At 36.9% G+C, this 141788-nt stretch overlaps 7 protein-coding genes across 10 annotated transcripts; 3 read left to right on the forward strand and 4 right to left on the reverse strand.

Annotated features, from left to right (window-relative positions):
- Nucleotides 1–14630: 14630 nt before the first annotated feature.
- Nucleotides 14631–18134, forward strand: LOC143915957 (uncharacterized). The gene is made up of 4 exons (XM_077436778.1): nt 14631–14709; nt 15792–16034; nt 17648–17874; nt 17979–18134. The coding sequence occupies exons 1-4, from the start codon at nt 14631–14633 to the stop codon at nt 18132–18134; spliced, it is 705 nt and encodes a 234-aa protein (XP_077292904.1).
- LOC143916059 (uncharacterized) lies at nt 17152–23521 on the reverse strand. Its single transcript, XM_077436946.1, has 16 exons — nt 23255–23521; nt 22983–23080; nt 22441–22619; nt 22209–22364; nt 21759–21889; nt 21496–21668; nt 21229–21413; nt 21039–21147; nt 20759–20962; nt 20622–20681; nt 20342–20551; nt 20178–20253; nt 19433–19511; nt 19224–19329; nt 18984–19127; nt 17152–18909 (listed from the first exon to the last, which is right to left on the reverse strand). The coding sequence occupies exons 1-16, from the start codon at nt 23351–23353 to the stop codon at nt 18429–18431; spliced, it is 2490 nt and encodes an 829-aa protein (XP_077293072.1). The 5' UTR covers nt 23354–23521; the 3' UTR covers nt 17152–18428.
- Nucleotides 23299–37187, forward strand: LOC143916060 (uncharacterized). Of its 2 annotated transcripts, none has more exons than XM_077436947.1 (9): nt 23299–24101; nt 24175–24350; nt 34587–34723; nt 34801–35022; nt 35091–35285; nt 35361–35483; nt 35576–35848; nt 35934–35976; nt 36058–37187. In XM_077436947.1, the coding sequence occupies exons 1-9, from the start codon at nt 23986–23988 to the stop codon at nt 36123–36125; spliced, it is 1353 nt and encodes a 450-aa protein (XP_077293073.1). In that variant the 5' UTR covers nt 23299–23985; the 3' UTR covers nt 36126–37187. The 2 variants fall into 2 exon arrangements, with proteins under 2 accessions (XP_077293073.1, XP_077293074.1); XM_077436948.1 differs by having other exon boundaries at nt 23769–24101; nt 24184–24350.
- Nucleotides 36871–40117, reverse strand: Gcat (Glycine C-acetyltransferase). Of its 2 annotated transcripts, XM_077436950.1 has the most exons (10): nt 40072–40117; nt 39858–40009; nt 39509–39675; nt 39065–39261; nt 38897–38998; nt 38609–38816; nt 38354–38534; nt 37809–38001; nt 37532–37709; nt 36871–37445 (listed from the first exon to the last, which is right to left on the reverse strand). In XM_077436950.1, exons 3-10 carry the CDS (start codon nt 39639–39641, stop codon nt 37288–37290), a joined length of 1350 nt encoding a protein of 449 aa, XP_077293076.1. In that variant the 5' UTR covers nt 39642–39675; nt 39858–40009; nt 40072–40117; the 3' UTR covers nt 36871–37287. The 2 variants fall into 2 exon arrangements, with proteins under 2 accessions (XP_077293076.1, XP_077293075.1); XM_077436949.1 differs by lacking the exon at nt 39858–40009.
- A 566-nt stretch (nt 40118–40683) lies between these two features.
- On the reverse strand, nt 40684–44678 carry LOC143916063 (ATPase ASNA1 homolog). The gene is made up of 7 exons (XM_077436951.1): nt 44346–44678; nt 43761–43866; nt 42244–42437; nt 42023–42152; nt 41814–41942; nt 41541–41717; nt 40684–41468 (listed from the first exon to the last, which is right to left on the reverse strand). The coding sequence occupies exons 1-7, from the start codon at nt 44492–44494 to the stop codon at nt 41322–41324; spliced, it is 1032 nt and encodes a 343-aa protein (XP_077293077.1). The 5' UTR covers nt 44495–44678; the 3' UTR covers nt 40684–41321.
- A 6560-nt stretch (nt 44679–51238) lies between these two features.
- On the reverse strand, nt 51239–54708 carry LOC143915591 (ribitol 5-phosphate transferase FKRP). Its single transcript, XM_077436297.1, has 4 exons — nt 53788–54708; nt 53466–53651; nt 53210–53382; nt 51239–53131 (listed from the first exon to the last, which is right to left on the reverse strand). Exons 1-4 carry the CDS (start codon nt 54532–54534, stop codon nt 52714–52716), a joined length of 1524 nt encoding a protein of 507 aa, XP_077292423.1. The 5' UTR covers nt 54535–54708; the 3' UTR covers nt 51239–52713.
- Nucleotides 54709–61959: 7251 nt separating this feature from the next.
- LOC143915592 (uncharacterized) lies at nt 61960–69668 on the forward strand. 2 transcript variants are annotated; one of them, XM_077436298.1, is made up of 3 exons: nt 61982–62449; nt 67399–67873; nt 68077–69662. In XM_077436298.1, the coding sequence occupies exons 2-3, from the start codon at nt 67427–67429 to the stop codon at nt 68437–68439; spliced, it is 810 nt and encodes a 269-aa protein (XP_077292424.1). In that variant the 5' UTR covers nt 61982–62449; nt 67399–67426; the 3' UTR covers nt 68440–69662. The 2 variants fall into 2 exon arrangements, with proteins under 2 accessions (XP_077292425.1, XP_077292424.1); XM_077436299.1 differs by lacking the exon at nt 67399–67873 and having other exon boundaries at nt 61960–62449; nt 68077–69668.
- The last annotated feature ends 72120 nt before the right edge of the window (nt 69669–141788 follow it).

The following is a 141788-nucleotide window of genomic DNA, read 5'->3' on the forward strand; positions in this document are numbered from 1 at the left end:
TATCAAGGCTAGAACAAGTAAATATATGTACATACTCGTAAACTCGCCCCTTCCTATGGCTATTCAACTCCTCAACATAACTGGCTCATTCTTTATATACATATCTTTAATGTAAGTTATGATGAGCTGGTCGAGCAAATATCAAGACGTTCATAATATAATACATATGTAACATATATATATATATATATATATATATATATATATATATATATATATATATATATATAATATAATATATTAATTTTTATTTGTTTTCTTTTTATGTACCTATCTATACATTTTGACTTCGTTGTTTTTTACACGTAAATATGTACGTATGTATTTAACTACAGTGACGCATTGGGTAATGGTAATATCAGCGTATTATTATTTTTTGTAAATAAATAATAATACATGTCGAGTGGATAAATAATACATGTCGAGTGGAAATTTGTGGAAAACAGTCATTAAAAGCTATGAAAAATTGATGGGAATGTAAGATTGCTGATTGCAGTGGTTTTTATTCAGTATAGAAGATGATGAAAAGTTATAATGATGTGTGTCTTAATATTGATATTACTACGTTAGTACTATTTATAGGTGTATAAATATTTCAATGCAATGAAATAAATTACAAAATGAATTAATCGAATTTAAAATGTGATAGATTGATATTTGCTAACGCTTAAAAAACGTGGGAAGAAGACATACTTTGTACATATGTATGTTGGTACCCAAAATCTTCAATGATGTCATTTTTTTTAATGTAACAATAGAGAAAGCAAATCTACAACAGGAAAACATCAAGATTTACTGAAGGTGTAATTTATATAAATGTTGACATATTGTTATAATACATATGTATATTTTATAAATAATTAGCGGCAATAAATGTTTTTAAATTCAAAATAAAGATTTACACAAGCAAAGGTTCAGTAATGATACACTGAAATCATATTTATTATGAATTATGTTATTTTTAATTTCAAAGTTTGCCAATTTATCTAATTTCATTGTTGAAACGATTCCTCCATCAGTTGGCAAAAATTATCGGATCCTGCTGTCACAAATATCTGAATTTAATTTATGTACAGTCTAAATCCATAGATATCTCTATGGATTAATTAATTACTTAATTAAATGTTGATTTCGTGTTCTTCAGCCTTTCGAAATACAGCGATTGATTGTCTAGGAAGGCGCATTGGGTTCAACTGTAAAGGCCTTCCTGGTGTATATCTATGTAAAATAAAATAAAATATGTATCCATAGGGCTTCCTAAAGAAAATGCAACCGACAATTTTGAACTCCCAACCTCGTCACCCCTTTTTAAAAATTTGAAAGAACAATTTTTTAAAAAATATATGTAGTTCAAAAATAAAAGTAAAAAGGGTCGAGTTTTGGCTCTACTTCATCTGTCAGAATGCGTAAAACTGATCGTTTAATTTAATAATTGATAATTTATTTAAAAATCTTATCATTTCGTTTTATATACTGATAATTTTGGTTTAATTACTACTCATATTATTTAAATAGTTATCATTCTATTAAATAATTGATCGCATAGCAACCTTAGATAGCAATAGAATTATTATATTCACTGATCAATCCATTATTTTAACTTATCAAATGCTTTTTTTTACTGAAAAAAAGTGAATTTTTTACTGATCGGTTAAATAGAGGCCGTTTAAAATTAACTTCATATATATTCATACACATTGTATGTACGTGTGTACATATGTATGAATGAAGGTACATACATACATTTTTTTTCACAGTGGTCTTTAATAACAATAACAATAACTAAAGACCACTGTGACGTGACAGGTTACCCCAATGCGTCACAGCGGTTATATAATAAATTATACAAAAATAAAATTGTAGAAAATAAAATTAAAAATAAAATTATACAAAAATAAAATGATGTAAAATACATTCATACATCTCATTCAAACAAACCAGTGTTGAATCTCATGAAGCTGACCAATTCATCAACACGACAATTAAACAAGTCAAGATGTTCTCCTATCACGTTGAGGAACCGGACAGCCTCCACAAGTGACGAGTTTTTGAAAGCAGACGTTCTTGTTACAATAGGTTGAAAGCGTCGTCGATTACGCAGCGCTCTACCGGTCTCAGGAGCCCAAAACTTAAGCTCAGATAAAATCGAAGGATTGTCAACAACTCCATTTAAAACTCCAAAGAAGTATTTGGAAATGGCAACAATCCTTCTAGAAGCCAGATAATCAAAGCCCAAGGTACCCTGCAGAAACGCTGTGGGAAATAAATATGGATAATACTCATACTTTCTCAAGTATAGGTAACGTAGAAATTTCTTCTGAACTCTTTCAATCAAGAGAGAGAATTTCGCCTCCTTCTAATTCCATATGACAGCGCTAAACTCCAAAATGCGTGTATATGCGTGTATATGCGAGTATATGTCGATGCGGTGCAAACGATCGAAAAGTGCCAGACAGACTGAACCACAGATTAACGACACGTGTACCTTATGCGTGCGCACTGCTCGCACTTACACTAAGCGAAATCTACCCGAAGTCCCGACATACACCTACCCTGTATACGTTCTGTGCTTCTGATACTTTAGTTCCGAATTTTTCCTTATTAAATTATTAAAAACTCGCCAGAAAGATCCAACTCAATTTTAATAATTGCATCTGTGCACATCGAAAGGTTACTCGTCATCTGATGTGCAATTTTTCATTCGTGAAGTCGAGAATTGCGTTTAAAGCAGCCATCCAGTTAATTTGTGGTTCAATCTGTCTGGCGCTTTTCGATCGTTTGCACCAAACCCAGTATTTTTTATTTTTATTTATTCATATTTACAGGATATAATGTTTATTTCAAAGTTGGACATGTATTCCTTATCAGATAAGAGTAGCTCTTGTGCCTGATAAGGGAGCTACGATTCTATTATAAATTCTTAAAATCTATTATAATATTTTTTATATAAAAATTACATTAAAATTTTTCAGTGCAAGTTTTTTTTGAAAAAGTGTTTAATTTTTTTTACTTGTTCTGTTTGGTTAACAATACAGCGCAATTCAGAAGGGAGATTATTAAAGTTATTTATGGCTTGGAAAATATAATGGTTTTGCATTTGTGTTGTTTTAAAATTTGGTGTGATAAATTGGTTTCCATTTCTCATTAGTTTATAAAATTCTTGATATTATTAGTTATTTTTTTCTTTACACATTTTTATAATGGAAGCTTGCTTAAATATTTCATCGATATTTGGTACTGGAAATAGTTTAAAAAGCGATTTTGTCGAGAAAGTAGAGTTTTTTTTAAGTATTACTTTTATACTAATTTTTTGCGAAACTTTTACTGAATTTAGATTGCTTTTGTAGGATCCTCCCCAACCTATAATTCCATAGATAAGCAGAGAGTGGACAAGGGCATAATACAAATTTTTTATTATTTTCACATTTAAAATATTTCTTAACCTAACAAATATATATATATATACATTTCCTTATTCTCTTTACTAGCTCTGTAATATGGCTTGTCCATTTCATGTTTTGATCAATGATAACACCGAGATATTTAATTTCAGAAGAAGAGTTGATTACAGTACAAACAGGATCATGCAGTTTACAGTTTACATAGTCACATTTTTCATCATGGATTATAATATTAAGGTATTTTTTGTAATAAGAATAATATATATGTTGTTTTTTTGCATTAAGTGTGAGTAGGTTATTATCAAACCATGATTTTAAAGTATTAATATATTCATTTGCAAGTTTGTTAACTATTTCCCAAGTTTGGCCTTTTACTAATAATACAGTCTAAGCCCGCTTTAAAGGTCACGGAATTTGACCCTTAAAGCCCTCAACATGAGGCCACCACCCCCCCGACGAATACAGTCCAAGAGACCCTTTCGTCGGAGAACGAGACGGTTGTTCATGAATATCGCACAAGAACAACCGCACATCACTGTTCTAATAAAAAAACCTGTTCTAATACATAACCAAGTACAAAATTAACAACAACGCATGAACACATAAAGCGCGCATGCGGTAGGAAACAAAACCTGAGATGTGCCGTGCGAATGCACGCACACCTCAAGTAAACATACATGTGCGCATGATTATGCGCGCATAAGCACGCACGCACACACACACACACACATACACACACACACACACACACACACACACATACACACACACAAACACACACACACACATACACACACACATCAACCACAAATACATACACTCACCTTATCAGCAAACGCACATTCACACACAATCAACACATAAATGCATTTGCAATTAAGTGGAGTAGTAGCATCCAGGGGAACACAGCTTCCCAAAGCATTCCGCGAACTTTTCGAAAGCTCTAAACGATGCTTTACTCATTATTAGATCCCCATGATGTAGGGGGCCAATGAGAGAACCCCTGACGCTGTCCAGCAGAACCCTCCTCTCAGCCTCCATCCCAGGACAGGACCACAGAATATGATCTGCATCCTGCTCCGGAAAAGAACACGGACAAAAGGACTCAGATACCAAGCCCATAGATGCGAGCTTGCCGTTAAAGTGGCCATGATACAGTATCATCTGCATAAGAGATTAAATCACCCTTTATTTTCTGTTGGAAAATGTCATTTACATATATTAGAAAAAGTAATGGTCCGAGGAGCGTGCCTTGAGGAATGCCAAATATACTTGTAAGTGGTGTACTATATGTTTGATTTCATTTTACAATTTGAGGTCTGTCTGTTAAATAGCTTTCTATCCATTTAAGGGCTATGAGGTCAATGCCATTTTCTTTTAATATCAATACAAGTTTTTTATGGGAAATGCTGTCAAATGCTTTTTTTAAGTCAATGAATGTATATCCTTTCTTTAATTAAGATCTAAACTCCATAGAATCTATGTTGAAAGTTTCACGAATTGAACCGCGAGCGAATAGATTTGTAAAAACAAAATGGAGGTCACTATTATTGTTTGTAGACAGTGAATATTTTTCTCTAATTGTGGTTACATACCCACTGATTTGATTTTGTGAATATATGCATGTGTGTGTGTTGTATGCAGTATTGTTATTTATTAGTGATAGGTAGAAACGGCCTATTGGCTTTTTGATTTGATTTTCCGAAATGATATTTTCCGACGGCGCGGCGATTGGCTTATCGGTCGGCGGAAAATGCGTGAGGCGATCCATCGACCAATCAGCGACGGGGATCCGCCCACACGCAGATTGATAGGCGGAGCTGGATTTCACGCGCCACCGCACTCGCTCTCCAGCCTCTTCTGGAGCTCGTTTTCTCGCTCGCTTCGCGCCGCATCCTCCACTTAAATCCTGAAACCCCTTTCACCCAACGCAATCATAACTAGACATGTGCTAAATCTCTATCGTGCCGTGATAAACATGAGTTACGACAGCGTAGTGTCCGTGAGCAAAGACGTGAGCAAACCTTCCAGCGAACCGACGAAGCTCAAGTTTGGAGTCGACAGGATCCTGTCGGAGGACGACGACATCATCAGAGGCCGCCAGCGAGCGTCGGTACTCCAGCATGCGAAATCCACTAATTTCTCCATCCTCTCGTTGATGAAAGATTCGAAGCACGAAGAGTGTCCGCAGCAGCCGGTGAAGCCGAAACCGAGCGTTGCGCACTCTGCCCCTTGTTCGGAATGTGTCACGTCTCTCTTCAGGTGTTGCAGATTGAGTCCGTCATCCGGGGGTTCCTGCAGGATGGATCACGATTCTCCCCTCCAAGTAATGCTGCCCAATAGCTCCCTGCCATATGGAATCGCTAGATTAGGCTCTTTGAGTGATTCGCTACCCCTAACGTACGGAATCCACATACCTTCGGCTGTCAGGCATCTCACCATCAGACAAATACCGAGTAAGTCTTATCATATCATTCACTAGTTGTTTTACCCGGCTTCGCTCACAGTATTTGTAATATAAACATTCATTTGTTTTATTATTAAATTTATTTGAATCGAAGAAAAACAATCGATTCGTCATAGAAATTTTGACTTGTTTACGATTCCCAACCAAAGATATGTATAAACATACATATATATTTACATACAACGTCTCTTTCGAAATTATATATTAGATTAGATACACTCCTAAATTAATGTAAAGTATGAGGTTTGTCAGGAGGCTATTTTTATTGGATTTTAACTCATTGATGTGTCAAAGTTTACACGCATTGCAAATGACAAATATCTACTTACATACCAATATAAATTTACCTATGTAAGTTATTAAAAATACTATTAGGAGATTGACGAACTAATCTAAAATGTCATATATTTATTTTTTAGTCATATTATAATGAAAACAGGGTATTTAATACGACAGAAAATATCAAACGTTGAAATTTTGAAAGAATAGATAGAAAAATTCAAATATACATATGTATGTAATTTTTTTTTTAATTCAAATAAAATTAAATCAAGCACTCAACAGAATGAAATCTTTGGAATTACATATATGTAGTACATACATAAAATATTTCCATATTCTTAATTAACGTAATATCGTTTTTATTCATCGATTGAAAATTTCAACTCTACCTGTTTAATTTTTACCAATACACAATGAGTTAACAAAAAATCAAAACTATTTAAGTACCTATTCTGTACAAATAAGAATCAGTAGATTCATATAGCGTATACGACATAAATATGTACATACATAGATACATATCTACATACATAGGTAGAATTAAAAAAATAACAGATTGAGATAAAGTTAAATACATATTTTAAAAATATCACTTGAAATAAATTTTCATTTACATTATTATATATAATATTCATAATGACAAGTTATTATACATAGAAAGAAAATACAAAAAGCATATGCTTTAAGTTACGTATGCAAAAACTGATTTCTCAAAAAAAAATTATACTATATGTATTTTAGGTTGTACCAATGTACATATGTACATACAATTGATAGTTTGAGAGTCGAATAGATAGTTAGTTGAGTGAGGGAAAAAGGATAATTTTCTGTGTAGAGAGGTTGAGAAGCCCTGTTGCTTATTATTCGTAATCACCGTATGATAAATGTTATACGGTAACGATGCGATAAAAATGATACGTGTCTATAGTTGGTCGCGCATAAACTATGAAATGTCGTAAAAACGACACATAATCGATTCGTAATAGTCTGCTGGCTCGTGTTAAACGGGCTATTTGTTTTAATTCGAAAATTCCATCGGACATCGCTCACACTCACACACACACACACGCACACCCAAGTCCAAAACAATAATAATACGAAATAATTTAGATAAGAATTTGAGATCCGTTCGAACAAACAAATTTTGTCTCATTTCAATTTTATTATGACAGCGGCTGATGGACTGTTTCCACGCGGACCTCGGCCTCCGCCAGGTATTTTCTACAAATTTATGGCGGTTTATTCACAGCGGGTTATCTATTAAACGCATACATACATACATATGTATGAACGAACCCATAGGTATATATCGAGCTCTGACCCAACTCGCAGGGGTTCGACACTATGCCGAATATGCAGCATGGGGTACCAAATTGAATTAAATTACTAAAATTTCACACCGCATTCAATAACGAACCGAAGGAGTCAATCGTTTATCGTCAAGTATTGTTTATGCGTATTTTTAATCATTAAATTCCACATACAATGTCGATACAAATTGCCATATAATAAAAATAAATATATCGCAATCAATATCATCGATCAAAAGATTACCATTGAAATTGTCTAAATTATCATACATAATATATGTACCTACCTTTGTATGTGCATAGATTAATTTTTACAACTTTTTTTCTAAAAACTGAATTTTATTTTATAATATATGTACATACATACGTATGTGAAGTGAATACAGTTTATTGATTTTCATATTATGTACATTTGTATGGAGTTTAAAAGCACTGCTGCAGAGATATCTTCGAAGGGGGTAACGTGGAAGGGCTACTAAACTGTGAATTCCTGTCTCGAAACTACATGTTTCTTAACGTGTGGTATAATATTATATATACATATGTACTACATGTTAAGAAATGTATAATTGTTATTTTAGTATTATCGTTAATAATATACGTATATTACCCATTATTTTTTTTTTGTTAGTTTATACTAATAAATTTTTTTAAGTTAAAAGTATAAGCAAATAAAATATGCTTTCGACCACTAATATGTCAATATATCATGTCTGACTATTTAAAATTTGATATGTCGATTCGAAATTTTATCAAGAAAGGCCTCGCGAAAATCATAATTCTTTCGCACATAAATTTCTCGAATAAAATTATATATTATTCAAAAGCGATTTCATACAGAAAACCTGTTCGATTTGATTTGTGACGACATAATAAAGTCATTGATATTCAAAATTGAATAAATCTCAACGTTTTTTGTTCGAATGGATAAATATTGAAGATATTTTTTAAATCGAAGGTTGCTTTTATTAAATCTTTAATGCAAATAAAAAAAAAGTAGTCACAATATCCATGAGTGATGGTTGAAGATAAAATTTTCAAATGTATTCCATTCGTACATATTATGTATCGCGTATTTATCGATACAAACTTGAGAAGCACTGCTTCCCGGCAATAAATCTCTCCGAATATCTACTAATAATCTCCGAATACAACACATTAACCTTTACAACACATCATTCTAATAGAAATAATATTCATCGACGTTTATATCGGAATACTCGCGCATGTTAACCGTTAAAAATCGCACACGTATGTACATACCTACGTACACTGCTTTTATTTCACGACGGCCTATTTTATATCACGATTCGCAATGGTAAAAGGAGCGTATTTTCTGCCCTCGAACAATGTTCCAATGTACACGTATTTCTAAATACATTGAACCTACTTAATAGAAACAAGTAAAAGTACGTACATATGTATGGATTGTCGGTTTTCAAAAATCCGGTTTCTTGGACAAATTTGTGACATAAAACATCGGTTTTTTGAAATATTTTATTTCTATAGAAATATGCATTATTTGTTCAAATAAAACAGTAATGATTAATTTAAGAAACCGTGACTCATTATACATGAAGATGTAGATGTCACTTTTGAAGATAAATATTTCTTCATATTCGCTCATATTCTATACCAGGTTTTCTGTTCTGTTCTGTTGTGTTCAGCGAAACTTTGTTGTTCTACGGCAAATATCAATATATTTAACACAAAAGATGCGGTGAAAAACTTGGTGACTAAAGAATGGTACTTAAAAAAATATACCATTTCTCATCTGGGCTTAGATCATTTAAAATTTACTTTTATTTAAATTTACTAGATGATTAGAATGAGAAGTGATATATTTGAAGTGTATAAAATTTTAAATATCCATTAAAATTTATTGTCCAATGATAAACAAAAACAATCATCTGAGAGGTCATACTTTCAGACTCAACAGATTATATATACAACTAGAAAACAATAAGGGAATCTTTATTTTTACTAATTACTAACCTCTTCTTAGTTCAGAATCGATTTTGTAGTCTGATGTAGCTTGGGTTCTTATCCGATCGTTTTCAAATTTTGCCATTTTGCTCGGTTTGGTTATCAATATAAGTGGAATTCGCTATTACCATGGTGAAAAATAATCGTAATAGACACTTTGAAAATACTGCATCTTCGTTCACGGTCACGTCTATCGTCCACACTGTTCTGATCGTTTTTTCCCTTTTCGTCTCCCTCTCGCTATGGCAGATTGAGCACTTTGCCATAATCATGATCAAAGTTTACGGAGAAAATTGGTGATTTCTTAATTAGGTTTTTTATATATTGTCTTATTTCAACTAGAGTGGTTAGAATATCTTGAATGGTATACCCATCGATAATAATACATTCTATATCGATGGGTATACCAAATAATTTAGTAACTTATACTTCTACTAGCCCAAATCTTTTTAAAAATATATTGATGAATTCCTAAAAACATTTAGAATATTTGCACGGTTTATTATTCAGAACAATAATTATAATAAATGCATATCTTCAATGTGTTTTCAAGAAAAATAGATTGATACACAATTTATGCAGAAAATGATTACACTGTTCGACAAATGACGACTTTTTTTTGGTTCAGAGACGAGATATGATTTTCCTTATAGATTTTTCTTATAGCCCAGTGAACACGAATCTGGTAATAAAAAATGTTGATTGGCTCGAGATTCGGAGATTGTATGTGTTTTTTTAAATCGCGCGATTTTTCTATATCTTGGTGTTGTTAGGTCGATGTCTCAAAATCTGTCAATTTTCTGTTCAAAATGAATATTGCAATCTATAGTCGGGTATTTTATCTTTCATTTGTAGTACTTTTCAGCATTCATATCTCTCTAAGTAGTCGTCCAGTTCAAATCAAAAGCCAAAAGTACGTATTTTCACTTGGAATTTTTTCCCACTGTTAATACTTTTTTTATTGAGTTTTTTCTATTGAATCATGTTTATTGGGATAGTGTTCTGGCTACACTATTTTTGTTTTCGTTTAAAAGGGTTAATTGGAAGTGTGCTGAATTTTAAACCGGTAAAATTGCGAGGTAAAAGCTCGAACTAGTATTTACACGAATCTGAATTTAATTAATAGGAATAATATATTAAATTGTCTTTATATGAGAGTTAAATATTAATAAATTCCACTTAGAAAAATCATATTTCGACTATTCTTGTGGATTAATAACAAAAATTATATTGATAACTGGCTTACATCGATAAAATTAGCGAATTTTAAAACCGAAAACCAGTTTAAACCGGTTTTATTGGAATATCCAAAACAGACGACCGTTTTTTTCAAAATCGGCCGTAGAAATACGTAAAGAAAAAAAAATTATTTTTCTGTTCATTATTCACATGTACATATCTACATACATATGTGCAAATATGTAAGTATGATCGACTTTTGATTTGCATATGTACATATGTGGGTATGTAGTATTTTTTTTCAGCATGAAATAATTCACGATACGTTTACAATGCGGTGTTCGCTTTCGAACCGAGACGCGTAAAATATTTACACGGTTCCCCAGAGCCGTAAATCTTATTTAAGGATGCGCGGCTAATACGTGTAAAATTAGATATATTCAGAACAAAAGTGTTTATTTGTCTGACCTGAACCATATTGCGTGTTTGCCGGATAGAAAACGATCGAATGCGGCGACCACGCGATCCACTCGCTGAAACGGGACTGAATACTTGATACACTTTCAGTCCCGTTTCGGGTTTCAATAATTGGGAGACTCCCTCCGGGTGGGTGTACCTTCAAACATATGTATTATATGTATGTTACATATGTAAGTTGGAGTCGATTGGAAATTGTGGTGTCACGGCACGCGCGCACTTAACGCCGCATCCTAATGATAACATTTGACCGGGAACAGATTTACGAGTCGAGAATCGAGATTGATTTAATAAAAATGTTTCGCGCCATGTTTATTTTATGATTCGATAAACAGGCCGCTAGAGTGAGCCGCGATCGGCCCCGCCGCTGAAGTGTTTGCAAAACATTCCCAAACATATTGCACACAAAAATAATTATCTACAAGTTCAAAACGAACCAACGGATTTTAATTATATACATACATATACACACTAGGTTACGCCACATCATAATAATATTGAAAGCGACAGAGCACTGGTTACACTGCACTACCAAATCTAACCACCTACCTGGAAATGTAAATAGTTGTATGTATGTACATATGTACTTAATTTAATTAAGAGTACATACTTAAATATATCGAAATTTATCGATATTCTTATTCGACACCCACTAAAAATAAATAAATAGCGCGCTTACGAGTGATCGGCTCATGCGCGACCTGTAATTAGCATCGGAATAAAAGCGTGCAACGTCTGTCAATATGTTAAGCGACTTTTATTCGTTTTTAATGCCTCTGGATTTATTTATATCAATTTATTTATCTGTTCGTCGGCTCATTAAACACAATGGATTAGTCATGGATCTTTCGCGTTCGCTATTTATTGTGATTATAATTTAACGATATGATACGTTCGTAGCTCGTCGATGTGTTCATTAATTAATTACTAATCATTATACATACTACATACATATATGTAGTATTATTATTTCAGCCGTTTTGTTTATTTATTTGTTTGTTGGAAGCGTTATCGTTTCGTGGAAACGGCTAGTTAGGTCGGCGACGTTAAACTATCAGATTTGACGCTAATTCGTCGTTAATGTTAATTTTAATTGGAAAATGTTGAAGATATTTTGTTACAGTGGTCGTTCGACGTAGAAGGTGAGGCAAATGGTTTAGACTCCCTGCTAGACTAGTGTAGCTTTTAAATGTTCTATGGTTAATTAAATATATATATATATATATATATATATATATATATATATATATATACATATATATATATATATATATATATATATATATATATTTTTTTTTTTTTTTAATTAACCATAGAACATTTAAAAGCTACACTAGTCTAGCAGGGAGTCTAACCATTTCCGAGAAAACCGATGTTAGTTAACGTTTTGTCACCTATGTATGTATGTAGGGACTAGCTAGCGACTGCCGATAAAGTACATATGTATAGTGCCGGCCTTACACCCTATCGCGCCCTCAGACATTTTTTTTCTAAGCGCCCCCAGAAAAATATTAAAAAATGGATTACCAATATTACCATCCTCCTTTTTCCTGGCTTGGTATCGCCATAAAAGTGGTTAACAAGGTTTTTCCAAGAGTTAAAAGTAAATAAACAAATTGATAAAATTATTAAAGCCTTTTTTTCGGCAAAATATTTAATCAAAGCTAAAAAATCAAGATTTTCAGCAATCATTTTCTATATATAATTTTCGATAGATAGAGTTCCCAAATTGGAAAGTCTATTTTGTGACATTGTAGACCGGGGATGAGTTTTAGTTAATTTAAGTTTCGAAAAACTACGTTCACCACTTGCTACAGTTATAGGCAGTGTCAGAAAAATTCGCATAGTAACCCAAATGTTCGGATATAATTCTTTTAAATGTTGTTTTATGAAATTTAATACAATGAGTGGATTAATTTTACTTTGAATTTTATTTGAAAGATAGGATCATTGTTGAAAACAATGATCAGATAAAATTGGCAAACTGTAGTAAAAAACGATCAACTTGGACTCACAAACATCCAAATCTAACCAGCTCTATATTAAAGATAATCTCTTGGTGCTAAACATAAACCCAGTCACTGAGCAATACTGCTATATAGCGTCTATACTAGTGGCGTGCTCGTTGAAATTTCAACGGGTGGTTTTGGAAACTAGTTGATACATGATTTAAAATTAAGTTACAATACGTATAATAATAATTAATCGAAATCAGGACTGAAATAGGAATCGGGAATCGGAATTGAAAACGGGATGCAGAATCGGAACCGAAACCGGAATCGAAATTGGAATCTGAACTGGAATCAAAAGCGAAATCGCAGTCTAAATCGATATAATAACTTTTTTTTTAAATCTCCATACTTGTCGATGCACCCGCACATACATACATCTTTTCCGGTTTTTATATACATATATTATTACTAGTATTGTGATGTACATGATTTAAAATATAGTTAGAATAGGTATAATAATAATTAATAGGAAGTGGAACTAAAACAGAAATCGGGAATCGGAACTGAAACAGGGATCGGTATCCGGAACTGAAAATAGAGTCCGTATCCGAAACAAAAAGGAATTCAGAACCGGAAATGAAAAATAAATCGGGATCAGGAACTGAAAAAGGAATCGGGATCCGGAACTGAAACACTAATCGGGATCCGGAATTGAAACAGTAATCGGTATCCGGAACTGAAACAGAAAACCAGATCCGGAATTGAAGCCAAAGTCGGGATCCGGAACTGAAACAGGAATTCAGATCCGGGACTGAAACAGTAATCGAAACTGCTGTACCGACGGGGCGCCTCACCGCCCCTCCCTGGCCGCCGCCCTCGCGGCCGTCACACCCCCGCCCCACATTCTGCCATATACATAGAAATATATGTACATATTTACATGGCGTCTCTTTTTATATACATATATTATATATTCACAATTACCGCACGTGCACCTTTTCTATCATTCGAATGGCCATGTCTAAAGAAAGTACAACATATGCTAAGTATGAATTTCGCACGCATGGATACGTCGCCGTCGGTTTTTGATGGATGCGGGGGCTCATCGTAAACCGACGGGGAGACGGAATTGGGGAGGAGGGGGGGAGGGGGGGCAAATAAAACGCCATTAAAGCATTTGAAGTGCTTTCGTCGAGGCAATTCAAACTTGGCGCAGCACATGTTTGGGGCCGGCGTGTTTGTAAACTGTGACCGACACTGCGCGGTGAGCCGACACATATGGCCACACCACACCACACCACACCACACCACACCACACACATTATATTATGTCTATATTTTTTTACATTATATGTATATGTATGTATATACTTACATTCCCTTATCGTTTACCCGGCCATTGTGCCAGGTAACTATTTCCGCGGATAAATATCGACGAGATCGTGTGTGCTGTATGGATGGTTGTGGAGTCGCGATGCGATCAATCAATCATCGCACTCCATGTGTCGTCCATCAATGTTGCATCATTGTTATTAATGATCGGTGTGTATTCAACAAATTGATTTATAAGGCAGCAATGTCAGCTCGACCAACACGTGGATCGGTTCCGCCTAATTTCATTCCCATACAATTCGTAAACAGGTACACTAATGATGGTATACAGTGGCGGTCGTTTTTTGTTTTTCTTCTTTATACAAATAATTATGGTCAAGTACGAATCCAAATTTGTCGATAAGGTGTAAGTTTCAAATACACCAAATCCCGCTTATAAACGTTAAAATTCATACATATGTTCCGTGGAAAATTGTGCATTTCCATAATATGCATGAAAATCATATTAAAAACGTAAAATAATATTTCGTCATTCCCCTGAATGATTCTCGATAAAAGGCTGTATAATCGTCAAGATCACATCAACATAGGGGTAAAGATGACAATGCCATACATATAATCAAAATAATCCTCGGAATAAAAGGACTCAATTTATTTTAGTCAAATAAAAGAAAAGACCGCGTGAAAACAAAATTAGATGAATTACGATCGAAGTAAGCAATAGAAATATTTTTGCAAGTAGGTTATTTAATGAAAAAAATATACCAAACGAAAAATTAAAATTAAATATACCTACACAGATAAATAAAAAAAAAACACTCAAAATTTTTTATAATAGCGCGTCTTGAAAAATTTCTTAATTATGTCGTCAGATTTTTAAAATACAAAAATGAGAAGCTTAACTATGTAAATATTAAATTCGGTTCATTATTGTATAGTGCAACTGCATTTGTAATTTTTTTTTGTATATCAACATACGTTGTGCATATGGAATTTCGATCAAATTTTCTATTACGCCTCTGCATTTTACTATTGATTTATTCGGTGGGCGTACGACTACGATAAATCAAACAAATGGATTTTTAAAAGCAAATATTAGTACGAGGAAGTTGCTAAAAACTATTATTTGCATATTTATTCGGAAGATTGTAAAAATAAAGAAATAGAAAGAATCATATTAGTCATATTAATTCGTACGAGAACGTAACGTACGAGACCGCAGAAATAATAGAAGAGCGAATACACGAGATTAGTTCGATTACATATTAGTCATACGTGCAAATTCGTAGGTATTATTATTTATGAGTTTTGGAAATTGGAGATTGTCGGATACAAAACCAGACCAGAAGGATTCTGGTCCTGAAATTGTTAAATGATTCATCATAATATAATAAAAAGTATGCAGTCGATAAACAGAAGAAACGCCACACTGTATTATTGGTTTACGAAGTGTTAGTGTCTTCTGGCGCTGAAGTTCACAATGTGACACAGGGCACATGGTACTCGTCGGATGTTGATGACACTCTGTTTACGTCTTCACCAAACTACACTAGGCAATTAAAATGTTTGTTTTTACAAATACGTGCATATGTATCTGCTTCTGTAACAAGACTCTTATCTTTTCTACCCTCGGTCGAGTGGCCGCAGGGTAGTTTGACAAATTGACACGTTTCACATGAAGCGATGTTTTCCTGAAACCTATATGTACTACATACCTACATCCACAGTGGTGTCACCTCAATTTCAGAACAAGTTTCCAAATTTGTTTCAATTTGTACGTACATACATATATGTATTGTATATTTCGAAAAAATATTTTTTTTATTTACCTGCTATGTAATCGACTGGGACCTTTTCGAGGTTGTAACCGTTGAAAACAATTTTGAAGATCTGTACATATGTATATTTGACAAAAATTATATGAATTTTTATATTTCCAACGGGTTTCTAGAAACCCATGGAAATCATTAGGGTGACACCACTGAACATAGGTATTGTGGCGGCTCGATTCGTTAAGTGTAAAATCCATTTTATTGACCTCTCTCACCTATGTACATATCTCAGCACTGATGCGAATATAAGTGAATGAAAAAATTATGATTATTTTGCTATAACAACACTACATATGGGTTTGGTGCATCCGCTCTAAAATCGCCAGATTAACAGAACGGCAGCTTTAAACGTAATTCTCGTTTTCTCGAATGATAGATTGCACATCAGATGACGGGTAACCTTTCGATGTGCACAGATGCAATTATTGATGAGAGAATTGCATTTAAAGCAGCCGTCCGTTAATCTGTCGTTCAATTTGTCTGGCGATTTTAGATCGGATGCACCGCATCCGTACATATCGATGGCTTGGTGTACAGATATCGTATATCCACTTTTGAACTTGTATCGAATTTTAAGTTTGTAGGTGCAGAAAAAATTCAGGTTTTTCCTTTCAAGTTATTTTATGCGTATGTACCACATATTTCACTCACTAGTCAGTATCAATGAAAAAAAAAAATCAAAAACTGATGTTCTATACGCTGCAATGGTTTTGGCGATGTATCTACATGCATATGTAGATTTACATATATACACTAATAGTGAAAAGATTTCACTGAAATACCAGTACTACATGTACTTCTACTGTAACCTAAGTTTACATTTCAATAAATTGCAGGGATTTCCAAATTAAACCAAAGTTGCGATTCATTGGTTACCAAAAGCTCCGTAATTCGTCAATTTTTTTCAAGATTTTCAATCCAATGAAATAGTTTGGCATTAAATTCATCTTTATTGTGTCAAATTGTTTGTAGATATGAAATATGTATGTATACACTTCCACATTAAAATACGTATGTATGTACATAATAGTCCATTAGGTAGTTGTATGTATAATATACATATATGTAATAGTAACGAATTGTGTAAACGGAGGCGTTGGTGTTGATGGGGGGATAGAAATAATAACATCAATTTGATTATATACAAAACGTAATATATTATGTATTCAATTGGGCTGAAAATATACAATAATTTTACAACCACATATTTTTTATATATGTATATATGTATATACATGTACATGTACATATGTATCCACATGAGCAATTTGAAATAATACAATTGAAAAATAAATTGTGACACTACACTACACTACGTACATACATACACTAATTTAATATCTAGTAGGGAAGTGAATGAAGCCTGAATATATATGATAGGTATATAATATATGTATAAATGTATATTATTAACGTGAAACACTTACAGCTTATAGGCATCCACTGCAGTCAACGTCACCGACATCAACCAATCAACACATCATAACATCTAATCATTCAGTGCACAACGCATCAAAAAGAAAAAGATCATGGTCGCGGGCCGTGTTTAGTAATTTACAGAGAAAAGGATTGGAACGTAGATTTCAAATTCAAAAATACATAACAAAACCAGACAGGAGACAGTTGGCAGCCACTTTAGGACTGACCGATGCTCAGGTAATAATGCTCACTTAAAACACATTATCAACGCGATTTATCGCATCGTATCGTAGAATATGCAATATGCAAATCTACAGGTTGTGATATAATATACTTTTCAGGTGAAAGTGTGGTTTCAAAATAGGAGAATGAAATGGAGGCATACAAAAGAAGGACGCGGCGCGGGGACCGCGGTGAAAGATGAGGCTACGGTGAGCGGAGCCGATTCTTCAACACAAGACACTGAAGATATCGACGTAGACACGATCAGTGATTAAACACTGGAGAATTTATACCTACTAACAATCTGATATAAGTTGAATAAATCTGTGATTCTTTTATTACTTAAGTTACACTTCATTACAGCGTTCAACTGTGGATAATTTGCTACATGTATAAATCTCTATAAATTTAGCTAAAATTTTTCAATAAAAATGATATGTAAGTTTTACCTGCAAATCATTACATACACATATGTATATGTACATACATATTATGTTATAAAACCAAACTAAAGTGATATACATCAACCTAATAATATACAAACAATGCCAAAATTATCATACAAATGTTTAATAATCCACTAAGCGTTTAATGGGCGCTTTTGTCGTTACAGTTTTGCTATCGTGACTTTCGTTTCTTCCATGTCTTCTTGAAGAATGGTCATCTTCACTTTTTCTACTGCTATCGACGTAGCTTCTATCATAGTAACTTCTTTCCTCTGCATTCCGGTTTTTACACAAGTCTCGGTACTTGCTATCTTGAGAGTTTTTACTATCATAATCTCGATTTTCAAAAGTATTCCTGCCGCTGCCGCTAAATGAACTTCTACTATGAGAACCAAAACGATTGTATGATTTTTCAGGCATTTTTTCAACATCCTCTTTATTTCTAGGATTGGAATATCGATCACGATCTGTCGATGAACATTCATTTTGTGGACCTTCAAATTGTCTTTCAGATTCATTTTCCCACACACGACCTTTATCTCTAATCTTACGAGGTGGACTTTCATCATACTTCTTCTTATCTTCTCTATCCAAAGATTTCTTCCTATAATATAAAAAAGATACACGAATTATAGCACAAGTGTAAATTGGACTGTATTATCAAAAAATTTTCACAACCTTTGATAACGAGGAGACGATCGAGCTGGTGATCGAGAAGATCTAGCGGGTGATCGAGGGGATGATCGGTTTGGCGAAGTCGAACTATCATCACTATCCGGAGAACTGTATGAAGCTCGTCGCTGATGCCTCATTTCACGTTGCCTAGAAAATGTTCAATCCAACGTAATTTCAACATGTAAATACATGCATACATACACATACATATGTATGTATTTTAAAATAGCATTTTAGAAATACCTTCGCCGTATTTTTATAGCCATTTCGCGCATTTCATCGTCTCTCTCTTGTTGCATCTGTTGTTCTCTTTCAAGACGTTCTGCTTCAGCTTTTTTGTCAGCCCGCACTGAAAAAGATCATCGAATATGTAAATACATACGAATGTACAGTTGTATTGCGTTAAATGATGGAAAAAAAGCATTATTAATATAAATTTTCTCTAAGCTTACACTGGCGTGAAAGTTGAGCTTGCATTTTTCTTCGTAAACGTTCTTTCAAAGATAATTTTTCGTTCGAGCCTGCAGATAGCTGAAATATGAATGAACCATCTGAGATTAAATATCATAGTTACGCCACTTGTTATAATAATACTCTTCACTGACGAATACTAAATTATTTGAATGGATAACATTTTTCTACTTTCTTCTTGAGTAACGTGCATGTTGAAATTAAAAAGCAGAAATTAGCTTGATAGCTAAAATATATATAAATAAAATAAATAAAAAAATAAAATAGAACTTAAAACGGAAACATCAATGAAACATTGACGAGATATTCTAGTTTAATATGGAATACACATGTACGGTCGAAGAATCCCAAAGTAAGAATTAATATAAAACATATATTTTTTTCAACACTGGAAAGAAAAGTTTAACAAAGTGCAAGTCTTGTAAAATATACCTGAAAGTGAAAACAATTGCATTATAAATAAAAATACACATTCAACAGTTACACAATTTCACAGTACAGTTTTGAATATTCGTCCATTGTTAATTTATTATAATATTGACTAATTGTCTAATTGTCATGATTTATCAATAGATAAAAAGTAAACAAAGTCTTTGTTCGACAAAAAAAAATAGCTTTCGACGAGAATGATCACTCGTTTGACGAGGTTTTCACAAATTATTTATAAACTGTACTGTTTATTTAAAACTGGTCTAGGAGTGGCCCAATACAATGATTCTTACTGACTTTGGATGCTGATCCAGAACTACGGACTATATTCGACACTTGGCTGGTTTTACTGCCAACCAAATTTTCATTCATTCTGAAATGAAATAAATAAATGTTTGAATAAAAACAATGAAATTGTAATTGTAACCACTGAATAAGGCAAAAACTCGAATCACACGCACTTGTCTGTGGTGTTTGATTGATCGTCGCTGGAGTCCACAGACAATTCGCTAGAAGAGGACTTGCAACCTTCTCTTTTGCGTCCGTAATAACGTGGTGGTCGGACGGTGGGTGCACACGTTACATTTACACCCGACGAATGTCCGCGTTCCGGTGATTTTGTCGTTTTCGTGTTATTAAATTTACTATTACTGTTTCTACGATCCGATGAACTGAAATCAAACAAGATTCACAACACATGGTAATAATGATGAATTTCAATAGCAGAAACCAAATAATCACCTTTGTGACGAAGAGCGAGAGCTTCTGGAGGAGTCACTAGAACTTGAAGTCCTTCTATGTCTAAAAGGAATGATTGATTCTATGTATTATGAATATAAATCAAAAATTACTCAATGCTTTTATATGCAATGGGATACCTTGAATGACTACGTGAAGATCGATCACTGTAAGAATAATGACCTCTTTCGGCCGATCTGCTTCTTGTTCTGTTTCTCGACTTTGATCTGTATCCTCGTGATTTTGATCCATGTGATCTAGAGCTCCTCGAAGTGCGACCTCTGGACCACGAACGTCGGGTCCTACCATACGGAGATCGTCGAGGTCTTCTCGGACTGAGTGACCTAGTAAAGAAATTTAAAAAATAAAAATCACTGATTTTTGGTAGGTTTCATAAAAAGTTTCAATGCCAATCAATACCTCTTCAGATTTTTTTTAGGTACATCTCGTGGCAGAGTTCCATGAATTTTTGGTTCAACTGTAGCTTTCACTTTATCAGCGTAAGTAATTTTATTTGGTAAAACTTTTCCTACAATAAGTTACAAATTAAGGCATTCGTAATCTATACAAATTTTTAAATACATATATGTATGCATCGAATTATATTTACCTAAATCTGGTGGATGATCATCATCACCTCCAAAACTAGTAATATAAGTGACAACATTAGAATTTTGTTCAGGGGGCGATAAAGATCTAGTAGGCGAAGGAGATTCGTGTCCAGCATGACGTACAGGTGATGGTCTTGCGGCATAGTGTGGCGGACTGACAACTCTTGTAGCCAAAAGTTTATCCCTAAAATTGGAGAAACACATTACAGATTTGAAACCATATAACAGATACATCTGTATATTTGAATATATCAGACAATATTTACCTGTGGGCACGTCTCTGCCTTCTGCTTTTCCTCCCAGAAAATAAAGCCTTTTCTTTCTCTTCCCTCATCAACTGCCGGTGTCTTTCGGCTTCTTGCGCATCGCCAGTTAAAAAAGAAAAGAGGTCTGTATCCAACATGCCAAATTGAGTGCCGCAGGCATTCATCGCATGAGCCTAAATTAATTTAATTTGTGTTACATTGTGCAATCAAAGTTATTCATGTGTGTGCGTATACAACTTGTCATGTTTGACAAGATATGAGACCTGAGTAGGCTCTACTTTGTTGACATCTATGCTTAAATCTACATCCAATATTTCCAAATCAGATTCTTCCTCAGAGTCATCTTTGTCATCGTTATTAGTGGTAGCATTCGAAGAAGCAATACTCTTTGGATCTGCCATAGTATTAAGTTTAAAGTTAAGCTCAGTTACATTTATTTATTTATATAGCAAACTGCTGATACATATAACACAAAATAACAACAAAAAATTATAAATCATCTTCCACAAAGGTATCCATTAAAACCCTTCAAGAAAGCATCAATGTTATTAGAACTTCTAATGCTTTCAGGAAGGGCATTATACATTTGAACACCTCTGTGAAAAACACCTCCTGCAGTTTTAGCTTTCTTAACTCTACCTATAAACATAATAAAGTATTTGCATAGCAAGATTTTTTCATTAAATTTAGAGGTTCGAGTACTATATATTTACCAAATGGTTTAGCAGACGAATCGTCATAATTATATCCAATTGTCGCTCCGTGCACTTTATTTTTTTCATGCAATTTCTCCTTTTGCAATTCTTTTTCTTCCAAGGTTACTCCAAATTGTTCTTCGATAGCCAACTGGTGAAGAAATTTTTCTTCACCTGAATTAAAACAAGTAACCGTTTTAAAAACGTTTCAAAAAACAAAATAAACACACATTAAAAAAAAGATACACACTAATTCCTAAAAATATATTTTGAGCCAATATTCTGTATCTTTCGTAATTGCAATTCCGTTCTTCTTGGCTTAGATTTTCCGTAGCTATGTCGCGATTTTTAACCTCAGGTATTATATCTAGGTGAGCACGGACATCGAACCGATCGATCACATTACTGTGATCACCCTGCCAAGGCATCCTGAAACATAAAAATCCATTACAGAAGGGTCTACACTCGGACGTAAGTGGGGTGACCTATAAAATTTCACCAATCAAGAAGAAAAAAAAAACCAAAGAAAAGTTCTTTTCTATTCCATAGAAAATAAAGGGACCGTTCGCCCAATCTAAGAAGACAAGAATAATAAACGAAATTAACTAAGCGATTTTGTTCTAAGGAAAATTCAATAATCTATGAGTGTGAAATTCATCAAAAATTCCAAAAAGGGGTAGTCTTTCTATATACATACACATTGATTTAACATTCAACAGTTTAGATTTATGTTTTCGGGAAAGGATCCACACCTACATAGTGGACCGCAACTACATATGTGGTAATACGTACATGATGGAGGCACTGTCGCCCGCAGCAGCGATTGCAGGCTCTAAATGTATTTTACAAGGTCTACCGTGAACTTGTAAGATCTGAGTGGAGTCTGCATTCTAAACATACAAAAAAACAATAAACTGACATGACTAAATCGTCGAAAACAATAATAAAGAAAGAAACGGTGATCAGAACGAGCAAGAGGTTATGTTGTCGAGCATCGAATGTGAATGAGAGTGAGTGTGTGTGTGTGTGTGTGTGTGTGTGTGGGTTCATTGAATTGAACTGACGATTTTATCGTAGAAGTCTCTTCTTCTCTCCGCCCTTCGCCTGTAGTCGACGATGAGCCCTCGAATGAGGCGCTCCTGCTTGCGCGCCTCGTGCCACATCTCGCTCCCGAACTACTGCTCTCTTTCTCGAACTGCTGGACTCTTAATTCCCGACTATCGACTCCTAATTCCCGACTCCTGAGCCGACGCCGCAACGATCGATGATCGACGATCGACGCCCGCCTCGCACCGCACTGCACCGCACCGAATCTCCACTCCGCACTACACGACACCCAACCTGACGGAAATTGTATGACATCAATACATTCTATTTGCAGACAGACCTCTATTAAAGGACTTACATACACTTTTCTTTTTATTATTTTACTGTCTCATCAAATTCAGCGTACACGAACGGTATCATTATCTAAATTTCGATGTTTCGAATTTTCGTTTTCATTTTCTTAATCGGCGTCTGCTCGTATTTGTGCACTTTTGCGACCACTGATATGATGGTAATAATGATCGCTGCTTTACCGACTAAAGTGACAGATGACAACTGACAGTCGCGCAACGCTGTCACTTTTCGATTTATATCCATGGATAGCTAGATTTTTCCTTGTCATTTTTACTAGTTAAAATGATTGCTGATCTGACAGTTAAATCTCATTTCGACGATACGAAAAATTTACTTCTTAGAATATTTATTATCATAACCTCAATAATATAGCATCGTAATTCTATGCGATACGATGTCTATCAGCGCAAACAATAACAAGGAGACGTTTAAATTGCTCGATCTGTCTAGTGACACCGATTCTGATAACTTGCAAATTGAAATTGTGCCCCGGAAAAAACGCATCAACAGGCCAGTATCCAATACCTTATGTAAACAATGGACGTGCTAATTTTAGCTCATAAACAATTTAAAATTAATTTAGGTCACGCAGAAGTCGAAACTCAGGCGGATCAAATATAGTGAAGAGCGAAGCGTGGGGTCAAAAAGCTATTGCTATCGGAATAACTGCCGCTCTGCTGGCGTGGCTGGTGGCTTTATCTTGGGCTGCTGCAGCATTGTCGGAAGATACTCGTCGCTTAGATGCGGCTATTCGCGAAGGTAATATTTCAAATGCATTTATTTCATATGAAAAATTAGCACATGTAATAGGTACTGTTTACATTCAAACATTGATAGTCTATTTATTGAATACAATTAAAACTAAATTTACAGCATAGTGTCAAATTTGGACTTCTTCCGCAAAATATCTCCACAAATAACGATACATAATTATGTATAATACATGAATGATGTAGTTTTGGCTGTAATTGGGTTATTAATTTATTTTTCAACTTTTTCAGTACTTTTTCATATGAAAAAATGTATTGAAATTTAATTTGTTTAAAATGGGGTATTTCAATTACCACGTTACCGAACTATGTATATTAAAACTTCGCCATCTAGTTAATAGTTTTATTTTTTACTTGGTTCATGCGTAACGTTGAGTTGGTACACACACACACACACACATATATATTATTAGATGTGTCGTGATATAATTACCCAATAGTTCATTTTATTCTGTGACTTACAATTGCATAGGGTTGAGCTTTCTCCGAGTTTTGTAAATTAAATTTTGAACTGTATAAAATGATTCGAAAATTTGCACTAGTCAAAATATTATTCACGTTGGTTGGATCCTGTTTGCAGAACTACATATATACATATGTACATGTATATATGTATATTTGAAGACGTTTTCGACAAATATATCTCGACTTAATTAAAATATATAATCTAATATATAATGTCGAAAGAGACTTTGTATGTTTTTGATTTTTAAATGCTTTTTATTATTACTAAATCTTAGTTCACAACACATTTTATATCTATTTAATAAAAATATCTATTTATTTATTTTATTTATTAAAACTATATTTATATCTACTGATCTAGTGATCATTTTCCATTTTACAATTTTAACCTTTCCACCGCGTACGACTACTATACATGTCCTAGCGAACATGCCCTCAGCGCGTGAGACACGCATAGATGTCTTGGAAGTTCCAACCTGTATAATTGCCGTCTATTGTGTTACAATTTTATAACTTGGTTGAAAATATTACTAAATGTATACTTTACCAAATTCGATAGATGGCAGTAGTAAAAAAAAATCAATATAGGCTAAAATAATTTATAAAATATTACAACCTATATTTATAGTCGAAAACGCGATAACAAAATCCGCAAAAAAGCAGCCGCGTACATGTTCGCTAAATTTGGCGACGCGGGCAAAGGGTTAATGTAATTTGGTTAGTAATCATAGTATTATATTATTCTAATGTACAGCATAATATGAAAAAGAGATCAAAAACCTATTGAGACTTTGTATGTAAGTAAATAATGTCGGTTGGAAAATGGTTGGGAACCTCGAAAACAATTCAAAATTTCCATGACGACATGGGGACGGGGGGCGCTGGGGGAGCCGCCGGATTCTGGTATAATATATAATACATCTAGTATATAATTTCGAAAGAGACTTTGTAAGTTTGTAACTATAGTTGGTTGGAAATCGAAAACGAAATGAAAAGTCAAATTTTCAATGACGACGATTCGATTGGTTGATTGAATATATATTTTTTTCGATTGAAATAAATTTAATAAAAAAACAAATGAATATTTACTATTAGATTAGCCATGTTTCAGCTGTTTATATTACAAATACTGAGCGAAGCTGGGTATAAAACAACTAGTGTATTATATATGTATTATAGAAAAAGTGCAAAAAGCATTTCTTCGTTTTCTTTATAAGAAAGAGTATGGGTACTACCCATATCTCTATCCTACTCCTTTCCTTTTGGGCATGCTTGGGTATAATTCCCTTGAACTTCGGAGAAACTTCTCGTTAATTCGTTTCGTTCTCCAGCTATTGCGTGGTAATACGTCATGCCCGTTGTTGCTGGAACAGTTGGGACTTTATGTCCCTAATAATTATGTGCGTGGTAGACATCATCATTTGATGGTTGTACCTGCTGCTCGCACACTTCTTTTTCGAATGGCTCCTATTTCAAGAGCTATTCGACTTCTCAATGAAATCGTTGCTGCTGTCCCTGAATGTGATATTTTCCACCTTGGGGAGCGTAGATTATCGGATATTATTTTAACATATTTATCTGGTAACCTGCGCTCATCATTACTTTCTTAATTTGAATGTGATGAATGAGTGGAATCTTAATCTACTCTCTTCCATTTGGGCCTCGCTGTGATTTTATTTTTATTTATATTTTGTTTTATTTTATTTTACTTTTTCTTTCTCCTTTGTATATTTTTATATACTATTTTAATTTTGTTCAGTGTAAACAAAGAATGGGATTTATGGATTTTATTTTTAATTTTTACACTTTTGTTATTTTTTTTCTCTCTGAATGATGTATTATTTTCCTTTTGTTACTTTTTTTTTTATTTTATTTTACCATGTTTTCTGCTTTTGCTTTTTTCCTTTATTTACAGTTTACTTGTTTTTATATATTTTTCAAATGTAGGCCATTGTGGCGCATTAGGTTCTTCCTGTAATGCCACAATGGTCCAAAACTATTAAATAAATAAATAAATTAATGTACATATGTATTTAAAATAGAGTTAGTGTATCGACTATCTTTATATATGTATATGATGTGTACATGTACATATGTATGTATGTATGTATATCCAATAATAAAAATTTGAACTAGATTAGACGTCACTAGGCATCTGACCGGGGACGAAAAGCGATTGCAGTGTAGATTCCCGCAACGGTGATATACATACATACGTATACGTATACGAAGGGGTAGCGATTGGGCGGACGGTGGTGGTGAGTGGGTGAGTGGGCGAGTGGGCGAGTGGGCGGTGGGCGTTTGCGCATGCGTTTCCTTGCGAGGGCTTTTCACGGAGAGAAACACCAGAGAGAGTCAGTGTCGAGTCGCGTCGTCCTAGTCGTCGTCTCTTCGTCAATCGATCGATCGATCGATCGCTCGCTTACCATATTGATCACACCACCGACAACCGAACTTGTTGTGCTACTGTCGTGTCGTGTCTTATCGTGTCGTGTCGTGTCGTGTCGTGTCGTGTCGGTTACTTTAATTTGCCATTTCGAGCGTACCTTATACGTATGTATTTTAGTACTTCTTTACTATTCGAATCGTTTCAATCGCGTCTCGGATAATATCTGTTCTCTCTACACAAATACTGCTACAGACCTACGTGTGTATGTACATTGTATGTATGTACGTACATACATATTCGATTCGTATACATAGTTCGATTTGTGTTCATATCGTCTTTGTGTTCTGAATCTATTTATGATTCTTTTTATTGCCCCGTAGGATGATGATCGATATTATTATGTGAATAGTTTTACTTTATTTATGTACGTAGTAACAGTAGATGAAGTTTTGTGATCATGCGAAAATTCAAACTCAGAATTGATCATTGATCACGTTTTCATCGTTTAGAAAAAATTGTGTGTATTTTGGTGATAATTCGAATACCGTTAATCCGTAACACAGAAAATTTTGTTAAGATCCCTCAATCGGAAGTGACAGTTTACTATTTTTTTTAAATATGTGTGCTCTTTACCAAAAACGATTCCAGTATAATCCTTGTATGACATGTAAATAAATAATCAAAAAATTTGATAAACCGGCAATGGGATTTTTTCCTTTTAGAAAAGTCAAAAATGTGATCGCCCTTTTTTTTCCACACTGCTAAACGTATCAAGCTAAGCAAATATTATATGTACCTATGTATAGGTATATGTATTCGTACTAACTTGGAGTTGATAAGGCTAGAATTCGTAATTCGAAGTTGTAGTTTTATTTTGACGCCTTAAATGTTTTGATATTTTGTGCTTGTAATATTTAAAGTGATATTAAAAAAAAAATGTTTTTCGTGAGTTTCCCTACATTAGCGCTCAAACTTGTATCGAAAATGTTCTCAAAGCCGGTACGTGTATGTGGACGTCATTATCAAATTTTGTTTTTGTTACTTCTTATATTCCTCAAATACCTAGATAGAGTCATCGGTTGGTCACATCCGATTTTTGTTATGGCGGTTGTGTTTGAGGGATTTTGAAATAATGGATTTTTCCGAGTTTGCGTTGGAAAATGTTCGATTTTTCACGACATTGCTTTCTCATTCACGAAAGTGGTTTGCAATAAGTTGTAGCTATTTACATATATACCTATATTGTTTTTTCTAAGTAGGCGCATTATGTAGAAAATATGCAAGGAACCGATCGATGGACGTCAAAAAGAACGTCGATTAACATTTTGTTATTAGTATTTTTGAAATTATAGGCAAAAGTGATTCAATTGTTTCTCACATTATTTTTATTATTTATTTTTAATTCCAACTTATTGAAATATACGTTTTTATAAATATGAAAACTGACAGCTTTTGTTTGTAATTTAATTTCAAATATGTGAATATGTTACATTTTCATTTTTTTACTTTTTCAATTCTTTTTACCGTATATAATTCATTATTCATAATTTTCATTATTGATGGCTCATAATCGTTAAAATAGTATTTTGTAAACAAAAAGCATACAAGTATGTACAATAGCAGAAAAAATAAGCTTTCCGGTTCGTCGGTTTTTGGAAGGTGTGCTTCATTTGTCTATACTAGTGCTTCCCAAATTGGGGGTCGCGATCCCCTGGGGGGCCGTAGGATTTCTCGCGGGGGCCGCGAAAATATTCAATAGAAGGAACAAATATTCATTTATGAATATTTTTCCACATTACATATTTAGGGAATGTATATATTTAAGGAAATATTTCCCAAACTTGAATGAGGATTAAAGGACAAAAACACCATTTGCCAAGCCCTTAAAAAATGATCATATTACGTGGACAGCCCAAGAAGAGTTGATCGATATCAGATCAGATAATTTGCTTGAAGTGGAATTTAATGAAAAAAGTATTTTAGAATTTTGGTTAAGGCGACAGCAAGAATATCCTGCTATTGGAAAAGAAGCCCTGGTAATTCTTATTCCTTTCGCGACTACGTACCTATGCGAAACAGCATTTTCGTCATTACTTATATTAAAAAATAAGCAAAGGTCATGCCTTTCCACGGAGATTTTGGAAGATGCTTTGCGAGTTAACATTTCTGACACTGAAACCGATATCGATTTGTTATGTAAAAACATGCGACCTCATCTATCGCATTAAATTGTTTCATGTGTGTATAGTTTTTATTTAAAAAAAAAGTTTTTAAGCAAGTTCCTATAATTTTGTGCTGAATATAAATATGTGTATTATAATTGTAATAATTACAGCCAAATAAACCTTTTAACTAGAAAAAAAAAATTTTTGGGGTCGGGAATTAATTCTTTCAGATTTAGGGGGTCGTCGGTTAGTAATTGGGAAGCACTGGTCTATACTACCCTAGTTTTATAGTTAGAATTTTGTATGTACATATGTATAATTCATGTAATATATGTTTTCCAAAATATATGTATGTATGTAAATATATATGTACATATTCCGTTGGATTTTTTTTATGTAAATACATATGTATGTAAATATGTGTATATATTTAATCAATTATTGAAATTGCGTACCCGTTTTAATTTTCATTTCAAAATTGTACTAAAAATGTTTGCCTTTTTGATTAATAGTGTTCTGATAAATTGAAACGATAACGAAATAACCCGTAAATTTACGTACAATATTGCGATAATGTAAATGCTAATGCATACATATGTACATATGTATATGTAATAGTGTAGAATTGACAAAGTAACGGTGAATTTGTGACGTTTACGGTTACGTTTTTTTTGTCACCCTCGTGTGTAATGTACGTATGTATTTCGTTGTGTCAATCATCATTTTAGTTGTGTTTTATTTATAATACACATTCTTATTTTAATACATTTACTACGTATCCTGTTAGTCATTTTCTAATATTTATTTATTTATTTTTTATTATCATTGGGTACATGCCAGACCGTCTGTTTCTTATCTCAGAATATTAACTACGATTATACCAGTATAGCACACTATTTTTTTGTCGTATTCTGAAAAACTCATACGTACATATGTTCGTACATACATACATACATACATACATATAAGTCAAGTACATATGCAGTATTCCACCGAATGAAATATGTACTCATACATACATACCTATGTATACAATTGAATATCGATCAACGTTTTTCAATCATCAGGTCGAATCTTTTTGTTTTTAAATTTTTATATTATTAAGAATTGCGTGATTTAAAAAAAAAAGTTACGAATGCAATTATTGGTCTCGTTTATAAATCGTTTGCCAATCGTTATTTCCAAGTGCGATCGCAATTTGTTTGTTTACCGCGTCTGAAATGCCATACACGTACTCGCACTCCAGACAAGGTTGATTCAATACAATTAGCAATGGCAATCGTAGGCTTTAATCGTACCTTTTGCTACAGCCTATCGGATAATCCGCAAATAGATATCGAGGACACGTGCAAGGAAATGCACGTGGAATATATCACATCACTCAAGTCTTTCATTGTCACTTAATTAATTAATGTACATACATAATTCAATGGCAAATCACATATTCCCAAAATACATGTACCTACACGCTTTAAATATTTTGGTGCTTTCGTCGTATTGATCTTCCTCCCACTTAATAAACCTACTTACATACATACACATGTACATTTGTACATATGTACACTTGTATACGTATTTGCATCAAAGTTTTATTGGCTATATTCACGTAACTTTTCCGTGCTGTTGCTTTTTATTTATGTTATTATTCATTTTCAGGCCGCTTTCAGTCGTAAAGTATACGATTACATTAACTTTGAAATTAATCGAACTACTAAAAGCGGAATACGTATAAACTGAGGAAAACCAAAGTACATACCTACCTTAATTTATTCGAGGTCATTTCTTTGACAGTTTTCACATTGAAATTATTCATTATGCACGATCGATTTTATTTATAATGCCTGCATTTCTCGTATCGATTCATTTTATTTTAATACTAAATTCGATAAATATTAAATGTATGTATGTACGATGACCGTGGTTTAGTCGAAAGGTCGAGGGTTCGTCCTCAGGTTCTGATTCCATTGACCCAAATAGTATAGATGCAATTCTCGTCTCTAACGTTTGTCATATTATGTTATGTTGCATTTATAAACGAGTTTTGTCTTGAGATGCCTTGGATTGTGGCTGTTCACCTGTGCGTAGGACATTCGTCTGACTCTTTCATAGTATGTACATACATATTATACATAACTGCATAATGTTGACCGTGAGTGTATGATCTACATTCACCTTGATGGAAATCTTCTTAATTGCATCCATGCAATACAGTAATTAGCGTTTACAATGTTTGAATTTAAAGTAGGTACAAATGTATTTAATAAGTAAAATGTGTACGCATAGAAATACCCAAGTTTGGAATGAGAAGAGATCTAAAGAGAAACACATGCATACATTCCTAGAGTGTCCATAATACCCTAAAATATATTTTTTTTCCTGAAATTCTACAAATTCCCAAAAACTCAAAGATCATTTGGATTCATAAAGGTTTATTTAACTTCATTTGTATGGAGAATACAGCGATTTTTTTCATGTCTAACCGATTTGAATATTCTCTTTGGGATTCACTCAATTTTTCTTCATATTCTTTAAGTACTAAAATTTATATTTTTAACCCTGAGCTATGTAGATCAGTGGAAGATATATTGACAAAGAAAGTGCCCGAATAGTATTCATAATAATAGAGAGGAGATCGAGGTTGGAATGTTGAAAATCATGGGAAGGGATCAAAATGGTAAAGAGTAATGACCAAGTTGGGAGATACAATGTATGTATAGAGGAATGAGTGAAAAATATGCACGGACATTGCTAGATAGAGGAATGGATAAAATAAGTCTTCAAATGGTATCTAAAATAAAAGTATGTATTGGGAACATAAAGTATAGAAAACGTGTTGGTTCCCATTATAGGGAGACAGGAAAAATATTACGAGTTTTGTCTCAAGTCCTGTACCTATGTATATGTACTTTCAAAATGATATATGATATGCATAGATAAGTTTTGCGTGTCTATATTTACATACATATGTATGTATGTACGTTCATTGTATGTTTTTTGTATATTTGTATAATGCACGTATTTCTTATAAAAGGTTTAACCTTGTTTTTTGAATTAAATTTTGTCGAGGTATTGTTTTGTGACCAACAGGTGACACAGGTATGTATGTATGTACATATGAACATACATATATGAAAATGTGTCAAATTACCTTTACACCGACGTGAAATTTTATCTATGAATAATTCAAAATTTGGAATAATTTTTTTACCAGGGTATGATTGATTTGGACTATTTTTAAAAATAATTATTTTTAGGAAAGGTCACATTAGCAATAATCAAAATTGAACTGGCGACAAACCACTTTGTTTACTGCGCAGCGTTTCAAATTCACGTGATTTATTTTTTTTAGATTACCTACACTTGAGTAAACGTTTCGATCATTTTAATCTCTATGGATGCCGTCGTACAATCGATAGATTGATTTATTAGGCATACCTTATCTGTGTACATGCATACATAGGTATGCATTCATATCTACACGTACACGTATTATACATACATATGTATGTGTATACGTGTACATTTTGCAATTAAATTAAATTAGAATCATCAACATGGCTATTTGTGATTCTTCCTTTTTTCTACCCAAAAGTTTACCTTTTGTATTTTCTCTTGTTTATATTATTTTCTTTATTTTTGATTTTTTATATTTATATTTCTGTACTACTGTATGGTTTCATCGACTCTCCAAACTATTCTTAAATAAATAAATCTGATATAATATGATATGAACTGTTTTAATAGTGGCCGCGGCGTCGAGCTCCAGTTCGGTGTTGCTTTTCAAAAAAAAATAATTTATTTAAAACAATCTCGAGTCGATAGATCGGATCGATAAAAGCGTCCGCCGTCTCATGCGATAAAATGAAAACAAAGAAATAATTTTCACATTCGAAACATATGTACATATGTATTATATGTGTGTGTCTACTCGAAACAGATATATCCGAGACGTTCGATAAGCGCAGGCAGATAGAGGTGTCGGTGAAAATTGAACACGATTGAGTGAGTGAGTGCATCATCAGCAGTAGCAGCAGCATCAGTGATGTGATGCGAGATCGGTGAAGAGTGGAGAGTGGAGAGAGCGGCGAGGAGTCGACATGGTCGGGATGCAGGGCGGTGGCGGAGGCGTTCAGGTGTCGGTGCCTCTGCGTGCCGGAAAGAAAATGCGCAAACGACGGGAACTGGACGCGCTGGCCGGGGGCGGGGGCGCCGGGGGGCGCAGGCTCCTGGCAGGGTCGAGCGACGAGCGCGAGGACGGGTGGCCGTGGGGCGCGGGGGGCGGAGGCGGCGGTGGGGGCGGCGGGGTCGGGCTGGGGAGGGTGAGGCGCCGGAGAGGGCGCTGCGCCCCCGCCGCCAGAGCCTGCGCCGCGCTCCTGCTCTGTGCCTGCGCCACCGCCACGGCCACCGTCGTCTGGCTCTTCATCGACGTGCGCGAGCAGATCACCTCTCTGAGGTCTCAAATGGAACTAGGTCTATCTTCCTACCTACCTATACATCACTTTTCAGCTAATTATGTATTGCACTTTTCACTTTGGGTAGAAAACTATATCCGATAAAAACCCCCATGGACTCTTTAAACATGAAATATTCCAATAACACAACACAAAAAATAAACATTTCAAGTTAAAATAATATAGTCAAGTTTCTTTTATGTTATCTACATAAGTGTCGCGACGGTACATTATTTATCGGTTCCAAAAACCGATAAAAGGTGATAACTTTCTATGAAACTTTTTTTAATTATTCGGTATATTATAATAAGCGTCCGTTAATAAAATCTTTAGTAAACATATTGCTTTATTTATCGATTTTCGGAACTGAAAGTTTCCCTGTAACTCGAACGGCCGACGTTTCAAAGTACTGAAGTTTAAATGAGTTTTCTTTTTTTACTTAATATAATTAAAACTTTTCATTTGATATTTCTATGGACCTACGTTTTGCGAGTAAAAAAAATAATAATTGAAACTCGACGCTCGAAATTCTTTTATTAAATATTTTACTTTTAATTTTATGAATTGTTTTTCCATTTTCTTTTTCGTTTATTGTTTCGAGTCGCGAAAGCTGTATGTAATAAAATTAAAAGCGTCGTTGAAGAAAATGTTAATAAAATGTTAATTTTCACCTTTTCGTAAAAAAATTAGATTGTATGTATATTTCCATATTCTTTTCACTGAAATATGTAGTCTTTATATGTTTTCGTTTTCAGTATCTGTGGGCAGTCAAGGTGTCGGAGATGCATTGCAAAGGTGTCACTCGACAGCTCGTGAATTGCAGCACAATCACACGGAAATGGCGGCAAAACTCGACAAGTTGATACTTCGAACCGATAACCTGACATCGCAGGTGGTGACATCGCAGATAATAATTGGATGGAACTTGGCCATCGAATTGACAATTGAATTTTGTACATGTTTGTACAGGTGACGGCGTTGCAAGCTGGACTCGCCGGTGTCAAACAGCAAGTTGCCAGTGCACCGGAATTAGTCAGTGTTCCCGAGCAACTCACCTCACTCGGAGCCAACGTCGCTAGATTTGGCTCTCAAATTAAAGATTTCGATTCTACGGTAGCATCGTTACGAGCTCAATCGACTGCCGTGTCAGACGGCCAAGTTTTACTGCAAAATAATATAACACAGTTAAAAGTACGCATTTCATGTTTATCGTAATAACTTACGTGTACGTTAAAACAATTGTTCGTGTTTGATTTCAGACCCAAATAGATCAAATATTGAATACAAGTCTCGCCGTAGATGGAGTTAGTAATGCGAAAAGCTTAGAGCCGTACATAAAGCAACAGTCTGATTTGCAAACAGCTCTAACGCAACTCTCCGCCAATATTTCGTTGATCAACGAGACATTGGCCACAAAAATAAATTGGGCAACACAAGATTTTCAAAACGATCATGTAAATACCTCTTTAAACAATCGTCGGTGAAATTTAAATCGTAAGCGGGACTAATTCTAGTATTGTTTGTTCTAGCATAAAGTTACTGGACTTTTAGAATCGGTTCAAAATAATTCGGCTGCACTCAGTAGTCTTCACACTGCATGGAGACAAGGTAGCGATGTTTTAACTCGCAATGTTACAGCACTAGCAATGAAAGTGAGTATTTATTACATACATACATATGTATGTGTAATACATTAAATGTTGTACGTATCCTCGTTTTAAATTATAATAATTAAAATTTGTAGATTGCCGAAAAGTCTTCGGAATTACAAAGCACGGTTGAGGAATTAAAACGTCTCAAAGAACAACTATCTCATGTTGAGGCCAAACAACATAGTGATTTAACGAAGGAATCTAATTCTAATTCCATCCCAATCGACGTAGATGATGAAAAAGAAGATGTACAACCAAATGATATATTATCAAAACCTCAATATGTACAACCACCGGTACCAATTGCTGCATCTCAAACTATGAAAACTCTTCACGAGAGAGATTCTGAAAGCGATCTATCTAAGGTATATTTTCATCTAACTGCATTTTACTCGATAAAAGGTTAAATGTTTCAATTTGAATTTGACTCATTAGGTATACTCATTTTAGGTTTTGGGAAGTACGTTAGCTCCGATTCCGTCGACCACTAAAGGTAAATTTTAAAATTTCAAAACATAGTTAATACATAAATATGTATGTATGTATGTACATAGTAAATTTTTTGCTATTTCAGCTACTACTATAACGTCTCGAGTCGCAACGGGAAAGCCGAGCATATTGAGTAGCTCCGGAAGTGCTTAAAAACATTGTGTGTTTGTTTTTTTTGTATATAGTTCTCGTTTTGTTTTGTAAAGTTATCACTGCGTTTCAGTATTTTAAATGATTTTGTGATGTGCATACAATCTAACTATTATACATACATATATTGTTACCGAATTTGTATCTGGGAAAATTTATTATCATTTTAAGAATGAACAATTTGGCTGTATTTTAGTAATAATTGTGTAAATATTATATTATTTATTAGGAACTATTTTATCCTACGTTAAAACTCGAAAGCGAGAATTTTTCGTTTACTATGTAAGACAAATTTGACTATTGTTTTATCAAAATAATAAACATTTGACGATCATACATATGTATATTTTTTTACTCATACTAAAATCCTTTGCAATTTCACGGTATACTTGCACACATCAATATTTTTTTTTTTTAAGTTTTTATTATGTACATGTATGTAAATATGTTTTAGAAATCTACAAATATTGGAGTTGTTAGAGATGTTACAAAAAAATTAAATCGATAATATTATTGTCACTAACTTGTATATTCCGATGATGGTCAAGTGTACCGAATTTATTGTAAGATGGTTCCATCCATTATTTTTAAAAAGCTCATTAACTTATTACATACATATGTACATACTATAATATTAACTAAATGAATCGAAGTTTTTTTTTCTAAATTGTTAAAATACATTCATAAATATGTACGTATGTACATATGTACATACGTATGTGTGTAGATGGAGTATTGATAAAATTGCCAAGAGTCAAATAGATTTTGTATTTGTTTAAAAAAATTAGTATGATGAATTACATAGTTTGAATAGAAATCTAGTGATTTGTTGGAAATAATACGCTTATTTCAAATACATATGTAAATTAAAAATAGATGGAAAAATTGTATTATAAAAATGAATTTCTTGCAATTTGCATAATCAATGTCAATTTAATTCGGTAATATTTATAACTTATTATTTAAATATTCGCATACTTATTTATATTATTGACAATATTTAATATAATTTAAAATTTATGTAATCTTTAAATCCAAATGTATAAATCAGTGCTGCTATTATAGAAAATATAAAAATATAAACAAAAATAGTTTTCATTCAGGTCAATTTTAAGATTTACTTTACAAAATAAATTGTGATTAAATTATTGACAATTTCACTATTTTACTGTATAATATTGAGTTCCTTGCCAATTTTTTTGAAAGCACTGACTGCTGTCATAATTTGGTCAGTCCCATGAGCGGCACTAATTTGTACCCTAACCCTGGCAGCTCCTTCTGGCACCACGGGATAACTGAAGCCAATCACGTATATGCCTTCCCCTAAAAAAAAGGTATTTCATTTCAATGTTACATTCTTACTGCTGAATATTTTAGTATTGCAATTGGACAGACATATAGAGACTTACTTAACATTTTATTAGCTAATTCGTTTGCTAACTTTGCATCACCTATCATGACGGGACAAATCGGATGGTCTTTTCCGCTTATTTTGAAGCCTGCCTCTGTCATTGTTTTGCGGAATAATGTAGTGTTTTCTCTCAACTTTTGGCACAATCCAGGCGAACTTTCAATCAGGTCAAATACCTTTAATTTAAAATGGTTGAATATATAGTATGTATAATTTAGTGATTGTGATCTCAATTACTTTCTCTTTTATGGAAAAAACTAAAATATTTTTTGTACTTTGATTGCACTTCCAACCACAGAGGGGGGAAGAGAGTTCGAAAACAAATATGGCCTGGACACTTGTCTCAACAGATCAATCAGTGGTTTTGTTCCAGTAGTATAACCTCCCATTGCCCCACCTAGTGCTTTTCCTAATGTAGAATTTATAATATCAATTTTTCCCATTACATTCATGTATTCTTCGGTTCCTCTGCAATCAAAATAAATTATGTAAGTGTTTATAGTACCTAATATTTACATATACCATAGTGGTCAATGAAACAATGAAAGGTTTCCACCTTGAAAATATCAATATTTTCATGTTTTAAGATATATAGGTACATACATATGTATGTATGTATGTTTTTGTTTATTTAAATGAAGTTTATAATGTTTGACATAAATTCAAGTAGCAATACACTGAAAATAAGGTATTATTCAAATTGTGAAGGAATCAGTAATATGTACATATATGGGAAGATTTGGTAGTGTCATGAAAAAAAAATTATGTATGCACATATGTTTGTAGATATTTTTTGTATTGTTAAATAATTGTTTATTACCTGCCAGTTTCGCCAAAAAATCCAGTAGCATGACATTCATCAATGAAAGTGAGGGCGCTATATTTTTGGGCCAAATCAACGATCTCGATAAGTGGAGCAATTGTACCGTCCATTGAAAAGACGCCGTCGGTTACTATTAGTTTCAATCTAGCATCGCTGGTTTTTAACATTGATTCCAATTCTGCAGGAATATGTATGTAGATTTTATTTAAACTAATATACAGATTATGACAGACAGAATGAAATATCGATTACCTGCCATATCTCTATGTTTATAACGGAATTTTTTCGCTTTGCACAGTCGTATACCGTCTATTATAGAGGCATGATTCAACGTGTCAGAGAAGATAGCGTCGTCTGGTGTTAACAAGGCTTCGAACACTCCAGCGTTTGCATCGAAACAGGAAGCGTACAATATAGCATCTTGCCTATTGTGAAAATGGCTTATTTTACTCTCCAACTCCTAATAGATGCAAATATTTTCTTTCAAAGTATAAAGAATTAACTTGTATTTAAGGGAATGAAAATGATACTTTTATTTACTTTGTGAATCTCTTGGGTTCCACATATGAATCGAACGGAGCTCAATCCTGAACCGTATCGATCCATAGCAATTTTTCCAGCATCGACGACTTCAGAATTATCCTTGAAATAAATAGTAATGTTATAAATGAATGCAACTTTGTCGATGTCATAATTTTCTTCACATACCGATAATCCCAAGTAATTGTTGGCGCAAAAGTTCATAACTTTATTTGTGCTATTTTTTACCGAAATATTAATCGTCTGTGATGACGTGATGATACGTTCTGCTTTCCATGTTCCAGCTTTTTTGATGCCGTCCAATCTACTCTCGAGAATTTCGTTTAACTTTATTTTAGCTACACTTGATTGTAGACGACGAGATACTAAAATTTGGACAACTCTGAATTACCATACGAGATTAACACGATGTGGTCACATTGTAGCAATTGATTTGACGTTATATTATGTACATCCCGTTTAACATGATATTTAACACACCCATACAATATGTACATATGTAGTACATACATACATACATAGTCTTAGTCGGCGACTTGTAGAATAAAACAATTGTATACAAGCCACATAGTTCAAATTAGTACAAATTAATACATACATATTTATACTTACACTGAAATATTGGGTGAAATCTGCGCATTTTGCAGACTACAAAATGTAGAGAGGGAGAGAGAGAGTAATGTATTGTACGTTCACTTCTCGCAGACAAGATTGAATAATGGCTAGGGTTTATAAACCTGTTCATGTGCTATTACATACCAGTGTTGCTCAAGCTTTTGCTATATAATAAAATAAATAATAGTTAAAAACTAAATTCAGTTGGGTAAATGCATAGTGCAATTAAATACTCTGTTCTATTATTATTATTTTGTATGCTCTCTGTATTAATAATTTATCTTTCTCATTGAAGTTTAATTAGTGAAAAAAGTACATATGTATATATAAATGTATAATATAGTACATATTAGGGATTGTCTGTTTTCAAAAACCCGCTTTTTTGGGTAAATTTGTAACGTCCGAAAGCCACTGTTTTTGTTTTAAAAACGCCTTATATTGTATGCAGTATTTTTTCAAATAAAACAGTAATGCTTAATTTGAGAATCCGCGACCCACCTGAAGATTTAAATCCATTATGAACACATACATATGTATATATGTAGATAAATTGTACTTACATATATATTTAAAGATGTCACTCTTGAAAATATTTCTTCGAATAGTGGCTTATTATGCTCTTATTCTATATTAGGCTTTCTCAATCTGCGTTCCGCGGCAAGTGTGCAAGGGTAAGGATAATAATATGTTTTAAATGGGTGAAATACCTTTATTAAACACTTTATATGGGATTTAATATGGCATCCAGAGAAATGTTTTCTTTGGTGGCATCTATTAGATGTTGTTGAATTTTTCAGTATAATGGAATGTTTTTTTACAAATAGAATAAAACCGACAACTGGTTTTATTGGAATATCAAAAACTGACAGCCGGTTTTTCAAAAGTCAGTTTTTGTATAAACCCTAGTACATACATATATGTACTATACTATACAAAAGTTTTGAAGGTTTCCAACGTGGTATTTAGTACAAGTAGTAATTTATTATTTAAGATTTTCTCACTTTTAAAGTTTGAGAATCATATGGCTGGCAGTACAGTGGCGAAATTATAAATGTTTTTGCAACTATGACTGGCAAATACAGATTGACTTAAAAAAAGGAACATAACCATTTTATAAGAACAAAATATGTAAAATTCATCATCACAGAAGGAATAATAAAGAAAACGCAGATATGTGAGCAAAAGAATATTGTATTTTATAAAATTTACAAAAATAAAATTTAAGAAACACAAAAACAAACATCATCTGACACAGCTGTGGTAACAGAATGCAGTAATTAAATATTTATTTAAAATGATCTACACATTTATATTTTATAAATGCTGTGTATATGCAAGACTATACTGATATGGTGAAAGTGAAAGTTCAGACAAAAATTTAATTTGTGTAATAAAACCAACATCTATAATATAAATATTTTCGTTTATATAATACCTATACATACATATCTACATATATCCATTTTTTGGGTATATGTACATACAAACATATTTATAATAAATATGAAAAAAGCAATGTTACAATACTCATTTCAAACCCATCCCGTTTTTTTAAATTGAACAATACATATATACATATGTAGGTTAAAGTGAATATGGTGCAGTCTTATTGTCTGGATATGGAATAGTACTTTGATAAATTGGGCTAAATTATACTAAGATTTCATATATATACATACATATGTATATTCAAACAATATGGAACCAGTAAGTATCTCTTTTAAGTAAGTATTTGAGATAAGAATTCTAATAATTTTCGATAAATGTTAACTTATATTATCAAAAACAAAAACAAAAATAAAAACAAATACTATTTCGGTACATATGGATTTATAAGATTGATAGAAAAATTATTGACTTGCTGGGCACCACGTACTTCTTTATCAAGAAGTGGAAGTTTAGTGACGTGAAAATCTTCATAAAGATCAGCTATTTGATCCAAGTATTTTTCTTGAACCTGAAAGTAAATTATTATTTTTAATGAACTCGCCAACACAATCTAAAAAGTTGAAAATCAATGATTAATTACTTTATGTCTGGCAGCACACAAAGAGCAAGGAACATCTTCCGGTTTCTTCATTAGCAACTGGTTAACAATAATATTATGTGTATCTATACCGCATCTAGTCAATTCTTGTACTAGCCTTTCTGTTTCGTATAGCGATAAAAATTCAGCAATACAAACGCAAATAAACGTTGTCTGCTCCTGTAATACCGAGTACAATGGGGTTATTAGTTAAAAATATGTATATACTCAACCTATGTATGTATGTATGTAAGTAAGATACAACTTTTGACTCACTGAATCTTTAAATTGACTGTTGACTTGTCTGATAACAGCCAGCATTTCTTCAATTTTTGTCGTGAATGTATCTGCATTAAAGTCCGTTAGACCAAATAATGCCGCTATTTGATTCAAAAAGGGAGCAACCTGAAATTATACGAAATATCGTACATAATCACTACCAGTAGGTAAACAAGTTTTTAAAACATTTGATTCGATTCACTCACTTTGACTTTCAATTTTAGAAGTTTACCAAGACCTTTTTCGACTACTTGAGGAAATGATAAAAGACGTAGTGTATGACCAGTAGGAGCAGTATCGAAAACCACAACGCTAAAGTTCATTCCCTTAACTAGCCTGAAAAATTATACAATTAAACAGTACATAAGTAAGTAATACAATTGATTAAGATGACCTTATAAAAACTGATTAAACAATCAATGCATACTTCATAACTTCCGCATAACTCATGGCCTCGTCTATTCCTGGAAATGCGCCAAAAATTTCTTGCATGACACCTTTCCCTAATTTTACAGTTTCATTTTCATTTTCGAAATATTCTTCTGGTAGTTCGTTCATGCCGACATTCGGATCTATTTCCATTGCAAATAAATTATCGAATCCTGTGACTTTGGTTGGAACCTTGAAATAAATAAAAAAATGACATCACACGCTCCTTAAAATGAGAAGCTTAAATATGACTATTTCAAAAAATACGTAGCATTTAGACAAGCTCAAATACACGAAACATTCTTGCACAATGCAAAAAACAAACTTATAAAATTGAATGATGCATACGTTTGTATATTGTTACCACTACTATATAATTTAATTTATTGGGTTGAAATTTTTATTGCATCTAAGTGGATATAGGGCTTCCAAGCCGGTTTAAACCGAAACCGAAAAGCCGGCTTTGTGAACCTTTTTCAAAAAACTGAAAACCGGCTTTTTGGCTCGATCAACCGGCTTATCAAGGTTTTCTTTAATTAATGTTTTTTTCCTCAAAATTAACAATTATGAATTTCAATATTTCTATGAAAGATCAAAATAGATGTGTATAAACGCTCTTAGGTAATAGGCGTATATTTCTTTGAACAAAAAAAAAGCTACATTACTTTCTTTCTTTAGCGGTTTCTTTGAGATTTAGTAATAGACAGGTCATAAACCAATAAAATATTATTGAAAGTATGTAGTTTCAATGACCTACCCAACTTCAGGTATAGAAAGCATCCTTATCTATCGCAAATCCCACATTATCGCAAATCCCTGTGCTTGAAAACATCAAAAAAAGTAGTCAAATGATTTACGGCAAAATGCATAGGAATTTCCGAAATATAATTGATTTTTCTTCGAAGGAATTGCCCTGTAATATTGAGGCCACATACCTACTTTTATTATGGATTTAAAATGTTCGAATTTGATCAAATGAATTTGTCGCTTCAGATGAATTTGTTTCTGAAATTTGCAACGGTTGCTTTTGGATTTTTTAAGCTAAAACTGATGCGTAAAAACAACTTTGAAATCTCTTTATCTATAATATATCTTTGAATCTCAGCAGTTCACAAAATATTAAGTTCACGATTCCACAATTATAGTTTTTCTGCGAGGTTACACATTATTTTTTAAATAATATATTCTTGATAGTAGCTTATTTAAATCATTTAATTATATGTGCGCATTTAGGATCTGCCATTTTACGACTGTGATATATGTACATATAATACAAATTGTATTATTTGTAATAATAATATAAAGTAATGATCTTATGAAAGTTCATAATGTTTATAACTTAATTTAATTTATAAAAAACTATTTTTTATACATATTTACATTTTTCTTTCGATATAAAAATTTTAAACTTAAAAAAAATCGTATTTTTCTAAAACCGGTGAAAGCCGGCCAACCGGCTTTTTATTTCGGGCGGTTTTTTGGAACCCCTAAAGTGGATAAGAGAGTAAAAAATACCTTTGAAAATTTTTGATCGAAGGCATCTGAAATATTGTGTGCTGGATCTGTCGATATTATGAGAACAGATTCTCGAACTTTCGAGAGCTGTACCGCAAGACTGCAACTATTAAAAAGTACAAAAGAAATATAAAAAAAGAGGTTATTTCGATCAAATTCATATGTCGTTATTTTTTTACATATTTCTCTGAACCCTCACAGATGAATATTCAATGAACCTCATAGAGCAACAACATCTTTGCTAAAACTGTTTTTTAGAAATGTCACAATACATTCACGTAATTTGAATTTTCGATTTATTACTTTTATCAAAATTGCAATATACACATAACTCTAACCAATATTATATTTAAAATGATTTGCTCGCAAATGCTACTGCTATTACTGCTAAGCTACGTTAGCTATGTATACGAATTGTGCATTCTCCCGGGTGGGCAGGTGGCAGTGGGTTAAAAGGCAAAAATAAGTTGCTTCCACGTTGTAAGAGAATAGGAGGAGTTGATCGGGTTGATCGGGCATTTGAAATATTGTGAATCGCGCGGGTCATCCCGCAAGGATCGAATGACAAATCCAAAGTCCAAAGACCTGCATGTGGTTTTGCCAACGCCTCCTTTGCCTCCAACGAATATCCAACGCAGAGAGTTTTGGTCGACGACATTGCGCAAAGACGGCGCCAAGGGTTCTAAGGCTGGATCCAAATCCGCGTTCACCACGTCATTCCGTTCCGAAGACATCGCGGACTGCTGACACTGTGTGTGTCTATTTCTCTCACGTCAACCGTTCCAGAGTGTTGCCATGTCGGGTTCGGTTCGGTTCACTCCGGTGTTCTACTACCACTACAGATGGGTTACACGACAATTGGTGCAAGTCCAAAAGGTTCAACGACAAAATGTACCCGCGACAAAATATTCACGCGACAAAATGTCCACGGAAATAATGTTCAAACGACAAAATGTTCAAAAATCCTAAATTTTTAAAGTTAATTATTAATTATTATTATTTTTCAATAAGTAAATATTGGATACGGTTGAGAACACCTGTCATTTACACTAATTTAATAACGCCCGCGATGTATACGATAAAAAGTAAATTATTCATTTGAAATAAAGAAAATTTTGGAGACGGTTGAGAAGCCCTGCCATATAAACTAATTCAATGTTATCTGCAGTTCATACGCTTAGAAAGTATTTTTTTTTTCAATTTAAATAAGTAAATATTGGATACGGCTAAGAACCCCTAACATTTAAACTAATTCAATGACATCTTAAAATGATATTCAATGAGTCACAATGACATTCGCTTAAAATGTAATTGTTCAATTTAAATAAGAATATGTTGGTGCGGTTGAGAACACCTGTAATTTATTCTAATTTAATAACATCCGCGATCTATACGATAAAAAGTACCATATACATCGATAAATATAATACAATTAAAAGTTACTTTTTCCATTAAAATAAGAAAATTTAGGATTTTTGAACATTATTTCCGTGGACATTTTGTCGCGTGAACATTTTGTCGCGGGTACATTTTGTCAGTGCACTAATTTTCGGGTACATTTTGTCGTTGAACCTTTTGGACTTGCACCAATTGTCGCGTCCCCCTACAGATGCGTGCGTGCCGCCGGGAAAAAACCCGCCGTTTATTCCCGGGAATAAACTGGGGTTTTTCCCTGGGAAAATTGGGCAACGGAAATTTTGACAAAATTGGGAAAATTTAAAAAAATGTATATAGGATCCGGATGTGAAGGATTCCAAGCGAAACGCACAGATTAAGTGTCAGACTATTTATTGTACATGTCTCTTCGGGCTTGTTCTCCAACAAGTGACCATAACAACACGCATCCGGTCTCTCCCATGCATACCACACACACTTTATCTCTAGCAGTTTGACCAACCACAATTACGGCTCGGCTCGTTTAAAAATCATTCCTACATGTATATCAATTGAGTCAATGCCATTGACTCACTTGCAACACTTGAATGAATCTAAACGTTTTCATCTAGTGGCAGTACTGTAAATTTCCAGTATGTGTTCGAGTCGGATGCTTTACGTAAATAACCTATTCATTATTGCGTTTTGGTAAGTGTTTTACGCGTTTTGCAAGTACAACGGTCTCGGAATTTGGAATCTTGGATATAAACAGTTTTGTAATGAACGATATTACGCGCGTCTTTATGCAGAGGGCGTGATATCTCGTTATTCTTCCAATGAGTCAAGTTAGGTGGAAACGTGGACTAACCTTGGGATATTTGTATAAATGTATATAGTCGGGGAGGTTCCTGACGGCAAGTCGTGTGCGTTGATAACAGCTTCCTCGTCGTCTCACGGCTGAGGTTTCTCCGGAAACGGCGTGAGGAATGCAGGGGAAGTTGGGCTGGAACTCAGGGGAGGGAGTGATGCTACACTCGACCTCGTGGCGGTTCTTCAGCACTGATGGCGGTGAATCTCTCGGCCCCGTCTCCCCCTGGAGACGTGCACAGGAGAGATGTTTCTTCGACGAGAGTTCGCGGGTAAGAGACAGCGCGCTCTACATGCGCGCGCGCCTATGAGGTTTTTCTGAGTTGCCACTCGAAATAAGGGCGAGTGTTGCCCTAGGGGACGATGGGAAAACGTGGTGTTACATCCTCCCCCTCGAGTTCAGAGGGCAAGCGTCCGGTCTCTGAACTCGGATAGCGCCGAAGCCTATCATTGTGCAACGGGCTTCGTACGAGGTCTTCCTCTGCGTCGCTTCGGCACGACCGGTGCCGGAACGTCAGCCAGGTGGGGCATCCGCTCATCGGCCAGCGTATTGACAGTTGTCTTGACGAATGTTGATGGTCTTCGCGGCCTTCCTTTTCTTCGCCTCGGCACGCTCGGCGCTGGAACGCCGACCAGGTGTGACATCCGCTGATCGACAGGCATGTTGACAGCGGACATGAGGAAGGTGGTGGGACTCAGGGTCTCCCTGATCCAGAAGGGCCCCTCTCGTACGGGGACGAACGTAGCGCTCCGCCCCTCTTCAGCGGGGTTGACGTATGGCGGCAGCAGCACCAGATCGGCGGCTCGATATCTGGTGTGGGCTCTTCGGTCTTGGTCCGCGTATCGTCTGCTCTGGTCCGGGCGCTTCCTCCAATCGAGGATAGGAGTCTTCGCGGGAGCTGGTACCTTCGTGGCCTTCAGGGCGGACGATAGGTGGGTCACCGGGGGGTTACAGGTGCGACAGTTCGCCGCTCTTCGGACTTGATCCGCGCGTTTTCTCTGTTCCGGGCGTTTTCTCCAGTCGAGGATAGGGGTCTTCGCGGGAGCTGGTGCCTTCGTCGCTCGGAGAACGGACGATAGGTGGGTCACCGGTATCTGGCGTGGACACGTCGCCAGGGCGATCGTTGACAACGTGGCCCCGGTCTTCGTCTTGCACGTGGGACAATTGCTCTTTATCACACCTGGAGCTCCGCAACCGTAACATGCGACAGGTGTTCTCGTATGTGTCTCCTTTTTCTTTCGACATTCTTCAACCGAATGTCCTCGGTTATGGCAGAACGAGCATGTTGGACGAAATCGCGGCCTTTGTTCGCCCATTCGGTCCGTTTTCGTGAATGCTCGGTCACTTCCGGCCGCGGGCCTCGAACGGTGTGGAATGTCGGGGCACGCTATTGTTCTGGCCCCAGGTAGTCCCGTTGGGGTCTCAGCGTCCATATCGGCGATCGCGCGGGCTTGGAGAATCAATTCCTGGAAATTGTCTATCCGCTCTCGCCTCAAACGGGTTCGTAGAAAAGGAGATAATAGGCCGTATACAATGTCGAGTTGCATCGTTTCGGGAATGTCGTACGGCATTTTCGCGAATAACGCGCGTTTTCGATTTACGAAAAGGTCCGTTGATTCCCCTTCTAGTTGCCTAGTTGCGCTAACTTCGAGAAACAGACGGTAAGCCGGTCGACGTTCGCCGTAGCTGCTTCGTAGCGCCTCTAGCGCCATGGCCCAGGTGGGGGTGGAAGGTTTCATTCCCACCCACCAAGTCGCCGCGTCTCGATCGAGCATCATGGGTAACCCTAGAAGCGCGTCCTCGTCGGGGATCCGGCAACAGTTTTTGAACGTCTCGATGGCATCAATGAACGCCTCGACTGATTCCGACGAGTCGCCGGCAAACCGAGATTTGCAATTCGCGAAATTTCCCGCCGCGACCGGGGCAGGTGAAATGACGGGGGAAGGAACAGATGCGGTTCGGGAAGCTATAAGCTGCTCCATCATCAGCTTCATCATTTGCAACAGCATTGCGCCGTCTACTGGAACTGGTGATGGGGGAGTCGACTGACCTTCCGGTGGGGAAGCCGACTGACCTTCCGGTGGGGAAGTCGCCTCTGAAGTAGACGCCTCTGGGTCTACGTCCCCCGCGGAGCGTAGATTGTACGCTGAGGCCATCTTCGTGATGACTTCGTGAACGCAAAAGTGACTTGCTGGTCAGGCCCCACGTTGGGCGCCAATGTAATGAACGATATTACGCGCGTCTTTATGCAGAGGGCGTGATATCTCGTTATTCTTCCAATGAGTCAAGTTAGGTGGAAACGTGGACTAACCTTGGGATATTTGTATAAATGTATATAGTCGGGGAGGTTCCTGACGGCAAGTCGTGTGCGTTGATAACAGCTTCCTCGTCGTCTCACGGCTGAGGTTTCTCCGGAAACGGCGTGAGGAATGCAGGGGAAGTTGGGCTGGAACTCAGGGGAGGGAGTGATGCTACACTCGACCTCGTGGCGGTTCTTCAGCACTGATGGCGGTGAATCTCTCGGCCCCGTCTCCCCCTGGAGACGTGCACAGGAGAGATGTTTCTTCGACGAGAGTTCGCGGGTAAGAGACAGCGCGCTCTACATGCGCGCGCGCCTATGAGGTTTTTCTGAGTTGCCACTCGAAATAAGGGCGAGTGTTGCCCTAGGGGACGATGGGAAAACGTGGTGTTACAGTTTTCATCCAAGGTAATAATTTTTTTTCATTTGGTTTCATTCGTTCAAAAATATAATTCTATTATTTAATCATATTTTCATCCCACTAGAAAATGGAACGACCAAAATCAACAGTTTGGAAAAGAAATCGACAAGAATACGGAACAAGTAAGAAGTTTGCAGCTATTGTAGTTTGTAGATATTGTGATATGGGGACTGATCTAGTTGTGAAGGTGTTCTTCACTACCAGTCCGCCATGTATTATAGACGAGTTTGTCTGTGTTTTAGTAGTTATTACTGCTATTTGTTTGGATAAGGTACTTTATTGTTTGATTATACAAGTGTATAAATATGTTGTTGAAGCGGCTGGAATCGTAGTGTTCTCGAGACGGCTATTGGCAGTTGACTTGGTGTCGTGATGGCCGCTGGATCTGCAATGTGTCGTTGCTCTAGATCCGGCTGATTTGCAAGCGTTCTTCAATTGTAGGGTAGTGTAGTGGTAGCTGGTCAGATGCTGGATGTCGACTGCTGTCGTGGTGGTTGCTGAAGTCTGACTGGTTGTTGTCCACTCGTGGTGGCTGTTGGAGCTTGACTGGTTGTCAATGTGGCATGGTCTGCTGCTGTGTGTTGACTGGTCTGCTGCTGTGTGTCGACTGGAGTTGTCTGGGTTGGATCTCCTTTTATATTGTTTTTGGGGGTCCACGTGACTTTACTGGCGATTGATTCTGAGAACCGCAGGTGGTGTTTACGTGTGCAAGTTATGCGAGGAATGTGGTTTGTTGTTAGGGTGGAATATTCTGGAATATGTGGCGTCGTTCCACTCGATTTGGTTTTTATCGCCCTTTGTTCCAGTGAGTCTGGATGTTTTTTCAATGGGTTACAATGTAGTTGTTATTTGTGCACTTTAATGGTTGCAGGTGTTCTTCGACTTCGCGTCGTTCTCCTTGATTTGTTGGGGTAGAAGTTTCTCGACTCGAGATGACGTCAATGGTTGAGCGTGAGAAATGTATTCTCCGTCGCAATAGATGTTTCGATTGCGGTGACGAGATCCCTACAGTGAAATGAAATATAACTTCCCAAATGCTACAAAAATGACAAATCATATATCTACGTGCGCCTAATATTAATAAAATAGAGAAAAAATCACGTAGTTGAGACATCACTTTTAATGGACACCGATATTATTGACTTATGTAGATGCAATAAATCTGCCCACTACTTCAGAATCTTCATGCCTTGCATCTACTGCACTTTTGCCTAGCATAAGACCAGTGCCGGCCTGTGACACCCAATGGCGCCTAATCTAAAATTTTGTATGGCTTTTGGTGCCTTTGACGCATCGAGCGGCGCCCTAACTTATTTGGCGCCCTCGGGCGCCGCCCGACCCAGCCCCCCCCCACTAAAACCGGGACTACATAAGACGTAGGCGAATAGAATCATATTTTGGCAATATTACTGGTTTTAAATGTCATCAACTTGATAGAGAATTTGCTAAAGCAATATATGTATGCATCAAACTGTCCTTTATCTATTGTTGAAATATAAATACATAATTTTCAATGTTAAAAGACGATTTTGTATTGTATTAAATGGATTGTATGAATAAATTTTGAATAAATATTATATTTGACATCCAAATAATTTTATAAAAACTCTTGTCTAAATTAATGTGACCTTTCTTTAATTATTACCAATGTACTAAAGTATGTTGTATTATTTTGGTCAATCTCAATTAAAAAAATACAGTTATATGTTAAAAAAACTGGAATTTTCCCGTTCGTTCAAAATTCCCATTTTTGCCCATCTCTAATCCCGACTCGTTGAAAAACCCGGAATAAGGATTTGTAAATATATATTAATTAGTGTCAATTTTGGAAATTGCCGTACAGAAAACTGCGCAAGCGATTTTTCTGGTAGCGATTCACATTTCGGATGTAATCACCGAATCGTCAATTTTATCATCTAAAAATACCAGTTGTGTTTGGATTTTGTACTATCATTGGTGTTTCTATTTATTGTTAGCTCATTATCATCTAGTTCTCGATAACGTTTGTATTGCCAATAACTAAAAAGTGGCAAAAATGTAATTTAAGTATTTCTGTCAGTTTTCACCGTTTGAAATCTTTGAAACCCTTTTAGCTGATAGTATTTTTCCAAGGTCACAATTTTGGATTAGTTCAGTTTTCTTAGTGGCTAGGAAAATACTTTTTTTAATTCCGTTAAGTGTTTCAGCAAGAATTCCCTGACATTTTAATTGAATTCAATGGTTAATTTGCTAAGCATTCAGTATTTTGAATGATTTACATATACATATTATGTATGTACATATGTCATCTCTAAAACACGAACCCAATCATTTAATTTTTAGGTCCATTCGGCTAAAAACATTCTCATTTCGGGAAAAGTAATATTAAAGATAAAGAATGCTCGAGTTGTTTTACTGGGTCTTATTTACGCTGATTGGAGCTGCACAAATGACTTTGATTACAAAAAAACAATGATGGTGCTTTAAAATTGATTGAGAGGTCATATTCACAAAAAAAGTACAAAATGTTTACTTAAGGATTTTATTCTCAGTATAAATAGAAACGTTTCATTTAAATACAATGTATTTTTCATTAAATGGTTAGCTTAAGAAGCTTTGAATCTATTCCATTTCAGTTCAACTAGTACATAAGAAAGCATTAGATATATGTAAATACGCCAACAAAACAAATCGTATAATACATATCTCAAACTATTATGTTAATAAATAAATGTAATAGTATAATATAGACTTAATTATTGCTTTTAAAAGAAAACAATTTATTACAGTTCAATGATAACATTGACTATTAAATATATTATATCACATGCATACATCAAATTATACTACGTATGGGACCCAACTAAGAAGTTGACTATGCAAACAGTTGATTTCTTAATTTGCGTGTATCAGATTTAATGTGAAACTCATTTTTAATTATAAAACTTTATATTTAATCATTATTTTTTTGGCTTTTGCGTTTTTGTTAAGGAGCTACCGGAGAAAAAAACTGTTGGATGAATAAAGTTTTCCAATCGACATTTCAAAAGTTAACGTTCAATGTTGGATCCACAACATATGTACACACATTACATATTTAACGATAATAATATAATAAAATAGTTGAACTGTTCATCTTAATAACAATAAAATGGAAAACTCCATAACAATATTTATTTATTAAAATATTAAAAACTTAATATCTACATATATCAGGAGTATTCGTAAGGAATGTAATTTATTGCACATTACAAACAAGAGTTTATGTACAACATAAAGTATTATGTAATATTATAATAAAGGAATCGCATTTATGTACTAATGGTGAATTAATATCTTTGATTCAATTGAACTACATATGTATGTACGTACATACGCATACATATACATATACATATGTACTTCACATAGCGTTTTTTAGACTACGGATACGTGGTAGAACACATACATACATACGTACATTTCAATAAATTTGTAAAATATTTGGAGAAAATATAATCGAAAGATACTCTGAAGATTTTAATACGGTTAATTTTTATCTCCAGTCGATTAAATTAAACCGACGAGTAGTATTTAAATTCAATAAAATTTTTATTTTATGTCGTGATCACAGCTTTTTTACAGGTTTATAATTAAAATTAAGTTTTTTTTCTATATAGTATTACGTTCTTGCACAGTTACAATAAAATTTTTAAGCAATAAAAACGATTAGATTTTAAAACTATAATTATTAAATGTAATAAATATAACAGTCAACAAATTAAAAACAACAAAATAACGTACAATAAATATTTCGACAGCAACTACATTACATTAGGTACATAATAAGTTATTCGAAAATAATACTGATAATATACATAAAATATGTACAACATATTCTCATTAATCTAATACTGATTTTATCACAAATACTATCACACTTTCTACTTTTGAAATAAAATTCAATAATTAAGTAAAAAGAACATTTAATGAATAAAAAATGAGTAGGTATATATGGAAGTTGAAAAATATTTCATGGATAGGGGAGATTGGAACCTGGCTTTTTAACCTGTTCAATGATACCTTTTCCGAATTTATGTTCCAAAAAATCTCGAACATTATTTGGACATGGCATTTGTTTACCAGCCAATTCTATGCTGGACATAGGATGAAGAAAATGATCTGGAAAGTCAGACTGGTGTTCAACGAACCAAGTGTCCTTCGTCATAGTCCCATTTTTTTGCCGGAATGGTAATATGTTGACATGGAGGCGGTTGCGTTTGCTAAAAAGCACCCTATAATAATCTCCTTGGGTAGCCTTTTCCCAGAGAAATCCTTGGGGATCTTGTGCACCGCCACGGTTTGAAGCTCTCATAAGCCATTGAACTCTTACAACATCGGCTTCGTTAATCCCAATCTCGAGATGAGAAGACCATGGTAAAATATCACTCCTAAAAACAAAAACAAAAAATCGTAATAGCATAAAAATTCGTATTACATTTATTGCTATCATTCATTTCATAAATTACTTTCTAACAGCGCCCAACAATGTTGCACCTTCAAGCCAACACCTAGCACCAGCTTGTTGTAAAGCAGACAAAGTGTGACGCAAAGTTCGACGAAGATGAGCAAGGCAACAAGGCGGAGTCCATCGTCCGATAGCCAAATAGGAAGGCATTCCAACAACAGGTGGGAAACATCTCTAAATCAAGACAGATTAATATAGTATTTTCATGTACATACATACATATAAACTAAAGCTAAACTAAATTCAAGTATTCTGACTTCTGAATCTCTTGTGCATCCGTGCCATTCAATGCTTCCACTTTCTCTAATAATTTTTTTAATCCCAACAGCTTGGTACATTGATACTCTTCTATTGCTTTCTAATATACGTAAATGTTGCCTAGAAGGTTGAGAGCGAAACAGCGGCCGACCATCAGAAAATGACGAATCAGTAATGATGTGTACCTGGAGTTGAATTATGTACATTAAAGGAAAAATAATTTGGAAAAAATTAGGGGGTATCATTCTTTGAGGATTAGTCCCTAAATAAACCGAATGGTACTTTATAATGAGATAAGAAAAGCATATTTAATATTTTTACCTTGATGTATTTGACAACCATTTGCAAATATAAAGATTCTGGAAACGGCAACATAAACGGTTTTGGGAGTAGTCTGAGCGTATCGGTCGTCATCAAAAGAGCATGTTTTCCAACAATTGCATCGCAACCCGTGTCCTGCTTAGTTTGCTCATACTTCAAAGACCATTCTTTGAGATTTAAATCCAACTTCTGGCAGTTTAGAAATTTCGTACTTGAGAAAGGTGCTACTACGTTTTCTCTGGGATGCTTAGTTATATAATTCAACATGTGCTGAATGTTCTGACGGGAAGTTATTCGCATCGAATCAGGTAAGAAGAGGACATACTTAGTTTTGATATAAGTCAAAGGGTTGAATTCCCTCGGATTGGACAGAAGATTCACTTGTAAATTTACAACTTTGACGTTTTTCAACGTTGTATTAGGAACTGTGAACTCGAATGGCGGGTATGGAGGATTGTCGGACACGACGATGATCTGAATGTTGGGTAGCAGCATCAGTATGGACTGTAGAGTGGGTGCTACGTCGTTTTCGAAATTTTCGAACTGTCTCAGCACGATGGTGATCATTTTGGTGATGTGCCTGTTGGGTGCTTTCGAAGGTTGGGGGGCTGGTATTGAGGTCACGGGGTTGCTGCTCACTTCTGTCCATGGGTAGAAGAGTTTCCACAATAGGCACAATATGAAGATGTTTATGAAGCATATTACAATCGCATATCGGCATCTGCATTTGAAAATACGCAGCCGCATTTTGAGCGGATTTTAATCTTACTCATCGACGCTCCTTGTGACTTCAACTATAATTTAATGCACAACTTTGACATCTTTGCACACTACATTCTTATATTATAAATGTGCACTAGAGCGTGAAACTCGAATACCACATAAAATCGCGTCTATAAACATCACAACTGACAGTTTATTGGAGTTGCCATGTCACCAGGGTTACCATATTTTTACCTTGAAAGTTTTATTTGTTTTTTGAGATTTTATGAAAAAAACAACAACGGGATACGTTTCATATTTTTTATATCAATTACATATATTGGCTAGAAAAAAAAAATTGGATGTGACCAACCTTAAAAGATTAAAAGTCAAGCAATGTTATTCACCCAAGCTCGATGACATAAAAATGCTACCAGGATAAAATTATACCACCAGGCTTTATGTGAGGCACCAGATGTGTCTTTAGCACATTTAAATATTGGTCCCCATTCATGGACCTATTAACGAAATAAATGGGCCCAGGACATTTTTTCGCTTATCAAACAAACGGCTTTGTGTCATGAACTGAAGGATATCGCTAGAAGATTGCTTTGAGGATACATTGATGCATTTCTTGCACAATGCAAAAAAAGGGTCGGATTTTTTTTTTGTATGGTTACACAATAAATTAAACAGTAATGAGTGCGTATAAAAAAAGCATTCAGTAGATGTTGATCATGTTTAGTCATTAAGTAGTTTAAACCAGGGCTGTGGAGTCGTTAAAAAAAATCACGTCTCCGACTCCGACTCCGACTCCGATATTTACCAATAACACGACTCCGACTGAAAAATGTTAAATTTTATCAGGTTGTTTTCCTATCTTTGCAAATATTTTTCATGTTATAGGCATAAAAATAAAACAAGATCAAATCAAACTTTATTAATTATTTATTTGAATTTGTTCTTAAAAAAAACATTGCTTCTAATAAATCTGTATTCATAGAAGCTCTCAAATCAGAATTAAGGATTTTAAGAGCGGAAAATAACCGCTCTACGGACACTTGGGTTGGCGGCAATGCTGTAACGATCAACGCTGAATTTTTTATGATTTCTGGATACTGCTGTATTGCCATTTTAACATTTAAATTATTAGCTCATAAGAAAGAAAGGGACCAAAAATTTTTGCGTTAACTTGTATGCATTGCATTCTGATGACTCACTGTCTGGAGTAAGTCGTGCGGCTATACGCTATACACATTCATTATTACGCAATTGAAATTTCATAAATTTCGTAATCAAAAAATGGTCGGAGTCGTTCATTTTTCACGACTCCGACTCCGGCCAAAACAGCGCGACTCCACGACTCCGACTCCGACTCCACAGCTGTGGCTTAAACATATGTTGAATAGTGATTTTTTTAACTGCATTATACATTTACAATATACGTATTAAATTTTGATTTAAAATTATAAAAATAGTTTTTCTTAGATAAAAATGGCTTCAAAACGAAATCAATGTTCGACACAAAATTTTTTTGCTAAACGAAGTAAATTCAATGAATCTGAAAACAGTGTTTTCGTCTGTAAAATCAAATGAAGAAAATAACATGAATTTAGAATCTAGTAGTATAAATATAATAAATGATAGTAGTGATAGTGTTACGATATGTGTGTCTTCCTCGCCAGATGTTTGGAGTACGAAGATGTGGGAAGAAAAAAAACGCAAATATCCCTGGTTAATATGTGTCTAGTAAAAATAATATTGGATGTGATATTTGTTGTAATGTAAAAAGTCTTTCAACTTTTAAATAAAAAGGAGTTAGCATTTCTGAAGAATGGAGCTCGATTTCAATGTCTACGTACGGAAACAATAGGAGCGCTAGAGTAGCATCATTTGAAATCACAAGCGCATATTAACGCCGAAAAAATTATAGTAAGTTCGAAAGAACAGCCTTTTGAAAAAAATTAAGCCATTAAGACTCGGAAATTTGTATCAACCAGTAACATTTTTAGAACTGCGTATTTTATAGCAAAACATGATAGACCGTAGTCTGATTACTTTTACAAGAATTAAATGGATTGGAAATTAACCATAGTTTGCATTCGCGTTATAGTACAACAAATATAATTGATCATGTTGGTCAAAACATGAAATCTCGGGTATGCGAAAAAATTATAGAATTGAATTGAAAAAAATTGTGCAAAATCGAGCGTACCGGCACCTCAAAATTTATCATACACCACTGCTTCGACGCCGATATCTAGATGTCTTTATCTTTGAATCTCAATTTTAAAGCTTGATCAGATTTATGCAGTATTTCATTGTCTGAGAAATAATTTTGGGGTCAGTCCTTGGGGTAGTTTCCTTACTTCTACCACAATTCTTCCAACAATTAGTTGTTTTGGGGAGATTCTTTTCCATGTTTTTCTAAATTCTCGAAACTACGTGTACCAAAACACTCTTTTCTGGCGATTTATCGCATGGAAACCTTCTTCGCTTTCAATTACGCAGAAATCGATTTTTTTCGGTGGAAATATCCCTGCAGTGAGCAATTTCTGAAGAATCCATATAGTTCATTTAAAAATTCAAAATTAAATATTAAATCCATCAATTTTATAAAATAAAAAATATTAAACCCCTAATTACCCTTAGGACAATCAAACAGCAAAAGGTCTCAGCTGAGAATCTTTTCAATGTTTGAAAAGATTCTCGCACTCTCGCCCTTGAAACGGTTCCCGGAGAGGTTGCTCGAAAGCGGTACCCACACGGGAAAATTTGGCTATTGTCGCAACCCACTATGGACAACTCGCCACTGCGATACCCACTGACTCTCGTATGCGCAGGTAGCAAATTTGACTGAAATACTATTGTCCCAATCGCCCATCCCCACCTATCGCCGTATACACAGCATTGAAAATTCAACTGAAATACTTTTCGCACTCGCCGAAATTTTTCCCTAAGGCATACATATATGAACACGTGAATTTTTGTTTGTTTTCTCGTCACTAGTTTGTGTGGTTTATAGTTAGCCGAGTATTTTTATGGTAGGATACTAAAATATTAACATATGTACTTACTACTTTTTTATATTTTTTATTCGATTTTACATTCTAGTTGATTTTCAATTTTGTATTTTAAACAACAATTAGCGGTGAAATTAATATCAGCCAAATATCATCGTATCGTGTCCAGTGGCTCGGCATTTGGGGTGTCTGGAAGTAACCAGACTGATTAAAATATATTACATTGGAATTCGATTATTTTTGTTTTTTCAGTGTTGCATTTTTTTCATACCTGCTATGACCGATAATTGTTCATCGTACGGCGGCCCATTTTTTTTTTGTTTGCAAAAGCTTATCTCAAGACAGATCTTTAAGGATGCAAACACAAACTTTATTTTAAATGAAATATGAATGTGCTTTTAATGAATGAAGAATTAGCTGAACCCGGCATTAGGGATCCCAATCGAATATTCGAATATTCGAGTATTCGAATTATTCGTCTGATTTTTCAGCCATTCGTTATTCGAATATTTCATCAACTGTTCGAATATGATTCGTGTGTATATTTTTTTATAAAATAAATACACAAAATCAATATGAAAAGACGATTGGAGATAATTGTGATGAAAATGAAGATAATGAGGAAGATGAAATGTCTACATGAGAAGAAATGGATTTTTATTTATTAAATACAGAAATGTTTGAAAAAAATCACTTTTCGATCGATAATAATCTCTACGAAATTTTAGAAAACATCAGAAAAATAAACCGAATATTTAAGAAGTCACCGGCGAAATATACATTTTTAGAAAAAATCATAATGAAAAAAGAAAATAAAAAATTGAAATTATTATTGGATGTAAAAACGAGGTGGAATTCAATGGCAACTATGATAAGACGATTTATTCAAGTTTACGAAAGTGTAAACATAGCACTAAAATAATATAATTTCAATACTGTTTCTAAGAATGAAATTGATATTTTGAAAATTTTAATTGATGTTCATACTCCCGTTGAAACCACAATCAAATACTTAAACAAGAATAGTGCATCATATATATAAAGACGGTAATCTGTGTGTGTGTGTGTGTGTGTGTGTGTGGGTGTGTGTGTGTGTGTGTGTGTGGGTGTGTGTATGTGTCCTAACGCTCGCCGAACATAATGTACGGGGAACAAAATTTTTTTTTTCATATTTTTAATTTTTTTCATATTTTTCATTTTTTTCATTTTTTTCATTTTTTCAGTTTTTTCATTTCTTTCAGTTTTTCAGTTTTTTCATTTTTTCATTTTTTTCATTTTTTTCATTTTTTCAGTTTTTTAATTTTTTTCAGTTTTTCAGTTTTTCAGTTTCCCAGTTTTATCAGGCCCCGGGGTGCCGAAGGCATCGGGGGCGCTGGGGGCGAAGCCCCCGGGGTGCCGAAGGCATTGGGGGCGCTGGGGGCGCCGGAGGCGCCAGCGGCGCTGGGGGCGAAGCCCCCGGGGTGCCGGAGGCATCGTGGGCGCTGGGGACGAAGCCCCCGGGGTGCCGAAAGCATTGTGGGCGCTGGGGGCGCCGGAGGCGTCGGCGACGCTGGGGGCGAAGCCCCCGGGGTGCCGAAGGCATCAGGGGCACTGGGTGCGGTGCGGCCGCCGGAGGCGTCGGCGGCACTGGGGCCGAAGGCCCCGGAGCGACGGAAGCGCCGGGGGCGAAGGCCCCGGGGTGCCGGAGGCGTCGGCGATGCACAAAATGTAATTCGTAATTCGTAATTACTTCGTAATTTGTCATTCGTAATTCGTGCATCAATTTCTTTCCGAAACCAGTCGATTCAATATCTTTAACTTTATTTTTATTCGAGTTTCAATTGCTTTTCGAAACCACCCGTTGAAATCAACGGGTCCAACACTAGTATTTAATAACAGCAGAAGGAGTTTATAAATTTTTATGTTATCTTTTATGTGTGCATTTTAGTTTTATGTTTTTTTTTAATTTTCTTAAAATTATGTATTAATTGTAATATATTATATATAAATATAATGTAATTTATGATGAGTAAATATGTAATTACCTTTTTTTTAATTTTCAAATATATTCGAATATTCGAATAGCTCTTGATTTACTATTCAATATTCGAATAGTTGAAGTCGACGAATATTTGGGATCCCTACCCGGCATACGTTATAAAGTTATAATGCCACAATAACGCATGCCATTCCCGTTCCCGGTTCAACGATTCAAAAAAAATTCAACGATGTCGATATCGTAGTCATAGAAACTGATTGTTTTCGATGTTCCCAACAAACCTTACGCACATAGTTACATAAAAAGTCTCTTCCCTGGGTACTATGTAGAACTCAAGTTATAAGTTTTGGTTCAATTTTCAACATTACATAATTGTCATCTTAAAAATAATATATACTAAATAACCTACTCAAAAAATAAAATAACTCGGTACCGGTATTAGCTTGAAAAATTAGATTAAATTCGAATTTTATACTTTTTGTTAGATTAAATGATCATTATTTTTCAAATGTATGTATTTATTCATATATATGTAAGTGGTCCACGGCATTTAAAATTATAAATGAAGTGATCCGTAAATTCCGAAAGGTTTACCATCGCTGCCCTTACTCAAGTGTAGGTATGCTGTGTTATTTTTAGTCACCGGAGCCTGAGGGGGCCGTGTATTGTTCAAAGGTTGTAAATTCATTGTTAAAGGTTTGTCGAACAATGGATAGCACTGTGACTATCCTACCTCTAGTTATTTTACTTTACTTTATTACTGTATTAGTTCAGAGACAATTCTAAGAAATTTTAGGTAAACAAACCTTGCAACGAAGCACTTATGTACATACTCGTTCGCTGTTCGCTGCAAATCTCGTCATGATAATATCATTTTGAAATTTTATGATAAAATGCAAGATTCAAACAGCAATCAAATCATATAAATTGATTAAATAATTCAAGTTCAAATGATAAAAGTTTGGAAATATAAAAAAGTGGATAAAATTGTATTACAATAAGTGATACTTACTTATTCATAGATCTGACACGAGTTTCAAAAAATATTTAACACTTCTTATACAAGTTATGTATATGCACATACATTACTATTATTATAAAAATAAATTACAAATAAATTAATCACACAAGTAAGCCTGAACGTCGGCGGACGAAAATACTAAAAATAATGGAAACATTGGAACAATCATTGTTATGGTTTTTGATAGACTTTGGACATTTTGATAGATTTTGAACCAAATTTTGCTTCGAAAATTTGCAAACAATAAAATGTATACAAGTTTATAATTTTAAAAGCATCACCCGAGTTTATTATCATTTGCCAATAGCCCTTAAATATACTACATATGTACTTCAACTTTGGTTATTTCACACTATGGTAGTGTGAAAAAGCACATTCAATTAAAATAAAGTTTGTGTTTGCATCCTTAAAGATCTGTCTTGAGATAAGCTTTTGCAAAAAAAAAATGGGCCGCCGTACGATGAACAGTTATCGGTCATAGCAGGTATAAAAAAATGCACCACTGAGAAATCAACAAGAAAAAACAAAAATAATCGAATTCCAATGTAATATATTTTAATCAGTCTGGTTACTTCCAGACACCCCAAATGCCGAGCCACTGGACACGATACGATGATATTTGGCTGATATTAATTTCACCGCTAATTGTTGTTTAAAATACAAAATTGAAAATCAACTAGAATGTAAAATCGAATAAAAAATATAAAAAAGTAGTAAGTACATATGTTAATATTTTAGTATCCTACCATAAAAATACTCGGCTAACTATAAACCACACAAACTAGTGACGAGAAAACAAACAAAAATTCACGTGTTCATATATGTATGCCTTAGGGAAAAATTTCGGCGAGTGCGAAAAGTATTTCAGTTGAACTTTCAATGCTGTGTATACGGCGATAGGTGGGGATGGGCGATTGGGACAATAGTATTTCAGTCAAATTTGCTACCTGCGCATACGAGAGTCAGTGGGTATCGCAGTGGCGAGTTGTCCATAGTGGGTTGCGACAATAGCCAAATTTTCCCGTGTGGGTACCGCTTTCGAGCAACCTCTCCGGTCACCCCTTGACACACAATGAACAAAGGCGTACCCTTAGCAGGTACATAGTATATCACGGGTTTTAAGTCTGTTTTGTTTTGCAGATATATGTTACAAGATAACTGTAATTTGTACATAGTTTAAAAGAATTACATTGTGTAACAATATGCAGAAGAAATAACTTGGATCAAGTTACAAACAACGAAGTTAAGATTAGAACAAACACGTACATATGTAACAGTTGGGCTGAAAAGTTCGTAGGCTAGCATAGAAAAAATCATTTTTTTGTTAGAATTTGATTTTATTATTCAATATAGTTGCCTTCGAGGGCGATACAACGATTATAGCGGTTGTTCCGACTTTATATATCAATGTGTGGCAAACAGTCTTATTAACTAATTTGTCTATTGCCACTACTGATGGGTCGGACCGCTAGTCAGTCGCGGCCGAGTATCGGCGTGGGGCGAGCGTTCGAAGACTTTGTCTGTTTCTCGAACGTTTTGCGGACTCATATTCCACGTGTATAATTTTACACATCAATAAACTTCATCTAAACAATTATCGAAGTCTTTTCCATGATGGTCACTTCGAACCGGACACCAGTAACCTAAGCCACAAAACCAAATGGACAAAACCAAAAGGATAAACGTGGTCGAGAAAAAATGGATGTCAATTATTAAGAAATCGGTATCGTTCCCTTTTATACTATTCCTATCTTTCCAATACTAATAATATGTTTGCTTCTATTTCAGCAATAAATTGATTGATATACAGAGGTACATGAGACCGCGTGGTTGGACGCAAAATTAGATACATAAAAACATAACCTACAAAGGCGCATGGGACACGGAGGTAATCCGAAATTATCAGAACGATCAGATAAACGGCGCAAAGGATATCAAGTAAGTGAATGTATTCAATCACAGGCCATCTTTTCAAAAGGCAATCATGTGGGTAGGACAGTTTTAAAAAAAAAATATTCACGTAATCGTATATAATAATATCGCGCACACGAAGGAATGTTTCATCGGTCGCATCGAATTTCTTATTAAAAGTGTAAAATCAATAGATGTAGTGTAAAGCCAAGAAAGCACGTGTTGAATTCAAACTGCGTCAATAAGTCACAGCTAGCCCCCCCCTCCACAATAAATGTGGAAGTTATTCGTTTCATAATGTGTGATGAAACAGGTTGGTGATTTAAAATAAATCACAATACACGGTGTTTAACACAGTGGTTAGACTTGTAGCCTGAAGGTGGCTTAAATCAAGTACATACCAATTTCGGTATACTTCTTCGTTCCTTAATGTATGTAGGAACGGTAACTGCGACAATAAGTCACAGCTGCCCCCCCCCCCTCCACAATAAATGTGGAAGTTATTCGTTTCATAATGTGTGATGAAACAATTAATAAATCACAATACACGGTGTTTAAAACAGGGTTGTTTTTACTTGTAGCCGAAGGTGGCATAAATCAAGTACTCACCAAGTAGGTGTTGTTATTTCTTCCAAAATATGTTGGATAGAATCTGGTGATAATAGTTAAAGTAGAATATAGAGATTCACGGTTAATTATTGAATATTGTTACCACATCTCTACTAATAGTTCAATTGACGGCTACAGTAGAGGATAACTTTATTTATGAGACGAAAAAGTGCAACTTTCTGAAACAAATGTCAAGTTCTGAAAACGAGGAAATAGAAGTTTCAACTTCCAAGTCGCGTAAGAGTCGAAGTCCAACTAGGAACTTAGAATTTATTAGAGACAGGTCAAGCTCTAGAGTACATCAGACTCGAGGTCGTACTCAATCGATAAAAACATTAGCGAAAGAAAATAAAGTAGAAGTTACAATGACGTCAATAGAATTAAGGTATTCGGGCGCGGTACAAAGACTAAAAGGAAAAATAGAAAAAAACCTCCGAAATAAATGAAGGACAGTATCAAACCATTAAAGAAGCATACGACTATGTACAAAAACTCCATTACGAGTATTTAGATAACCTTACAGATATACAGAAAGCGGCTAAAATAGACGAAGAGTACGACGCGATTACAATAACAGTTAAAAATCTTAAAGCGACATTAGATAGACAATCCATTCAAGATAATCAACTAAAGGTAGAGCAAGCAACAATTAAATTTGCTAGAGATAAGTTACCGACGTTAACTATTCCCACATTTCAGGGAGATCCATCTGAATGGCAATCATTTCAACAAGCTTTTAGGAATATAATAGGAAATAAAACGGAATATTTGAATGTCACTAAATTGCAATATTTGCATCAATCATTAATCGGTTCCGCTTTGGCAGCTGTATCAGGGTTAGATATTAACTCAGACAATTACGAAATAACTTGGAGTATTTTAGACAAGCAATATAATCTACCGATACTCAATCTCAAAACTAGGATCAACTCACTTTGTGACTTAAAATTAATTACAAAGGAATCACATATCGAATTGAGAGATCTATTGAATAAGGTAACGATATGTATTAAAAACATTGAATCGTTGGGTTACGCGAGAGAAATTTTAGATCCATGGGTAACATGTTTAGTTCTAAGGAAATTACCTTTTAATCTAGTAAGAGACTGGGAGATATCGCTGGTTAGCAGGGAAATGCCACCGTATGAAAGGTTAGAGACATCCCTGCAGAATAGATGTAACGTATTACAATCTACTGCATCTTTAGCTACGGTGAAAGAATTCCCTCATAATCGTCAACGAATCATGAGAACTCATGTCGCGAACAAAAACCCATCAAGTAGGGTAAACTCATGTGCATTTTGTCGAAATAATCATTTCATAGGTAAATGCGATAAATTCAAAGCAAAATCCAGTTTGGAAAGAAATGAATTCGTTAAATCTAATACCATGTGTTTTAAATGTTTAAATTCAACTCATAAGATAACAAATTGTTGGTCTAACTTTAATTGCTTAAGGTGCAAACAAAACCATCATACTTTGTTGCATCAGGACGATACATTTAGTTCAAATAATACGGAAAGGAAATCAATTAATGCTCATTCTACTCATTTCTCTCAAAGGGAGATAATTTTACCCACGGTACAAGTAGACATTATAACGTCCAACGGAACGGTCGTTAAGGGCCGTACATTATTAGATTCCGGCTCACAAGTCAACTATGTTACCACATCTTTCGCTAAGAAGAATAATTTAAAATTAGAAAAAATCACTCAAAAAATTGTAGGTATCGCTAATCAAGAAAGTAGCATTAGTCACAACACCAAAGTGACCATAAGGTCCTCAACCACTAATTACTCAACCAAAGTGTTGTGTTTGGTATTACCAGAAATTACCGGCGACATTCCAACTGTGAAACTGGATCAACAGTTGATTTTGATACCAGCGGGAATCAATTTATCAGATCCCCTTTGGAATAAACCGACGCCAATCGATTTATTGCTCGGCGCCGAGATTTGTGTTCATGCTATGAAAGCAGGAACCATCCAGTTAGGAAAGGGTATGCCTATCTTAAAGGATACCGAATTCGGATGGACAATCGTAGGTCCATATCCCGAAGTAAATAATGCTCCAGGGAAGAGCCACATAGGCTTAAGTCAATTAGACAGTCATATTCAAAACTTTTGGATGATAGAACAAGTTCCTATTGTAAAACATCAATCTCTTGAGGAGAAAAGATGTGAGGAACATTTCCAAGCACACACATCACGAGACAAAAACGGTAGATTCTGTGTAGCTTTACCATTCAAAAATTCCCCGGTAGTATTAGGAAGTTCATTACATATTGCGGAAAAGAGACACAAGGCATTGGAAAGACGTTTTCTAACCAATAATAATTTAAAAACGGAATACAATAAAGTTTTTGAGGAGTATGTAGAATTAGGACATATGTCAGAGTGTGAACCTCCGGAGGCACATGAGGTTCATTGTTATTTACCTCATCACGTCGTGGTTAAGGAGTCTAGCCTTACCACTAAATATCGTGTAGTTTTTGATGCGTCCGCAAAGACAACGTCCAATATCTCACTAAATAATATTTTGATGGTGGGACCTAGTGTCCAATCAGATGTGTTAAGTTTACTACTCAACTTTCGACTCCATAAATACGTGATTACTGCGGATATTAAGCAGATGTACCGACAGATTCAAATAGCAGAGAAAAATAAAAATGTACAACGAATCATTTGGCGAACAGATTCTCAGAGTAAATTCAAGCATTACAAGCTTAATACAGTAACATTCGGAACTGATTCAGCCCCATTTTTAGCTACTAGATGTTTAAATCAGTTAGCAGAGGAGAATAGAAACAAATATCCCATCGCTAGTAAGGTGATCGAACGTGATTTTGATGTTGATGATTTGCTCACGGGAACTAATACTATTGAAGCTGGTAAATTAATAAAGGTTCAATTGGAAACCATATTATTATCAGCCGGTATGCCCTTAAGCAAATGGACATCGAACAACTCCGATATAATCACGGATGTTAAAGCTGACGATTGTTCAGATTTTAACTTCTCTAACGAATCACACAAAACAAAAGAAGACGTTTTTGTATTTAAGGTTCAAACGGAAGTCGAGACTGAAAATATAACAAAAAGAAATTTTTTATCAGTAATTAGTCAGATCTTCGACCCATTAGGACTATTATCTCCATTGTTAATTAATTACAAGATATTAATGCAATCTGTCTGGCAACAAACAATTGGTTGGGATGAATTTATTCCTCAGACAATCTTCAAAAAATGGAAAGATTGTCAATTATCCAATACAGTCATGAAACTTCATAAAATTCCTAGATTGATAATACTAAATAATGCCATTAATATACAGGCACACGGATTTTGTGACGCATCCGAGAAAGCTTATGGTGCTTGTATTTATGTAAAATGTACTGATCAATTGGGAAATTCCAAATGTCATCTTGTTTGTTCTCGTTCGAGAGTCGCTCCGCTCAGTTTTGTAACCATTCCGCGTTTAGAGCTGTGCTCCGCTATGTTATTATCAAAGTTAATGAAGTCAACAATTGACCAATTAACAATTCACATTAATAAAAAATATTATTGGACGGATTCAACCGTCGCATTGCATTGGATTAGGGGAGAGTCATGCAATTGGACTACCTTCGTTGCCAATCGAGTGGCCGAAATCCAATCAATATCTCAACCAATTGAGTGGTACCATGTCTCCTCTATAGACAACCCAGCAGATTTAATTTCTCGAGGGACTCAACCATCAGAATTAAATCATAATTCGTTATGGTGGGACGGCCCTAGTTGGTTAAAATTAGACGAATCACGATGGCCTCGAAGACCTCCTGAGATCACAATAGATCTTCCAGAGAGAAGGGTGGTCACTAACGCTACTCTTGTGAGGGAAAATAATTGGATAGATAAATATTCTCATCTTCCAAGACTCCTTCGAGTTTTATCATATGTTCGTCGGCCACTTAGGAATAAACAATTAAACGTTAAAGAAAATAACGAACCGTCCGCTTTAGAATTAAAAGATGCTTCAAATAATTTGATTAGGTTATCGCAAATGGAATCATTTCCATTGGAATATCGTTTGCTGAGTAAGGGACATCCAATTCCCAGTAGCAGTAAATTAGCTAAATTGTCCCCTATATTCCATGAGAATTTAATTTGTGTTGGAAGTAGACTTCTTCTGGGAACAAATCTATCAACGTCACCCATTATATTGTCAAATAAGCATAAACTTACACACATGATTGTCCGAGATGCGCACTTGAAATATATTCACTTGGGTACTCAAGCCTTACTGTCGTTATTGCGACAAACCTATTGGCCATTGGCCGGACATAATACTGTAAAAGGAGTGGTGCGTTCATGTGTCATTTGTTTCAGAAAAAGACCACTGTCACACAATAGATTAATGGGATTACTCCCGCTTGAACGTACCACTGCAAATTTTCCTTTCAGTCATGTGGGGATAGACTTCGCAGGACCTTTTCCTGTGAAGAGTGGTTGCAATAAGAATTCTAAGATAATTAAGGGTTACGTTTGTGTCTTTGTGTGTTTTTCCACTAAGGCAGTTCACTTGGAACTTGTCGGAGACTTAACGAGTTCAAATTTCTTAAATTGTTTAAGAAGATTCGTAGCCAGACGTGGCAGGCCCAATACGATATATTCCGACAATGCTACTAATAGTCGTGAACTCGTTAATTTAGTAAAATTAATTTATGAACGTCCTCATGAGGAGAAGCTACTACGGTATGTAGCCTCCGAAGGGATTCGTTGGAAGTTTAACCCGCCAAGGGCGCCTCACATGGGAGGGCTGTGGGAAGCAGCGGTTAAATCCATGAAAAATCATTTAAACAAGGTATTAAAGGCCACCACCTTAAATTTCGAATCATTTTGTACGGTATTGACTCAAATAGAAGCTTGCATGAATTCCCGTCCTCTTAGTCCCATCCACTAGACCTTTTACCCCTCACACCTGGACATTTCTTAATTGGCAGATCCTTACTCGCTCTTCCAATGGAGGTTAAATATAACACTAATGTCCATGCCAATCTGCTTCAGATACAATTGACCACAGCAGCATTTTGGAAACGTTGGTCGGCGGAATATTTACATTCTTTGCAGTTACGACACAAATGGAAGAAGGACTCGAGCAACAATCTGAGTGTGGGTCAAATGGTCCTGTTAAAGGAAGAACACATGCTGCCAACCCGATGGGTCTTGGGTCGAGTCACTAAATTGTATCCCGGACCAAATGGCAGAGTTCGAGTCGTCGACGTCTTTACTGCCAGCGGAGAGATTCGTCGGTCCAGTCATCTAGTGGCGCCATTGCCGATTCTACCACAAGGACCACTTGACAGGAAGGAAGATCAGCAAGATGGAGGAGATACAGCAGCTTCAATTCCGTCAACTTCGGTAGCTTAATTTAACCCGAAGACACTACCCCCAACGTATATTACTTATTAGATGTAATCATGAGTTTAAATCATTCAATGTTAATAGTAGTACTCCGTAATTCACTTTAATTGTGTTGTGTGTATAATTTAAGCTATTTTCATTTTAACAGTCGGCAGTATATATCTCCGAATTTAATCTAATCATTTTGTCGTTATAATATAAGACTTGTCTCATGTCATCACTCGGAAGGATTATCTCCGAGTTTAAAATAACTGTTCAAATTTGCCAGTTAAAATTATATTCATGATTTTGTTAATGTTAGTCTCCAAGCCAAACTTAATGGAGCATCTTAAATTATTTCATGTCTACTTAATTATAAACTGCCGGTAGTCATCCGCAGGTCTTATGTATCTTTGTTATGAATACATAAGTGAACTCTTACTGTTTATATTATCTATGTGAATCATAGAATAAGTAAATATTATAATACTGAACATTTCAATGTTTAACGTAGAGACATCTATAATCATAGCTCACCTTCATTTCCTGCTTGTAGGAAAGAATGATTGACTTTCCAATTTACTTTAAATTTAGCAATGTTTGTGTTACTTGTTGATGAAATCAAGTTAACTTAGGAGCATAACACTCACTAATCAAATTTAGTTGATCGGTAATAGCTGATCAACATTGTATTGTCTAAGTTAACATCAAGATAAGGAATGCTAAAGTTTTAAATTATACAGTCCACTCTCTCTTTAAAGTAAACTTATCTTGTAATGCTTATTCACAGCTTCAAAGGAGATTTCAAAAATTTTAATGTAAATAGAAATAACATTCACCAGAGGTATACCTATAAGTTATAAATATCACTGAACCAATAAATTGATTATATCCTCACACTGGATGAGGCAAAGGTTTCATTATTCACCCTCTATTAAATTATTTTAAGAGCTATGATTTATTGTAAACGACTCATCAGTAATGCTGTAACTCTGTAGAATAACTGTATTGTTCAACAGTTCTCCTATGTGGGACTATGTTCCGACTTTATAGCGACGTGTGGCAAACAGTCTTATTAACTGATTGTCGATTGGCATTATTGACGAGTTGGCATTATTGTCGACCCAAGCGGAAACACCGCTCTGGTCAATTAGTCAGCGAGACGACGGCGAACGAAGACGTTGTGTTCTCGTACGCTCCGCTGATCCATATCCACGTGTGAAATTTTGCATTTAATAAACTACATCAAACCATTATCGAAGTCTTTTCCAGTTGGGTAATGTTGGGTTGGGTTTGGTGAGGTAAGCGAGGTTTTTGTATATTTTTGCAATGTCGACTTCTTTGATTTCGATGATGGTTAGGTTAGAATGGGTTAGGTTTGGTGAGGTAAGCACGTTTCATGTATATTTTATCAATGTCGAATTCTTTCAATCCGGTGATGGTTGGGTTAGGTTGGGTTGGGTTTGGTGAGGTGAGCGAGGTTTTAGTATATTTTCGCAATGTCGAATTCTTTGAATTCGGTGATAGTTAGGCTAGGTTGGGTTAGATTTGATGAGGTTAGCGAGTTTTGTGTAAATCTTAAAATCTCGAATTCTTTGATTTCGGTGATGGTAAGGTTAGGTTGGGTTAGGTTTGGTGAGCTTAGCGAGTTTTTTCGATATTTTTGCAATGTCCAATCTTTGATTTCGGTGATAGTTAGGCTAGGTTGGGTTAGGTTTGATGAGGTTAGCGAGTTTTGGGTAAATCTTACAATCTCGAATTCTTTGATTTCGGTGATGGTAAGGTTAGGTTGGGTTAAGTTTGGTGAGGTTAGCGAGTTTTGTGTAAATCTTACAATTTCGAATTCTTTGATTTCGGTGATGGTAAGGTTAGGTTGGGTTAGGTTTGGTGAGGTAAGCGAGTTTTTGGAAATTTTTGCAATGTCGACTTCTTTGATTACGGTGATGGTTAGGTTCGGTTGGGTTAGGTTTGGTGAGGTAAGCACGTTTTATGTATATTTTTGCAATGTCGAATTCTTTCAATCCTGTGATGGTTGGGTTAGGTTGGGTTAGGTTTGGTGAGCTTAGCGAGTTTTTTCGATATTTTTACAATGTCGAATTATTTGATTTCGGTGATAGTTAGGCTAGGTTGGGTTAGGTTTGATGAGGTGAGCGAGTTTTGTGTAAATCTTATAACCTCGAATTCTTTGATTTAGGTGATGGTTAGGTTGGGTTGGGTTAGGTTTGGTGTGGTTAGCTAGTTTTAAGTTAATCTTACAATCTCAAATTCTCTGATTTCGTTTATGGTAAGGCTGGGTTGGGTTAGGTTTGGTGAGGTTAGCGAGTTTTTTCGATATTTTTGCAATGTCCAATCTTTGATTTCGGTGATAGTTAGGCTAGGTTGGGTTAGGTTTGGTGAGGTAAGCGAGTTTTGTGTAAATTTTACAATCTCGAATTCTTTGATTTCGGTGATCGTTATGTTAGGTTGGGTTAAGTTTGGTGAGGTATGCGTGTTTTTTTTACATTTCTGCAATGTCGAATACATTGATTTCGGTAAAAGTTAGGCTAGGTTGGGTTAGGTTTGGTGAGGAAAGCGAGTTTTGTGTATATTTTTGCAATGTCGAATTTTATGATTTCGGTGATAGTAAGGCTAGGTTAGGTTAAGTTTGGTGAGGAAAGCGAGTTTTGTGTATATTTTTGCAATGTCGAATTCTTTGATTTCGGTGATAGTTAGGCTAGGTTGGGTTAGGTTTGGTAAGTTAAGCAAAATTTGTGTAAATCTTACAATCTCAAATTCTTTGATTTCGGTGATGGTTAGGTTAGGTTGGGTTAGGTTTGGTGAGCTTAGCGAGTTTTTTCGATATTTAAACAATGTCGAATTATTTGATTTCGGTGATAGTTAGGCTAGGTTGGGTTAGGTTTGATGAGGTGCGCGAGTTTTCCGAGGTCCCGGTCTTCTGGTGGACCGAAAACATCGCCATACTTCGCCGCGAGTGCTTAACCTGCAGACGCCGAGCACAACGACGGTCAAGCAATGAACAGCACAGAGTGAAATATCAAGAAGCCAGGATAGCTTTACGAAAAGCTATAAAAGAAAGTAAAGAGAGATGCTGGAAAGAGCTCTGCAAATCGATTGATGTGGATCCGTGGGGGAGCCTATATAAGATCATAAGGAAAAAGCTCCGAATTGGAACTGTCGATCCATATCTTGAAAATAAGGCGAGTCTTGAATTGGTCATAGATGGCCTCTTTCCGCAACACCCAGTGATGGAAAGACGATCGGCGAGCAGTACTGGTGATGAGATGCCGATTTTCACGGAGGAAGAAGTCGTAGCAGCCGCCAAACGAATAAATATTGAAAAGGCGCCGGGACCGGACTGCATTCCAAACGCAGTTATTAAAAGAATTGCCTTGAGCGATCCTGCGTTGCTGTTGACGACCTTCAATGCTTGTCTGTCGGAAGGAACCTTTCCAAAACCATGGAAAAGACAAAAACTCGTGCTGATTTCAAAAGGAAAGGGAGGCCCACCAGGACCTTCATCATACAGGCCACTCTGCCTACTTGATGGGGTAGGAAAGTTACTAGAGAGACTTCTCCTACAGCGACTACAACAACAGCTAGAAAACAGCGACACAGGACTGTCATCGCAGCAATTTGGATTTCGACCCGGTCGCTCAACTATTGACGCGATCAGTGAAGTCGTAAACACCGTAAGACTTGCATGGCGTGGGAGCGTCAAGGCGAGCAAACATGTTGTGATGATCGCGCTCGGCATAAAAAATGCATTCAACACTGCCAACTGGGGAAGGACTCTCGATGCATTAGTCACTATCATTGCTCCGGAAAAACTTATCAAGATGATCGAGAGCTATTTTTCGGACAGAATCCTTCTGTATGAATGCATGGGCAAAAAATACGAACGATCAGTCACTGCAGGCGTACCACAGGGATCGGTCCTGGGCCCGGCGCTTTGGAATGTAATGTACGACGGCTTGTTGAAGATCCAAATGCCAGATGAAACGAGCCTGGTCGCCTTTGCTGACGATGTCGCGTTGCTTGTCACCGCAAAGAACACAACATCTTTACGCCTAAGAAGCGAAGAAGCCATAAGAAGGGTTAAAAAATGGCTCGTGGATGCGGGCTTGGAGCTCGCCGTCCAGAAAACCGAAGCTGTATTCTTCACAAGACGTAGAAAGCTGCTGCCTCCCCAAATAACAGTCAACGGTTTTGAGGTGACGTTCAGCAGATCACTGCGGTATTTGGGAGTGCAGTTAGATGACAAACTACGCTTTGCAAAACATGCGGAAAAAGCGGGAGCTAGGGCGGCCCAAATAGCAGAAGACCTCGCCAGACTGATGCCCAACATCGGTGGACCGAAACAGAGGAGAAGAAAACTATACTGTGAAGTAGTACACTCAGTCCTCCTGTACGTTGCTCCGATTTGGGCGGAAAAAACAAAGGTTGAGAGGACGAGGCTCAGCCTCGCTAGAGTACAAAGAAGAGCTGCATTAAGAGTCGCAGCGGCATACCGAACAGTATCAGAAGATGCCATCCTGGTGTTGTGCGCCATTCCACCGATCGACTTACTCGCTCTAGAACGACAAGCGATCTACAGAGGTGAAAAAAAGAGTACAGCCAGAGAGACAACGATGATCAAATGGCAAGACAGATGGAACAACTCTGAAAAAGGTCGATGGACACACCATCTCATCGGAGACCTAAAAGCGTGGTGCCAAAGAAAGCACGGCGAACTGAAACACCACACGACCCAAATACTCACAGGTCACGGGTGCTTCGGGACCTACCTACACAAAATAGGAAAGGAAACAACTCCGAAGTGCCACCACTGTGAAAACGAGAAAGACGACGCGGCCCACACAACCTTTGATTGTCCAGCATGGGAAGACGACAGAAGAACATTCAGAACTGTAATCGGCGTAGAACACCTGACGCCGATAAACATAATCTTCGTCATACTGGATAGCGCAACTGCCTGGTCAGCGTGGGAAGCATTTGCTTCGATGATAATGAAAAATAAAGAAGAAGCAGAAAGAACCCGAGAACTCGAAGGAAGAGCCATAAATGGCTAAGACAAAACTGCTTTCCCGAAGCAAAACATGAAAATGTGTCCGGGGAGCAGAGGTGTCAAGGGGGTGGGGTTCAGTCGGTAAAAATCCGACACTATCCTCCAGTTCGGGGTGGAGGATGTCTTTGGAAGATTCCCCACCTCCGACGATAAAAAAAAAAAAAAAAAAAAAAAAAAAAAAAAAGGTGCGCGAGTTTTGTGTAAATCTTATAACCTCGAATTCTTTGATTTCGGTGATGGTTAAGTTGGGTTGGGTTAGGTTTGGTGTGGTTAGCAAGTTTTAAGTTAATCTTACAATCACAAATTCTCTGATTTCGTTAATGGTAAGGTTGGGTTGGGTTAGGTTTGGTGAGGTAAGCGAAATTTATCGATATTTTTGCAATGTCCAATCTTTGATTTCGGTGATAGTTAGGCTAGGTTGGGTTAGGTTTGATGAGGTTAGCGAGTTTTGTGTAAATCTTACAATCTCGAATTCTTTGATTTCGGTGTTGGATAGGTTAGGTTGGGTTTGGTATGGTGAGGTAAGCGAGTTTTGTGTGTATTTTTGCAATGTCGATTTCTTTGATTTCGGTGACGGTTAGGTTGGGTTGGGTAAGGTTTGGTGATGTTAGCGAGTTTTGTGTAAATCTTAAAAACTCGAATTCTTTGATTTCGGTGATCGTTAAGTTAGGTTGGGTTAGGTATGGTGAGGTAAGCGAGTTTCGTGTATATTTTTGCAATGTCGAATTTTTTGATTTCGGTGAAAGTTAGGCTAAGTTGGGTTAGGTTTTGTGAGGTTAGCGAGTTATTTGAAAATCTAACAATCTCGAATTCTTTGATTTCGGTGACGGTTAGGTTGGGTTGAGTTAGGTTTGGTGAGGTGAGCGAGTTTTGTGTAAATCTTATAACCTCGAATTCTTTGATTTCGGTGATGGTTAAGTTGGGTTGGGTTAGGTTTGGTGTGGTTAGCAAGTTTTAAGTTAATCTTACAATCACAAATTCTCTAAATTCGTTAATGGTAAGGTTGGGTTGGGTTAGGTTTGGTGAGGTAAGCGAAATTTATCGATATTTTTGCAATGTCCAATCTTTGATTTCGGTGATAGTTAGGCTAGGTTGGGTAAGGTTTGATGAGGTTAGCGAGTTTTGTGTAAATCTTACAATCTCGAATTCTTTGATTTCGGTGTTGGATAGGTTAGGTTGGGTTTGGTATGGTGAGGTAAGCGAGTTTTGTGTGTATTTTTGCAATGTCGATTTCTTTGCTTTCGGTGACGGTTAGGTTGGGTTGGGTTAGGTTTGGTGATGTTAGCGAATTTTGTGTAAATCTTAAAAACTCGAATTCTTTGATTTCGGTGAACGTTAAGTTAGGTTGGGTTAGGTATGGTGAGGTAAGCGAGTTTCGTGTATATTTTTGCAATGTCGAATTCTTTGATTTCGGTGAAAGTTAGGCTAAGTTGGGTTAGGTTTTGTGAGGTAAGCGAGTTATGTGAAAATCTAACAATCTCGAATTCTTAGATTTCGGTGACGGTAAGGTTGGGTTGAGTTAGGTTTGGTGAGGTGAGCGAGTTTCGTGTATATTTTTGCAATGTCGTATTCTTTGATTTCGGTGATAGTTAGGCTAGGTTGGGTAAGGTTTGGTGAGGTAAGCGAGTTTTGTGTATATTTTTGCAATGTCGAATTCTTTGATTTCGGTGACGGTAAGGTTGGGTTGAGTAAGGTTTGGTGAGGTGAGCGAGTTTCTTGAAAATCTTACAATCTCGAATTCTTTGATTTCGGTGTTGGATAGGTTAGGTTGGGTTAGGTATGATGAGGTAAGCGAGTTTTGTGTGTATTTTTGCAATGTCGATTTCTTTGATTTCGGTGACGGTTAGGTTGGGTTGGGTTAGGTTTGGTGATGTTAGCGAGTTTTGTGTAAATCTTAAAAACTCGAATTCTTTGATTTCGGTGATCGTTAAGTTAGGTTGGGTTAGGTATGGTGAGGTAAGCGAGTTTCGTGTATATTTTTGCAATGTCGAATTCTTTGATTTCGGTGAAAGTTAGGCTAAGTTGAGTTAGGTTTTGTGAGGTTAGCGAGTTATTTGAAAATCTAACAATCTCGAATTCTTTGATTTCGGTGACGGTTAGGTTGGGTTGAGTTAGGTTTGGTGAGGTGAGCGAGTTTTGTGTAAATCTTATAACCTCGAATTCTTTGATTTCGGTGATGGTTAAGTTGGGTTGGGTTAGGTTTGGTGTGGTTAGCAAGTTTTAAGTTAATCTTACAATCACAAATTCTCTGATTTCGTTAATGGTAAGGTTGGGTTGGGTTAGGTTTGGTGAGGTAAGCGAAATTTATCGATATTTTTGCAATGTCCAATCTTTGATTTCGGTGATAGTTAGGCTAGGTTGGGTTAGGTTTGATGAGGTTAGCGAGTTTTGTGTAAATCTTACAATCTCGAATTCTTTGATTTCGGTGTTGGATAGGTTAGGTTGGGTTTGGTATGGTGAGGTAAGCGAGTTTTGTGTGTATTTTTGCAATGTCGATTTCTTTGATTTCGGTGACGGTTAGGTTGGGTTGGGTTAGGTTTGGTGATGTTAGCGAATTTTGTGTAAATCTTAAAAACTCGAATTCTTTGATTTCGGTGAACGTTAAGTTAGGTTGGGTTAGGTATGGTGAGGAAAGCGAGTTATGTGAAAATCTAACAATCTCGAATTCTTAGATTTCGGTGACGGTAAGGTTGGGTTGAGTTAGGTTTGGTGAGGTGAGCGAGTTTCGTGTATATTTTTGCAATGTCGTATTCTTTGATTTCGGTGATAGTTAGGCTAGGTTGGGTAAGGTTTGGTGAGGTAAGCGAGTTTTGTGTATATTTTTGCAATGTCGAATTCTTTGATTTCGGTGACGGTAAGGTTGGGTTGAGTAAGGTTTGGTGAGGTGAGCGAGTTTCTTGAAAATCTTACAATCTCGAATTCTTTGATTTCGGTGTTGGATAGGTTAGGTTGGGTTAGGTATGGTGAGGTAAGCGAGTTTTGTGTGTATTTTTGCAATGTCGATTTCTTTGATTTCGGTGATCGTTAAGTTAGGTTGGGTTAGGTATGGTGAGGTAAGCGAGTTTCGTGTATATTTTTGCAATGTCGAATTCTTTGATTTCGGTGAAAGTTAGGCTAAGTTGGGTAAGGTTTTGTGAGGTTAGCGAGTTATTTGAAAATCTAACAATCTCGAATTCTTTGATTTCGGTGACGGTTAGGTTGGGTTGAGTTAGGTTTGGTGAGGTGAGCGAGTTTCGTGTATATTTTTGCAATGTCGAATTCTTTGATTTCGGTGATGGTTAGGTAAGGTTGGGTTAGGTTTGGTGAGGTTAGCGGGATTTGTGTATATTTTGGCGATGTCAAATTCTTTGATTTCGGTGATAGTTAGGCTAGGTTGGGTTAGGTTTAGTGAGGTTAGCGAGTTTTGTGTATATTTTTGCATTGTCGAATTCTTTGATTTCGGTGATAGTTAGGCTAGGTTGGGTAAGGTTTGGTGAGGAGAGCGAGTTTCGTGAAAATCTTACAATTTCGAATTCTTTGATTTCGGTGTTGGATAGGTTAGGTTGGGTTAGGTATGGTGAGGTAAGCGAGTTTTATGTATATTTTTGCAATGTCGAATTCTTTGTTTTCGGTGATGGTTATGTTAGATTGGGATAGGTTTGGTAAGGTAAGCGAGTTTTGTGTATATTTTTACAATGTCGAATTCTTTGATTTTGGTGACGTTTAGGTTGGGTTGAGTAAGGTTTGGTGAGGTGAGCGAGTTTCGTGAAAATCTTACAATCTCGAATTCTTTGATTTCGGTGTTGGATAGGTTAGGTTGGGTTAGGTATGGTGAGGTAAGCTAGTTTTGTGTAAATCTTAAAATCTCGAATGCTTTGATTTCGGTGACGGTAAGGTTAGGTTGGGTTAGTTTTGGTTAGGTTACCGAGATTTGTGTAAATCTTAAAAACTCGAGTTCTTTGATTTCGGTGATGGTTAGGCTAGGTTGGGTTAGGTTTGGTGAGGCTAGCGAGTTTTGTGTATATTTTTGCATTGTCGAATTTTTTGATTTCGGTGATAGTTAAGCTAGGTTGGGTTAGGTTGAGTGAGATAAGCGAGGTTTGTTTTAATTATTGCAATGTCGAATTCTTTGATTTCGGTGATGGTTAGGTTAGGTTGGGTTAAGTTTGGTGAGGTTAGCGAGTTTTGTGTATATTTTTGCAATGTCGAATTCTTTGATTTCGGTGACGGTAAGGTTGGGTTGAGTAAGGTTTGGTGAGGTGAGCGAGTTTCTTGAAAATCTTACAATCTCGAATTCTTTGATTTCGGTGTTGGATAGGTTAGGTTGGGTTAGGTATGATGAGGTAAGCGAGTTTTGTGTGTATTTTTGCAATGTCGATTTCTTTGATTTCGGTGACGGTTAGGTTGGGTTGGGTTAGGTTTGGTGATGTTAGCGAGTTTTGTGTAAATCTTAAAAACTCGAATTCTTTGATTTCGGTGATCGTTAAGTTAGGTTGGGTTAGGTATGGTGAGGTAAGCGAGTTTCGTGTATATTTTTGCAATGTCGAATTCTTTGATTTCGGTGAAAGTTAGGCTAAGTTGGGTTAGGTTTTGTGAGGTTAGCGAGTTATTTGAAAATCTAACAATCTCGAATTCTTTGATTTCGGTGACGGTTAGGTTGGGTTGAGTTAGGTTTGGTGAGGTGAGCGAGTTTTGTGTAAATCTTATAACCTCGAATTCTTTGATTTCGGTGATGGTTAAGTTGGGTTGGGTTAGGTTTGGTGTGGTTAGCAAGTTTTAAGTTAATCTTACAATCACAAATTCTCTGATTTCGTTAATGGTAAGGTTGGGTTGGGTTAGGTTTGGTGAGGTAAGCGAAATTTATCGATATTTTTGCAATGTCCAATCTTTGATTTCGGTGATAGTTAGGCTAGGTTGGGTTAGGTTTGATGAGGTAAGCGAGTTTTGTGTAAATCTTACAATCTCGAATTCTTTGATTTCGGTGTTGGATAGGTTAGGTTGGGTTTGGTATGGTGAGGTAAGCGAGTTTTGTGTGTATTTTTGCAATGTCGATTTCTTTGATTTCGGTGACGGTTCGGTTGGGTTGGGTTAGGTTTGGTGATGTTAGCGAATTTTGTGTAAATCTTAAAAACTCGAATTCTTTGATTTCGGTGAACGTTAAGTTAGGTTGGGTTAGGTATGGTGAGGTAAGCGAGTTTCGTGTATATTTTTGCAATGTCGAATTCTTTGATTTCGGTGAAAGTTAGGCTAAGTTGGGTAAGGTTTTGTGAGGTTAGCGAGTTATTTGAAAATCTAACAATCTCGAATTCTTTGATTTCGGTGACGGTTAGGTTGGGTTGAGTTAGGTTTGGTGAGGTGAGCGAGTTTCGTGTATATTTTTGCAATGTCGAATTCTTTGATTTCGGTGATGGTTAGGTAAGGTTGGGTTAGGTTTGGTGAGGTTAGCGGGATTTGTGTATATTTTGGCGATGTCAAATTCTTTGATTTCGGTGATAGTTAGGCTAGGTTGGGTTAGGTTTAGTGAGGTTAGCGAGTTTTGTGTATATTTTTGCATTGTCGAATTCTTTGATTTCGGTGATAGTTAGGCTAGGTTGGGTAAGGTTTGGTGAGGAGAGCGAGTTTCGTGAAAATCTTACAATTTCGAATTCTTTGATTTCGGTGATGGATAGGTTAGGTTGGGTTAGGTATGGTGAGGTAAGCGAGTTTTATGTATATTTTTGCAATGTCGAATTCTTTGTTTTCGGTGATGGTTATGTTAGATTGGGATAGGTTTGGTAAGGTAAGCGAGTTTTGTGTATATTTTTACAATGTCGAATTCTTTGATTTTGGTGACGTTTAGGTTGGGTTGAGTAAGGTTTGGTGAGGTGAGCGAGTTTCGTGAAAATCTTACAATCTCGAATTCTTTGATTTCGGTGTTGGATAGGTTAGGTTGGGTTAGGTATGGTGAGGTAAGCTAGTTTTGTGTAAATCTTAAAATCTCGAATGCTTTGATTTCGGTGACGGTAAGGTTAGGTTGGGTTAGTTTTGGTAAGGTTACCGAGATTTGTGTAAATCTTAAAAACTCGAGTTCTTTGATTTCGGTGATGGTTAGGCTAGGTTGGGTTAGGTTTGGTGAGGCTAGCGAGTTTTGTGTATATTTTTGCATTGTCGAATTTTTTGATTTCGGTGATAGTTAAGCTAGGTTGGGTTAGGTTGAGTGAGATAAGCGAGGTTTGTTTTAATTATTGCAATGTCGAATTCTTTGATTTCGGTGATGGTTAGGTTAGGTTGGGTTAAGTTTGGTGAGGTTAGCGAGTTTTGTGTATATTTTTGCAATGTCGAATTCTTTGATTTCGGTGACGGTAAGGTTGGGTTGAGTAAGGTTTGGTGAGGTGAGCGAGTTTCTTGAAAATCTTACAATCTCGAATTCTTTGATTTCGGTGTTGGATAGGTTAGGTTGGGTTAGGTATGATGAGGTAAGCGAGTTTTGTGTGTATTTTTGCAATGTCGATTTCTTTGATTTCGGTGACGGTTAGGTTGGGTTGGGTTAGGTTTGGTGATGTTAGCGAGTTTTGTGTAAATCTTAAAAACTCGAATTCTTTGATTTCGGTGATCGTTAAGTTAGGTTGGGTTAGGTATGGTGAGGTAAGCGAGTTTCGTGTATATTTTTGCAATGTCGAATTCTTTGATTTCGGTGAAAGTTAGGCTAAGTTGGGTTAGGTTTTGTGAGGTTAGCGAGTTATTTGAAAATCTAACAATCTCGAATTCTTTGATTTCGGTGACGGTTAGGTTGGGTTGAGTTAGGTTTGGTGAGGTGAGCGAGTTTTGTGTAAATCTTATAACCTCGAATTCTTTGATTTCGGTGATGGTTAAGTTGGGTTGGGTTAGGTTTGGTGTGGTTAGCAAGTTTAAAGTTAATCTTACAATCACAAATTCTCTGATTTCGTTAATGGTAAGGTTGGGTTGGGTTAGGTTTGGTGAGGTAAGCGAAATTTATCGATATTTTTGCAATGTCCAATCTTTGATTTCGGTGATAGTTAGGCTAGGTTGGGTTAGGTTTGATGAGGTTAGCGAGTTTTGTGTAAATCTTACAATCTCGAATTCTTTGATTTCGGTGTTGGATAGGTTAGGTTGGGTTTGGTATGGTGAGGTAAGCGAGTTTTGTGTGTATTTTTGCAATGTCGATTTCTTTGATTTCGGTGACGGTTAGGTTGGGTTGGGTTAGGTTTGGTGATGTTAGCGAATTTTGTGTAAATCTTAAAAACTCGAATTCTTTGATTTCGGTGAACGTTAAGTTAGGTTGGGTTAGGTATGGTGAGGTAAGCGAGTTTCGTGTATATTTTTGCAATGTCGAATTCTTTGATTTCGGTGAAAGTTAGGCTAAGTTGGGTTAGGTTTTGTGAGGTAAGCGAGTTATGTGAAAATCTAACAATCTCGAATTCTTAGATTTCGGTGACGGTAAGGTTGGGTTGAGTTAGGTTTAGTGAGGTGAGCGAGTTTCGTGTATATTTTTGCAATGTCGTATTCTTTGATTTCGGTGATAGTTAGGCTAGGTTGGGTAAGGTTTGGTGAGGTAAGCGAGTTTTGTGTATATTTTTGCAATGTCGAATTCTTTGATTTCGGTGACGGTAAGGTTGGGTTGAGTAAGGTTTGGTGAGGTGAGCGAGTTTCTTGAAAATCTTACAATCTCGAATTCTTTGATTTCGGTGTTGGATAGGTTAGGTTGGGTTAGGTATGGTGAGGTAAGCGAGTTTTGTGTGTATTTTTGCAATGTCGATTTCTTTGATTTCGGTGATCGTTAAGTTAGGTTGGGTTAGGTATGGTGAGGTAAGCGAGTTTCGTGTATATTTTTGCAATGTCGAATTCTTTGATTTCGGTGAAAGTTAGGCTAAGTTGGGTAAGGTTTTGTGAGGTTAGCGAGTTATTTGAAAATCTAACAATCTCGAATTCTTTGATTTCGGTGACGGTTAGGTTGGGTTGAGTTAGGTTTGGTGAGGTGAGCGAGTTTCGTGTATATTTTTGCAATGTCGAATTCTTTGATTTCGGTGATGGTTAGGTAAGGTTGGGTTAGGTTTGGTGAGGTTAGCGGGATTTGTGTATATTTTGGCGATGTCAAATTCTTTGATTTCGGTGATTGTTAGGCTAGGTTGGGTTAGGTTTAGTGAGGTTAGCGAGTTTTGTGTATATTTTTGCATTGTCGAATTCTTTGATTTCGGTGATAGTTAGGCTAGGTTGGGTAAGGTTTGGTGAGGAGAGCGAGTTTCGTGAAAATCTTACAATTTCGAATTCTTTGATTTCGGTGTTGGATAGGTTAGGTTGGGTTAGGTATGGTGAGGTAAGCGAGTTTTATGTATATTTTTGCAATGTCGAATTCTTTGTTTTCGGTGATGGTTATGTTAGATTGGGATAGGTTTGGTAAGGTAAGCGAGTTTTGTGTATATTTTTACAATGTCGAATTCTTTGATTTTGGTGACGTTTAGGTTGGGTTGAGTAAGGTTTGGTGAAGTGAGCGAGTTTCGTGAAAATCTTACAATCTCGAATTCTTTGATTTCGGTGTTGGATAGGTTAGGTCGGGTTAGGTATGGTGAGGTAAGCTAGTTTTGTGTAAATCTTAAAATCTCGAATGCTTTGATTTCGGTGATAGTTAGGCTAGGTTGGGTTAGGTTTGGTGAGGCTAGCGAGTTTTGTGTATATTTTTGCATTGTCGAATTTTTTGATTTCGGTGATAGTTAAGCTAGGTTGGGTTAGGTTGCGTGAGATAAGCGAGGTTTGTTTTAATTATTGCAATGTCGAATTCTTTGATTTCGGTGATGGTTAGGTTAGGTTGGGTTAAGTTTGGTGAGGTTAGCGAGTTTTGTGTATATTTTTGCATTGTCGAATTCTTTGATTTCGGTGTTAGTTAGGTTAGGTTGGGTTAGGTTTGGTGAGGTTAGCGAGTTTTGTGTATATTTTTGCAATGTCGAATTCTTTGATTTCGGTGATAGTTAGGCTAGGTTGGGTTAGGTTTGGTGAGGTTAGCGAGTTTTGTGTATATTTTTGCATTGTCGAATTCTTTGATTTCGGTGACGGTTAGGTTAGGTTGGGTTAGGTTTTGTGAGATTAGCAAGTTTAGTTAAAATCTTAAAATCTCAAATTCTTTGATTTCGGTGATGGTTAGGTTAGGTTGGGTTTGGTTTGGTGAGGAATTCGAGTTTCGTGTATATTTTTAAATATCTAATTCTTTGATTTCGGTGATGTTTAGGTTAGGTTGGGTTAGGTTCGGTTTGGTGAGGTTAGCGAGATTTGTGTAAATCTTAAAAACCAGAGTTCTTTGATTTCGGTGTTGGATAGGTTAGGTTGGGTTAGGTATGGTGAGGTAAGCGAGTTTTGTGTATATTTTTGCAATATCGAATTCTTCGACTTCGGTGACGGTTAGGTTGGGTTGGGTTAGTTTTGGTGAGGTTAGCGAGATTTTTGTAAATCTTAAAAACTCGAGTTCTTTGATTTCGGTGATGGTAAGGTTAGGTTGGGTTAGGTTTGGTGAGTTAAGCGAGTTTCGTGTATATTTTTGCAATGTCGAATTCTTCGATTTCGGTGACGGTTAGGTTGGGTTGGGTTAGGTTTGGTGAGGTTAGCGAGTTTTGTGTAAATCCTTAAATCTCGAATTCTTTGATTTCGGTGATGGTTAGGTTAGGTTGGATAAGGTTTGGTGAGGTAAGCGAGTTTTGTTGAAATTTTAAAATCTCGAATTCTTTGATTTCGGTGATGGTTAGGTTAGGTTGGGTTAGGTTTGGTGAGGTAAGCGAGTTTTGTGTATATTTTTGCAATGTCGAATTCTTTGATTTCGGTGACGGTTAGGTTGGGTTGGGTTAGGTTTGGTGAGGTTAGTGGGTTTCGTGTATATTTTTGCATTGTAGAATTCTTTGATTTCAGTGATAATAAGACTAGGTTGGGTTAGGTTTGGTGTGGTTAGCGAGTTTTGTGTATATTTTTGCATTGTCGAATTCTTTAATTTCGGTGATAGTTAGGCTAGGTTGGGTTAGGTTTGGTGAGGTTAGCGAGTTTTGTGTATATTTTTGCAATGTCGAATTCTTTGATTTCGGTGATGGTTAGGTTAGGTTGGGTTAGGTTTAGTGAGGTAAGCGAGTTTTGTGTATATTTTTGCATTGTCGAATTCTTTGATTTCGGTGATAGTTAGGCTTGGTTGGGTTAGGTTTGGTGAGGTAAGCGAGTTTTGTGTTTATTTTTGCAATGTCGAATTCTTTGATTTCAGTGATGGTTAGGTTAGGTTGGGTTAGGTTTACTGAGGTAAGCGAGTTTTGTGTATATTTTTGCAATGTCGAATTCTTTGATTTCGGTGACGGTTAGGTTGGGTTGGGTTAGGTTTGGTGAGGTTAGCGGGTTTCGTGTATATTTTTGCATTGTAGAATTCTTTGATTTCAGTGATAATAAGACTAGGTTGGGTTAGGTTTGGTGTGGTTAGCGAGTTTTGTGTATATTTTTGCATTGTCGAATTCTTTAATTTCGGTGATAGTTAGGCTAGGTTGGGTTAGGTTTGGTGAGGTTAGCGAGTTTTGTGTATATTTTTGCAATGTCGAATTCTTTGATTTCGGTGATGGTTAGGTTAGGTTGGGTTAGGTTTAGTGAGGTAAGCGAGTTTTGTGTTTATTTTTGCAATGACGAATTCTTTGATTTCGGTGATGGTTATGTAAGGTTGGGATAGGTTTGGTCAGGTTAGCGAGTTTTATGTATATTTTTGCATTGTCGAATTCTTTGATTTCGGTAAGAGTAAGGCTAGGTTGGGTTAGGTTTTGTAAGGTTAGCAATTTTTGTGAAAATCTAACAATCTCGAATTATTTGATTTCGGTGATGGTTAGCTTGGGTTGGGTTAGGTTTGGTAAGGTTAGCGAGTTTTTTGTATATTTTTGCAATGTCGAATTCTTTGATTTCGGTGACGGTTAGGTTAGGTTGGATTAGGTTTGGTGTGGTAAGCGATGTTTGTGTATATTTTTGCAATGTCGAATTCTTTGATTTCGGTGATAGTTAGGCTAGGTATGGTTAGGTTTTGTGAGATTAGCAAGTTTTGTTAAAATCTTAAAATCTCGAATTCTTTGATTTCAGTGATGGTTAGGTTAGGTTGGGTTTGGTTTGGTGAGAAATTCGAGTTTCGTGTATATTTTTAAATATCTAATTCTTTGATTTCGGTGATGTTTAGGTTGAGTTGGGTTAGGTTCGGTTTGGTGAGGTAAGCGAGATTTGTGTAAATGTTAAAAACTCGAGTTCTTTGATTTCGGTGTAGGATAGGTTAGGTTGGGTTGGGTTTGGTGAGGTAAGCGAGATTTGTGTAAATGTTAAAAACTCGAGTTCTTTGATTTCGGTGTAGGATAGGTTAGGTTGGGTTAGGTTTGGTGAGGTAAGCGAGATTTGTGTAAATCTTAAAAACTCGAGTCCTTTGATTTCGGTGATGGTTAGGTTAGGTTGGGTTAGGTTTGGTGAGGTAAGCGAGTTTTGTGTATATTTTTGCAATGTCGAATTCTTTGATTTCGGTGACGGTTAGGTTGGGTTGGGTTAGGTTTGGTGAGGTTAGCGAGTTTTGTGTAAATCCTTAAATCTCGAATTCTTTGATTTCGGTGATGGTTAGGTTAGGTTGGATAAGGTTTGGTGAGGTAAGCGAGTTTTGTTTAAATTTTAAAATCTCGAATTCTTTGATTTCGGTGATGGTTAGGTTAGGTTGGGTTAGGTTTGGTGAGGTTAGCGGTTTTTGTGTATATTTTTGCATTGTAGAATTCTTTGATTTCAGAGATAGTAAGACAAGGTTGGGTTAGGTTTGGTGAGGTTAGCGAGTTTTGTGTATATTTTTGCAATGTCGAAATCTATGATTTCGGTGATGGTTATGTTAGGTTGGGATAGGTTTGGTCAGGTTAGCGAGTTTTATGTATATTTTTGCATTGTCGAATTCTTTGATTTCGGTGATAGTTAGGCTAGGTTGGGTTAGGTTTGGTGAGGTAAGCGAGTTTTGTGTATATTTTTGCATTGTCGAATTCTTTGATTTCGGTGTAAGTAAGGTTAGGTTGGGTTAGGTTTGGTGAGGTTACCGAGTTTTGTGTATATTTTTGCAATGTCGAATTCTTTGATTTCGGTGATAGTTAGGCTAGGTATGGTTAGGTTTTGTGAGATTAGCAAGTTTTGTTAAAATCTTAAAATCTCGAATTCTTTGATTTCAGTGATGGTTAGGTTAGGTTGGGTTTGGTTTGGTGAGAAATTCGAGTTTCGTGTATATTTTTAAATATCTAATTCTTTGATTTCGGTGATGTTTAGGTTGAGTTGGGTTAGGTTCGGTTTGGTGAGGTAAGCGAGATTTGTGTAAATGTTAAAAACTCGAGTTCTTTGATTTCGGTGTAGGATAGGTTAGGTTGGGTTAGGTTTGGTGAGGTAAGCGAGATTTGTGTAAATCTTAAAAACTCGAGTCCTTTGATTTCGGTGATGGTTAGGTTAGGTTGGGTTAGGTTTGGTGAGGTAAGCGAGTTTTGTGTATATTTTTGCAATGTCGAATTCTTTGATTTCGGTGACGGTTAGGTTGGGTTGGGTTAGGTTTGGTGAGGTTAGCGAGTTTTGTGTAAATCCTTAAATCTCGAATTCTTTGATTTCGGTGATGGTTAGGTTAGGTTGGATAAGGTTTGGTGAGGTAAGCGAGTTTTGTTTAAATTTTAAAATCTCGAATTCTTTGATTTCGGTGATGGTTAGGTTAGGTTGGGTTAGGTTTGGTGAGGTTAGCGGGTTTTGTGTATATTTTTGCATTGTAGAATTCTTTGATTTCAGTGATAGTAAGACAAGGTTGGGTTAGGTTTGGTGAGGTTAGCGAGTTTTGTGTATATTTTTGCAATGTCGAAATCTATGATTTCGGTGATGGTTATGTTAGGTTGGGATAGGTTTGGTCAGGTTAGCGAGTTTTATGTATATTTTTGCATTGTCGAATTCTTTGATTTCGGTGATAGTAAGGCTAGGTTGGGTTAGGTTTGGTGAGGTTAGCGAGTTTTGTGTATATTTTTGCATTGTCGAATTCTTTGATTTCGGTGATAGTTAGGCTAGGTTGGGTTAGGTTTGGTGAGGTAAACGAGTTTTGTGTATATTTTTGCATTGTCGAATTCTTTGATTTCGGTGTAAGTAAGGTTAGGTTGGGTTAGGTTTGGTGAGGTTACCGAGTTTTGTGTATATTTTTGCAATGTCGAATTCTTTGATTTCGGTGATAGTTAGGCTAGGTTGGGTTAGGTTTTGTAAGGTTTGCAATTTTTGTGAAAATCTTACAATCTCGAATTATTTGATTTCGGTGACGGTTAGCTTGGGTTGGGTTAGGTTTGGTAAGGTAAGCGAGTTTTTTGTATATTTTTGCAATGTGGAATTCTTTGATTTCGGTGACGGTTAGGTTAGGTTGGGTTAGGTTTGGTGTGGTAAGCGATTTTCGTGTATATTTTTGCAATGTCGAATTCTTTGATTTCGGTGATAGTTAGGCTAGGTATGGTTAGGTTTTGTGAGATTAGCAAGTTTTGTTAAAATCTTAAAATCTCGAATTCTTTGATTTCAGTGATGGTTAGGTTAGGTTGGGTTTGGTTTGGTGAGGAATTCGAGTTTCGTGTATATTTTTAAATATCTAATTCTTTGATTTCGGTGATGTTTAGGTTGAGTTGGGTTAGGTTCGGTTTGGTGAGGTAAGCGAGATTTGTGTTAATGTTAAAAACTCGAATTCTTTGATATCGGTGACGGTAAGGTTAGGTTAAGTTAGGTTTGGTGTGGTAAGCGATGTTCGTGTATATTTTTGCAATGTCGAATTCTTTGATTTCGGTGATAGTTAGGCTAGGTATGGTTAGGTTTTGTGAGATGAGCAAGTTTTGTTAAAATCTTAAAATCTCGAATTCTTTGATTTCAGTGATGGTTAGGTTAGGTTGGGTTTGGTTTGGTGAGAAATTCGAGTTTCGTGTATATTTTTAAATATCTAATTCTTTGATTTCGGTGATGTTTAGGTTAGGTTGGGTTAGGTTCGGTTTGGTGAGGTTAGCGAGATTTGTGTAAATCTTAAAAACCCGAGTTCTTTGATTTCGGTGTTGGATAGGTTAGGTTGGGTTAGGTATGGTGAGGTAAGCGAGTTTTGTGTATATTTTTGCAATGTCGAATTCTTCGACTTCGGTGACGGTTAGGTTGGGTTGGGTTAGTTTTGGTGAGGTTAGCGAGATTTTTGTAAATCTTAAAAACTCGAGTTTTTTGATTTCGGTGATGGTAAGGTTAGGTTGGGTTAGGTTTGGTGAGTTAAGCGAGTTTCGTGTTTATTTTTGCAATGTCGAATTCTTCGATTTCGGTGACGGTTAGGTTGGGTTGGGTTAGGTTTGGTGAGGTTAGCGAGTTTTGTGTAAATCCTTGAATCTCGAATTCTTTGATTTCGGTGATGGTTAGGTTAGGTTGGATAAGGTTTGGTGAGGTAAGCGAGTTTTGTTTAAATTTTAAAATCTCGAATTCTTTGATTTCGGTGATGGTTAGGTTAGGTTGGGTTAGGTTTGGTGAGGTTAGCGGGTTTCGTGTATATTTTTGCATTTTAGAATTCTTTGATTTCAGTGATAGTAAGACTAGGTTGGGTTAGGTTTGGTGTGGTTAGCGAGTTTTGTGTATATTTTTGCATTGTCGAATTCTTTAATTTCGGTGATAGTTAGGCTAGGTTGGGTTAGGTTTGGTGAGGTTAGCGAGTTTTGTGTATATTTTTGCAATGTCGAATTCTTTGATTTCGGTGATGGTTAGGTTAGGTTGGGTAAGGTTTAGTGAGGTAAGCGAGTTTTGTGTATATTTTTGCATTGTCGAATTCTTTGATTTCGGTGACGGTTAGGTTAGGTTGGGTTAGGTTTGGTGTGGTAAGCGAGTTTCGTGTATATTTTTGCAATGTCGAATTCTTTCATTTTGGTGATAGTTAGGTTAGGTTGGGTTTGGTTTGGTGAGGTTAATGGGTTTTGTGTATATTTTTGCATTGTCGATATCTTTGATTTCGGTGATAGTTAGGCTAGGTTCGGTTAGGTTTGGTGAGGTTAGCGAGTTTTGTGTATATTTTTGCATTGTCGAATTCTTTGATTTCGGTGACGGTTAGGTTAGGTTGGGTTAGGTTTGGTGTGGTAAGCGAGTTTCTTGTATATTTTTGCAATGTCGAATTCTTTCATTTTGGTGATAGTTAGGTAAGGTTGGCTTTGGTTTGGTGAGGTTAGTGGGTTTTGTGTATATTTTTGCATTGTCGAATTCTTTGATTTCGGTGATAGTTAGGCTAGTTATGGTAAGGTTTTGTGAGATAAGCAAGTTTTGTTAAAATCTTAAAATCTCGAATTCTTTGATTTCGGTGATGGTTAGGTTAGGTTGGGTTTGGTTTGGTGAGGAATTCGAGTTTCGTGTATATTTTTAAATATCTAATTCTTTGATTTCGGTGATGTTTAGGTTAGGTTGGGTTAGGTTCGGTTTGGTGAGGTTAGCGAGATTTTTGTAAATCTTAAAAACTCGAGTTCTTTGATTTCGGTGATGGTAAGGTTAGGTTGGGTTAGGTTTGGTGAGTTAAGCGAGTTTCGTGTATATTTTTGCAATGTCGAATTCTTCGATTTCGGTGACGGTTAGGTAGGGTTGGATTAGGTTTGGTGAGGTTAGCGAGTTTTGTGTAAATCCTTAAATCTCGAATTCTTTTATTTCGGTGATGGTTAGGTTAGGTTGGATAAGGTTTGGTGAGGTAAGCGAGTTTTGTTCAAATTTTAAAATCTCGAATTCTTTGATTTCGGTGATGGTTAGGTTAGGTTGGGTTAGGTTTGGTGAGGTTAGCGGGTTTCGTGTATATTTTTGCATTGTAGAATTCTTTGATTTCAGTGATAATAAGACTAGGTTGGGTTAGGTTTGGTGTGGTTAGCGAGTTTTGTGTATATTTTTGCATTGTCGAATTCTTTAATTTCGGTGATAGTTAGGCTAGGTTGGGTTAGGTTTGGTGAGGTTAGCGAGTTTTGTGTATATTTTTGCAATGTCGAATTCTTTGATTTCGGTGATGGTTAGGTTAGGTTGGGTTAGGTTTAGTGAGGTAAGCGAGTTTTGTGTATATTTTTGCAATGACGAATTCTTTGATTTCGGTAATGGTTATGTAAGGTTGGGATAGGTTTGGTCAGGTTAGCGAGTTTAATGTATATTTTTGCATTGTCGAATTCTTTGATTTCGGTGAAAGTTAGGCTTGGTTGGGTTAGGTTTGGTGAGGTAAGCGAGTTTTGTGTTTATTTTTGCAATGTCGAATTCTTTGATTTCAGTGATGGTTAGGTTAGGTTGGGTTAGGTTTACTGAGGTAAGCGAGTTTTGTGTATATTTTTGCAATGTCGAATTCTTTGATTTCGGTGACGGTTAGGTTGGGTTGGGTTAGGTTTGGTGAGGTTAGCGAGTTTTGTGTATATTTTTAAAATGTCGAATTCTTTGATTTCCGTAAGAGTAAGGCTAGGTTGGGTTAGGTTTTGTAAGGTTAGCAATTTTTGTGAAAATCTAACAATCTCGAATTATTTGATTTCGGTGACGGTTAGCTTGGGTTGGGTTAGGTTTGGTAAGGTTAGCGAGTTTTTTGTATATTTTTGCAATATCGAATTCTTTGATTTCGGTGACGGTTAGGTTAGGTTGGGTTAGGTTTGGTGTGGTAAGCGATGTTCGTGTATATTTTTGCAATGTCGAATTCTTTGATTTCGGTGATAGTTAGGCTAGGTATGGTTAGGTTTTGTGAGATTAGCAAGTTTTGTTAAAATCTTAAAATCTCGAATTCTTTGATTTCAGTGATGGTTAGGTTAGGTTGGGTTTGGTTTGGTGAGAAATTCGAGTTTCGTGTATATTTTTAAATATCTAATTCTTTGATTTCGGTGATGTTTAGGTTGAGTTGGGTTAGGTTCGGTTTGGTGAGGTAAGCGAGATTTGTGTAAATGTTAAAAACTCGAGTTCTTTGATTTCGGTGTAGGATAGGTTAGGTTGGGTTAGGTTTGGTGAGGTAAGCGAGATTTGTGTAAATCTTAAAAGCTCGAGTTCTTTGATTTCGGTGATGGTTAGGTTAGGTTGGGTTAGGTTTGGTGAGGTAAGCGAGTTTTGTGTATATTTTTGCAATGTCGAATTCTTTGATTTCGGTGACGGTTAGGTTGGGTTGGGTTAGGTTTGGTGAGGTAAGCGAGTTATGTGAAAATCTAACAATCTCGAATTCTTAGATTTCGGTGACGGTAAGGTTGGGTTGAGTTAGGTTTGGTGAGGTGAGCGAGTTTCGTGTATATTTTTGCAATGTCGTATTCTTTGATTTCGGTGATAGTTAGGCTAGGTTGGGTAAGGTTTGGTGAGGTAAGCGAGTTTTGTGTATATTTTTGCAATGTCGAATTCTTTGATTTCGGTGACGGTAAGGTTGGGTTGAGTAAGGTTTGGTGAGGTGAGCGAGTTTCTTGAAAATCTTACAATCTCGAATTCTTTGATTTCGGTGTTGGATAGGTTAGGTTGGGTTAGGTATGATGAGGTAAGCGAGTTTTGTGTGTATTTTTGCAATGTCGATTTCTTTGATTTCGGTGACGGTTAGGTTGGGTTGGGTTAGGTTTGGTGATGTTAGCGAGTTTTGTGTAAATCTTAAAAACTCGAATTCTTTGATTTCGGTGATCGTTAAGTTAGGTTGGGTTAGGTATGGTGAGGTAAGCGAGTTTCGTGTATATTTTTGCAATGTCGAATTCTTTGATTTCGGTGAAAGTTAGGCTAAGTTGGGTTAGGTTTTGTGAGGTTAGCGAGTTATTTGAAAATCTAACAATCTCGAATTCTTTGATTTCGGTGACGGTTAGGTTGGGTTGAGTTAGGTTTGGTGAGGTGAGCGAGTTTTGTGTAAATCTAATAACCTCGAATTCTTTGATTTCGGTGATGGTTAAGTTGGGTTGGGTTAGGTTTGGTGTGGTTAGCAAGTTTTAAGTTAATCTTACAATCACAAATTCTCTGATTTCGTTAATGGTAAGGTTGGGTTGGGTTAGGTTTGGTGAGGTAAGCGAAATTTATCGATATTTTTGCAATGTCCAATCTTTGATTTCGGTGATAGTTAGGCTAGGTTGGGTTAGGTTTGATGAGGTTAGCGAGTTTTGTGTAAATCTTACAATCTCGAATTCTTTGATTTCGGTGTTGGATAGGTTAGGTTGGGTTTGGTATGGTGAGGTAAGCGAGTTTTGTGTGTATTTTTGCAATGTCGATTTCTTTGATTTCGGTGACGGTTAGGTTGGGTTGGGTTAGGTTTGGTGATGTTAGCGAATTTTGTGTAAATCTTAAAAACTCGAATTCTTTGATTTCGGTGAACGTTAAGTTAGGTTGGGTTAGGTATGGTGAGGTAAGCGAGTTTCGTGTATATTTTTGCAATGTCGAATTCTTTGATTTCGGTGAAAGTTAGGCTAAGTTGGGTTAGGTTTTGTGAGGTAAGCGAGTTATGTGAAAATCTAACAATCTCGAATTCTTAGATTTCGGTGACGGTAAGGTTGGGTTGAGTTAGGTTTGGTGAGGTGAGCGAGTTTCGTGTATATTTTTGCAATGTCGTATTCTTTGATTTCGGTGATAGTTAGGCTAGGTTGGGTAAGGTTTGGTGAGGTAAGCGAGTTTTGTGTATATTTTTGCAATGTCGAATTCTTTGATTTCGGTGACGGTAAGGTTGGGTTGAGTAAGGTTTGGTGAGGTGAGCGAGTTTCTTGAAAATCTTACAATCTCGAATTCTTTGATTTCGGTGTTGGATAGGTTAGGTTGGGTTAGGTATGGTGAGGTAAGCGAGTTTTGTGTGTATTTTTGCAATGTCGATTTCTTTGATTTCGGTGATCGTTAAGTTAGGTTGGGTTAGGTTTGGTGAGGTGAGCGAGTTTCGTGTATATTTTTGCAATGTCGTATTCTTTGATTTCGGTGATAGTTAGGCTAGGTTGGGTAAGGTTTGGTGAGGTAAGCGAGTTTTGTGTATATTTTTGCAATGTCGAATTCTTTGATTTCGGTGACGGTAAGGTTGGGTTGAGTAAGGTTTGGTGAGGTGAGCGAGTTTCTTGAAAATCTTACAATCTCGAATTCTTTGATTTCGGTGATGGTTAGGTAAGGTTGGGTTAGGTTTGGTGAGGTTAGCGGGATTTGTGTATATTTTGGCGATGTCAAATTCTTTGATTTCGGTGATAGTTAGGCTAGGTTGGGTTAGGTTTAGTGAGGTAAGCGAGTTTTGTGTATATTTTTGCATTGTCGAATTCTTTGATTTCGGTGATAGTTAGGCTAGGTTGGGTAAGGTTTGGTGAGGAGAGCGAGTTTCGTGAAAATCTTACAATTTCGAATTCTTTGATTTCGGTGTTGGATAGGTTAGGTTGGGTTAGGTATGGTGAGGTAAGCGAGTTTTATGTATATTTTTGCAATGTCGAATTCTTTGTTTTCGGTGATGGTTATGTTAGATTGGGATAGGTTTGGTAAGGTAAGCGAGTTTTGTGTATATTTTTACAATGTCGAATTCTTTGATTTTGGTGACGTTTAGGTTGGGTTGAGTAAGGTTTGGTGAGGTGAGCGAGTTTCGTGAAAATCTTACAATCTCGAATTCTTTGATTTCGGTGTTGGATAGGTTAGGTTGGGTTAGGTATGGTGAGGTAAGCTAGTTTTGTGTAAATCTTAAAATCTCGAATGCTTTGATTTCGGTGATAGTTAGGCTAGGTTGGGTTAGGTTTGGTGAGGCTAGCGAGTTTTGTGTATATTTTTGCATTGTCGAATTTTTTGATTTCGGTGATAGTTAAGCTAGGTTGGGTTAGGTTGAGTGAGATAAGCGAGGTTTGTTTTAATTATTGCAATGTCGAATTCTTTGATTTCGGTGATGGTTAGGTTAGGTTGGGTTAAGTTTGGTGAGGTTAGCGAGTTTTGTGTATATTTTTGCAATGTCGAATTCTTTGATTTCGGTGACGGTAAGGTTGGGTTGAGTAAGGTTTGGTGAGGTGAGCGAGTTTCTTGAAAATCTTACAATCTCGAATTCTTTGATTTCGGTGTTGGATAGGTTAGGTTGGGTTAGGTATGATGAGGTAAGCGAGTTTTGTGTGTATTTTTGCAATGTCGATTTCTTTGATTTCGGTGACGGTTAGGTTGGGTTGGGTTAGGTTTGGTGATGTTAGCGAGTTTTGTGTAAATCTTAAAAACTCGAATTCTTTGATTTCGGTGATCGTTAAGTTAGGTTGGGTTAGGTATGGTGAGGTAAGCGAGTTTCGTGTATATTTTTGCAATGTCGAATTCTTTGATTTCGGTGAAAGTTAGGCTAAGTTGGGTTAGGTTTTGTGAGGTTAGCGAGTTATTTGAAAATCTAACAATCTCGAATTCTTTGATTTCGGTGACGGTTAGGTTGGGTTGAGTTAGGTTTGGTGAGGTGAGCGAGTTTTGTGTAAATCTTATAACCTCGAATTCTTTGATTTCGGTGATGGTTAAGTTGGGTTGGGTTAGGTTTGGTGTGGTTAGCAAGTTTTAAGTTAATCTTACAATCACAAATTCTCTGATTTCGTTAATGGTAAGGTTGGGTTGGGTTAGGTTTGGTGAGGTAAGCGAAATTTATCGATATTTTTGCAATGTCCAATCTTTGATTTCGGTGATAGTTAGGCTAGGTTGGGTTAGGTTTGATGAGGTTAGCGAGTTTTGTGTAAATCTTACAATCTCGAATTCTTTGATTTCGGTGTTGGATAGGTTAGGTTGGGTTTGGTATGGTGAGGTAAGCGAGTTTTGTGTGTATTTTTGCAATGTCGATTTCTTTGATTTCGGTGACGGTTAGGTTGGGTTGGGTTAGGTTTGGTGATGTTAGCGAATTTTGTGTAAATCTTAAAAACTCGAATTCTTTGATTTCGGTGAACGTTAAGTTAGGTTGGGTTAGGTATGGTGAGGTAAGCGAGTTTCGTGTATATTTTTGCAATGTCGAATTCTTTGATTTCGGTGAAAGTTAGGCTAAGTTGGGTTAGGTTTTGTGAGGTAAGCGAGTTATGTGAAAATCTAACAATCTCGAATTCTTAGATTTCGGTGACGGTAAGGTTGGGTTGAGTTAGGTTTGGTGAGGTGAGCGAGTTTCGTGTATATTTTTGCAATGTCGTATTCTTTGATTTCGGTGATAGTTAGGCTAGGTTGGGTAAGGTTTGGTGAGGTAAGCGAGTTTTGTGTATATTTTTGCAATGTCGAATTCTTTGATTTCGGTGACGGTAAGGTTGGGTTGAGTAAGGTTTGGTGAGGTGAGCGAGTTTCTTGAAAATCTTACAATCTCGAATTCTTTGATTTCGGTGTTGGATAGGTTAGGTTGGGTTAGGTATGGTGAGGTAAGCGAGTTTTGTGTGTATTTTTGCAATGTCGATTTCTTTGATTTCGGTGATCGTTAAGTTAGGTTGGGTTAGGTATGGTGAGGTAAGCGAGTTTCGTGTCTATTTTTGCAATGTCGAATTCTTTGATTTCGGTGAAAGTTAGGCTAAGTTGGGTAAGGTTTTGTGAGGTTAGCGAGTTATTTGAAAATCTAACAATCTCGAATTCTTTGATTTCGGTGACGGTTAGGTTGGGTTGAGTTAGGTTTGGTGAGGTGAGCGAGTTTCGTGTATATTTTTGCAATGTCGAATTCTTTGATTTCGGTGATGGTTAGGTAAGGTTGGGTTAGGTTTGGTGAGGTTAGCGGGATTTGTGTATATTTTGGCGATGTCAAATTCTTTGATTTCGGTGATAGTTAGGCTAGGTTGGGTTAGGTTAAGTGAGGTTAGCGAGTTTTGTGTATATTTTTGCATTGTCAAATTCTTTGATTTCGGTGATAGTTAGGCTAGGTTGGGTAAGGTTTGGTGAGGAGAGCGAGTTTCGTGAAAATCTTACAATTTCGAATTCTTTGATTTCGGTGTTGGATAGGTTAGGTTGGGTTAGGTATGGTGAGGTAAGCGAGTTTTATGTATATTTTTGCAATGTCGAATTCTTTGTTTTCGGTGATGGTTCTGTTAGATTGGGATAGGTTTGGTAAGGTAAGCGAGTTTTGTGTATATTTTTACAATGTCGAATTCTTTGATTTTGGTGACGTTTAGGTTGGGTTGAGTAAGGTTTGGTGAGGTGAGCGAGTTTCGTGAAAATCTTACAATCTCGAATTCTTTGATTTCGGTGTTGGATAGGTTAGGTTGGGTTAGGTATGGTGAGGTAAGCTAGTTTTGTGTAAATCTTTAAATCTCGAATGCTTTGATTTCGGTGATAGTTAGGCTAGGTTGGGTTAGGTTTGGTGAGGCTAGCGAGTTTTGTGTATATTTTTGCATTGTCGAATTTTTTGATTTCGGTGATAGTTAAGCTAGGTTGGGTTAGGTTGCGTGAGATAAGCGAGGTTTGTTTTAATTATTGCAATGTCGAATTCTTTGATTTCGGTGATGGTTAGGTTAGGTTGGGTTAAGTTTGGTGAGGTTAGCGAGTTTTGTGTATATTTTTGCATTGTCGAATTCTTTGATTTCGGTGTTAGTTAGGTTAGGTTGGGTTAGGTTTGGTGAGGTTAGCGAGTTTTGTGTATATTTTTGCAATGTCGAATTCTTTGATTTCGGTGATAGTTAGGCTAGGTTGGGTTAGGTTTGGTGAGGTTAGCGAGTTTTGTGTATATTTTTGCATTGTCGAATTCTTTGATTTCGGTGACGGTTAGGTTAGGTTGGGTTAGGTTTGGTGTGGTAAGCGAGTTTCGTGTATATTTTTGCAATGTCGAATTCATTCATTTTGGTGATAGTTAGGTTAGGTTGGGTTTGGTTTGGTGATGTTAGCGGGTTTTGTGTATATTTTTGCATTGTCGAATTCTTTGATTTCGGTGATAGTTAGGCTAGTTATGGTTAGGTTTTGTGAGATTAGAAAGTTTAGTTAAAATCTTAAAATCTCGAATTCTTTGATTTCGGTGATGGTTAGGTTAGGTTGGATAAGGTTTGGTGAGGTAAGCGAGTTTTGTTTAAATTTTAAAATCTCGAATTCTTTGATTTCGGTGATGGTTAGGTTAGGTTGGGTTAGGTTTGGTGAGGTAAGCGAGTTTTGTGTATATTTTTGCAATGTCGAATTCTTTGATTTCGGTGACGGTTAGGTTGGGTTGGGTTAGGTTTGGTGAGGTTAGCGGGTTTCGTGTATATTTTTGCATTGTAGAATTCTTTGATTTCAGTGATAATAAGACTAGGTTGGGTTAGGTTTGGTGTGGTTAGCGAGTTTTGTGTATATTTTTGCATTGTCGAATTCTTTAATTTCGGTGATAGTTAGGCTAGGTTGGGTTAGGTTTGGTGAGGTTAGCGAGTTTTGTGTATATTTTTGCAATGTCGAATTCTTTGATTTCGGTGATGGTTAGGTTAGGTTGGGTTAGGTTTAGTGAGGTAAGCGAGTTTTGTGTATATTTTTGCATTGTCGAATTCTTTGATTTCGGTGATAGTTAGGCTTGGTTGGGTTAGGTTTGGTGAGGTAAGCGAGTTTTGTGTTTATTTTTGCAATGTCGAATTCTTTGATTTCAGTGATGGTTAGGTTAGGTTGGGTTAGGTTTACTGAGGTAAGCGAGTTTTGTGTATATTTTTGCAATGTCGAATTCTTTGATTTCGGTGACGGTTAGGTTGGGTTGGGTTAGGTTTGGTGAGGTTAGCGGGTTTCGTGTATATTTTTGCATTGTAGAATTCTTTGATTTCAGTGATAATAAGACTAGGTTGGGTTAGGTTTGGTGTGGTTAGCGAGTTTTGTGTATATTTTTGCATTGTCGAATTCTTTAATTTCGGTGATAGTTAGGCTAGGTTGGGTTAGGTTTGGTGAGGTTAGCGAGTTTTGTGTATATTTTTGCAATGTCGAATTCTTTGATTTCGGTGATGGTTAGGTTAGGTTGGGTTAGGTTTAGTGAGGTAAGCGAGTTTTGTGTTTATTTTTGCAATGACGAATTCTTTGATTTCGGTGATGGTTATGTAAGGTTGGGATAGGTTTGGTCAGGTTAGCGAGTTTTATGTATATTTTTGCATTGTCGAATTCTTTGATTTCGGTAAGAGTAAGGCTAGGTTGGGTTTAGGTTTTGTAAGCTTAGCAATTTTTGTGAAAATCTAACAATCTCGAATTATTTGATTTCGGTGATGGTTAGCTTGGGTTGGGTTAGGTTTGGTAAGGTTAGCGAGTTTTTTGTATATTTTTGCAATGTCGAATTCTTTGATTTCGGTGACGGTTAGGTTAGGTTGGATTAGGTTTGGTGTGGTAAGCGATGTTCGTGTATATTTTTGCAATGTCGAATTCTTTGATTTCGGTGATAGTTAGGCTAGGTATGGTTAGGTTTTGTGAGATTAGCAAGTTTTGTTAAAATCTTAAAATCTCGAATTCTTTGATTTCAGTGATGGTTAGGTTAGGTTGGGTTTGGTTTGGTGAGAAATTCGAGTTTCGTGTATATTTTTAAATATCTAATTCTTTGATTTCGGTGATGTTTAGGTTGAGTTGGGTTAGGTTCGGTTTGGTGAGGTAAGCGAGATTTGTGTAAATGTTAAAAACTCGAGTTCTTTGATTTCGGTGTAGGATAGGTTAGGTTGGGTTAGGTTTGGTGAGGTAAGCGAGATTTGTGTAAATCTTAAAAACTCGAGTCCTTTGATTTCGGTGATGGTTAGGTTAGGTTGGGTTAGGTTTGGTGAGGTAAGCGAGTTTTGTGTATATTTTTGCAATGTCGAATTCTTTGATTTCGGTGACGGTTAGGTTGGGTTGGGTTAGGTTTGGTGAGGTTAGCGAGTTTTGTGTAAATCCTTAAATCTCGAATTCTTTGATTTCGGTGATGGTTAGGTTAGGTTGGATAAGGTTTGGTGAGGTAAGCGAGTTTTGTTTAAATTTTAAAATCTCGAATTCTTTGATTTCGGTGATGGTTAGGTTAGGTTGGGTTAGGTTTGGTGAGGTTAGCGGGTTTTGTGTATATTTTTGCATTGTAGAATTCTTTGATTTCAGTGATAGTAAGACAAGGTTGGGTTAGGTTTGGTGAGGTTAGCGAGTTTTGTGTATATTTTTGCATTGTCGAATTCTTTGATTTCGGTGATAGTTAGGCTAGGTTGGGTTAGGTTTGGTGAGGTAAGCGAGTTTTGTGTATATTTTTGCATTGTCGAATTCTTTGATTTCGGTGTAAGTAAGGTTAGGTTGGGTTAGGTTTGGTGAGGTTACCGAGTTTTGTGTATATTTTTGCAATGTCGAATTCTTTGATTTCGGTGATAGTTAGGCTAGGTATGGTTAGGTTTTGTGAGATTAGCAAGTTTTGTTAAAATCTTAAAATCTCGAATTCTTTGATTTCAGTGATGGTTAGGTTAGGTTGGGTTTGGTTTGGTGAGAAATTCGAGTTTCGTGTATATTTTTAAATATCTAATTCTTTGATTTCGGTGATGTTTAGGTTGAGTTGGGTTAGGTTCGGTTTGGTGAGGTAAGCGAGATTTGTGTAAATGTTAAAAACTCGAGTTCTTTGATTTCGGTGTAGGATAGGTTAGGTTGGGTTAGGTTTGGTGAGGTAAGCGAGATTTGTGTTAATCTTAAAAACTCGAGTCCTTTGATTTTGGTGATGGTTAGGTTAGGTTGGGTTAGGTTTGGTGAGGTAAGCGAGTTTTGTGTATATTTTTGCAATGTCGAATTCTTTGATTTCGGTGACGGTTAGGTTGGGTTGGGTTAGGTTTGGTGAGGTTAGCGAGTTTTGTGTAAATCCTTAAATCTCGAATTCTTTGATTTCGGTGATGGTTAGGTTAGGTTGGATAAGGTTTGGTGAGGTAAGCAAGTTTTGTTTAAATTTTAAAATCTCGAATTCTTTGATTTCGGTGATGGTTAGGTTAGGTTGGGTTAGGTTTGGTGAGGTTAGCGGGTTTTGTGTATATTTTTGCATTGTAGAATTCTTTGATTTCAGTGATAGTAAGACAAGGTTGGGTTAGGTTTGGTGAGGTTAGCGAGTTTTGTGTATATTTTTGCAATGTCGAAATCTATGATTTCGGTGATGGTTATGTTAGGTTGGGATAGGTTTGGTCAGGTTAGCGAGTTTTATGTATATTTTTGCATTGTCGAATTCTTTGATTTCGGTGATAGTAAGGCTAGGTTGGGTTAGGTTTGGTGAGGTTAGCGAGTTTTGTGTATATTTTTGCATTGTCGAATTCTTTGATTTCGGTGATAGTTAGGCTAGGTTGGGTTAGGTTTGGTGAGGTAAGCGAGTTTTGTGTATATTTTTGCATTGTCGAATTCTTTGATTTCGGTGTAAGTAAGGTTAGGTTGGGTTAGGTTTGGTGAGGTTACCGAGTTTTGTGTATATTTTTGCAATGTCGAATTCTTTGATTTCGGTGATAGTTAGGCTAGGTTGGGTTAGGTTTTGTAAGGTTAGCAATTTTTGTGAAAATCTTACAATCTCGAATTATTTGATTTCGGTGACGGTTAGCTTGGGTTGGGTTAGGTTTGGTAAGGTAAGCGAGTTTTTTGTATATTTTTGCAATGTCGAATTCTTTGATTTCGGTGACGGTTAGGTTAGGTTGGGTTAGGTTTGGTGTGGTAAGCGATTTTCGTGTATATTTTTGCAATGTCGAATTCTTTGATTTCGGTGATAGTTAGGCTAGGTATGGTTAGGTTTTGTGAGATTAGCAAGTTTTGTTAAAATCTTAAAATCTCGAATTCTTTGATTTCAGTGATGGTTAGGTTAGGTTGGGTTTGGTTTGGTGAGGAATTCGAGTTTCGTGTATATTTTTAAATATCTAATTCTTTGATTTCGGTGATGTTTAGGTTGAGTTGGGTTAGGTTCGGTTTGGTGAGGTAAGCGAGATTTGTGTTAATGTTAAAAACTCGAATTCTTTGATATCGGTGACGGTAAGGTTAGGTTAAGTTAGGTTTGGTGTGGTAAGCGATGTTCGTGTATATTTTTGCAATGTCGAATTCTTTGATTTCGGTGATAGTTAGGCTAGGTATGGTTAGGTTTTGTGAGATGAGCAAGTTTTGTTAAAATCTTAAAATCTCGAATTCTTTGATTTCAGTGATGGTTAGGTTAGGTTGGGTTTGGTTTGGTGAGAAATTCGAGTTTCGTGTATATTTTTAAATATCTAATTCTTTGATTTCGGTGATGTTTAGGTTAGGTTGGGTTAGGTTCGGTTTGGTGAGGTTAGCGAGATTTGTGTAAATCTTAAAAACCCGAGTTCTTTGATTTCGGTGTTGGATAGGTTAGGTTGGGTTAGGTATGGTGAGGTAAGCGAGTTTTGTGTATATTTTTGCAATGTCGAATTCTTCGACTTCGGTGACGGTTAGGTTGGGTTGGGTTAGTTTTGGTGAGGTTAGCGAGATTTTTGTAAATCTTAAAAACTCGAGTTTTTTGATTTCGGTGATGGTAAGGTTAGGTTGGGTTAGGTTTGGTGAGTTAAGCGAGTTTCGTGTATATTTTTGCAATGTCGAATTCTTCGATTTCGGTGACGGTTAGGTTGGGTTGGGTTAAGTTTGGTGAGGTTAGCGAGTTTTGTGTAAATCCTTGAATCTCGAATTCTTTGATTTCGGTGATGGTTAGGTTAGGTTGGATAAGGTTTGGTGAGGTAAGCGAGTTTTGTTTAAATTTTAAAATCTCGAATTCTTTGATTTCGGTGATGGTTAGGTTAGGTTGGGTTAGGTTTGGTGAGGTTAGCGGGTTTCGTGTATATTTTTGCATTTTAGAATTCTTTGATTTCAGTGATAGTAAGACTAGGTTGGGTTAGGTTTGGTGTGGTTAGCGAGTTTTGTGTATATTTTTGCATTGTCGAATTCTTTAATTTCGGTGATAGTTAGGCTAGGTTGGGTTAGGTTTGGTGAGGTTAGCGAGTTTTGTGTATATTTTTGCAATGTCGAATTCTTTGATTTCGGTGATGGTTAGGTTAGGTTGGGTAAGGTTTAGTGAGGTAAGCGAGTTTTGTGTATATTTTTGCATTGTCGAATTCTTTGATTTCGGTGACGGTTAGGTTAGGTTGGGTTAGGTTTGGTGTGGTAAGCGAGTTTCGTGTATATTTTTGCAATGTCGAATTCTTTCATTTTGGTGATAGTTAGGTTAGGTTGGGTTTGGTTTGGTGAGGTTAATGGGTTTTGTGTATATTTTTGCATTGTCGATATCTTTGATTTCGGTGATAGTTAGGCTAGGTATGGTTAGGTTTTGTGAGATTAGCAAGTTTTGTTAAAATCTTAAAATCTCGAATTCTTTGATTTCAGTGATGGTTAGGTTAGGTTGGGTTTGGTTTGGTGAGGAATTCGAGTTTCGTGTATATTTTTAAATATCTAATTCTTTGATTTCGGTGATGTTTAGGTTGAGTTGGGTTAGGTTCGGTTTGGTGAGGTAAGCGAGATTTGTGTTAATGTTAAAAACTCGAATTCTTTGATATCGGTGACGGTAAGGTTAGGTTAAGTTAGGTTTGGTGTGGTAAGCGATGTTCGTGTATATTTTTGCAATGTCGAATTCTTTGATTTCGGTGATAGTTAGGCTAGGTATGGTTAGGTTTTGTGAGATGAGCAAGTTTTGTTAAAATCTTAAAATCTCGAATTCTTTGATTTCAGTGATGGTTAGGTTAGGTTGGGTTTGGTTTGGTGAGAAATTCGAGTTTCGTGTATATTTTTAAATATCTAATTCTTTGATTTCGGTGATGTTTAGGTTAGGTTGGGTTAGGTTCGGTTTGGTGAGGTTAGCGAGATTTGTGTAAATGTTAAAAACTCGAGTTCTTTGTTTTCGGTGTTGGATAGGTTAGGTTGGGTTAGGTTTGGTGAGGTAAGCGAGTTTTGTGTATATTTTTGCAATGTCGAATTCTTCGACTTCGGTGACGGTTAGGTTAGGTTGGGTTAGTTTTGGTAAGGTTACCGAGATTTGTGTAAATCTTAAAAACTCGAGTTCTTTGATTTCGGTGATGGTTAGGTTAGGTTGGGTTAGGTTTGGTGTGGTAAGCGATTTTCGTGTATATTTTTGCAATGTCGAATTCTTTGATTTCGGTGATAGTTAGGCTAGGTATGGTTAGGTTTTGTGAGATTAGCAAGTTTTGTTAAAATCTTAAAATCTCGAATTCTTTGATTTCAGTGATAGTGAGGTTAGGTTGGGTTTGGTTTGGTGAGGAATTCGAGTTTCGTGTATATTTTTAAATATCTAATTCTTTGATTTCGGTGATGTTTAGGTTGAGTTGGGTTAGGTTCGGTTTGGTGAGGTAAGCGAGATTTGTGTAAATGTTAAAAACTCGAGTTCTTTGTTTTCGGTGTTGGATAGGTTAGGTTGGGTTAGGTTTGGTGAGGTAAGCGAGTTTTGTGTATATTTTTGCAATGTCGAATTCTTCGACTTCGGTGACGGTTAGGTTAGGTTGGGTTAGTTTTGGTAAGGTTACCGAGATTTGTGTAAATCTTAAAAACTCGAATTCTTTGATTTCGGTGATGGTTAGGTTAGGTTGGGATAGGTTTTGTGAGGTTAGCGAGTTATGTGAAAATCTAACAATCTCGAATTCTTTGATTTCGGTGACGGAAAGGTTGGGTTGAGTTAGGTTTGCTGAGGTGAGCGAGTATCGTGTATATTTTTGCAATGTCGTATTCTTTGATTTCGGTGATGGTTAGGTGAGGTTGGGTAAGGTTGGGTGAGGTTAGCGGGTTTTGTGTATATTTTTGCATTGTCGAATTCTTTGATTTCGGTGAAAGTAAGGCTAGGTTGGGTTAGGTTTGGTGAGGCTAGCGAGTTTTGTGTACATTTTTGCATTGTCGAATTATTTGATTTCGGTGAAAGTTAGGCTAGGTTGGGTTAGGTTGCGTGAGATAAGCGAGTTTTGTTTTAATTATTGCAATGTCGAATTCTTTGATTTCGGTGATGGTTAGGTAAGGTTGGGTTAGGTTTGGTGAGGTTAGCGGGATTTGTGTATATTTTTGCGATGTCAAATTCTTTGATTTCGGTGATAGTTAGGCTAGGTTGGGTTAGGTTTAGTGAGGTTAGCGCGTTTTGTGTATATTTTTGCATTGTCGAATTCTTTGATTTCGGTGATAGTTAGGCTAGGTTGGGTAAGGTTTGGTGAGGTAAGCGAGTTTCGTAAAAATCTTACAATCTCGAATTCTTTGATTTCGGTGTTGGATAGGTTAGGTTGGGTTAGGTATGGTGAGGTAAGCGAGTTTTATGTATATTTTTGCAATGTCGAATTCTTCGATTTCGGTGATGGTTATGTTAGATTGGGATAGATTTGGTAAGGTAAGCGAGTTTTGTGTATATTTTTGCATTGTCGAATTTTTTGATTTCGGTGATAGTTAGGCTAGGTTCGGTTAGGTTGCGTGAGATAAGCGAGTTTTGTTTTAATTATTGCAATGTCGAATTCTTTGATTTCGGTGATGGTTAGGTAAGGTTGGGTTAGGTTTGGTGAGGTTAGCGGGATTTGTGTATATTTTTGCGATGTCAAATTCTTTGATTTGGGTGATAGTTAGGCTAGGTTGGGTTAGGTTTAGTGAGGTAAGCGAGTTTTGTGTATATTTTTGCAATGTCGAATTCTTTGATTTCGGTGAAAGTTAGGCTAGGTATGGTTAGGTTTTGTGAGATTAGCAAGTTTTGTTAAAATCTTAAAATCTCGAATTCTTTGATTTCGGTGATGGTTAGGTTAGGTTGGGTTTGGTTTGGTGAGGAATTCGAGTTTCGTGTATATTTTAAAATATCTAACTCTTTGATTTCGGTGATGTTTAGGTTAGGTTGGGTTAGGTTCGGTTTGGTGAGGTAAGCGAGATTTGTGTAAATGTTAAAAACTCGAGTTCTTTGATTTCGGTGTTGGATAGGTTAGGTTGGGTAAGGTATGGTGAGGTAAGCGAGTTTTATGTATATTTTTGCAATGTCGAATTCTTTGATTTCGGTGATGGTTATGTTAGGTTTGGATAGGTTTGTTAGGTTAGCGAGTTTGGTGTATATTTTTGCAATGTCGAATTCTTTGATTTCGGTGACGTTTAGGTTGGGTTGAGTAAGGTTTGGTGAGGTGAGCGAGTTTCTTGAAAATCTTACAATCTCGAATTCTTTGATTTCGGTGTTGGATAGGTTAGGTTGGGTAAGGTATGGTGAGGTAAGCGAGTTTTGTGTAAATCTTAAAATCTCGAATTTTTTGATTTCGGTGATAGTTAGGCTAGGTTGGGTTAGGTTTGGTGAGGCTAGCGAGTTTTGTGTATATTTTTGCATTGTCGAATTCTTTGATTTCGGTGATAGTTAGGCTAGGTTGGGTGAGGTTTGGTTAGGTTAGCGAGTTTTGTGTATATTTTTGCATCGTCGAATTCTTTGATTTCGGTGTTGGTTAGGTTAGGTTGGGTTAGGTTTGGTGAGGTTAGCGGGTTTTGTGTATAATTTTGCATTGTCGAATTCTTTGATTTCGGTGATAGTTAGTCTAGGTTGGGTTAGGTTTGGTGAGGTAAGCGAGTTTTTTGTATATTTTTGCAATGTCGAATACTTTGATTTTGGTGATGGTTATGTTAGGTTGGGATATGTTTGGTAAGGTAAGCGAGTTTTGTGTATATTTTTGCAACGTCGAATCCTTTGATATCGGTGACGTTTAGGTTGGGTTGAGTAAGGTTTGGTGAGGTGAGCGAGTTTCGTGAAAATCTTACAATCTCGAATTCTTTGATTTCGGTGTTGGATAGGTTAGGTTGGGTAAGGTATGGTGAGGTAAGCGAGTTTTATGTATATTTTTGCGATGTCGAATTCTTTGATTTCGTTGATGGTAATGTTAGGTTGGGATAGGTTTGGTAAGGTTAGCGAGTTTTGTGTATATTTTTGCAATGTCGAATTCTTTGATTTCGGTGACGTTTAGGTTGGGTTGAGTAAGGTTTGGTGAGGTGAGCGAGTATCGTGAAAATCTTACAATCTCGAATTCTTTGATTTCGGTGTTGGATAGGTTAGGTTGGGTTAGGTATGGTGAGGTAAGCGAGTTTTGTGTAAATCTTAAAATCTCGAATTCTTTGATTTCGGTGATAGTTAGGCTAGGTTGGGTTAGGTTTGGTGAGGTAAGCGAGTTTTGTGTATATTTTTGCATTGTTGAATTCTTTGATTTCGGTGTTAGTTAGGTTAGGTTGGGTTAGGTTTGTTGAGGTAAGCGAGTTTCGTGTATATTTTTGCAATGTCGAATTCTTTCATTTTGGTGATAATTAGGTTAGGTTGGGTTTGGTTTGGTGAGGTTAGCGGGTTTTGTGTATATTTTCGCATTGTCGAATTCTTTGATTTCGGTGATAGTTAGGCTAGTTATGGTTAGGTTTTGTGAAATAAGAAAGTTTTGTTAAAATCTTAAAATCTCGAATTCTTTGATTTCGGTGATGGTTAGGTTAGGTTGGGTTAGGTTTGGTGAGGTTAGCGGGTTTTGTGTATAATTTTGCATTGTCGAATTTTTTGATTTCGGTGATAGTTAGTCTAGGTTGGGTTAGGTTTGGTGAGGTAAGCGAGTTTTTTGTATATTTTTGCAATGTCGAATACTTTGATTTTGGTGATGGTTATGTTAGGTTGGGATATGTTTGGTAAGGTAAGCGAATTTTGTGTATATTTTTGCAATGTCGAATCCTTTGATATCGGTGACGTTTAGGTTGGGTTGAGTAAGGTTTGGTGAGGTGAGCGAGTTTCGTGAAAATCTTACAATCTCGAAATCTTTGATTTCGGTGTTGGATAGGTTAGGTTGGGTTAGGTATGGTGAGGTAAGCGAGTTTTATGTATATTTTTGCGATGTCGAATTCTTTGATTTCGTTGATGGTAATGTTAGGTTGGGATAGGTTTGGTAAGGTTAGCGAGTTTTGTGTATATTTTTGCAATGTCGAATTCTTTGATTTCGGTGACGTTTAGGTTGGGTTGAGTAAGGTTTGGTGAGGTGAGCGAGTATCGTGAAAATCTTACAATCTCGAATTCTTTGATTTCGGTGTTGGATAGGTTAGGTTGGGTTAGGTATGGTGAGGTAAGCGAGTTTTGTGTAAATCTTAAAATCTCGAATTCTTTGATTTCGGTGATAGTTAGGCTAGGTTGGGTTAGGTTTGGTGAGGTAAGCGAGTTTTGTGTATATTTTTGCATTGTTGAATTCTTTGTTTTCGGTGTTAGTTAGGTTAGGTTGGGTTAGGTTTGTTGAGGTAAGCGAGTTTCGTGTATATTTTTGCAATGTCGAATTCTTTCATTTTGGTGATAGTTAGGTTAGGTTGGGTTTGGTTTGGTGAGGTTAGCGGGTTTTGTGTATATTTTCGCATTGTCGAATTCTTTGATTTCGGTGATAGTAAGGCTAGTTATGGTTAGGTTTTGTGAAATAAGAAAGTTTTGTTAAAATCTTAAAATCTCGAATTCTTTGATTTCGGTGATGGTTAGGTTAGGTTGGGTTTGGTTTGGTAAGGAATTCGAGTTTCGTGTATATTTTTGCAATGTCGAGTTCTTTGATTTCGGTGATGGTAAGGTTAGGTTGGGTTAGGTTTGGTGAGTTAAGCGAGTTTCGTGTATATTTTTGCAATGTCGAATTCTTTCATTTCCGTGATAGTTAGGTTTGGTTTGGTTAGGTTTGGTGAGGTTAGCGGGTTTTGTGTATATTTTTGCATTGTCGAATTCTTTGATTTCGGTGATAGTTAGGCAAGGTATGGTTAGGTTTTGTGAGATTAGCAAGTTTTGTTAAAATCTTAAAATCTCGAATTCTTTGATTTCGGTGATAGTTAGGCTAGGTTGGGTTAGGTTTGGTGAGGCTAGCGAGTTTTGTGTATATTTTTGCATTGTCGAATTCTTTGATTTCGGTGATAGTTAGGCTAGGTTGGGTGAGGTTTGGTTAGGTTAGCGAGTTTTGTGTATATTTTTGCATCGTCGAATTCTTTGATTTCGGTGTTGGTTAGGTTAGGTTGGGTTAGGTTTGGTGAGGTTAGCGGGTTTTGTGTATAATTTTGCATTGTCGAATTCTTTGATTTCGGTGATAGTTAGTCTAGGTTGGGTTAGGTTTGGTGAGGTAAGCGAGTTTTTTGTATATTTTTGCAATGTCGAATACTTTGATTTTGGTGATGGTTATGTTAGGTTGGGATATGTTTGGTAAGGTAAGCGAGTTTTGTGTATATTTTTGCAATGTCGAATCCTTTGATATCGGTGACGTTTAGGTTGGGTTGAGTAAGGTTTGGTGAGGTGAGCGAGTTTCGTGAAAATCTAACAATCTCGAATTCTTTGATTTCGGTGTTGGATAGGTTAGGTTGGGTTAGGTATGGTGAGGTAAGCGAGTTTTATGTATATTTTTGCGATGTCGAATTCTTTGATTTCGTTGATGGTAATGTTAGGTTGGGATAGGTTTGGTAAGGTTAGCGAGTTTTGTGTATATTTTTGCAATGTCGAATTCTTTGATTTCGGTGACGTTTAGGTTGGGTTGAGTAAGGTTTGGTGAGGTGAGCGAGTATCGTGAAAATCTTACAATCTCGAATTCTTTGATTTCGGTGTTGGATAGGTTAGGTTGGGTTAGGTATGGTGAGGTAAGCGAGTTTTGTGTAAATCTTAAAATCTCGAATTCTTTGATTTCGGTGATAGTTAGGCTAGGTTGGGTTAGGTTTGGTGAGGTAAGCGAGTTTTGTGTATATTTTTGCATTGTTGAATTCTTTGATTTCGGTGTTAGTTAGGTTAGGTTGGGTTAGGTTTGTTGAGGTAAGCGAGTTTCGTGTATATTTTTGCAATGTCGAATTCTTTCATTTTGGTGATAGTTAGGTTACGTTGGGTTTGGTTTGGTGAGGTTAGCGGGTTTTGTGTATATTTTCGCATTGTCGAATTCTTTGATTTCGGTGATAAATAGGCTAGTTATGGTTAGGTTTTGTGAAATAAGAAAGTTTTGTTAAAATCTTAAAATCTCGAATTCTTTGATTTCGGTGATGGTTAGGTTAGGTTGGGTTTGGTTTGGTAAGGAATTCGAGTTTCGTGTATATTTTTGCAATGTCGAGTTCTTTGATTTCGGTGATGGTAAGGTTAGGTTGGGTTAGGTTTGGTGAGTTAAGCGAGTTTCGTGTATATTTTTGCAATGTCGAATTCTTTCATTTCGGTGATAGTTAGGTTTGGTTTGGTTAGGTTTGGTGAGGTTAGCGGGTTTTGTGTATATTTTTGCATTGTCGAATTCTTTGATTTCGGTGATAGTTAGGCTAGGTTGGGTTAGGTTTGGTGAGGTAAGCGAGTTTTGTGAATATTTTTGCATTGTCGAATTCTTTGATTTCGGTGTAAGTTAGGTTAGGTTGGGTTAGGTTTGGTGAGGTTACCGAGTTTTGTGTATATTTTTGCAATGTCGAATTTTTTGATTTCGGTGATAGTTAGGCAAGGTTGGGTTAGGTTTGGTGAGGTTAGCGAGTTTTGTGTATATTTTTGCATTGTCGAATTCTTTGATTTCGGTGACGGTAAGGTTAGGTTTTGTTAGGTTTGGTGTGGTAAGCGAGTTTCGTGTATATTTTTGCAATGTCGTATTCTTTGATTTCGGTGATGGTTAGGTTAGATTGGGTAAGGTTGGGTGAGGTTAGCGGGTTTTGTGTATATTTTTGCATTGTCGAATTCTTTGATTTCGGTGAAAGTTAGGCTAGGTTGGGTTAGGTTTGGTGAGGTAAGCGAGTTTTTTGTATATTTTTGCAATTTCGAATTCTTTGATTTCGGTGACGGTAAGGTTGGGTTGAGTAAGGTTTGGTGAGGTGAGCGAGTTTCGTGAAAATCTTACAATCTCGAATTCTTTGATTTTGGTGTTGGATAGGTTAGGTTGGGTAAGGTATGGTGAGGTAAGCGAGTTTTGTGTAAATCTTAAAATCTCGAATGCTTTGATTTCGGTGATAGTTAGGCTAGGTTGGGTTAGGTTTGGTGAGGCTAGCGAGTTTTGTGTACATTTTTGCATTGTCGAATTATTTGATTTCGGTGAAAGTTAGGCTAGGTTGGGTTAGGTTGCGTGAGATAAGCGAGTTTTGTTTTAATTATTGCAATGTCGAATTCTTTGATTTCGGTGATGGTTAGGTAAGGTTGGGTTAGGTTTGGTGAGGTTAGCGGGATTTGTGTATATTTTTGCGATGTCAAATTCTTTTATTTCGGTGATAGTAAGGCTAGGTTGGGTTAGGTTTAGTGAGGTTAGCGAGTTTTGTGTATATTTTTGCATTGTCGAATTCTTTGATTTCGGTGATAGTTAGGCTAGGTTGGGTAAGGTTTGGTGAGGTAAGCGAGTTTCGTAAAAATCTTACAATCTCGAATTCTTTGATTTCGGTGTTGGATAGGTTAGGTTGGGTTAGGTATGGTGAGGTAAGCGAGTTTTGTGTAAATCTTAAAATCTCGAATTTTTTGATTTCGGTGATAGTTAGGCTAGGTTGGGTTAGGTTTGGTGAGGCTAGCGAGTTTTGTGTATATTTTTGCATTGTCGAATTCTTTGATTTCGGTGATAGTTAGGCTAGGTTGGGTGAGGTTTGGTTAGGTTAGCGAGTTTTGTGTATATTTTTGCATCGTCGAATTCTTTGATTTCGGTGTTGGTTAGGTTAGGTTGGGTTAGGTTTGGTGAGGTTAGCGGGTTTTGTGTATAATTTTGCATTGTCGAATTCTTTGATTTCGGTGATAGTTAGTCTAGGTTGGGTTAGGTTTGGTGAGGTAAGCGAGTTTTTTGTATATTTTTGCAATGTCGAATACTTTGATTTTGGTGATGGTTATGTTAGGTTGGGATATGTTTGGTAAGGTAAGCGAGTTTTGTGTATATTTTTGCAATGTCGAATCCTTTGATATCGGTGACGTTTAGGTTGGGTTGAGTAAGGTTTGGTGAGGTGAGCGAGTTTCGTGAAAATCTTACAATCTCGAATTCTTTGATTTCGGTGTTGGATAGGTTAGGTTGGGTTAGGTATGGTGAGGTAAGCGAGTTTTATGTATATTTTTGCGATGACGAATTCTTTGATTTCGTTGATGGTAATGTTAGGTTGGGATAGGTTTGGTAAGGTTAGCGAGTTTTGTGTATATTTTTGCAATGTCGAATTCTTTGATTTCGGTGACGTTTAGGTTGGGTTGAGTAAGGTTTGGTGAGGTGAGCGAGTATCGTGAAAATCTTACAATCTCGAATTCTTTGATTTCGGTGTTGGATAGGTTAGGTTGGGTTAGGTATGGTGAGGTAAGCGAGTTTTGTGAAAATCTTAAAATCTCGAATTCTTTGATTTCGGTGATAGTTAGGCTAGGTTGGGTTAGGTTTGGTGAGGTAAGCGAGTTTTGTGTATATTTTTGCATTGTTGAATTCTTTGATTTCGGTGTTAGTTAGGTTAGGTTGGGTTAGGTTTGTTGAGGTAAGCGAGTTTCGTGTATATTTTTGCAATGTCGAATTCTTTCATTTTGGTGATAGTTAGGTTAGGTTGGGTTTGGTTTGGTGAGGTTAGCGGGTTTTGTGTATATTTTCGCATTGTCGAATTCTTTGATTTCGGTGATAGTTAGGCTAGTTATGGTTAGGTTTTGTGAAATAAGAAAGTTTTGTTAAAATCTTAAAATCTCGAATTCTTTGATTTCGGTGATGGTTAGGTTAGGTTGGGTTTAGTTTGGTAAGGAATTCGAGTTTCGTGTATATTTTTGCAATGTCGAGTTCTTTGATTTCGGTGATGGTAAGGTTAGGTTGGGTTAGGTTTGGTGAGTTAAGCGAGTTTCGTGTATAATTTTGCAATGTCGAATTCTTTCATTTCGGTGATAGTTAGGTTTGGTTTGGTTAGGTTTGGTGAGGTAAGCGGGTTTTGTGTATATTTTTGCATTGTCGAATTCTTTGATTTCGGTGATAGTTAGGCAAGGTATGGTTAGGTTTTGTGAGATTAGCAAGTTTTGTTAAAATCTTAAAATCTCGAATTCTTTGATTTCGGTGATGGTTAGGTAAGGTTGGGTTTGGTTTGGTGAGGAATACGAGTTTCGTGTATATTTTTAAATATCTAATTCCTTGATTTCGGTGATGTTTAGGTTAGGTGGGGTTAGGTTCGGTTTGGTGAGGTTAGCGAGATTTGTGTAAATGTTAAAAACTCGTGTTCTTTGATTTCGGTGATGGATAGGTTAGGTTGGGTTAGGTATGGTGAGGTAAGCGAGTTTTGTGTATTTTTTTGCAATATCGAATTCTTCGACTTCGGTGACGGTTAGGTTGGGTTGGGTTAGTTTTGGTGAGGTTACCGAGATTTGTGTAAATCTTAAAAACTCGAGTTCTTTAATTTCGGTGATGGTTAGGTTAGGTTGGGTAAGGTTTGGTGAGGTTAGCGGGTTTTGTGTATATTTTTGCGATGTCGAAATCTTTGATTTCGGTGTTGTTAGGCTAGGTTGGGTGAGGTTTGGTTAGGTTAGCGAGTTTTGTGTATATTTTTGCATTGTCGAATTCTTTAATTTCGGTGATATTTAGGCTAGGTTGGGTTAGGTTTGGTGAGGTAAGCGAGTTTTTTGAATATTTTTGCAATGTCGAATTCTTTGATTTCGGTAAAAGTTAGGCTCAGTTGGGTTAGGTTTTGTAAGGGTAGCGAGCTATGTGAAAATCTAACAATCTCGAATTCTTTGATTTCGGTGACGGTTAGGTTGGGTTGAGTTAGGTTTGGTGAGGTGAGCGAGTTTCGTGTATATTTTTGCAATGTCGAATTCTTTGATTTCGGTGATGGTTAGGTTTGGTTGGGTTAGGTTTGGTGAGGTAAGCGAGTTTTGTGTATATTTTTGCAATGTCGAATTCTTTGATTTCGGTGACGGTTAGGTTGGGTTAGGTTAGGTTTGGTGAGGTAAGCGAGTTTTGTGTATATATTTGCATTGTCGAATTCTTTGATTTTGGTGATAGTTAGGCTAGGTTGGGTTAGGTTTGGTGAGGTTAGCGAGTTTTGTTTTAATTTTTGCAATGTCGAATTCTGTTATTTCGGTGATAGTTAGGTTTGGTTCGGTTAGGTTTGGTGAGGAAAGCGGGTTTTGTGTATATTTTTGCATTGTCGAATTCTTTGATTTCGGTGATAGTTAGGCTAGGTATGGTTAGGTTTTGTGAGATTAGCAAGTTTTGTTAAAGTCTTAAAATCTCGAATTCTTTAATTTCGGTGATGGTAAGGTTAGGTTAGGTTTGGTTTAGTGAGGAAATCGAGTTTCGTGTATATTTTTAAATCTTTAATTCTTTGATTTCGGTGATGTTTAGGTTAGGTTGGGTTAGGTTCGGTTTGGTGAGGTGAGCGAGATTTGTGTAAATGTTAAAAACTCGAGTTCTTTGATTTCGGTGTTGGATAGGTTAGGTTGGGTTAGGTATGGTGAGGTAAGCGAGTTTTGTGTATATTTCTGCAATGTCGAATTCTTCGACTTCGGTGACGGTTAGGTTGGGTTGCGTTAGTTTTGGTGAGGTTACCGAGATTTGTGTAAATCTTAAAAACTCGAGTTCTTTGATTTCGGTGATGGTTAGGTTAGGTTGGGTAAGGTTTGGTGAGGTTAGCGGGTTTTGTGTATATTTTTGCGATGTCGAATTCTTTGATTTCGGTGGTGTTAGGCTAGGTTGGGTGAGGTTTGCTTAGGTTAGCGAGTTTTGTGTATATTTTTTCATTGTCGAATTCTTTGATTTCGGTGATAGTTAGGCTAGGTTGGGTTAGGTTTAGTGAGGTTAGCGAATTTTGTGTATATTTTTGCATTGTCGAATTCTTTGATTTCGGTGATAGTTAGGCTAGGTTGGATTTGGTTTGGTGAGGTAAGCGAGTTTTGTGTTTATTTTTGCAATGTCGAATTATTTGATTTCGGTGATGGTTAGGTTAGGTTGGGTTAGGTTTGGTGAGGTTAGCGAGTTTTGTGTATATTTTTGCATTGTCGAATTCTTTGATTTCGGTGATAGTTAGGCTAGGTTGGGTTAGGTTTGGTGAGGTTAGCGAGTTTTGTGTTTATTTTTGCAATGTCGAATTATTTGATTTCGGTGATGGTTAGGTTAGGTTGGGTTAGGTTTATTGAGGTAAGCGAGTTTTGTGTATATTTTTGCAATGTCGAATTCTTTGATTTCGGTGACGGTTAGTTTGGGTTGGGTTAGAATTGGTGAGGTTAGTGAATTTTTTGTATATTTTTGCAATGTCGAATTCTTTGATTTCGGTGAAAGTTAGGCTAGGTTGGGTTAGGTTTTGTGAGGTTAGCGAGTTATGTGAAAATCTAACAATCTCGAATTCTTCGATTTTGGTGATGGTTAGGTTAGGTTGGGTTAGGTTTATTGAGGTAAGCGAGTTTTGTGTATATTTTTGCAATGTCGAATTCTTTGATTTCGGTGACGGTTAGGTTAGGTTGGATTAGGTTTGGTGAGGTTAGCGAGTTTTGTGTAAATCTTAAAAACTCGAGTTCTTTGATTTCGGTGATCGTTAAGTTAGGTTTGGTTAGGTTTGGTGAGTTAAGCGAATTTCGTTTAGATTTTTGCAATATCGAATTCATTGATTTCGGTGATGGTTAGGTTAGGTTGGGTTAGAATTGGTGAGGTTAGTGAATTTTTTGTATATTTTTGCAATGTCGAATTCTTTGATTTCGGTGAAAGTTAGGCTAGGTTGGGTTAGGTTTTGTGAGGTTAGCGAGTTATGTGAAAATCTAACAATCTCGAATTCTTCGATTTTGGTGATGGTTAGGTTAGGTTGGGTTAGGTTTATTGAGGTAAGCGAGTTTCGTTTATATTTTTGCAATGTCGTATTCTTTGATTTCGGTGACGGTTAGGTTGGGTTGGATTAGGTTTGGTGAGGTTAGCGAGTTTTGTGTAAATCTTAAAAACTCGAGTTCTTTGATTTCGGTGATCGTTAAGTTAGGTTGGGTTAGGTTTGGTGAGTTAAGCGAGTTTCGTTTATATTTTTGCAATATCAAATTCTTTGATTTCGGTGATGGTTAGGTAAGGTTGGGTTAGAATTGGTGAGGTTAGCGAATTTTTTGTATATTTTTGCAATGTCGAATTCTTTGATTTCGGTGAAAGTTAGGCTAAGTTGGGTTAGGTTTTGTAAGGGTAGCGAGCTATGTGAAAATCTAACAATCTCGAATTCTTTGATTTCGGTGACGGTTAGGTTGGGTTGAGTTAGGGTTGGTGAGGTGAGCGAGTTTCGTGTATATTTTTGCAATGTCGAATTCTTTGATTTCGGTGATGGTTAGGATGTAATGGGTTAGGTTTGGTGAGGTAAGCGAGTTTTTTTTAAATTTTAAAATCTCGAATTCTTTGATTTCGGTGATGGTTAGGTTAGGTTGGGTTAGGTTTGGTGAGGTTAGCGGGTTTTGGGTATATTTTTGCATTGTCGAATTCTTTGATTTCGGTGATAGTTAGGCTAGGTTGGGTTAGGTTTGGTGAGGTAAGCGAGTTTTGTGTATATTTTTGCATTGTCGAATTCTTTGATTTCGGTGTTAGTTAGGTTAGGTTGGGTTAGGTTTGGTGAGGTTAGCGAGTTTTGTGTATATTTTTGCAATGTCGAATTCTTTGATTTCGGTGATTGTTAGGCTAGGTTGGGTTAGGTTTATTGAGGTAAGCGAGTTTTGTGTATATTTTTGCAATGTCGAATTCTTTGATTTCGGTGACGGTTAGGTTGGGTTGGATTAGGTTTGGTGAGGTAAGCGAGTTTTGTGTAAATCTTAAAAACTCGAGTTCTTTGATTTCGGTGATCGTTAAGTTAGGTTTGGTTAGGTTTGGTGAGTTAAGCGAATTTCGTTTAGATTTTTGCAATATCGAATTCATTGATTTCGGTGATGGTTAGGTTAGGTTGGGTTAGAATTGGTGAGGTTAGTGAATTTTTTGTATATTTTTGCAATGTCGAATTCTTTGATTTCGGTGAAAGTTAGGCTAGGTTGGGTTAGGTTTTGTGAGGTTAGCGAGTTATGTGAAAATCTAACAATCTCGAATTCTTCGATTTTGGTGATGGTTAGGTTAGGTTGGGTTAGGTTTATTGAGGTAAGCGAGTTTTGTGTATATTTTTGCAATGTCGATTCCTTTGATTTCGGTGACGGTTAGGTTGGGTTGGGTTAGGTTTGGTGAGGTTAGCGAGTTTTGTGTAAATCTTAAAAACTCGAGTTCTTTGATTTCGGTGATCGTTAAGTTAGGTTGGGTTAGGTTTGGTGAGTTAAGCGAGTTTCGTGTATATTTTTTCAATGTCTAATTCTTTGATTTCGGTGATGGTTAGGTTAGGTTGGGTTAGAATTGGTGAGGTTAGCGAATTTTTTGTATATTTTTGCAATGTCGAATTCTTTGATTTCGGAGAAAGTGAGGCTAAGTTGGGTTAGGTTTTGTAAGGGTAGCGAGCTATGTGAAAATCTAACAATCTCGAATTCTTTGATTTCAGTGACTTTTAGGTTGGGTTGAGTTAGGTTTGGTTAGGTGAGCGAGTTTCGTGTATATTTTTGCAATGTCGAATTCTTTGATTTCGGTGATGGTTAGGTTAGGTAGGGTTAGGTTTAGTGAGGAAAGCGAGTTTTGTGTATATTTTTGCAATGTCGAATTCTTTGATTTCGGTGATGGTTAGGTTTGGTTGGGTTAGGTTTGGTGAGGTAAGCGAGTTTTGTTTAAATTATAAAATCTCGAATTCTTTGATTTCGGTGCTGGTTAGGTTAGGTTGGGTTAGGTTTGGTGAGGTTAGCGGGTTTTGTGTATATTTTTGCATTGTAGAATTCTTTGATTTCAGTGATAGTTAGACAAGGTAGGGTTAGGTTTGGTGAGGTTAGCGAGTTTTGTGTATAATTTTGCAATGTCGAATTCTATGATTTCGTTGATGGTTATGTTAGGTTGGGATAGGTTTGGTGAGGTTAGCGGGTTTTGGGTATATTTTTGCATTGTCAAATTCTTTGATTTCGGTGATAGTTAGGCTAGGTTGGGTTAGGTTTGTTGAGGTAAGCGAGTTTTGTGTATATTTTTGCATTGTCGAATTCTTTGATTTCGGTGTTAGTTAGGTTAGGTTGGGTTAGGTTTGGTGAGGTTAGCGAGTTTTGTGTATATTTTTGCAATGTCGAATTCTTTGATTTCGGTGATTGTTAGGCTAGGTTGGGTTAGGTTTATTGAGGTAAGCGAGTTTTGTGTATATTTTTGCAATGTCGAATTCTTTGATTTCGGTGACGGTTAGGTTGGGTTGGATTAGGTTTGGTGAGGTTAGTGAATTTTTTGTATATTTTTGCAATGTCGAATTCTTTGATTTCGGTGAAAGTTAGGCTAGGTTGGGTAAGGTTTTGTGAGGTTAGCGAGTTATGTGAAAATCTAACAATCTCGAATTCTTCGATTTTGGTGATGGTTAGGTTAGGTTGGGTTAGGTTAGTTGAGGTAAGCGAGTTTTGTGTATATTTTTGCAATGTCAAATTCTTTGATTTCGGTGACGGTTAGGTTGGGTTGGATTAGGTTTGGTGAGGTTAGCGAGTTTTGTGTAAATCTTAAAAACTCGAGTTCTTTGATTTCGGTGATCGTTAAGTTAGGTTGGGTTAGGTTTGGTGAGTTAAGCGAGTTTCGTTTATATTTTTGCAATATCAAATTCTTTGATTTCGGTGATGGTTATGTAAGGTTGGGTTAGAATTGGTGAGGTTAGCGAATTTTTTGTATATTTTTGCAATGTCGAATTCTTTGATTTCGGTGAAAGTTAGGCTAAGTTGGGTTAGGTTTTGTAAGGGTAGCGAGCTATGTGAAAATCTAACAATCTCGAATTCTTTGATTTCGGTGACGGTGAGGTTGGGTTGAGTTAGGGTTGGTGAGGTGAGCGAGTTTCGTGTATATTTTTGCAATGTCGAATTCTTTGATTTTGGTGATGGTTAGGTTGTGTTGGGTTAGGTTTGGTGAGGTAAGCGAGTTTTGTTTAAATTTTAAAATCTCGTATTCTTTGATTTCGGTGATGGTTAGGTTAGGTTGGGTTAGGTTTGGTGAGGTTAGCGGGTTTTGGGTATATTTTTGCAATGTCGAATTCTTTGATTTCGGTGATAGTTAGGCTAGGTTGGGTTAGGTTTGGTGAGGTTAGCGAGTTTTGTGTATATTTTTGCATTGTCGAATTCTTTGATTTCGGTGACGGTTAGGTTGGGTTGAGTTAGGGTTGGTGAGGTGAGCGAGTTTCGTGTATATTTTTGCAATGTCGAATTCTTTGATTTCGGTGATGGTTAGGATGTAATGGGTTAGGTTTGGTGAGGTAAGCGAGTTTTTTTTAAATTTTAAAATCTCGAATTCTTTGATTTCGGTGATGGTTAGGTTAGGTTGGGTTAGGTTTGGTGAGATTAGCGGGTTTTGGGTATATTTTTGCATTGTCGAATTCTTTGATTTCGGTGATAGTTAGGCTAGGTTGGGTTAGGTTTGGTGAGGTAAGCGAGTTTTGTGTATATTTTTGCATTCTCGAATTCTTTGATTTCGGTGTTAGTTAGGTTAGGTTGGGTTAGGTTTGGTGAGGTTAGCGAGTTTTGTGTATATTTTTGCAATGTCGAATTCTTTGATTTCGGTGATTGTTAGGCTAGGTTGGGTTAGGTTTATTGAGGTAAGCGAGTTTTGTGTATATTTTTGCAATGTCGAATTCTTTGATTTCGGTGACGGTTAGGTTGGGTTGGATTAGGTTTGGTGAGGTAAGCGAGTTTTGTGTAAATCTTAAAAACTCGAGTTCTTTGATTTCGGTGATCGTTAAGTTAGGTTTGGTTAGGTTTGGTGAGTTAAGCGAATTTCGTTTAGATTTTTGCAATATCGAATTCATTGATTTCGGTGATGGTTAGGTTAGGTTGGGTTAGAATTGGTGAGGTTAGTGAATTTTTTGTATATTTTTGCAATGTCGAATTCTTTGATTTCGGTGAAAGTTAGGCTAGGTTGGGTTAGGTTTTGTGAGGTTAGCGAGTTATGTGAAAATCTAACAATCTCGAATTCTTCGATTTTGGTGATGGTTAGGTTAGGTTGGGTTAGGTTTATTGAGTGGTGAGGTTAGCAAATTTTTTGTATATTTTTGCAATGTCGAATTCTTTGATTTTGGTGAAAGTTAGGCTAAGTTGGGTTAGGTTTTGTAAGGGTAGCGAGCTATGTGAAAATCTAACAATCTCGAATTCTTTGATTTCGGTGACGGTTAGGTTGGCTTGAGTTAGGGTTGGTGAGGTGAGCGAGTTTCGTGTATATTTTTGCAATGTCGAATTCTTTGATTTTGGTGATGGTTAGGTTGTGTTGGGTTAGGTTTGGTGAGGTAAGCGAGTTTTGTTTAAATTTTAAAATCTCGTATTCATTGATTTCGGTGATGGTTAGGTTAGGTTGGGTTAGGTTTGGTGAGGTTAGCGGGTTTACATCGCTACATTGGCTTCGAGTTGGAAGATCGCCTCGCCGGGCCACAAATGTTACCTTCTAGTTCTGGCTGGGGAGCTCGTAAGCTGGACATCGTAGCTTTGGATGAAGCCGTTGCAGAACTAAGATCAAAAGTGACTGACGTCGCAAGCAGCGGGGTTGGAGCCGAAGACATTGCCAACTCATTAAATGACCTATTGAGTGAGAGCTGCGACGCATCGATGCCGAGACGCGGAGGTAAAAAGAGGCGCCCGGTCTTCTGGTGGACCGAAAACATCGCCATACTTCGCCGCGAGTGCTTAACCTGCAGACGCCGAGCACAACGACGGTCAAGCAATGAACAGCACAGAGTGAAATATCAAGAAGCCAGGATAGCTTTACGAAAAGCTATAAAAGAAAGTAAAGAGAGATGCTGGAAAGAGCTCTGCAAATCGATTGATGTGAATCCGTGGGGGAGCCCATATAAGATCATAAGGAAAAAGCTCCGAATTGGAACTGTCGATCCATATCTTGAAAATAAGGCGAGTCTTGAATTGGTCATAGATGGCCTCTTTCCGCAACACCCAGTGATGGAAAGACGATCGGCGAGCAGTACTGGTGATGAGATGCCGATTTTCACGGAGGAAGAAGTCGTAGCAGCCGCCAAACGAATAAATATTGAAAAGGCGCCGGGACCGGACTGCATTCCAAACGCAGTTATTAAAAGAATTGCCTTGAGCGATCCTGCGTTGCTGTTGACGACCTTCAATGCTTGTCTGTCGGAAGGAACCTTTCCAAAACCATGGAAAAGACAAAAACTCGTGCTGATTTCAAAAGGAAAGGGAGGCCCACCAGGACCTTCATCATACAGGCCACTCTGCCTACTTGACGGGGTAGGAAAGTTACTAGAGAGACTTCTCCTACAGCGACTACAACAACAGCTAGAAAACAGCGACACAGGACTGTCATCGCAGCAATTTGGATTTCGACCCGGTTGCTCAACTATTGACGCGATCAGTGAAGTCGTAAACACCGTAAGACTTGCATGGCGTGGGAGCGTCAAGGCGAGCAAACATGTTGTGATGATCGCGCTCGACATAAAAAATGCATTCAACACTGCCAACTGGGGAAGGACTCTCGATGCATTAGTCACTATCAATGCTCCGGAAAAACTTATCAAGATGATCGAGAGCTATTTTTCGGACAGAATCCTTCTGTATGAATGCATGGGCAAAAAATACGAACGATCAGTCACTGCGGGCGTACCACAGGGATCGGTCCTGGGCCCGGCGCTTTGGAATGTAATGTACGACGGCTTGTTGAAGATCCCAATGCCAGATGAAACGAGCCTGGTCGCCTTTGCTGACGAAGTCGCGTTGCTTGTCACCCCAAAGAACACAACATCTTTACGCCTAAGAAGCGAAGAAGCCATAAGAAGGGTTAAAAAATGGCTCGTGGATGCGGGCTTGGAGCTCGCCGTCCAGAAAACCGAAGCTGTATTCTTCACAAGACGTAGAAAGCTGCTGCCTCCTCAAATAACAGTCAACGGTTTTGAGGTGACGTTCAGCAGATCACTGCGGTATTTGGAAGTGCAGTTAGATGACAAACTACGCTTTGAAAAACATGCGGAAAAAGCGGGAGCTAGGGCGGCCCAAATAGCAGAAGACCTCGCCAGACTGATGCCCAACATCGGTGGACCGAAACAGAGGAGAAGAAAACTATACTGTGAAGTAGTACACTCAGTCCTCCTGTACGGTGCTCCGATTTGGGCGGAAAAAACAAAGGTTGAGAGGACGAGGCTCAGCCTCGCTAGAGTACAAAGAAGAGCTGCATTAAGAGTCGCAGCGGCATACCGTACAGTATCTGAAGATGCCATCCTGGTGTTGTGCGCCATTCCACCGATCGACTTACTCGCTCTAGAACGACAAGCGATCTACAAAGGTGAAAAGAAGAGTGCAGCTAGAGAGACAACGATGATCAAATGGCAAGACAGATGGAACAACTCAGAAAAAGGTCGATGGACACACCATCTCATCGGAGACCTAAAAGCGTGGTGCCAAAGAAAGCACGGCGAACTGAATCACCACATGACCCAAATACTCACAGGTCACGGGTGCTTCGGGACCTACCTACACAAAATAGGAAAGGAAACAACTCCGAAGTGCCACCACTGTGAAAACGAGATAGACGACGCGGCCCACACAACCTTTGATTGTCCAGCATGGGAAGACGACAGAAGAACATTCAGAACTGTAATCGGCGTAGAACACCTGACGCCGATAAACATAATCTTCGTCATACTGGATAGCGCAACTGCCTGGTCAGCGTGGGAAGCATTTGCTTCGATGATAATGAAAAATAAAGAAGAAGCAGAAAGAACCCGAGAACTCGAAGGAAGAGCCATAAATGGCTAAGACAAAACTGCTTTCCCGAAGCAAAACATGAAAATGTGTCCGGGGAGCAGGGGAGTCAAGGGGGTGGGGTTTAGTCGGTAAAAATCCGACACTATCCTCCAGTTCGGGCTGGAGGATGTCTTTGGAAGATTCCCCACCTCCGACGATAAAAAAAAAAAAAAAAAAAAAAAAAAAAAAAAGGTTAGCGGGTTTTGGGTATATTTTTGCATTGTCGAATTCTTTGATTTCGGTGATAGTTAGGCTAGGTTGGGATAGGTTTGGTGAGGTAAGCGAGTTTTGTGTATATTTTTGCATTGTCGAATTCTTTGATTTCGGTGTTAGTTAGGTTAGGTTGGGTTAGGTTTGGTGAGGTTAGCGAGTTTTGTGTATATTTTTGCAATGTCGAATTCTTTGATTTCGGTGATTGTTAGGCTAGGTTGGGTTAGGTTTATTGAGGTAAGCGAGTTTTGTGTATATTTTTGCAATGTAAAATTCTTTGATTTCGGTGACGGTTAGGTTGGGTTGGATTAGGTTTGGTGAGGTTAGCGAGTTTTGTGTAAATCTTAAAAACTCGAGTTCTTTGATTTCGGTGATCGTTAAGTTAGGTTTGGTAAGGTTTGGTGAGTTAAGCGAATTTCGTTTAGATTTTTGCAATATCGAATTTATTGATTTCGGTGATGGTTAGGTTAGGTTGGGTTAGAATTGGTGAGGTTAGTGAATTTTTTGTATATTTTTGCAATGTCGAATTCTTTGATTTCGGTGAAAGTTAGGCTAGGTTGGGTTAGGTTTTGTGAGGTTAGCGAGTTATGTGAAAATCTAACAATCTCGAATTCTTCGATTTTGGTGATGGTTAGGTTAGGTTGGGTAAGGTTTATTGAGGTAAGCGAGTTTTGTGTATTTTTTTGCAATGTCGAATTCTTTGATTTCGGTGACGGTTAGGTTAGGTTGGATTAGGTTTGGTGAGGTTAGCGAGTTTTGTGTAAATCTTAAAAACTCGAGTTCTTTGATTTCGGTGATCGTTAAGTTAGGTTGGGTTAGGTTTGGTGAGTTAAGCGAGTTTCGTTTATATTTTTGCAATATCAAATTCTTTGATTTCGGTGATGGTTAGGTAAGGTTGGGTTAGAATTGGTGAGGTTAGCGAATTTTTTGTATATTTTTGCAATGTCGAATTCTTTGATTTCGGTGAAAGTTAGGCTAAGTTGGGTTAGGTTTTGTAAGGGTAGCGAGCTATGTGAAAATCTAACAATCTCGAATTCTTTGATTTCGGTGACGGTTAGGTTGGGTTGAGTTAGGGTTGGTGAGGTAAGCGAGTTTCGTGTATATTTTTGCAATGTCGAATTCTTTGATTTTGGTGATGGTTAGGTTAGGTTGGGTTAGGTTTGGTGAGTTAAGCGAGTTTCGTGTATATTTTTGCAATGTCGATTTCTTTGATTTCGGTGGAAGTTAAGCTAGGTCGGGATAGGTTTTGTGAGGTTAGCGAGTTATGTGAAAATCTAACAATCTCGAATGCTTTAATTTCGGTGACGGAAAGGTTGGGTTGAGTTAGGTTTGCTGAGGTGAGCGAGTTTCGTTTATATTTTTGCAATGTCGTTTTCTTTGATTTCGGTGATGGTTAGGTTAGGTTGGGTAAGGTTTGGTGAGGTTAGCGGGTTTTGTGTATATTTTTGCGATGTCGAATTCTTTGATTTCGGTGATGTTAGGCTAGGTTGGGTGAGGTTTGGTTAGGTTAGCGAGTTTTGTGTATATTTTTTCATTGTCGAATTCTTTGATTTCGGTGATAGTTAGGCTAGGTTGGGTTAGGTTTGGTGAGGTTAGCGAGTTTTGTGTATTTTTTTGCATTGTCGAATTCTTTGATTTCGGTGATAGTTTGGCTAGGTTGGGTTAGGTTTGGTGAGGTAAGCGAGTTTTTTGTATATTTTTGCAATGTCGAATTCTTTGATTTCGGTGACGGTAAGATTGGGTTGAGTAAGGTTTGGTGAGGTGAGCGAGGTTCGTGAAAATCTTACAATCTCGAATTCTTTGATTTCAGTGTACGATAGGTTAGGTTGAGTTAGATATGGTGAGGTAAGTGAGTTTTGTGTATATTTTTGCAATGTCGATTCCTTTGATTTCGGTGACGGTTAGGTTGGGTTGGGTTAGGTTTGGTGAGGTTAGCGAGTTTTGTGTAAATCTTAAAAACTCGAGTTCTTTGATTTCGGTGATCGTTAAGTTAGGTTGGGTTAGGTTTGGTGAGTTAAGCGAGTTTCGTGTATATTTTTTCAATGTCTAATTCTTTGATTTCGGTGATGGTTAGGTTAGGTTGGGTTAGAATTGGTGAGGTTAGCGAATTTTTTGTATATTTTTGCAATGTCGAATTCTTTGATTTCGGAGAAAGTTAGGCTAAGTTGGGTTAGGTTTTGTAAGGGTAGCGAGCTATGTGAAAATCTAACAATCTCGAATTCTTTGATTTCGGTGACGGTTAGGTTGGGTTGTGTTAGGGTTGGTGAGGTGAGCGAGTTTCGTGTATATTTTTGCAATGTCGAATTCTTTGATTTCGGTGATGGTTAGGTTAAGTTGGGTTAGGTTTGGTGAGGTTAGCGGGATTTGTGTATATTTTTGCGATGTCGAATTTTTTGATTTCGGTGATGGTTAGGTTGTGTTGGGTTAGGTTTGGTGAGGTAAGCGAGTTTTGTTTAAATTTTAAAATCTCGAATTCTTTGATTTCGGTGATGGTTAGGTTAGGTTGGGTTAGGTTTGGTGAGGTTAGCGGGTTTTGGGTATATTTTTGCATTGTCGAATTCTTTGATTTCGGTGTTAGTTAGGTTAGGTAGGGTTAGGTTTAGTGAGGTAAGCGAGTTTTGTGTATATTTTTGCAATGTCGAATTCTTTGATTTCGGTGATGGTTAGGTTGTGTTGGGTTAAATTTGGTGAGGTAAGCGAGTTTTGTTTAAATTTTAAAATCTCGAATTCTTTGATTTCGGTGATGGTTAGGTTAGGTTGGGTTAGGTTTGGTGAGGTAAGCGGGTTTTGGGTATATTTTTGCATTGTCGAATTCTTTGATTTCGGTGATAGTTAGGCTAGGTTGGGTTAGGTTTGGGGAGGTAAGCGAGTTTTGTGTATATTTTTGCATTGTCGAATTCTTTGATTTCGGTGTTAGTTAGGTTAGGTTGGGTTAGGTTTGGTGAGGTTAGCGAGTTTTGTGTATATTTTTGCAATGTCGAATTCTTTGATTTCGGTGACGGTTAGGTTAGGTTGGATTAGGTTTGGTGAGGTTAGCGAGTTTTGTGTAAATCTTAAAAACTCGAGTTCTTTAATTTCGGTGATCGTTAAGTTAGGTTTGGTTAGGTTTGGTGAGTTAAGCGAATTTCGTTTAGATTTTTGCAATATCGAATTCATTGATTTCGGTGATGGTTAGGTTAGGTTGGGTTAGAATTGGTGAGGTTAGTGAATTTTTTGTATATTTTTGCAATGTCGAATTCTTTAATTTCGGTGAAAGTTAGGCTAGGTTGGGTTAGGTTTTGTGAGGTTAGCGAGTTATGTGAAAATCTAACAATCTCGAATTCTTCGATTTCGGTGACGGTTAGGTAAGGTTGGGTTAGGTTTGGTGAGGTCAGCGAGTTTTGTTTAAATTTTAAAATCTCGAATTCTTTGATTTCGGTGATGGTTGGGTTAGGTTGGGTTAGGTTTGGTGAGGTTAGCGGGCTTTGGGTATATTTTTGCATTGTCGAATTCTTTGATTTCGGTGAAAGTTAGGCTACGTTGGGTTAGGTTTGGTGAGGTTAGCGAGTTTTGTGTATATTTTTGCAATGTCGAATTCTTTGATTTCGGTGAAAGTTAGGCTAAGTTGGGTTAGGTTTTGTAAGGGTAGCGAGCTATGTGAAAATCTAACAATCTCGAATTCTTTGATTTCGGTGACGGTAAGGTTGGGTTGAGTTAGGGTTGGTGAGGTAAGCGAGTTTCGTGTATATTTTTGCAATGTCGAATTCTTTGATTTTGGTGATGGTTAGGTTAGGTTGGGTTAGGTTTGGTGAGTTAAGCGAGTTTCGTGTATATTTTTGCAATGTCGATTTCTTTGATTTCGGTGGAAGTTAAGCTAGGTCGGGATAGGTTTTGTGAGGTTAGCGAGTTATGTGAAAATCTAACAATCTCGAATGCTTTAATTTCGGTGACGGAAAGGTTGGGTTGAGTTAGGTTTGCTGAGGTGAGCGAGTTTCGTTTATATTTTTGCAATGTCGTTTTCTTTGATTTCGGTGATGGTTAGGTTAGGTTGGGTAAGGTTTGGTGAGGTTAGCGGGTTTTGTGTATATTTTTGCGATGTCGAATTCTTTGATTTCGGTGTTGTTAGGCTAGGTTGGGTGAGGTTTGGTTAGGTTAGCGAGTTTTGTGTATATTTTTTCATTGTCGAATTCTTTGATTTCGGTGATAGTTAGGCTAGGTTGGGTTAGGTTTGGTGAGGTTAGCGAGTTTTGTGTATTTTTTTGCATTGTCGAATTCTTTGATTTCGGTGATAGTTTGGCTAGGTTGGGTTAGGTTTGGTGAGGTAAGCGAGTTTTTTGTATATTTTTGCAATGTCGAATTCTTTGATTTCGGTGACGGTAAGATTGGGTTGAGTAAGGTTTGGTGAGGTGAGCGAGGTTCGTGAAAATCTTACAATCTCGAATTCTTTGATTTCAGTGTACGATAGGTTAGGTTGAGTTAGATATGGTGAGGTAAGCGAGTTTTGTGTATATTTTTGCAATGTCGATTCCTTTGATTTCGGTGACGGTTAGGTTGGGTTGGGTTAGGTTTGGTGAGGTTAGCGAGTTTTGTGTAAATCTTAAAAACTCGAGTTCTTTGATTTCGGTGATCGTTAAGTTAGGTTGGGTTAGGTTTGGTGAGTTAAGCGAGTTTCGTGTATATTTTTTCAATGTCTAATTCTTTGATTTCGGTGATGGTTAGGTTAGGTTGGGTTAGAATTGGTGAGGTTAGCGAATTTTTTGTATATTTTTGCAATGTCGAATTCTTTGATTTCGGAGAAAGTTAGGCTAAGTTGGGTTAGGTTTTGTAAGGGTAGCGAGCTATGTGAAAATCTAACAATCTCGAATTCTTTGATTTCGGTGACGGTTAGGTTGGGTTGTGTTAGGGTTGGTGAGGTGAGCGAGTTTCGTGTATATTTTTGCAATGTCGAATTCTTTGATTTCGGTGATGGTTAGGTTAAGTTGGGTTAGGTTTGGTGAGGTTAGCGGGATTTGTGTATATTTTTGCGATGTCGAATTTTTTGATTTCGGTGATGGTTAGGTTGTGTTGGGTTAGGTTTGGTGAGGTAAGCGAGTTTTGTTTAAATTTTAAAATCTCGAATTCTTTGATTTCGGTGATGGTTAGGTTAGGTTGGGTTAGGTTTGGTGAGGTTAGCGGGTTTTGGGTATATTTTTGCATTGTCGAATTCTTTGATTTCGGTGTTAGTTAGGTTAGGTAGGGTTAGGTTAAGTGAGGTAAGCGAGTTTTGTGTATATTTTTGCAATGTCGAATTCTTTGATTTCGGTGATGGTTAGGTTGTGTTGGGTTAGGTTTGGTGAGGTAAGCGAGTTTTGTTTAAATTTTAAAATCTCGAATTCTTTGATTTCGGTGATGGTTAGGTTAGGTTGGGTTAGGTTTGGTGAGGTTAGCGGGTTTTGGGTATATTTTTGCATTGTCGAATTCTTTGATTTCGGTGATAGTTAGGCTAGGTTGGGTTAGGTTTGGGGAGGTAAGCGAGTTTTGTGTATATTTTTGCATTGTCGAATTCTTTGATTTCGGTGTTAGTTAGGTTAGGTTGGGTTAGGTTTGGTGAGGTTAGCGAGTTTTGTGTATATTTTTGCAATGTCGAATTCTTTGATTTCGGTGACGGTTAGGTTAGGTTGGATTAGGTTTGGTGAGGTTAGCGAGTTTTGTGTAAATCTTAAAAACTCGAGTTCTTTAATTTCGGTGATCGTTAAGTTAGGTTTGGTTAGGTTTGGTGAGTTAAGCGAATTTCGTTTAGATTTTTGCAATATCGAATTCATTGATTTCGGTGATGGTTAGGTTAGGTTGGGTTAGAATTGGTGAGGTTAGTGAATTTTTTGTATATTTTTGCAATGTCGAATTCTTTAATTTCGGTGAAAGTTAGGCTAGGTTGGGTTAGGTTTTGTGAGGTTAGCGAGTTATGTGAAAATCTAACAATCTCGAATTCTTCGATTTCGGTGACGGTTAGGTAAGGTTGGGTTAGGTTTGGTGAGGTCAGCGAGTTTTGTTTAAATTTTAAAATCTCGAATTCTTTGATTTCGGTGATGGTTGGGTTAGGTTGGGTTAGGTTTGGTGAGGTTAGCGGGCTTTGGGTATATTTTTGCATTGTCGAATTCTTTGATTTCGGTGAAAGTTAGGCTACGTTGGGTTAGGTTTGGTGAGGTTAGCGAGTTTTGTGTATATTTTTGCAATGTCGAATTCTTTGATTTCGGTGAAAGTTAGGCTAAGTTGGGTTAGGTTTTGTAAGGGTAGCGAGCTATGTGAAAATCTAACAATCTCGAATTCTTTGATTTCGGTGACGGTAAGGTTGGGTTGAGTTAGGGTTGGTGAGGTAAGCGAGTTTCGTGTATATTTTTGCAATGTCGAATTCTTTGATTTTGGTGATGGTTAGGTTAGGTTGGGTTAGGTTTGGTGAGTTAAGCGAGTTTCGTGTATATTTTTGCAATGTCGATTTCTTTGATTTCGGTGGAAGTTAAGCTAGGTCGGGATAGGTTTTGTGAGGTTAGCGAGTTATGTGAAAATCTAACAATCTCGAATGCTTTAATTTCGGTGACGGAAAGGTTGGGTTGAGTTAGGTTTGCTGAGGTGAGCGAGTTTCGTTTATATTTTTGCAATGTCGTTTTCTTTGATTTCGGTGATGGTTAGGTTAGGTTGGGTAAGGTTTGGTGAGGTTAGCGGGTTTTGTGTATATTTTTGCGATGTCGAATTCTTTGATTTCGGTGTTGTTAGGCTAGGTTGGGTGAGGTTTGGTTAGGTTAGCGAGTTTTGTGTATATTTTTTCATTGTCGAATTCTTTGATTTCGGTGATAGTTAGGCTAGGTTGGGTTAGGTTTGGTGAGGTTAGCGAGTTTTGTGTATTTTTTTGCATTGTCGAATTCTTTGATTTCGGTGATAGTTTGGCTAGGTTGGGTTAGGTTTGGTGAGGTAAGCGAGTTTTTTGTATATTTTTGCAATGTCGAATTCTTTGATTTCGGTGACGGTAAGATTGGGTTGAGTAAGGTTTGGTGAGGTGAGCGAGGTTCGTGAAAATCTTACAATCTCGAATTCTTTGATTTCAGTGTACGATAGGTTAGGTTGAGTTAGATATGGTGAGGTAAGCGAGTTTTGTGTATATTTTTGCAATGTCGATTCCTTTGATTTCGGTGACGGTTAGGTTGGGTTGGGTTAGGTTTGGTGAGGTTAGCGAGTTTTGTGTAAATCTTAAAAACTCGAGTTCTTTGATTTCGGTGATCGTTAAGTTAGGTTGGGTTAGGTTTGGTGAGTTAAGCGAGTTTCGTGTATATTTTTTCAATGTCTAATTCTTTGATTTCGGTGATGGTTAGGTTAGGTTGGGTTAGAATTGGTGAGGTTAGCGAATTTTTTGTATATTTTTGCAATGTCGAATTCTTTGATTTCGGAGAAAGTTAGGCTAAGTTGGGTTAGGTTTTGTAAGGGTAGCGAGCTATGTGAAAATCTAACAATCTCGAATTCTTTGATTTCGGTGACGGTTAGGTTGGGTTGTGTTAGGGTTGGTGAGGTGAGCGAGTTTCGTGTATATTTTTGCAATGTCGAATTCTTTGATTTCGGTGATGGTTAGGTTAAGTTGGGTTAGGTTAAGTGAGGTAAGCGAGTTTTGTGTATATTTTTGCAATGTCGAATTCTTTGATTTCGGTGATGGTTAGGTTGTGTTGGGTTAGGTTTGGTGAGGTAAGCGAGTTTTGTTTAAATTTTAAAATCTCGAATTCTTTGATTTCGGTGATGGTTAGGTTAGGTTGGGTTAGGTTTGGTGAGGTTAGCGGGTTTTGGGTATATTTTTGCATTGTCGAATTCTTTGATTTCGGTGATAGTTAGGCTAGGTTGGGTTAGGTTTGGGGAGGTAAGCGAGTTTTGTGTATATTTTTGCATTGTCGAATTCTTTGATTTCGGTGTTAGTTAGGTTAGGTTGGGTTAGGTTTGGTGAGGTTAGCGAGTTTTGTGTATATTTTTGCAATGTCGAATTCTTTGATTTCGGTGACGGTTAGGTTAGGTTGGATTAGGTTTGGTGAGGTTAGCGAGTTTTGTGTAAATCTTAAAAACTCGAGTTCTTTAATTTCGGTGATCGTTAAGTTAGGTTTGGTTAGGTTTGGTGAGTTAAGCGAATTTCGTTTAGATTTTTGCAATATCGAATTCATTGATTTCGGTGATGGTTAGGTTAGGTTGGGTTAGAATTGGTGAGGTTAGTGAATTTTTTGTATATTTTTGCAATGTCGAATTCTTTAATTTCGGTGAAAGTTAGGCTAGGTTGGGTTAGGTTTTGTGAGGTTAGCGAGTTATGTGAAAATCTAACAATCTCGAATTCTTCGATTTCGGTGACGGTTAGGTTAGGTTGGGTTAGGTTTGGTGAGGTCAGCGAGTTTTGTTTAAATTTTAAAATCTCGAATTCTTTGATTTCGGTGATGGTTGGGTTAGGTTGGGTTAGGTTTGGTGAGGTTAGCGGGCTTTGGGTATATTTTTGCATTGTCGAATTCTTTGATTTCGGTGAAAGTTAGGCTAGGTTGGGTTAGGTTTGGTGAGGTTAGCGAGTTTTGTGTATATTTTTGCAATGTCGAATTCTTTGATTTCGGTGAAAGTTAGGCTAAGTTGGGTTAGGTTTTGTTAGGGTAGCGAGCTATGTGAAAATCTAACAATCTCGAATTCTTTGATTTCGGTGACGGTTAGGTTGGGTTGAGTTAGGGTTGGTGAGGTAAGCGAGTTTCGTGTATATTTTTGCAATGTCGAATTCTTTGATTTTGGTGATGGTTAGGTTAGGTTGGGTTAGGTTTGGTGAGTTAAGCGAGTTTCGTGTATATTTTTGCAATGTCGATTTCTTTGATTTCGGTGGAAGTTAAGCTAGGTCGGGATAGGTTTTGTGAGGTGAGCGAGTTATGTGAAAATCTAACAATCTCGAATGCTTTAATTTCGGTGACGGAAAGGTTGGGTTGAGTTAGGTTTGCTGAGGTGAGCGAGTTTCGTTTATATTTTTGCAATGTCGTTTTCTTTGATTTCGGTGATGGTTAGGTTAGGTTGGGTAAGGTTTGGTGAGGTTAGCGGGTTTTGTGTATATTTTTGCGATGTCGAATTCTTTGATTTCGGTGTTGTTAGGCTAGGTTGGGTGAGGTTTGGTTAGGTTAGCGAGTTTTGTGTATATTTTTTCATTGTCGAATTCTTTGATTTCGGTGATAGTTAGGCTAGGTTGGGTTAGGTTTGGTGAGGTTAGCGAGTTTTGTGTATATTTTTGCATTGTCGAATTCTTTGATTTCGGTGATAGTTTGGCTAGGTTGGGTTAGGTTTGGTGAGGTAAGCGAGTTTTTTGTATATTTTTGCAATGTCGAATTCTTTGATTTCGGTGACGGTAAGATTGGGTTGAGTAAGGTTTGGTGAGGTGAGCGAGGTTCGTGAAAATCTTACAATCTCGAATTCTTTGATTTCAGTGTACGATAGGTTAGGTTGAGTTAGATATGGTGAGGTAAGCGAGTTTTGTGTATATTTTTGCAATGTCGATTCCTTTGATTTCGGTGACGGTTAGGTTGGGTTGGGTTAGGTTTGGTGAGGTTAGCGAGTTTTGTGTAAATCTTAAAAACTCGAGTTCTTTGATTTCGGTGATCGTTAAGTTAGGTTGGGTTAGGTTTGGTGAGTTAAGCGAGTTTCGTGTATATTTTTTCAATGTCTAATTCTTTGATTTCGGTGATGGTTAGGTTAGGTTGGGTTAGAATTGGTGAGGTTAGCGAATTTTTTGTATATTTTTGCAATGTCGAATTCTTTGATTTCGGAGAAAGTTAGGCTAAGTTGGGTTAGGTTTTGTAAGGGTAGCGAGCTATGTGAAAATCTAACAATCTCGAATTCTTTGATTTCGGTGACTTTTAGGTTGGGTTGAGTTAGGTTTGGTTAGGTGAGCGAGTTTCGTGTATATTTTTGCAATGTCGAATTCTTTGATTTCGGTGATGGTTAGGTTAGGTAGGGTTAGGTTTAGTGAGGAAAGCGAGTTTTGTGTATATTTTTGCAATGTCGAATTCTTTGATTTCGGTGATGGTTAGGTTAGGTTGGGTTAGGTTTGGTGAGGTAAGCGAGTTTTGTTTAAATTTTAAAATCTCGAATTCTTTGATTTCGGTGATGGTTAGGTTAGGTTGGGTTAGGTTTGGTGAGGTTAGCGGGTTTTGGGTATATTTTTGCATTGTCGAATTCTTTGATTTCGGTGAAAGTTAGGCTAGGTTGGGTTAGGTTTGGTGAGGTTAGCGAGTTTTGTGTATATTTTTGCATTGTCGAATTCTTTAATTTCGGTGAAAGTTAGGCTAGGTTGGGTTAGGTTTGGTGAGGTTAGCGAGTTTTGTGTTTATTTTTGCAATGTCGAATTATTTGATTTCGGTGATGGTTAGGTTAGGTTGGGTTAGGTTTATTGAGGTAAGCGAGTTTTGTGTATATTTTTGCAATGTCGAATTCTTTGATTTCGCTGACGGTTAGGTTGGGTTGGATTAGGTTTGGTGAGGTTAGCGAGTTTTGTGTAAATCTTAAAAACTCGAGTTCTTTGATTTCGGTGATCGTTAGGTTAGGTTAAGTTAGGTTTGGTGAGTTAAGCGAGTTTCGTTTATATTTTTGCGATATCAAATTCTTTGATTTCGGTGATGGTTAGGTAAGGTTGGGTTAGAATTGGTGAGGTTAGCGAATTTTTTGTATATTTTTGCAATGTCGAATTCTTTGATTTCGGTGAAAGTTAGGCTAAGTTGGGTTAGGTTTTGTAAGGGTAGCGAGCTATGTGAAAATCTAACAATCTCGAATTCTTTGATTTCGGTGACGGTTAGGTTGGGTTGAGTTAAGGTTGGTGAGGTGAGCGAGTTTCGTGTATATTTTTGCAATGTCGAATTCTTTGATTTCGGTGATGGTTAGGTTAAGTTGGGTTAGGTTTGGTGAGGTTAGCGGGATTTGTGTATATTTTTGCGATGTCGAATTCTTTGATTTCGGTGATGGTTAGGTTGTGTTGGGTTAGGTTTGGTGAGGTAAGCGAGTTTTGTTTAAATTTTAAAATCTCGAATTCTTTGATTTCGGTGATGGTTAGGTTAGGTTGGGTTAGGTTTGGTGAGGTTAGCGGGTTTTGGGTATATTTTTGCAATGTCGAATTCTTTGATTTTGGTGATGGTTAGGTTAGGTTGGGTTAGGTTTGGTGAGTTAAGCGAGTTTCGTGTATATTTTTGCAATGTCGATTTCTTTGATTTCGGTGGAAGTTAAGCTAGGTCGGGATAGGTTTTGTGAGGTTAGCGAGTTATGTGAAAATCTAACAATCTCGAATGCTTTAATTTCGGTGACGGAAAGGTTGGGTTGAGTTAGGTTTGCTGAGGTGAGCGAGTTTCGTTTATATTTTTGCAATGTCGTTTTCTTTGATTTCGGTGATGGTTAGGTTAGGTTGGGTAAGGTTTGGTGAGGTTAGCGGGTTTTGTGTATATTTTTGCGATGTCGAATTCTTTGATTTCGGTGTTGTTAGGCTAGGTTGGGTGAGGTTTGGTTAGGTTAGCGAGTTTTGTGTATATTTTTTCATTGTCGAATTCTTTGATTTTGGTGATAGTTAGGCTAGGTTGGGTAAGGTTTGGTGAGGTTAGCGAGTTTTGTGTATATTTTTGCAATGTCGAATTCTTTGATTTCGGTGAAAGTTAGGCTAGGTTGGGTTAGGTTTTGTGAGGTTAGCGAGTTATGTGAAAATCTAACAATCTCGAATTCTTTGATTTCGGTGACGGTTAGGTTGGGTTGAGTTAGGGTTGGTGAGGTGAGCGAGTTTCGTGTATATTTTTGCAATGTCGAATTCTTTGATTTTGGTGATGGTAAGGTTGTGTTGGGTTAGGTTTGGTGAGGTAAGCGAGTTTTGTTTCAATTTTAAAATCTCGTATTCTTGGATTTCGGTGATGGTGAGGTTAGGTTGGGTTAGGTTTGGTGAGGTTAGCGGGTTTTGGGTATATTTTTGCATTGTCGAATTCTTTGATTTCGGTGATAGTTAGGCTAGGTTGGGTTAGGTTTGGTGAGGTAAGCGAGTTTTTTGTATATTTTTGCAATGTCGAATTCTTTGATTTCGGTGACAGTTAGGTTGGGTTGGGTTAAGTTTGGTGAGGTTAGCGAGTTTTGTGTAAATCTTAAAAACTCGAGTTCTTTGATTTCGGTGATCGTTAAGTTAGGTTGGGTTAGGTTTGGTGAGTTAAGCGAGTTTCGTGTATATTTTTTCAATGTCTAATTCTTTGATTTCGGTGATGGTTAGGTTAGGTTGGGTTAGAATTGGTGAGGTTAGCGAATTTTTTGTATATTTTTGCAATGTCGAATTCTTTGATTTCGGAGAAAGTTAGGCTAAGTTGGGTTAGGTTTTGTAAGGGTAGCGAGATATGTGAAAATCTAACAATCTCGAATTCTTCGATTTCGGTGACGGTTAGGTAAGGTTGGGTTAGGTTTGGTGAGGTAAGCGAGTTTTGTTTAAATTTTAAAATCTCGAATTCTTTGATTTCGGTGAAAGTTAGGCTAAGTTGGGTTAGGTTAGGTTGGGTTAGGTTTGGTGACGTTAGCGGGCTTTGGGTATATTTTTGCATTGTCGAATTCTTTGATTTCGGTGAAAGTTAGGCTAGGTTGGGTTAGGTTTGGTGAGGTTAGCGAGTTTTGTGTATATTTTTGCAATGTCGAATTCTTTGATTTCGGTGATAGTTAGGCTAGGTTGGGTTAGGTTTGGTGAGGTTAGCGAGTTTTGTGTATATTTTTGCATTGTCGAATTCTTTGATATCGGTGACGGTTAGGTTAGGTTGGGTTAGGTTTGGTGAGTTAAGCGAGTTTCGTGTATATTTTTGCAATGTCGATTTCTTTGATTTCGGTGGAAGTTAAGCTAGGTCGGGATAGGTTTTGTGAGGTTAGCGAGTTATGTGAAAATCTAACAATCTCGAATGCTTTAATTTCGGTGACGGAAAGGTTGGGTTGAGTTAGGTTTGCTGAGGTGAGCGAGTTTCGTTTATATTTTTGCAATGTCGTTTTCTTTGATTTCTGTGATGGTTAGGTTAGGTTGGGTAAGGTTTGGTGAGGTTAGCGGGTTTTGTGTATATTTTTGCGATGTCGAATTCTTTGATTTCGGTGTTGTTAGGCTAGGTTGGGTGAGGTTTGGTTAGGTTAGCGAGTTTTGTGTATATTTTTTCATTGTCGAATTCTTTGATTTCGGTGATAGTTAGGCTAGGTTGGGTTAGGTTTGGTGAGGTTAGCGAGTTTTGTGTATATTTTTGCATTGTCGAATTCTTTGATTTCGGTGATAGTTTGGCTAGGTTGGGTTAGGTTTGGTGAGGTAAGCGAGTTTTTTGTATATTTTTGCAATGTCGAATTCTTTGATTTCGGTGACGGTAAGGTTGGGTTGAGTAAGGTTTGGTGAGGTGAGCGAGTTTCGTGAAAATCTTACAATCTCGAATTCTTTGATTTCGGTGTACGATAGGTTAGGTTGAGTTAGATATGGTGAGGTAAGCGAGTTTTGTGTATATTTTTGCAATGTCGATTCCTTTGATATCGGTGACGGTTAGGTTGGGTTGGGTTAGGTTTGGTGAGGTTAGCGAGTTTTGTGTAAATCTTAAAAACTCGAGTTCTTTGATTTTGGTGATCGTTAAGTTAGGTTGGGTTAGGTTTGGTGAGTTAAGCGAGTTTCGTGTATATTTTTTCAATGTCTAATTCTTTGATTTCGGTGATGGTTAGGTTAGGTTGGGTTAGAATTGGTGAGGTTAGCGAATTTTTTGTATATTTTTGCAATGTCGAATTCTTTGATTTCGGAGAAAGTTAGGCTAAGTTGGGTTAGGTTTTGTAAGGGTAGCGAGATATGTGAAAATCTAACAATCTCGAATTCTTTGATTTCGGTGACTTTTAGGTTGGGTTGAGTTAGGTTTGGTTAGGTGAGCGAGTTTCGTGTATATTTTTGCAATGTCGAATTCTTTGATTTCGGTGATGGTTAGGTTAGGTAGGGTTAGGTTTAGTGAGGAAAGCGAGTTTTGTGTATATTTTTGCAATGTCGAATTCTTTGATTTCGGTGATGGTTAGGTTAGGTTGGGTTAGGTTTGGTGAGGTAAGCGAGTTTTGTTTAAATTTTAAAATCTCGAATTCTTTGATTTCGGTGATGGTTAGGTAAGGTTGGGTTAGGTTTGGTGAGGTTAGCGGGTTTTGGGTATATTTTTGCATTGTCGAATTCTTTGATTTCGGTGAAAGTTAGGCTAGGTTGGGTTAGGTTTGGTGAGGTTAGCGAGTTTTGTGTATATTTTTGCAATGTCGAATTCTTTGATTTCGGTGATGGTTAGGTTGTGTTGGGTAAGGTTTGGTGAGGTAAGCGAGTTTTGTTTAAATTTTAAAATCTCGAATTCTTTGATTTCGGTGATGGTTAGGTTAGGTTGGGTAAGGTTTGGTGAGGTTAGCGGGTTTTGTGTATATTTTTGCGATGTCGAATTCTTTGATTTCGGTGGTGTTAGGCTAGGTTGGGTGAGGTTTGGTTAGGTTAGCGAGTTTTGTGTATATTTTTTCATTGTCGAATTCTTTGATTTCGGTGATAGTTAGGCTAGGTTGGGTTAGGTTTGGTGAGGTTAGCGAATTTTGTGTATATTTTTGCATTGTCGAATTCTTTGATTTCGGTGATAGTTAGGCTAGGTTGGATTTGGTTTGGTGAGGTAAGCGAATTTTGTGTTTATTTTTGCAATGTCGAATTATTTGATTTCGGTGATGGTTAGGTTAGGTTGGGTTAGGTTTGGTGAGGTTATCGTGCTCTGGGTATATTTTTGCATTGTCGAATTCTTTGATTTCGGTGAAAGTTAGGCTAGGTTGGGTTAGGTTTGGTGAGGTTAGCGAGTTTTGTGTATATTTTTGCATTGTCGAATTCTTTGACTTCGGTGTTAGTTAGGTTAGGTAGGGTTAGGTTTAGTGAGGTAAGCGAGTTTTGTGTATATTTTTGCAATCTCGAATTCTTTTATTTCGGTGATGGTTAGGTTGTGTTGGGTTAGGTTTGGTGAGGTAAGCGAGTTTTGTTTAAATTTTAAAATCTCGAATTCTTTGATTTCGGTGATGGTTAGGTTAGGTTGGGTTAGGTTTGGTGAGGTAAGCGGGTTTTGGGTATATTTTTGCATTGTCGAATTCTTTGATTTCGGTGATAGTTAGGCTAGGTTGGGTTAGGTTTGGTGAGGTTAGCGAATTTTGTGTATATTTTTGCATTGTCGAATTCTTTGATTTCGGTGATAGTTAGGCTAGGTTGGATTTGGTTTGGTGAGGTAAGCGAATTTTGTGTTTATTTTTGCAATGTCGAATTATTTGATTTCGGTGATGGTTAGGTTAGGTTGGGTTAGGTTTGGTGAGGTTATCGTGCTCTGGGTATATTTTTGCATTGTCGAATTCTTTGATTTCGGTGAAAGTTAGGCTAGGTTGGGTTAGGTTTGGTGAGGTTAGCGAGTTTTGTGTATATTTTTGCATTGTCGAATTCTTTGATTTCGGTGTTAGTTAGGTTAGGTAGGGTTAGGTTTAGTGAGGTAAGCGGGTTTTGTGTATATTTTTGCAAAGTCGAATTCTTTGATTTCGGTGATGGTTAGGTTGTGTTGGGTTAGGTTTGGTGAGGTAAGCGAGTTTTGTTTAAATTTTAAAATCTCGAATTCTTTGATTTCGGTGATGGTTAGGTTAGGTTGGGTTAGGTGTGGTGAGGTTAGCGGGTTTTGGGTATATTTTTGCATTGTCGATTTCTTTGATTTCGGTGTTAGTTAGGTTAGGTAGGGTTAGGTTTAGTGAGGTAAGCGAGTTTTGTGTATATTTTTGCAATGTCGAATTCTTTTATTTCGGTGATGGTTAGGTTGTGTTGGGTTAGGTTTGGTGAGGTAAGCGAGTTTTGTTTAAATTTTAAAATCTCGAATTCTTTGATTTCGGTGATGGTTAGGTTAGGTTGGGTTAGGTTTGGTGAGGTAAGCGGGTTTTGGGTATATTTTTGCATTGTCGAATTCTTTGATTTCGGTGATAGTTAGGCTAGGTTGGGTTAGGTTTGGGGAGGTAAGCGAGTTTTGTGTATATTTTTGCAATGTCGAATTCTTTGATTTCGGTGACGGTAAGGTTGGGTTGAGTAAGGTTTGGTGAGGTGAGCGAGTTTCGTGAAAATCTTACAATCTCGAATTCTTTGATTTCGGTGTACGATAGGTTAGGTTGAGTTAGATATGGTGAGGTAAGCGAGTTTTGTGTATATTTTTGCATTGTCGAATTCTTTGATTTCGGTGATAGTTAGGCTAGGTTGGATTTGGTTTGGTGAGTTAAGCGAGTTTTGTGTTTATTTTTGCAATGTCGAATTCTTTGATTTCGGTGATAGTTAGGCTAGGTTGGATTTGGTTTGGTGAGGTAAGCGAGTTTTGTGTTTATTTTTGCAATGTCGAATTCTTTGATTTCGGTGATAGTTAGGCTAGGTTGGGTTAGGTTTGGTGAGGTTAGCGAGTTTTGTGTTAATTTTTGCAATGTCGAATTATTTGATTTCGGTGATGGTTAGGTTTGGTTGGGTTAGGTTTATTGAGGTAAGCGAGTTTTGTGTATATTTTTGCAATGTCGAAATTCTTTGATTTCGGTGACGGTTAGGTTGGGTTGGATTAGGTTTGGTGAGGTTAGCGAGTTTTGTGTAAATCTTAAAAACTCGAGTTCTTTGATTTCGGTGATCGTTAAGTTAGGTTTGGTTAGGTTTGGTGAGTTAAGCGAATTTCGTTTAGATTTTTGCAATATCGAATTCATTGATTTCGGTGATGGTTAGGTTAGGTTGGGTTAGAATTGGTGAGGTTAGTGAATTTTTTGTATATTTTTGCAATGTCGAATTCTTTGATTTCGGTGAAAGTTAGGCTAGGTTGGGTTAGGTTTTGTGAGGTTAGCGAGTTATGTGAAAATCTAACAATCTCGAATTCTTCGATTTCGGTGACGGTTAGGTAAGGTTGGGTTAGGTTTGGTGAGGTAAGCGAGTTTTGTTTAAATTTTAAAATCTCGAATTCTTTGATTTCGGTGAAAGTTAGGCTAAGTTGGGTTAGGTTAGGTTGGGTTAGGTTTGGTGACGTTAGCGGGCTTTGGGTATATTTTTGCATTGTCGAATTCTTTGATTTCGGTGAAAGTTAGGCTAGGTTGGGTTAGGTTTGGTGAGGTTAGCGAGTTTTGTGTATATTTTTGCAATGTCGAATTCTTTGATTTCGGTGATAGTTAGGCTAGGTTGGGTTAGGTTTGGTGAGGTTAGCGAGTTTTGTGTATATTTTTGCATTGTCGAATTCTTTGATATCGGTGACGGTTAGGTTAGGTTGGGTTAGGTTTGGTGAGTTAAGCGAGTTTCGTGTATATTTTTGCAATGTCGATTTCTTTGATTTCGGTGGAAGTTAAGCTAGGTCGGGATAGGTTTTGTGAGGTTAGCGAGTTATGTGAAAATCTAACAATCTCGAATGCTTTAATTTCGGTGACGGAAAGGTTGGGTTGAGTTAGGTTTGCTGAGGTGAGCGAGTTTCGTTTATATTTTTGCAATGTCGTTTTCTTTGATTTCGGTGATGGTTAGGTTAGGTTGGGTAAGGTTTGGTGAGGTTAGCGGGTTTTGTGTATATTTTTGCGATGTCAAATTCTTTGATTTCGGTGTTGTTAGGCTAGGTTGGGTGAGGTTTGGTTAGGTGAGCGAGTTTTGTGTATATTTTTTCATTGTCGAATTCTTTGATTTCGGTGATAGTTAGGCTAGGTTGGATTTGATTTGGTGAGGTAAGCGAGTTTTGTGTTTATTTTTGCAATGTCGAATTCTTTGATTTCGGTGATAGTTAGGCTAGGTTGGATTTGGTTTGGTGAGGTAAGCGAGTTTTGTGTTTATTTTTGCAATGTCGAATTCTTTGATTTCGGTGATAGTTAGGCTAGGTTGGGTTAGGTTTGGTGAGGTTAGCGAGTTTTGTGTTAATTTTTGCAATGTCGAATTATTTGATTTCGGTGATGGTTAGGTTTGGTTGGGTTAGGTTTATTGAGGTAAGCGAGTTTTGTGTATATTTTTGCAATGTCGAATTCTTTGATTTCGGTGACGGTTAGGTTGGGTTGGATTAGGTTTGGTGAGGTTAGCGAGTTTTGTGTAAATCTTAAAAACTCGAGTTCTTTGATTTCGGTGATCGTTAAGTTAGGTTTGGTTAGGTTTGGTGAGTTAAGCGAATTTCGTTTAGATTTTTGCAATATCGAATTCATTGATTTCGGTGATGGTTAGGTTAGGTTGGGTTAGAATTGGTGAGGTTAGTGAATTTTTTGTATATTTTTGCAATGTCGAATTCTTTGATTTCGGTGAAAGTTAGGCTAGGTTGGGTTAGGTTTTGTGAGGTTAGCGAGTTATGTGAAAATCTAACAATCTCGAATGCTTTAATTTCGGTGACGGAAAGGTTGGGTTCAGTTAGGTTTGCTGAGGTGAGCGAGTTTCGTTTATATTTTTGCAATGTCGTTTTCTTTGATTTCGGTGTTGGTTAGGTTAGGTTGGGTAAGGTTTGGTGAGGTTAGCGGGTTTTGTGTATATTTTTGCGATGTCGAATTCTTTGATTTCGGTGTTGTTAGGCTAGGTTGGGTGAGGTTTGGTTAGGTTAGCGAGTTTTGTGTATATTTTTTCATTGTCGAATTCTTTGATTTCGGTGATAGTTAGGCTAGGTTGGGTTAGGTTTGGTGAGGTTAGCGAGTTTTGTGTATATTTTTGCATTGTCGAATTCTTTGATTTCGGTGATAGTTTGGCTAGGTTGGGTTAGGTTTGGTGAGGTAAGCGAGTTTTTTGTATATTTTTGCAATGTCGAATTCTTTGATTTCGGTGACGGTAAGGTTGGGTTGAGTAAGGTTTGGTGAGGTGAGCGAGTTTCGTGAAAATCTTACAATCTCGAATTCTTTGATTTCGGTGTACGATAGGTTAGGTTGAGTTAGGTTTGGTGAGGTTAGCGAGTTTTGTGTATATTTTTGCAATGTCGAATTCTTTGATTTCGGTGACGGTAAGGTTGGGTTGAGTAAGGTTTGGTGAGGTGAGCGAGTTTCGTGAAAATCTTACAATCTCGAATTCTTTGATTTCGGTGAAAGTTAGGCTAGGTTGGGTTAGGTTTGGTGAGGTTAGCGAGTTTTGTGTATATTTTTGCAATGTCGAATTCTTTGATTTCGGTGATAGTTAGGCTAGGTTGGGTTAGGTTTGGTGAGGTTAGCGAGTTTTTGTGTATATTTTTGCATTGTCGAATTCTTTGATATCGGTGACGGTTAGGTTAGGTTGGGTTAGGTTTGGTGAGTTAAGCGAGTTTCGTGTATATTTTTGCAATGTCGATTTCTTTGATTTCGGTGGAAGTTAAGCTAGGTCGGGATAGGTTTTGTGAGGTTAGCGAGTTATGTGAAAATCTAACAATCTCGAATGCTTTAATTTCGGTGACGGAAAGGTTGGGTTGAGTTAGGTTTGCTGAGGTGAGCGAGTTTCGTTTATATTTTTGCAATGTCGTTTTCTTTGATTTCGGTGATGGTTAGGTTAGGTTGGGTAAGGTTTGGTGAGGTTAGCGGGTTTTGGGTATATTTTTGCGATGTCGAATTCTTTGATTTCGGTGTTGTTAGGCTAGGTTGGGTGAGGTTTGGTTAGGTTAGCGAGTTTTGTGTATATTTTTTCATTGTCGAATTCTTTGATTTCGGTGATAGTTAGGCTAGGTTGGGTTAGGTTTGGTGAGGTTAGCGAGTTTTGTGTATATTTTTGCATTGTCGAATTCTTTGATTTCGGTGATAGTTTGGCTAGGTTGGGTTAGGTTTGGTGAGGTAAGCGAGTTTTTTGTATATTTTTGCAATGTCGAATTCTTTGATTTCGGTGACGGTAAGGTTGGGTTGAGTAAGGTTTGGTGAGGTGAGCGAGTTTCGTGAAAATCTTACAATCTCGAATTCTTTGATTTCGGTGTACGATAGGTTAGGTTGAGTTAGATATGGTGAGGAAAGCGAGTTTTGTGTATATTTTTGCAATGTCGATTCCTTTGATTTCGGTGACGGTTAGTTTGGGTTGGGTTAGGTTTGGTGAGGTTAGCGAGTTTTGTGTAAATCTTAAAAACTCGAGTTCTTTGATTTCGGTGATCGTTAAGTTAGGTTGGGTTAGGTTTGGTGAGTTAAGCGAGTTTCGTGTATATTTTTACAATGTCTAATTCTTTGATTTCGGTGATGGTTAGGTTAGGTTGGGTTAGAATTGGTGAGGTTAGCGAATTTTTTGTATATTTTTGCAATGTCGAATTCTTTGATTTCGGAGAAAGTTAGGCTAAGTTGGGTTAGGTTTTGTAAGGGTAGCGAGCTATGTGAAAATCTAACAATCTCGAATTCTTTGATTTCGGTGACTTTTAGGTTGGGTTGAGTTAGGTTTGGTTAGGTGAGCGAGTTTCGTGTATATTTTTGCAATGTCGAATTCTTTGATTTCAATGATGGTTAGGTTAGGTAGGGTTAGGTTTAGTGAGGAAAGCGAGTTTTGTGTATATTTTTGCAATGTCGAATTCTTTGATTTCGGTGATGGTTAGGTTAGGTTGGGTTAGGTTTGGTGAGGTAAGCGAGTTTTGTTTAAATTTTAAAATCTCGAATTCTTTGATTTCGGTGATGGTTAGGTTAGGTTGGGTAAGGTTTGGTGAGGTTAGCGGGTTTTGGGTATATTTTTGCATTGTCGAATTCTTTGATTTCGGTGTTAGTTAGGTTAGGTAGGGTTAGGTTTAGTGAGGTAAGCGAGTT

The sequence above is a fragment of the Arctopsyche grandis genome, chromosome 8 (assembly GCF_051622035.1).
Source record: "Arctopsyche grandis isolate Sample6627 chromosome 8, ASM5162203v2, whole genome shotgun sequence".
In the NCBI taxonomy this organism is placed as follows: domain Eukaryota; kingdom Metazoa; phylum Arthropoda; class Insecta; order Trichoptera; family Hydropsychidae; genus Arctopsyche; species Arctopsyche grandis.

Coding starts and splice junctions, on each gene's coding strand:
- LOC143916059 (XM_077436946.1), bottom strand. CDS start 23,353: ATGTGGCACGAGGCGCGCAAGCAGGAGCGCCTCATTCGAGGGCTCATC. Junction 23,081..23,254: donor GAGACTTCTACGATAAAATC/GTCAGTTCAATT, acceptor TTGTATGTTTAG/AATGCAGACTCCACTCAGAT. Junction 18,910..18,983: donor TCGTCTCCTCGTTATCAAAG/GTTGTGAAAATT, acceptor TTTATATTATAG/GAAGAAATCTTTGGATAGAG.
- LOC143915591 (XM_077436297.1), bottom strand. CDS start 54,534: ATGCGGCTGCGTATTTTCAAATGCAGATGCCGATATGCGATTGTAATA. Junction 53,652..53,787: donor TGGTTGTCAAATACATCAAG/GTAAAAATATTA, acceptor ATTCAACTCCAG/GTACACATCATTACTGATTC. Junction 53,132..53,209: donor TTGTTGGGCGCTGTTAGAAA/GTAATTTATGAA, acceptor TTTTGTTTTTAG/GAGTGATATTTTACCATGGT.
- LOC143916060 (XM_077436947.1), top strand. CDS start 23,986: ATGTCTATCAGCGCAAACAATAACAAGGAGACGTTTAAATTGCTCGAT. Junction 24,102..24,174: donor CGGAAAAAACGCATCAACAG/GCCAGTATCCAA, acceptor AAATTAATTTAG/GTCACGCAGAAGTCGAAACT. Junction 35,286..35,360: donor AAGATTTTCAAAACGATCAT/GTAAATACCTCT, acceptor TGTTTGTTCTAG/CATAAAGTTACTGGACTTTT.
- LOC143916063 (XM_077436951.1), bottom strand. CDS start 44,494: ATGTCTTCGGAACGGAATGACGTGGTGAACGCGGATTTGGATCCAGCC. Junction 42,438..43,760: donor TCGATCAAAAATTTTCAAAG/GTATTTTTTACT, acceptor ATTTATTTCAAG/GTTCCAACCAAAGTCACAGG. Junction 41,469..41,540: donor TGTGTGCTGCCAGACATAAA/GTAATTAATCAT, acceptor ATTTACTTTCAG/GTTCAAGAAAAATACTTGGA.
- Gcat (XM_077436949.1), bottom strand. CDS start 39,641: ATGAACAGGTTTATAAACCCTAGCCATTATTCAATCTTGTCTGCGAGA. Junction 38,999..39,064: donor ACAATTACTTGGGATTATCG/GTATGTGAAGAA, acceptor ATTTATTTCAAG/GATAATTCTGAAGTCGTCGA. Junction 37,710..37,808: donor TGGTTGGAAGTGCAATCAAA/GTACAAAAAATA, acceptor TTTAAATTAAAG/GTATTTGACCTGATTGAAAG.
- LOC143915592 (XM_077436298.1), top strand. CDS start 67,427: ATGGGATTACTCCCGCTTGAACGTACCACTGCAAATTTTCCTTTCAGT. Junction 67,874..68,076: donor TGAAAAATCATTTAAACAAG/GTATTAAAGGCC, acceptor AATCTGCTTCAG/ATACAATTGACCACAGCAGC.
- LOC143915957 (XM_077436778.1), top strand. CDS start 14,631: ATGTCAGCTCGACCAACACGTGGATCGGTTCCGCCTAATTTCATTCCC. Junction 14,710..15,791: donor AAACAGGTACACTAATGATG/GTATACAGTGGC, acceptor AAAAGTATGCAG/TCGATAAACAGAAGAAACGC. Junction 16,035..17,647: donor CTCGGTCGAGTGGCCGCAGG/GTAGTTTGACAA, acceptor AAACACTTACAG/CTTATAGGCATCCACTGCAG.